General features: G+C 35.3%; 3 protein-coding genes across 4 annotated transcripts; 1 reads left to right on the top strand and 2 right to left on the bottom strand.

Annotated features, from left to right (window-relative positions):
- Positions 1-11,751: 11,751 nt before the first annotated feature.
- Positions 11,752-77,891, bottom strand: LOC144980766 (ubiquitin carboxyl-terminal hydrolase 9X-like). Its single transcript, XM_078928544.1, has 58 exons — positions 77,737-77,891; positions 75,740-76,057; positions 74,847-74,993; positions 71,582-71,694; positions 70,255-70,367; positions 69,274-69,373; positions 67,322-67,437; positions 66,016-66,082; positions 64,181-64,365; positions 61,713-61,854; positions 60,971-61,123; positions 59,505-59,609; positions 59,046-59,144; positions 58,204-58,311; positions 57,821-57,937; positions 56,988-57,138; positions 56,012-56,099; positions 55,297-55,348; positions 54,642-54,713; positions 54,121-54,224; positions 53,550-53,667; positions 53,017-53,330; positions 51,918-52,155; positions 48,880-49,017; positions 47,669-47,789; positions 47,005-47,132; positions 44,557-44,711; positions 43,612-43,849; positions 42,681-42,806; positions 41,171-41,337; positions 39,845-39,956; positions 39,287-39,342; positions 38,662-38,746; positions 38,233-38,379; positions 37,407-37,617; positions 36,644-36,762; positions 35,734-35,841; positions 34,216-34,442; positions 33,364-33,537; positions 32,664-32,805; positions 31,860-31,945; positions 30,474-30,565; positions 29,813-29,927; positions 28,752-28,895; positions 28,285-28,403; positions 27,458-27,639; positions 26,519-26,610; positions 25,675-25,816; positions 24,820-24,898; positions 24,016-24,188; positions 23,531-23,704; positions 22,677-22,838; positions 20,223-20,282; positions 19,091-19,308; positions 17,045-17,138; positions 15,313-15,392; positions 13,862-13,931; positions 11,752-12,536 (listed from the first exon to the last, which is right to left on the bottom strand). Exons 2-58 carry the CDS (start codon positions 76,032-76,034, stop codon positions 11,880-11,882), a joined length of 8,190 nt encoding a protein of 2,729 aa, XP_078784670.1. The 5' UTR covers positions 76,035-76,057; positions 77,737-77,891; the 3' UTR covers positions 11,752-11,879.
- An 8,001-nt stretch (positions 77,892-85,892) lies between these two features.
- On the top strand, positions 85,893-112,341 carry LOC144980768 (serine/threonine-protein kinase PAK 1-like). Of its 2 annotated transcripts, XM_078928547.1 has the most exons (17): positions 85,906-85,987; positions 87,237-87,316; positions 90,237-90,338; positions 96,340-96,425; positions 97,149-97,255; positions 98,653-98,812; positions 99,759-99,820; positions 100,650-100,757; positions 102,185-102,360; positions 103,757-103,943; positions 104,850-104,942; positions 106,021-106,120; positions 107,274-107,370; positions 108,690-108,789; positions 109,320-109,457; positions 109,890-109,983; positions 111,706-112,341. In XM_078928547.1, exons 2-16 carry the CDS (start codon positions 87,261-87,263, stop codon positions 109,974-109,976), a joined length of 1,659 nt encoding a protein of 552 aa, XP_078784673.1. In that variant the 5' UTR covers positions 85,906-85,987; positions 87,237-87,260; the 3' UTR covers positions 109,977-109,983; positions 111,706-112,341. The 2 variants fall into 2 exon arrangements, with proteins under 2 accessions (XP_078784674.1, XP_078784673.1); XM_078928548.1 differs by lacking the exon at positions 90,237-90,338 and having other exon boundaries at positions 85,893-85,987.
- A 21,003-nt stretch (positions 112,342-133,344) lies between these two features.
- On the bottom strand, positions 133,345-134,522 carry LOC144956001 (esterase OVCA2-like). Its single transcript, XM_078886269.1, has one exon. It carries the CDS (start codon positions 134,281-134,283, stop codon positions 133,546-133,548), a length of 738 nt encoding a protein of 245 aa, XP_078742395.1. The 5' UTR covers positions 134,284-134,522; the 3' UTR covers positions 133,345-133,545.
- Between the last annotated feature and the right edge of the window lie 9,657 nt (positions 134,523-144,179).

Here is a 144,179-nt window from a genome sequence, read left to right on the forward strand (position 1 = left end):
TTATGAATGAACATTGCAACATCATCGTCATCATCATCAATATCGTCATCGTCATTATCATCATACTAATTATGCATGTGGTATACCTTACTTTATTTTTATTTTTTTTCACACTTTTCCTTATACAGACAGCTGACTGCGAGTAATATTCCGCAAACGCTCTCCTCTTACTATCTACAACAACAACAACAAATCAGTTTTAAAAACTATTGAAAAAAAAACAACAACAAACGAAAAACAAAAAAAACAAAAAAACCAGCAATCCTTGTCTCGCACACACGCCTTGCTGACATAAAAAAAATTTCAACTAGTCACACACAATAGTAATAATAATTATTATTATTATTATTATAATTAATTAACAATATTATAATATTTACTAAGTGAAATCCCGACTCTATCTCGGGTATATAATCGCATTAATATGACACCGCCTACGATAGAAGTGAAGTAAGTAATCAGAGATAGATGATGTACCGTACAACGTGTTTCATACGACGTGTACTCATATACAGGTCTGATGACCCAAACTTGTTATGGGCTCATTGCCGTAATGGAAAAAATATGTACATACTCTCAAATCAACGCAAAAAAAAAAAAAAAACTGTTCATTACAACAGTGTTAAAACAGGCCCATTATTTGCAATCTCCGTCATCAGACATGAAGACATGTACGCGTTGGTTTCTTCATACAAAACACTTTTATTCAAATTTCGCCAGGCTTTCATTTTAAAATTATAATTTTAAGACTATCATAAAAAAAACAGGAAAAATTTGAATAAAATGTAATCATCATTTACCATTATACACATATACAAGTAACATTATAGAGCGGACATTGTATAATTGGTGGTGTTATTAGTAATAGTATTAGTAATAGTTTATCGTAGAACAGGCCTGCCTGCTCTAACAAACAAAAATCGTATAATTACGACATCTAAGCTCATGAGCATCTCTAGTCATTAAAACTTATTGAAAGGATTCGTTTCCTACGTGTTATGTTTGTTTTTAAGGGTTTTACGGCGCTTGCAACACATTTAGGTTATATCAGCGCCAGTAAAAAGGAAGAAAATGGGATAGTAAAAAGTTCTAGAATTACAATTGAAGCATCCAAGAGAAAGTAAGACATAGGGGAACAAGGAACAAATAGGGATTAGATGTAGATTCCAAGAGCATACCACCAATGTACTTAGTTTGAGATCACCTACAAGTCTCATCCGGACACAAGAACAAAATCCAACAAAGAGGAACACACTCAAATGCTTACATTATACATTAAAAAATAACAAATATACTAATACATAACAGAGAGATGATTTACAAGGAAAAAAATATCATCTCCCAAAACAATAACTATGCATTTGACTATTTCCCTCCCAGCCAGGACTCCGACCAAGGCCAGGAAAAAAACTAAGTAATCTCATTCCAAGACAAAGACAAAAAGCATGTTGGAAAACAGATATAAGGGGATAGAAGACAGTTTGTACCTCCCTGCCCGCTATGATAGGTCAGGATCCCCACCCAGTTCCTACGTATTATTGAATACCTTAGACTTGGAGGGAAAATTCTTGATTACTTAAGTGAATTATTGTGGCTACAATTTCTATCTCCTAGAAATTACGAATATTTGTTTGTTTGATTTTGTTTTTAAGGGTTTTATGGCGCTTGCAACACATTAAGGTCATATCAATGCCAGTAAAAAGGAAGAAAATGGGAAAGTAGAAAGTTCTAGAATTACAATTAAAGCTCCCAAGAAAAGGTAAGAAAAAAAGGGGAGTTTGTTAATATAGGAAACAGATGTAGATTCCAAGAGCACATTATCAAAGTACTTAATTGAGGTCAACTAAAAGTCTCACCCAGACACAAGCACAGGTCCCTACTAAGGGATACACTCAAATGTTGACAAATCATATATAATATGTAAATAAAACAATACAGTGCACAACAGAGAGATGATTTACAAGACAAAAAATATCATCTCCCAAAACTATACATTTGACTGTTTCCCTCTCAGTCAGGGTATCCGGCCAGGGCCAGGACAAAGTCAAGTAATCTCATTCCAAGACAAAGACAGAAAGCATGTTGGAAAACAGATATAGGGGAATAGAAGACACAGTCAGTGCCTCCCTGTCCGCTATGGGAGGTCAGGAACCCCACCCAGATATAGGGGAATAGAAGACACAGTCAGTGCCTCCCTGTCCGCTATGGGAGGTCAGGAACCCCACCCAGATATAGGGGAATAGAAGACACAGTCAGTGCCTCCCTGTCCGCTATGGGAGGTCAGGAACCCCACCCAGATATAGGGGAATAGAAGACACAGTCAGTGCCTCCCTGTCCGCTATGGGAGGTCAGGAACCCCACCCAGATATAGGGGAATAGAAGACACAGTCAGTGCCTCCCTGTCCGCTATGGGAGGTCAGGAACCCCACCCAGATATAGGGGAATAGAAGACACAGTCAGTGCCTCCCTGTCCGCTATGGGAGGTCAGGAACCCCACCCAGATATAGGGGAATAGAAGACACAGTCAGTGCCTCCCTGTCCGCTATGGGAGGTCAGGAACCCCACCCAGATATAGGGGAATAGAAGACACAGTCAGTGCCTCCCTGTCCGCTATGGGAGGTCAGGAACCCCACCCAGATATAGGGGAATAGAAGACACAGTCAGTGCCTCCCTGTCCGCTATGGGAGGTCAGGAACCCCACCCAGATATAGGGGAATAGAAGACACAGTCAGTGCCTCCCTGTCCGCTATGGGAGGTCAGGAACCCCACCCAGATATAGGGGAATAGAAGACACAGTCAGTGCCTCCCTGTCCGCTATGGGAGGTCAGGAACCCCACCCAGATATAGGGGAATAGAAGACACAGTCAGTGCCTCCCTGTCCGCTATGGGAGGTCAGGAACCCCACCCAGATATAGGGGAATAGAAGACACAGTCAGTGCCTCCCTGTCCGCTATGGGAGGTCAGGAACCCCACCCAGATATAGGGGAATAGAAGACACAGTCAGTGCCTCCCTGTCCGCTATGGGAGGTCAGGAACCCCACCCTGTAGGCTCCAATTTCAGAGGTTCATAAGCATCTCTAAGTCATTAAAACTTATTGAAAATTGAAGCCAGAGTACATAACGTTAAGGATTCGTTTCCTTCGTGTTATTGAATCCCTTTGATTTTTTTTTTGTTTGTTTGTTTGTTGCTTTAGGTCTCTTCCAACACAATTGAGGTTATATGAGAGACCGCTGAAACAAAAAAACAAGCAATCTAACAAAAATAGTACAAATGTCAATCAAAATCATAACCTAAAGATATCATAAGCTAAATTATAAATAACCAAGAACAAACAGGCAGAGGATTTACAGGAAAAAAAAATATCCCCTGTCAAAAATACAATCACAAACCAAAGAAGCAGGATAGGCTAGTAAAGAGAAGAAGAAACGACATCACTATCGGATCGTACACCCATGCGAACATCATAGGTATATGATTCAAGGGTGATGCTCCCATCCAACCACCCGCTCTAAGTCATTAAAACTTATTGAAAATTGAAGCCAGAGTACATAACGTTAAGGATTCGTTTCCTTCGTGTTATTGAATCCCTTTGAGGGAAATATCTTGATTGATAAAGTTAATGGGAGAGATCTATATTCGGGTTTTCGTCCAACCCAGTCATCAATCACATGCTTTATTGCTGTACGACTAGATATTTCTTTATTTCTTAACAAATGTAAACACGCTGCGTTTTTAATGAAAATTGTAAACATTCTCATGTGTCAAGCTGAACAAAATAACCAAACGTAGTATTAGATTGGATATTTCAAAAGTTGTGGACACTTTTCACTATGTTGGTCATTTTGAGCACAATTTGCAATGTGACCAATTACCTCGAGCACATGGAAAAGTAATATAGATCACCCCCATTATAGTGGCTACAATGAGCACATGGAAAGGTAATATAGATCACCCCCATTATAGTGGCTACAATGAGCACATGGAAAGGTAATATAGATCACCCCCATTATAGTGGCTACAATGAGCATATGGAAAGGTAATATAAATCATCCCCATTATAGTGGCTACAATGAGCACATGGAAAGGTAATATAAATCATCCCCATTATAGTGGCTACAATGAGCACATGGAAAGGCAATATAAATCATCCCCATTATAGTGGCTACAATGAGCACATGGAAAGGTAATATAAATCATCCCCATTATAGTGGTACAATGAGCAATGGAAAGGTAAAATAATCATCCCCATTATAGTGGCTACAATGAGCACATGGGAAGGTAATATAGATCATCCCCATTATAGTGGCTACAATGAGCACATGGAAAGGTAATATAAATCATCCCCATTATAGTGGCTACAATGAGCACATGGAAAGGTGATATAGATCACCCCCGTTGTAGTGGCTACAATTTTTATCTCCTAGTCCTAGAGAGTACAAATTTTTAATTTTTCAAGTAGACAGGTCCGTTAGAATGAATAACTTATGTTTTTCAATAATAAAATGAAACAATGAAATAAATGAGACGAATAAATTAAGGGAAGGATAGTCATAGATAAGAATGAAAATAGTTGATTTTAAGCACACAACATGATTCCCCTTGTACAGCCCCGCTTATTTATTCATTGTTAGCCCCGCCCACTTACCAATCGTGTAGCCCCGCCCACTTATTCATCATATTATAGCCCACCTATTTATCCACTCAAAAGAACAACCTTTTTATTCTTATGACATTTATTTTTTTAGATGTTTCAATTAAGTTTTGTTTGTTTTTAAGGGTTTTACGGCGCTTGCGACACATTTAGGTCATGTCAGCGCCAAAAAAAAGGAAGAAAATGGGATAGTAAACAAAATTATAGATTTACAATTAAAAGCGCACGAGAAAAGTAAGACAAATGGAAATGGTACAAATAGGGAACATGTAGATTCCAAGAGAACACCCATCAGTGCACTTAGTTTGAGATTATCTAAAAGTCTCATTCAGCCATAAGGACAGGAATCCACGAAGAGGAATACACTTTTTAAAAAGGGCCTCCCTGCCACTCATGGGGGGGGGGGGGGGGGGGGGGGGGTTGTTTGTTTGTTTTTAAGTGTTTTACCGGCGCTTGCACTACTTTCATGGCCCAAAAAACCCCAGTATGTTTGGACTATAGTATAATATAACCTAGATTTAGAGCTATACTCTCCATTTGTCTATTCCTTGTTTTTATTTGCTGGTCAAAAGAATCATAATCCTCGGACATTCCATGGTCATTTTCTTAAAGTCCAGTTCTTTTTATATTTTAAAAAAAAAAATTTTTTCTTTTTCTCCAGATTGCCAAATCGGAAAGGTCAGATTTTATCTGGACATTGGCCGCTATTCGACTTTAGTGTCTCATTCATCATATTTTGTTGACAAAGGGGAAACCCAAAACATCCCAGAAACAGAATCCCAGCTGCAATGAGACACTTAACTGTTGAATCCCTCTTTGCAAAAGATACTTACCAGAGCTGGGGCAAATCAGATGGTTTCAACAAGGAAATATAAAACGCACGAAAGGGTCAATAAATAGTAGTGGACAGACCATATGACAACCTCTATAGAAGATGAATGTTCGCACTGTACAGAAATAGGGAATAATCCTATGAGAAGACGAATGCTCTCACTGTACAGAAATAAGGAATAATCCTATCAGAAGACGAATGATCTCCCTGTACAGAAAAAAGGAATAATCCTATCACTATCAGAATACGAATGATCTCACTGTACAGAAATAATGAATAATCCTATGAGAAGACGAATGCTCTCACTGTACAGAAATAGGGAATAATCCTATCAGAAGATGAATGCTCTCTTTGTACAGGAATAGGGAATAATCCTATCTAACTATTGAAACAATGAGACAAGAGACAAAACACACGTTTCATTTTGGTTGTATTTGAGATTATAGTTATAATCATTATCAATTTCAATTATATTCATTTTACAAAATACTTGCTATTTGTTTCTAAAAAAAAAAAAAATAGATTTCATTAAAGAGCTACTCTGCTCAAAATCATAGATATTTAATCAAATAATAATAGACGACAAATATAAAAAATTCAAAATTAAAACAACCTGCGTTTACAATCAATCATTTCTACCAACTTTGCCATCAACTGCAGACAGGGTTTCCCACTTATAGATGGGGAAACCAATACGAATAGCTCTCTACCCAAGTGATTACATTCGACGTCATAACTTTAATTATAACAAGATTGGAAAGACTGGCAAAGTAAGAAAACAACAAACAACAAAAATAAAGTTGAATCATGAGTTGATATTTTTAAAAATAACATAACAATAAACACAAAATACATCAAGTTATTCTAATAATAGAAATATGTCTGTGACTGTGAATGTTTTAGGGACTTCAAACTTGAACGTTTTCAAATTCTAAGGTCATTTACGTTTTTCAGCAATCTAAATGACTACAAGATAGGTAATTCCCACATACTAGCAAAATCGGAATGGATTGAGATTCCACTTTTAACGACAAACATCTCAAATAAATCTTTCGTCTTCAAGGCAAATCCTCGTTGGATGCAGTCTCCTAAAAAGCCTGACGAAACTCCTTTTAAAATATGAAATGACTTGGCCTACAACCACAATGCAGTGGCGAAATCAGTTACGTTTCATGCTAGGGAGGGAGGGGGGAGGGTGCAGCAAAAGGATGACCCCATTAAAACCTTGCTCTAATCAGTAGAATTTGATTCAAACTCCCAACTCAACTATCCCACCCTCTAACTCTTCTTTAAAATAATTTTGAAATTAAAAAAAATAATAAACTGATGAAGTGATCGGTTGGTGTAATACATCAACAAGATATTAATAAAAAAAAAGAAAAAAAACAAAACAAAAAAACGGGAATTGTGCAAAAAAAAAATCTCTTCCAGACAGTTAAAACAGTAATTATCAGACGTGACAGAATTGACTAGTCTTGTATCAATCACGGGGACAGTCAAGTCAAATATTATCCTTTGTGTATTATATTATTGACCCATTTCTGCCACAAGCTAAACAAAACACTTTTATTTTTGTCCTGAAAACTTTCACTTCAAATAGCAGTGCAGTATATTAACTCTCTCGAGTTCGTATGCATGAAAAATCAAACAAATTTGTTCGATTTTCAATGAGGGTGAACTCAAGAGAGTTAAGATGACCTTTGAAAACTTGACAACACGTCCCATGAACCAGAAACATATTTCAAACTCCTCCCTTTGAAGTCACAGGTTTATCAATACTCTTTAAAACAAGTTGTGAGTCATTTTGATTGGTCGATTGTTGAAGGAAAAATTTTCTGGCCAAATAAAAATTTAAAAATTATGCGTTATATCAACTGATAAAAACCTGAACAAGTGTGTATGAAAGGTGCCAGACAAAGCAAGAAAGAAAAATACAAGAAAAAAATCATCCCAAATTATTTTTTTCTTGTATTTTTCTTTCTTGCTTTGTCTGGCACCTTTCATACACACTTGTTCTGTTCTTTATCTTACACCGGTGCCTGCTCCTTAATTTCTTAATTTGCTACATCAACTGTAGACCAGTCTCTTATGCCTCTCTCTCTCTCTCTCTCTTGCTACTATCAAAAGAAAACTTGACTTTCTTTAATTTTAAAAACGACTAGCACAAAACTATAAATAAAAAAATAACAATCATAGAAAATTTACATTCATACCTAACACATTTTAAAAAGGGGGCAAAACGCCTTTTCGCATTTATCTTTACACGTGTTGTAGCTGACACACTGACAGGGATTATACAACTAATTCCTTTTATGCACTTATCGTGGAAATACGAGATTTTTATTTGTTTTAAAGATTACTCACCAAGAAAAAAAAAAGAAAGCAACACCTATTTTTTTAAAGCAAAGATAACAACAATGATATTGCAGAGGAAGAGTTTTAATAAAACTTCAAACTCCTCAAAACACCCCTCCATACTCGGGTTTTAAGCACTTTTTTGATACAAAAATGTAACGCACAACTTGACATCAATTATCAAAGTATGAATCATCAAACTTTATACAAATAAATAGGATAGAGTATATAATAAAATTGGAATTCTCAGTTTAAACAGAACATTTTTGCACTCACTTGTAATGGCTTGTATTATCATCTTGATATCATCATCATCATTATCGTTATCACTATTATTTAAAATGATTGTAAACATTCTTCATTACCACTAACCCTGTATGAGAGTGGAGGTTACTTTTTAAAAGCTCGCACAACCTTTCACCTTATATCAGAACCAGAACCAGAAACAGGGGGACGAGCATACCAACCAGATGACACAACCGGACACCGTCTCCAAGGGAAACGTAAATGTAGCAGTGTTGTCAATTCAACAGGCAATAACTTACTGAACTTTTACACAAACACACATAGACCGACCCCTTTCTGAGTGCTGAACTCCAGTAAAAAGACTTTGTATATTTACATTTTTCAGTTTAGCAGATGATTGGAAAATATACTGAAGGTTTATAACATACTGAATTCCGTGAATATACAGAAAATTGGCAAATTTGAAGTAGATCGATAACTTTTTCTTTCCGAAACCAACAACGGTGGTTAAATGTTACAGTAAGTTAATAAATCATAATAATTCTAATAATGATAATGAATACCATGATGATGATGATGATGATAACCATAAAGAAGGCCATAAACCATAAGAGCGTTATTCCATTGCATTCAAACTGGACATTGATCACAAAACCTTTAGTTTTCCATATATGATTATTCTCAGGTTGAGCGGTGATCAACCTTTATAACATACCTATACATCATATCATATCATATCATATCATATCATATGTTGATTTAAATGTAATCGTACCAAATCGTACTCATGTAATACAAAGCAATATCAGACACTCCCAGGTCAAACTCGTAGTAATCACGCCACTCTTTACAAACAAGCACACACACGTGCGTGCATACATACATACATAAAATGTATAAAGTTTATTTACATTGGTTTTTAATTATCATACAAAACGATGTATTGTACACTAAAATTAATCAAGGATTCATGTGATGATAATAGTAATAATAATAATAATAATAATAGTAATAATAATAATAATAATAATAATAATAATAATAATAATAATAACAATAACAATAATAATAATAATAATAATAATAATAATAATAATAATAATAATAATAATAATAATAATAATAATAGTAATAATTTACACAACATGATCTACATTTGTGAGTGCTCATGAGTAGGCAATGATAATAATTAATAATAATTAACATTCGGATGTACACGTAAATCAATGAATAAATTATGATACAAAGGAGACAAACATCAACAAAAACATATTCTCGCATTCAACTTTATTAGCTTTCAATTCGTTTGCAAATCAAGGATATAAAGAGCAAAAGCCTGACAAGAGAATGGCTTCGATAAAAGTTATTATATCGACATCCTCTGAAGGAGACCACCAAAAAAAAAATATTAATAATAAATCAAAATCAAAACTCATGGTCACAATTTTTTTTTTAAACTCACACACACACACATACAAACACACACACATACATAAAAAAACAAAAAACAACCCAACTTTCATAACCTCCTCATATTTGTACATCAAATGATTTGTCTAAGTAAATTCCAAGGGAATTGTCCAGAAAACAAACAAAAATTATGAAAGACAGCAAAAAGCAGCACAAAAAAATAAAAATAATTTTTAAGAGTATACACACTCTATATAAATAACATTTTAAGTTTGTTTTTTTTGTTTGTTTTTTTCAAAAAGTAAATCGAGTGGAGTAGGCTTCTTTTCAAGCTTGGTTTTCATCATCAAAACGCTGACCAGAATTAAAGTGTCGACGTGAGATTCAAAGCAACAGAATTCTCACACAAATAAAATAAATAAAATGTGTTTTGATGAAATGTGAAAGGGGGATGGTGGGTGGGGAGGCAAATAAGTCAAGTGACATTTTCAATAAATATTTTCTTAAAAGGGAACGCGCTTGTCAATGTAGATATAGATTAATTAGGTAACCATTTATGTTACTTTTTAGGCTTGCATACATAACTGTCATAATATTAAGAGAAAATTCGACAGAATTCTTATCATCCTATTTAAGAAGAAAGAAAAAAAGATATTTTTCAATGCAACCTTATTTCACTCTTGCCATGAGTAATCTCTGTCTCCACTAAGCAACACATAACAACTAGGAGGGAAATAGGAACGAATTGATTCCAGGGAAATATTTTTATAAAGAGGTCCAGAAATACAGATTGCGAGTGAAAGGTCCAACATATAATGAATAAGGAAAAAAAAAATTACTTCTGCAGAAAATTGAACGATAAGGGAACATTTTAAATCCAAGAAAAATTTATAAAATTCTATAACACTTTCATATATTTTTTTTAAAGTGCGAAAGAGTTTTGTTTTAGTAGTTAAACGGTGCTTAGAATACCTTACGATTAATTCAGCCAGAACAGAAGAGCTTTTCAGTGCTTACAAGCAACCCAGAGTCAAACGAAGGACTAGTTCAAACAGAGAACACAACTGGATGCTCAGACTCAGAACAACCACAGATTACAAAAATTCCCATCTTGAAACAAACAATGGACCCCGGTCAAATACTCTGGAAAATAAAAAGCGGTATTTTAACATTTTGGCCAGAAAACTCAAATATCAATCGATTAAAGTGCCACTTATCTTGTCAAAAAAGAATTCTCAAACCTGAGACTTCACGTGAAATCCCAGGTTTTAGAGTTTTTGGCAAGATAGCGTCATTTCAATATATCAAAAGGAACAGTTTTCTGACCAAAATTTTTTAATACATTTTTATTCAGAGTACTACAGAGGAGGATACACTCAAGTGTTAAAAATCTGAAATGACCCACCCCAGATGTTATTGAATGTTCTCAATCATTATGGGAAGGGAGGGACAAGTATGGTAGGATGAGAGAGGGAGGGACAAGTATGGTAGGATGAGAGAGAGAGGGACAAGTATGGTAGGATGAGAGGGGAGGGACAAGTATGGTAGGATGAGAGAGGGAGGGACAAGTATGGTAGGATGAGAGAGGGAGGGACAAGTATGGTAGGATGAGAGAGGGAGGGACAAGTATGGTAGGATGAGAGAGGGAGGGACAAGTATTGTAGGATGAGAGAGAGAGGGACAAGTATTGTAGGATGAGAGAGAGAGGGACAAGTATGGTAGGATGAGAGAGGGAGGGACAAGTATGGTAGGATGAGAGAGGGAGGGACAAGTATGGTAGGATGAGAGAGGGAGGGACAAGTATGGTAGGATGAGAGAGGGAGGGACAAGTATGGTAGGATGAGAGAGTGAGGGACAAGTATGGTAGGATGAGAGAGCGTGTAGCTAATTATTTAGAATTCTAGAACCCACCAGTCAAGAGAGTCGAGACAGCATCCAACATCAAGTCAGTCTTACTGAATCAATAAATAAGTATAAAAATCTGAAGCATATTTATATGGTCATGAATGAAAACAGAAAAAAAAAAAATATAAAAATTGTTCTCCTACAGGTAAACACAAAATTTTCACACATCTCCTCCTCCCCCCCCCCCCCCCCCCCCCCCCCCCCCCCCTTGATTCCCTCCTCACACATCTTCCAGTTCGTATTTCAAATTCTTCAACATGGGCCCTCTTCTTTAATTTTTAAACACCTACTTATAAACAATTGGACTTGTGTGTTGGAATAATTAAACAGTTAAAAAAAATTCAGCTGTAAACATGATCACTAGCATTGTCATTATAGCTCATGTTTTGTATACATAAAAAAAAAAAAGCTATTACAGTTCCGTTCTGTAGTTTTAATAAAATGATTGTAAATGGCATTTATCCTTACAGATGTCTATTTTATTTTGTTTGATTTTTCACCCATCCACCACCCTGGTGATCTTGCTCTCCCGTCTCCTCACTGTCCCCACCAAGCTGGTGGGAGGGGGAGGATGTTGGGGATGGGGTAGGAGTTTGGATGGGAACTTTGCGCTGCTGTTGCTGTTGCTTCCCTCCTCCTCCTCCTCCTCCCTTGAATCGATGTGGACTGGGCTGGCTGCCGTTGTTGGACAGGTTCCCATTGGTGGTGGTTGACATCGTATTCGACGACGACGACGACGATGGAGACATCACATTTCCATTGCCGTTGGTGTTGATGTTAGCATTTGCAGGGGCGGTGGTGGTGGTGGTGGTTGTCTGCGTCTGCTGCTGCGGTGCCGACTGTGACTTGTGAGGAGTGGGTTGCTGGGATACGACTGGTGTCGAGGTGTTGGATGTGTTGGTGTTGACATTGGCAGAGTTGGTGGTGTTGTTCTGCGACGACGAAGGCGGCGAAGTTGTTGACGTGGAAGAGGATGACGACGATGACGGTTGAGGAGCAGCGGATGAATGTTGTTGCTGATTGGACTGTGGAATGGCGTGTTCAATGTGGGAAGGAGGCACAGTCTGATATGTGGGGGCTCCATCTTCGGGAGGGTGGATTTCCTGATCGTCTACGATCTCAGACACATCTTGTTCCTGATGAAATTGAAATTATCATAAGGTTATTGAATACACCTGTAAATGAGCTCTAAAAAAACTGACTGAAACTCTTCGTATCGTATCAGAAAAATTTAAAGAATCGAGATGAATAGTAAACAGGAAGCTCACTTGAGCAAAACAATGGCAGAAAACTAATTTACGTGGGAATTAATTAGGCTACTTACAACTGTTTCTTATAATTAGGTACCCTCATCAGTGAAGAAACGGTCAACCAGTTTGTTTACATCGTGAGGTAATCGAGATGTGCTTGTAACAATCATATAACTTTCGATTTGAAGGTGTCTTCATAACGCACTTCCGGCTTTCGCATTAAACTTTTTCATACTTTTAGGTTCTACCAAGTAAATGTGGTCAATTTTGGCTTAGACGAAGCAGTGAAATTTATCGCTTGGCGGCTCAGTTAAAATTGGCTACCATTGGGATCACGACAGGTTTGGAAAGGGAAAAGATAATTTCACGAAGGCTGTGTGAAAATACACTGGGATGTGTTCTGACACAGCAATTCTAAGAAGCGTCCCTTAGCCTTGGCAATCTATCCATCGTAAATATAAACGGCCCTTGAACTATGCGTAGCGCTGTGGAACATTCCTAATTACTTCATGGTCATTCGACTACGATTCATGAATTCTTTCTTTCTTTTTCATTTCTTTCTTTCCTTTTAAAAAATATTTGAATTTGACGAATTGACTGATTTCAGTTAATTGACTGAGAATTTACAGGTCTATATTGAATGAAAATCACAGCTGTGACTTATACTGGCAATTGACAGCTATGTGGTTGAGAGGTAAGAAAGACACACAATAGCCTTTGACCTGTAGGTCAAAGGATCGAATCCCATCATGGGCAGTACAATGTCGAGTCCCTTTGAAAAAGCTCTTTACTCACATTTCTGCACCATACTCATGCATGAAATGAGTGCCTTGCCAGTAACAAAATTGTTTTTGTCGAAGAGAAATCATAATGGTGTCTTACAGGCTGTATGTGCCTCACCCTTCACATCCACGTTACAGAATTGCTGTTGCTTATTAAGACCTCTTGTATAACACTTTGAGCATATTTGATGGATGTTGCATTGTGGAATTATCAAATTTGAGACTTTTTGAAAAGTTGAGGATCATTTAACTTTAATGGACCAATATTTGAAGGGCATAATTTGACATTATGTAATGTCAAAGTTTGGCACTTGACGTGCTCTTATATGTGCACACGTCATTGTCAATCGCTGCAGGCTTTACTTAACAAATGGCATTTTCCTTGTAGTTCTTTTTCCACAAACATTATATGTGGTAATTGTGACTCACATCATCAGGACACAACTCAAACGCTCTGGCTAAGGTCATTCTGGCACTCTGGGATCTTTCCAAGAAGTATCTGGCAATTTAAAAGAGAAAATGAAATGAAATGATTGGTCAATAATTATTCAGCACAGTTCTGGCAATGTCGTTCTATATCCCCAAATCATGCAATACGACTACAGTTGAGCACACTGCAAAGGCGATTGGTCACTTATTATTCAGCAAACACAGTTTTGGCATTGTTTGTGTCAGATTTCACTTCTATCATGTCGCTCTATATCCCAAAATCCTGCAATACGACTACAGTTGAGCACACTTAACACTTGTAGCAAACACGCTTAATAAGAACTAATGGAAATAATAAACACATTGATGTCCCATCTCCCCCTCCCCCCCCCCCCCCCCCTCTTTTTTTTTTCTTCTTTCTTTTACTTATTATTTAAATAAAATTTTTTAATGACATACAGAAAGAACTACTGATAAAAAGAATAATTGAAGACCCTAGTGCTAAAAGTAACTTAAGCACATTTTCATGATTATTAGGCAATCAGGGATAAACATAAAGCATAATCACCTTGGTCAACTCACTAATTTTGTTCTTGCTAAACATAATCTAAGTCCCCTATCTCAATACGACAATATTATTTTTTGTGTACTTTACATATATACAATATTTTTGTGTACTCCACATATATACGACAATATTATTTTTTGTGTACTCCACATATATACGACAATATTATTTTTTTGTGTACTCCACATATATACGACAATATTATTTTTTGTGTACTTTACATATATACGACAATATTATTTTTCGTGTACTTTACATATATACGACAATATTATTTTTTGTGTACTCTACATATATATATATATATATATATATATATATATATATATATATATATATGACAATATTATTTTTTGTGTCCTCTACATATCTAATCCAAATTTTAACCTCCATTTTCCCAAAACTAGCTTCCAGCGACTAAGTAACTTTTAGTACTAAGCTATTCAGTTGGTTTCTTTATATCCATGCTAGGCTGTTGACGACAATAGTCAATAGACTACACTTTACTAACAGTCCTAATTATTACTCAGAATTTGAATATTTCTTAAGTTTTAACCCCAATGGGATAGATAAAATAACACAGCTACGTCCCTTATAAATGTGTTTAAAGGAATAAAAAGATAAAAACGATAACAATAACAATTATAATTTTCTCATCCACAGAATCTTTCCTTTTTTTTTTTTTTTTTACTGAAAAGAGAAGGGGGAAAAAAGATAAAAACGAAAATAAAAACAATCATAATTTTCTCATCCACAAATTTTTAAAAACATTTTTTTTTTTCTTTTTTTTTAAACTGAAAAGAGAAGAAGAGAAATAAAAAAAATAAAAAAGAGAAATAAAAAGACTCTTCAACATAACAAATATAAATATTGGTCTTCATACCCGTTGCTGGTTTCATTGGACTGGGCAGGAGGAGACCAGTTATTATAAGTAGTGTACTGGGCATTGGCTGGGTAAGGTCGCTGAGCACGTGGGAGAAGAAAAGAAAAAAAGTTAATGACAAAATCAAATCATAATCAAGCCTTTAACGCAAAATATCATCTTAAACTTGATTTCTAGAAAACTTACAACATTGCCAACTATTATGAACATTCAGAGCTGCCAACCCTTCATATTCCAAACGTGGAATCAGAATGTCAGAAAATAGGAATCTGAGTCCAAAAAAACATAGTAATCTTTTAACAATGGATAATTCTGTATCAAAATGACCATCAACTTTGTCACCAAAATACATGAAGACAGTATTAGGGCACAGCTGGCAAAAACTACATATCACATGTATTAGGTAATGGAATGGGGAAGGGGGAAAGAAGTGCCATTAATTTTCCTACTTATCTCCCTTTTGGAAATCTTTTTTTTTTTAAATTCACCTTTTTAACCCCCCATTTTTTTTTTATTCTTAACCATCATCATCATTTTTGAAAATCGGAATATAAGAGACAATGGCGGGAATAGCAGAAAGGAAAAGTGAAAATAGGAATGATTCCGCCAAAAGCGGAAGAGTTGGCAGGTATGAAGAATAAGTAGAATTACGAAATTTTGGCTCCAATTTCAGAACATCATGAGCATCTCTATGTCATCAGAAATTATTGAAAATAAAAAGATTAAAGATTTTGAAGTGCTATTTAATCCTTGTGAGGGTAATACTCTTCAACAGCCGTAACGTCACTTCCTTCCTAATGACGCATGGTAACTCAGTAACACTGGCTCTAAACTATCGGAACAATGGCGGACGCCCTTATGAAATATTACCCCGGCAAGCATAAAAACGTATCCAGAGGGAAAAACCCATAAATTTGATCTTGTTTTGACTTTTACACATTCTGATCACAAGGCATATGAAAAGTTCTAGCCAGCATGAAGAATAAAAAGTAATGATTTTCTTTGTTTAGAACCAAGATGGCCACCGTTGCCGGTCGGCGTGACATCAGACAACTGAATCCAATTGGTTGATTTTTAAAGCTAACTATAGAGATGACAATATCTCCTAATTAAGAATTTACAAATTTTCAAGTAGACAGGTTTGCATAGTGTAAAAGTAAATTTTAAAAAATCACTTTTCGAAACATCTTTTTCTGACTTTTCTATGATCCTAAATATTTTAGACACACATCTACAGGGAGACGGTCTGGATAGCTCATTTGGTAGAGCACTCACTTCACAAGCAAAAGGACCAAGATCGATCCCAGTTGAAGTTGAGATTTTTTTCCAACCCCACTTTCTGGGGTGACTGGGTAGCTGGGTCTGTTAGATCTGGTGGAAAGTACTTTGCGATATGACTGGCATCCTGTCCAAAGGGTAGCAAGCAATTGTTATTGTCCTTTCCATTATATGGAAACTGAGATAAACTCCGGCTCTGTGATCTTAATGGCTTTGAAATACTACTTCTTTAAACTAGTAAAGTTGATTGTAAAAAAAAATTAAAAAAAAAAAAAAACAATGTAAGAATTTGGTATATTCATTCGATGGAGAGAAAGATAAAGGGAGTAAATGTGATTCATAAATAAGGGAACAACACAAAACAAACGACGTTTCGGCCTTTTTTCAAGTAAACACGAAATATGTATATATTGACTCATTTAGGCACCTATAGTTTTTCATTTTCATTCCTTACCCTTTCCATTTCTTCATTCAGCCACTCTATAGCCCATGTCCACTTTCGCTTGATCTCTCCATTACTTTGCAGCATGTTGGCGGCCGGGGCACATCTGGAAAGATGAAGATATTGTTGATTGAATTTGATTTACTTTCAGAAATATTACAAGACTGCGTCAAACAACAACACGGTTACGTCCACAAGTTTTCTACCCCCTTTTTTTAATCGAAGTGACTATTCTCATCCCCCTAGTCTAGGATGCTAGTCTTCATAATAGTAGTCCACAATTGTTGTATGTTTAATCCAAAGGTTGTAATGCAGTAATTTGTTAAGTTTCTTGTCACAAGTTGCACAATTAAAAAAAAAATCAATCAAATCCAAATCGCAAAAAGCCGGCGACGTTTTTTTCGGTAATCCAATCGGCCGGGGGGGGGGGGGGGGGGGGGGGGGGGGGGATGAGAATAGAGGCAGCCTTTTTTAATGGTCATATGTTACAGTGAATGACATAATCAGTCGGATGGTGAAAAGGTTTGAACTGAGATATTGCCAAGTTTAGTTTGAAGGTCAATTTTTAACAAAAATGAGATCTTGTCATAAATGATTAAATCAACCCTTTTTGTACATCTTCGGGAAATATCAAAGCTTAATTTCACCTCTAAATATTTTTTACAGCTAGTCAAGTTGAAAAAGTATGAAATTTGAAAAAAGTTGCTGGATACCTTTCCCATACATTTGACCATAACTTCATGAAAAATCACCCGATTTACTTCAAATATACTTTAAAATGCTCTGGTGAGCATATTCTTTCAGAAAATGCAAAAAAATGCAAATCCAAAATTTTCACCTTCTGACTGATTATGTCCTGCACTGAGACATATGATTTTTTATTAGATTTTAGACACAACTTGCAAGTGAAAAATACAATAAATCTGAGTATTCAAAGAAGAACATTTAATATCCCTTTAGGTGATTGACATGTCAATAATCAAACATCATTAAACAATGTTGATATATTGTGTGGCTATTTAGTCTAGTGGTATGACACTCGCTTTCATATCGGAAGGTCATGGGTTCGAGCCGCATACGTTGAGTCCTTGGAAAAGGCTCTTTACTCACATTCTCACTGTACTCAGGTGTAAAATGAGTACCTAGCCATTAAACAGCGTTATATCTGTCAGAAAAAAATTATATTGCCTTACAGACGTCATGTCTCATTCTACATATTACGTGTTGCTGTTGGTCAGAGCCCCTTGTAAAGCATTTTGAGCACATTAAGTGGATATTGCGCTATATAAAAGCTTTTTCTTTTTTTTTAAATATATACTATTACATTTTGTATCAGAAGAAAAACAATTTAAATAAAACATTAAAAAATGTAATGACTTACATGGAGAATTTTGTCATTTGTCATATTTAAAAAAACGATAAAATAAAAGCAAATAAATAAAAATTTTAAAAATATTTAAAGATTCCCTTAATTCATCCCATTGGGGAAATTTGTCTTTAGGGTCTATTCCAAGGGAAGACTGAAATCACCCAGGCGTCAGCTGCAATGCAGTGCCGCAAATTGAGCTTGGGCAAGGTGACTTGCTCAAGTCCACACAGCGCGGCGGGTAATCGAACTCTCTACCTTTCAGGTACGAAGCTAAGACCGTACCGCTGAGCCACGCTGCCCCTTATATGGGATGTTCCATATTAATATTACTAAAATACAACAAAAAGTAAATTTTAACAACTTGAGCTTGTTATTTATAATGCAATTTCCACTAAACATACTCTTTGTGAGGGGTCCCGAGCCAACAGCACCACTTAACATGTAGGAAGAGACACGATGCCTGTTAGGCTAGATGACAATCTTTTCCAACAGAATCAATGCTGTTAACAGTCAGGTACTCATTCTACACCTGAGTACGGTGAGAGAATGTGAGTAAAGAGCCTTTTTCCAAGGACTCATATATGCACCGCTCATAGCAGGTCTCGAACCCCAGACATTCTGATCCAAAGACGAGTGTCAATAGAGAGACAAATAAACTGATAGTAAAAAGAAAAAAAAATGTATCTTACTGTGTGAACAAAGAAACCATGAGTTTGATACACTGGTAAGCCCTCTTCTGGTAGTGATTCTTGGACCTCTGGATGGTGTCAAACAAGCCGTCCCTGTCATCGGGGATACCCTTCAACGCATTGTGAATGCGATGGGTTTGCCACGAGTCTTCTAGCAACAACATCTGAAGCAGGAGATCCATGAAAGGACGCAGCTCGTACGTGTAGGAATAGGCCACCTTTATGAAGACAAGAGAGGTTAATGTTTGATACAAATTACTACTGCTTTTTATCTTTTTAAACTATAAAAGACAATCAGGGTTCCTGCAGCAATTCCATTTTGAAATTCAAGTTTACAAGGTGAATTTTTTTAAATTCAAGGATTAAAGCAATGAATTATTCCTTCGACACTTAGCTTCTCCCATGGGTGCAAGCAACTGGACCTCAAAAAGCCTGCAAGTCTACTTATGACCAGACATATAATCTGAAAAAGCCTGCAAGATTCACGGACTTACGGTTAAAAAAAAAAAAAATCAATCAAATCCAAATCGCAAAAAGCCGGCAACTTTTTTTTTGGTATCCAATCGGCCGGCAGTAGCCGGCACTCTTGCACCCATGGCTTCTCCACTAGTGGAGACTAAACTCCTTAACTGCTGATTCCACAGCAGTTTAAGGGCCTAAAGTTCACTTTTAAAAATTCAACTTAGCCGAAGATATCACTGCAATTGATTAAACTATAAACTTTATGAAATTCAAATACTCTGCCTTTGCAGCCAGTTTGTCGGTGGCCTATTTGGGTGTTTTTTTTCTTCAAGATATAAAATCTCATTAAAAAATTTAGCTTTCTTCACTTCCACTTTACTAATCGTACTGAAATATTGAAATTCCGAAGTTGATGTAAATATGAGAAATACTTTTTTATCCTTTATTTCACTGGTAAAATCTTTCATTAATTTTTTGTTTCTGTTTAACCTTTTCTCAAGTAAATTTTATAAAAAGAAAAGAAAAACATAAAAACTTGAGCATGTAAATAGTGCAACTCGTCATCCTCTACACGAGCTCAAAGCACTTCTCCAGTAGATGCCTTGTTGCCTCAATGTATGGACAATATATAAAGTAAAAGAGTAAAAGATGAATTGGGAAAGAAGCTCACCTGCCACAGCAACTCACTCAGGACCACAGATGAGAAATTGGGATTCTCCCATGAACAATACTGGATGGAGGGGGGAAAAAACAATATAAGATTTTTATCATTCAATAAATTTCACTAAACTTGACAAAATTTCAGACAAGACTTTTCAATCAGTAGAATATCCAATGAAGTGCACAGACAAAAAAAAACAAAACTAGAGGTGCCTAAATGAGTCAATAAAATGGACAGAAAGATAATGGGAGTAAATGTGACTCAGAAATAAGGGAACATCACAAAACAAACGACGTTTCGGCCTTTGGCCTTTTTCAAGTATATATATATATACGAGGGCTCTTTCATAAGTAACCGAAAAATGCCTGTAAAATCAGCGTTTTTTATGCTATCAACAAAATTCTTGAACGTGTTCATACCTTGACTCGTCCTTCATTTCTCTACGTAACAGCCAAGTCTGTCGACACACTTCTGCCAACGCCGCACCATGGAATAGATACCCTCTCGGAAGAAATTTCCGTCAAGGTTTTGTAGCCATTTCCGCACATGGTCAACAAGCTCTTCATCGACATCAAAGCGCTTTCCTGCCAGCTCACGTTTCAGTGGCCCAAAGAGGTGATAATCAGATGGTGCGAGGTCTGGACTGTGTGGTGGGTGTGGCAAAATCTCCCATCCATATTTCTCTAGCCAACCTTGCGTCACTCGTGCTGTGTGGGGTGTATCGTTGTCGTGTTGCAAAATTACCCCGTTGGTCAACTGCCCTGGGCGCTTTCTGCGAATGGCCTCCCTAAGCTTGTCAAGAGTTTGGCAGTACCTTGCAGCATTGATTGTTTCTCCAGGTTGTAAGGTTTCGAACAGAATAACACCACGACTGTCCCAGAAAACAGTTCCCATTATGTTCTTTGCTGACCGCATGACTTTGAATTTCTTCGCGACAGGTGAGGATGGATGTTTCCATGTCATCGAATCTTGCTTTGTTTCTGGGGTGCAATGGTGCAACCAAGTCTCATCACCAGTGACCATGCTGTCAAGAAAAGTCACATCGTACCCTAGAAAGTCTCCGCCGGCGTTGGCAGTATGCCCGTGAACCCTGCGTGAGCTCTTGCTTCTTCTCAAAAGTTCCCTGCAGATGTCCAATCTTTGTTCTTTATGATTGTCTGTCAATTGCTTAGGAACCCATCTTGCGCTGACTTTTCTGTAGCCAAGTTCATCAAATACAATTCTATGGGCAGAAGTTTCCGAAATTTCAAGACTGCTTGCGATTTCATGAAGTTTCAACCTCCTGTCTTGACGAATCAGCTCATCAACTCGCTTCACATTGTCTTCTGACGTCGCAGTTTTTGAACGCCCTCTCCCTTCCCTGTCTGTCAAGTCGGAATGGCCGGCTTCAAACAAATTACACCAGTGATAGACTTGTGTACGGCTTATAACATGCTCATCATATACACTCTGAAGTTCTTTATGAATTTCGGTAGGATTCAGACTTATGGCGTTCAAAAAACGTATGACAGCTCTGATTTCCTCCTTTGACCAAGTTTCAAGGTGGGCCGCCATCTTTAAAATCGTCTAGAAATTCATTGTGCAAAATGATGCACTTCATAATTTCTGGGAATATCCGTAAGGAAATAAGGAATATCATGTTGTTTACAGAATTAAAAAATCTCCACTGGTTGCTGAGCAATGGGCATTTTTCGGTTATTTCTGAAAGAGCCCTCGTATATTCAAGTACATCGATATATATTTCGTGTTTACTTGAAAAGGCCAAAAGCAAATTAACTCCCTTTATATTTCTCTCCAAGTGCACAGACAACTTACTGTCATGAATCCGGCCATGATGAAGGCCTGCCTGCCAATGAATATCATTGTGACAACTCGACTGAAATCTCATTACCTGGTGTCCAAGCCTAGTACGTGTTTGGATTGAAAAAAGCAGTCCTTCAAAGCCGTAAGGCCCATGGAGCCAGAGTCTATCCTAAGTTTCTATAGCGTGAAACAGATGATAGCAATTGCTTGATACCCTTTGGATAGGATGTTAGTCTATCACAAAGTACTTTCCACCAGATCTAACAGACCCAGCTACCCATTTACTGCTGGGTGGACATGGGGGAGGGTTGGAAAAAAAAATCTCGACTGCATCCAGGATTCAACACCACTACCACATTACCTCATCCGTCTGTAGTGTTTAATTCATCCTGTTTTGTTAAAAAGGGGAAACACAAAACATCCATTTTATGTTTTTGTCTATTAAATCTACATTCAATTTCACACTGTTATTTATCGTCTCAATGATTAGATAACACTCCAAAATCCGTATAATTATGCATGCTGGCATCAACTTTTATTTTCAATACGTTTTAATGACTCCGAAAAGCTCATGAACTTCTGAAAATGGAACCAAAATTTCGTCTTTCTACAAATTTTTCGTAGTACTAGGCAGGTTCTGAATATTGAACTTAAGCCCACCTTCAAGAGTTTGGCTGTCTCCTCCACCATGTTGGCTTCCTCTATGATCTTCTTGACGTAGACACTGCGGCCAAACAGGATTTCTAGCACCTGGGGCTGGATCAAGATGAGTGGTTTGGGACACATTGGATCTCCGTGTGGGTTGGGGAGGGGTGGCTGGCTCTGGAACAGTAGGGGATAGAAAAATATGGAAGAGTTAGCCACAAATTTTAAATGTCAATATGATTCATCTGTCTGCACATACAAAATTTTTTTGTTTTTAGAGGTTTAACGGCAGTTATAACACACGTGGGTCATGAAAAAGCTAGCACCTACAACAATTGATTGTTTTTGTTTTAGTTTTTAAGGCTTTTTATGGTGCTTGCGACATATTTAGGTCATAAAAAGAAGAAAATGGGATGGTCAAAATATTATAGATTTACAATCAAATCACCCAAGAAAAAGTAAGACAAAGGGGAATTGGTTCAAGTAGGGAACAGTTGAAGATTCCAAGAGCATTCCATCGATGTACTTAAGCTTGAGATCACCTTAAAGTCTTATCCAGATACCAGCGCAGGATCCCACTAAAAAAAGGAACACACTCAAATGTTTACAGAATGCATAACTAGCACTACATAACAGAGAGATAACAGAGAGATGATTTACAAAGAAAAAACATCTCTCTATAACTATTCATTTGTCTGTTTCCCTCTCGGCCAGGGCCAGAACAAAACCAAGTAATCTCATTCCAAGACAAAGACAGAAAGCAAGTTGGAAAACAGATTATAGGGGGATAGAAGACACAGTAAGTACCTCCCTGCCCACTAAGGGAGGTCAGGAACCCCACCCAGTTTAATGGTTTCACATGGACTCACTGGAATCGAGGATCGACACCTCTGGGACACATCACAGCAACGGATCAGTTGAGAGACGACTGAGTAGAGCTTGTTGAGTTCAGCATATTGGTACTTGATGGGTGGTCCAGGTCCCTCGTCCAACGCCACCAACATGAACTGAGCTGGCACGTGGAGCTGGAGCAGCTGTCTCTTCTGAGAAAACAAGAGGAAGAAAATATATTTGATCACCATTTTAATTCTTTTTTATATTTTGAAAAAAAAAAAAAAAAGAGAGAAACACAACAAAAAAACACAAACTTAACTAAAGTAAACTTTAAAAGTAATGTAGAAAAATGAATAAAACAGTTTAAAAAATAACAAAATACTTTTATTGGGTTATTTTTTTTTTTTGGGGGGGGGGGGGGGTTGTTATTGGCTGAAGAAGGGTTTTGAGCCCGAAAAGTTCAGTGTTTGGCATTTTGTTGAGAAATGAATGGCTGATGTCTTCTAAAATAAAAGCTTACAATCTTCCAGTTGGTCTCCTCCACATTGGCGTTCATGTTGAGATACATCAGAAACAGATGGAAGTACTGCTGGAGATGCCTTCCGTGTTCTGATATGTCTTTCTTGAGTAACGACAGGGCTGCCACGATCAGGTGGTCGCTCAGGGTGGCATTAGCATCCAACAGATTATTGGCTAATGGTTGGGTTGGAATAAAAAAAGTAATTTTTAAAATTAGAAAAAAACAAAACAAAAAAACAAAACAGATTTACTGATCATTAAAAGATTTATTAATCAGCAGACACCTAATATGATTCAATAATCTGAAGTCACATCCACCCAGCAACGAGCAGCTTGGTTCTTAACAAAGAAAATAATAATAATAATAATAATAATAATAATCTTTATTGTCCAAATTAAAGGCAATTCATGTGAGGTAAACAATGCTCAGTTTGGTTCATGGTATGAACATCAACACATTTACAAATACAGACACAGCCATACACGAACATACACGCTTGCACATTGTTTCTACACATGTATACAAAAGAAATGAGCGTACATACAAACACATATACATACATACATACATACATACATGCAGACATACATACAAACCAGCATATCATCGTATATGCATGCCTACATTCATACATACATACATACATACATACATACATACATACAATCAGTACTTTTTAGTCTTCATGCTGGCTAGAATATTTTCACATTGGGGTGCTTGGCAGGTATGACTACAATACCTGTATCGGGGACCTAAAACCAGATTTAAAAAGGTGAGTAACCATTGAAAGAAAAAATTCCTTACCACCCATTGGAGAACATGGACCATCATTCAATGTCAGGCTACTCAAAATGGCTAAGATTTTCACAAAGGTGGCCCGAACCTGAGAAAAGAAAATTCAGATTCAAGACAATCATATTGCAATATAAATTATCAGTTAAAAATGTTTTTTTTTTTTAAAATTACATCATAACAAAACAATGCAAAAAATAGAGAAAGAGCTGAATTTTTAAAACATTTCTCCTAGGTTATTGAATGCTGATTTCTGTGTATTTTTAATGTCAATAATTTAATCCATGTCTTTTCTTTGCCACGTCTGTTGTGCAATTTCCGAAAAGGATGAATAAAATTCATTATTATTATTATTATTATTGTTATTATTATTATTATTATTATTATTATTATTATTATTATTATTATTATTATTATTATTAGTATTATCGTCTTATTCAGACAAACAAACCCAACTTTTTGTTCACAGATACAGACTGCCTACTTGAAAATTTCTCATTGAGAACAGACGATACAAGTTATTTTGCATTTTATTTTATTTTGTTTTCCACTATAATTTGTGTATTGTTGTGCTGATGAAGGGTTTGTACCCGAAACGTCCATTGTCTGCATCGTTCCTATACAAACCCTCTCCATTTTAACTCTTTCGATGAGGATGTTTACAACTCTCATAAACAAAGTAGCGTGTTTACTTTTAATAAGAAATACCCAATCATTGGACATCAACGGATCACGTGATTGATGACTTGGGTTGGACGTAAAACCGGAATACAGACCACTCCAATTAAAATTCACTTAATTGTTGGTTTGAGAGAAAAAAGCTGGACGCCCATAAAAAGTAAAGGAAGAAGGCACAGCACGACTCACCTCATTGGAAGGACACTCCAAAAGGTACTCGGTCAGAATGAGAGGGTTGTTGAAGATGACGTTCTCAGCAAACCACTGCCTCACTTTCTTGCTGGTCCGGAAATGGATGTGGAGAGCTTCTGACCAGTCACCAGCTGGACCCCTGGGTGATGAAAGCATCAAAAGTTATAAGCTGTCAATTTGTATACACGAGATAAGACAGTGATAGGGCTAAGTGGTCTTGTGGTATGACACTCGCTTTCGGATCGGAAGATCCTGGATTCGAGCCTCGCTCGGCACATAGTTGAGTCCTTGGAAAAGGCTCTTTACTCACATTCTCTCACCGTATTCAGGTGTAAAATGAGTACCTGGCCATTAACAGCGTTGTCTCTGTTCGAAAAATAATTGTAATATCGCCTGACAGGCGTCATGTCTCGTCTTAAATGTTAAGTGTTGCTTTTGGTTAGGGACCCCTTGTAAAGCGCTTTGAGCACGTTTAGTGGATATTGCACTATTACATAAAAACTCAAAAGCTCAAGAGAATGACCTCAGACTGGCCGATTACCTGTCAGACGTGACGGTGTGTGATCTTTACATCAAGTCATAATCAAAGCATAATAATAATAATAATGATAATAATAATAATAATAATAATAATAATAATAATAATAATAATAATAATAATAATAATAATAATAATAACAATAATAATAATAATAATAATAATAATAATAATAATAATAATAATAATAATAATAATAATAATAATATAATAATCATAATCATAATAATCATAATAATAATAATAATAATAATAATAATAATACGAGAAGGAAAACAGCTGGTAAATTCCTGCTTGGCCTACCTCAGAGATTTCTTGGTCTTGAAACCAACACTGAACAAGAATTTGGAGGCCAATTCTGTACTGATTAGAGAGATCTGTTCAATTTCTGGGGTCTGAAAACAGCAATGTTTAAGTTCAAATTATACATATATATATATAATATATAATTTTGTGACTGAAACCATGCCCCTTCTTCCTTCCTCCACTCCCATAACAACACACACACACACACACACATATATACACATGTGAAATTTTTTAAAACCATTTTAACAAAAATGAAATACGTAAACAAAAGAGCACATTCAGATCATATTTCTATTATGGAACAAATAGAGAAATGGCTTGAAAAAGGAGCTTAAAAAATGATAACCTGCCCCCTAGAACTAAAACTGTTGAAGTCCATCAAGAGCTGTCAACTCATAAGGTTAGTAAAACAAGATTGAATTATTTAAGTCCTGTCGAGGTTAAATCCATCCATTCAATGCTTTGCTCTGAGACTCTCAGGGGCTATGTTCTCTATTATTATTTGATCCCCTTTTTAATCTCTAACCAACCTGCAAACTTTTATTACACATTTTATATTGTTTTATCTGAGTACTTCTGGATTGTCTATTACATTATATACAGCAAAACATGTCATAGTCTATTATGGTAAGTTAATTCCGCATTTTGGTCTCAAATTCGGCTCCTTTTTTTTTTTTTTTTTTTTTGGTATTCCAATTCCTCTTTGGGGCTACTGGGGTAGCCGCCTCTGGTGATAACATCACTCAATAATAAATAGGAAAAAAAAAGGGGTGGGGGAGGGGGAACTTTTTAAAATCCAACAGAGATTTTTTTTAATACTCTAAAACACAAAGAAAAAAGAACTGGAGAAACCAGGGAGAAAAGACAGTGTTGGCAGCTCTGGAGAAGAAAAAACATAACATTAACAAATAACATGAAAAAAAAGAATCTCACCACTTTGCCGTCAGCAATAGCCTGGTTGATGGCAAACTGGTTACAGACCACCAGTTTCTTCATGAAGGTGAAATACTCCACTGAAAATTGGCTCTTCTCGTGCATGAACCGCACATTGCCACGCCTCACACATCGCTCTATGGCATCTGGCATTTTCAATGGTGGCAGAGCATTGGTATTGCCTGCAGAGGAGAACATTATTTGTTTTTAAAATAAATAAATAAATAATCAAACAATCTTAAAATAATAACAAGTAATTTTTTAAAAACAAAAAAAAAAAAAAAAGGAAAAGGAATATTTGTACAGTACAGACAGTGTAAATTTTATTTTTATAGATAAAAACTCAAAATCCACTTTTTTCAAATAAATAAATAAGTAAGAAAAATAATTAATTTCATAATCTATGAGCATTACTAGAGTTGGCACAAAGAATAAGTCCTATTCTTTATTCATATCCAATCATTCAAGAAAAGTCAACGTCGAAATTGAAAATATAATTATAGGAAATCTGACTTTCAAGAAACTCCTCACCTCAATAAATTTGTGGCTGGCTGAGAAAACCCAGAAAGATGTGCAAATTTCACAAATTGAGTTATGTAAGCAGTGGTATAGACCACATCTTTCTGATCGTTTACACTTTAAATTTTCTTTCTATGTCTATTAGAACCCAAGTTATGAATTTTTTTCTGAATAAAATTTGCTGCTATGGGAAACCCTTTATCTTCGATTTTGGCTCATATTTCGAATCGAAACTTGTCGCATCTTCCAGGGTTGTCTCAGCCTGTCTCACCCGGTGTTCTACACATTATTAAATGTTTCCTTCTTACCAAGTGAAAGACTTTTGAAATCTTTGGAAATCTCCTCATCTGTGTTCTCCTCCATCTTGATTTGTTCATAAAACAGAATGTATGCATTCCACCAGCGCTTTTGTCTCCGGAATGCAGTTCTGAAAGAAAAGAAAGAGAAAAACACTAGCGAATTTCAAGATTTTTGTATGGTAAACCCCATGGACTAAAAATCTCAGGAAAAAAAATAAACTTAGTCTTACTTTTGACAATGTCAAATTTGAATTATGTAGTCATACTTTAGACAATGTCAAATTAGTCATACTTTTGACAATATCAAATTTGATTTAGTTACCATACTTTTGACAATGTCAAATTTGATTTAGTTACCATACTTTTGACAATGTCAAATTTGATTTAGTTATCATACTTTTGACAATGTCAAATTTGATTTACTTAGCCATACATTTGACAATGCCAAATTCAGATAAATAACAGAGACATCCTACCTTTTCAACATGTGGTCGTAGACTTCCCCAAGGTATTCCCCTCCAAAACATTGGTTCTTCATCTCCTCCTCGTCATCCATTTTACACTCGGTCACGTCGCCGTCATCAAACTTGTACCACTTGGCCACTGGATCACTCACACCCCTGAACAGGATAAATTACAATTAATCAAATGGAATAGAAGCTTAAATGTAATTTGACTAATACCAGACCTGCCCAAGTGAAAATTTTAAAAATCGTAATGTTTAGGAGATCCAGAATTGGGTCAAATAAAGATGGCGTTCATGATGATTATGACGCTAACGGCAACTGAACACAATACACTTGATTGAGGATTCTCCTCAAATCATACACTACAATTCAAACCTGGCTTTATGTTCAACAATAAAAACAAAATCATCAACATACATAGCATGGCCATTTTGGAATCCCGTTCTCACAATTAGATACTAATATTCAACTCTCCTTAAAAAAAAAAAATTAAAAAAAAAAATTATTTTATATATATATATATATATATATATATATATATATATATATATATATATATATATATATATATTACCTAACAGAACTAAAGAATTTGGCATAGGACAAGGTTAAATGGACTAAAATATAACAGCCAGACAGTTGCTGGACAATTGACAATCCATAGAAAGCAGCCTCGCCACGATGTAGTAAGCCTTATTTCACTCAATCATTCATTATCATGCCAAGCTTCATCTTTGGTGGATTCACCAGGTTATAAATTTCCACTAACACAAGACATTTTCAAACTCAGGGAAAAAAAAAAATAATAAAAAAAATAAAAAGAAAAGAAAAATTTTAAAAAATTCCCCTTATCCATCCCATAGGGGAAATTTGTCTCTAGGGTCTATTCCGAGGGAAGACAGGAATAACCCAGGTGTGCCCCCCCTCTTAATAGAAAAGAAGAAAAGAAAAATAATAAAAATAATTTTTTAAAAATATTTTTTTTTAATTGAGCTTTATATAGCGCAATATCCACTAAATGTGCTCAAAGCGCTTTACAATAATAATAATAAAATAAAGCTCAAACTTACTTGTGTAGGATATAGGAGTAGTAGTGTCCCCCACTGGCCTGACCACTGTGTACCAACACCCCGACTAGTTTGTACTTGGTACTTTGAGTGTCGTCAAACTCATCTATAATCTCACCTTTTCACAAGACGGAAAAATAAAACAAGAATCTTTTTTAAAATGCTTTCTACTTACTAGTATAAGAGGCGGACATAGAACGTAGTAGAAATGGCAGGAAAGAGAGAAATGGATTTTAATGAAAGATTCTTACATTTTCATCTTGATATTTGGTCATAAAAGGATAGAATCTAATCAGACTATGAATTCACGTAGAGTATAACGTTGTTAATTTCACATATTATCGCAGGAATAAATAACATTGTGAAATTTAATGTAAGCTTCAATTTAATATACAAAAACAGATAAAATGGATGCTTGGGGTTTCCCCTTCATCAACAAAACAGGATGAATAAAACATTACAGATGAATGAAATAATGTGGTAGTGGCGTTGTTAAGATCTTTCACAAAAATTGGCCAAAAAAAAAGTGGGATATTTCGAAAATTGCGGAACAGGCTGAAAGGGAGGATATTATTCCTCTGTCTGCAAAATTGCAGATTTCCTCAGATCCACGGAAGACCACTAGCCCTGAATAATTAAAATGGATTATCTGACTTTTCCTTACCTTCCAACTTGGCCAAGCCTTGTACTGTGTAAGGCTCCATGTTCAACTCTTTCGGAAACTCAAAGTAATCATTGAATTTAATTGCACACTCCCTGGTTTAAACAAAAAGAGAGAGAAAAGGGTAATCATAAAGGGCAAAGCACGAAAACTCATAAGGACATACGTAATATCTTTTATCAATCTTAAGAAATCAGTTGTCCAAAGGAGTTCGAACTCTTAAAGGCATTTCCTATAGCCAGTGAGTCTCACGACTTTGAAATCTTATTCCTTTGTAGCCACCAGATCGAGAGAGGAAGAGAAACAATCACTCGACTAGGGCTGGCCAAAAGGGTCTGTTGAAATGGAACAAATCGTGGGGTATGAATTTTCGATTTCAAACTTCTTTTTATAATTTAAAAAAAAAAACACAAAAAAAAAATAAAAGCAATCATAAAAATTGGGAAGACTAATGCGAAAAGAGAATATGAAAAAAAAAAAAAAGGAAAGGAAAATGAGGAAAATTAATGTGAAGAAAGAAAATTTTAAAAATTTGGAAAAAATATTATATTTTTGTTAACACTGTCAGATTATCCATTTCTTAAACTTGAGCTTTTCTATATATAGCTCAAAAACCAATTAAATGTGCTCAAGGTGCTTAACAAAGGGTCACAAGCCAAAACGTATTATGTAGAAGTGGACATATATCTATCAGGCACAATTACAAGTTTTTTTTGGACAGAAAATGAGTTGACAGAATGGTTAAGGCATTGCCTTGTGACCTAGAAGGTCCGAGTTTGCACCCCGCTTCAGGCACTTTTGTTTATTTTTTCTTTGAGTAAAATTATTAACCTCCAATTTGCTCACTTTGATTCCTGTTGTAATCACATGGATTATCTATATTCCGTGGAATACCTAGGCAACGATTCAAGACGATGACACGTGGAAGAGCATAATTATTTTCAAATTTTTATTAAAACATAAACATTCAGTAGATGGAATTTGCCACGGAGATGCCTATTTCATAGTGATGTTACTGTTGTCTTTGCGAAAATTAAGATTTTAAGATGAGTAGAAACAAAATGGAAAGAATGGATAAAAGTAAAACAAAAACTTCCATTAAAAAAAAAAAGTGATTTAAAATATAAGAAAGAAAAGTAAGTGTACAAAGGAGTTCGAACTCTTAAAGGCATTCCCTGGAGCCAGTGAGTCTCACGACTTTGTTATTCTGTTCCTTTGTAGCCACCAGATCGAGAGAGGAAGAGAAAGTCTCACTCGACTAGGGTTGGCCAAAAGGTTCTGGCAATTGATGACGATACAAGAAGGAAAACAAAGTCGTATATTATCTTGATGATATTAAGTATAAACGACTGTGAAAAAATATAACATAAAGGTTTGGGTGCCACTTACCGTTCCCAATCATAATCAAAACGTTTTAACTGTATGGCTAGAATTTTAGGAAGTTTCCGTATAACAAGTCTCTTGACTGTGTCAACCTTGAATAATGAAAAAAAAAAATTGTAAGGAAAAAATGAGCAAAGAAAAATAAATAAATACATATAACATAAACCAAAAAAAATTTCAACTCGTGGCAAAAGAATTCCAGGTTGTTCCGGTGCGATCTGTTCTATTTTTAAAAAATGAGTATTGGCCACTAATCATGTTGTTTGGGGGTTCTGTTGGTAGAGCACTCGTCTCACAATCAAAGGAGATCGGTATTGGTCCTGGGTGTAATCTTATCTACCTTGCAGTGACATAGGTAACTAGGTCTATTAGATCTGGTGGAAAGTACTTTGAGATAGATTATAGCATCTTATCCAAATGGTAGCAAGACATTGTGACTCCATTTAATGCAATGGAAACAAACCAGGATGTACTCTGGGCTCAATGGAGCCAATGCCTCAGAAAGAATACTTTTGGTTTTTTTCTATAGCTGAGATGCTCCATTATAATTTATCATTCAAATTTATAAATAAATATTGACAATTTTAGAATTTACTGTTCAATATGAATGTCATCTTATTTATTTAATCAATAAAAAACGTATTGAAAACATAACACACATTTTAAATTTTTTGTCCAAGGCACAAGAAAAAAAAAGAAAAAAATTGAATGCATCTTTTACCAAGCTTGAGGATTGTCCAGCCTCAATTGCCTATTAATTCAAAGACGATCTAACTTTTGTTACTATTTTTCATTTCCACGAACACCCACCTTTTTGTTACACTTCTCACAATGATATGCATTCTCTCCCTCCAATAAATCTCCTTTGACGTATTGCTCCAGTGACTCAAACAAGTTGGCATGGTTACGAATATCCACATTCAACGTGGTGAAGGCCTCCTCTCTCTGATACCTGGGATGTAACAAGTTCACAACATAGTTTACATCCAGAATTTTTTTTTTGACTAACAAATTTTTAATGACATCATGTGTCCTCAGACGTACCAAAGTAGACACAAAACTGCCTGAAGCAGTTAATCAGAAAAACTTTTGAGCAAACTATTTTCAATAAAACTTTTCAGGCTCAGACCCATTTAGGCCACTAGAAAACCAATTTTAGTCTGATAATACAAAAGCAGATATCTTGCCAAAAATAATGGAAACTAGTGAATCATCCGACATCTGCATGTAATGGGTAGGCATATCATTATTCTCCAAGTTAAAACCTCAAAACGAACCATTCTTGTAATAATGTAATCCTGTTCCTCCTCCTCCTCCTCCTCCTCCTTCTTCTTCTTCTTCTTCTTCTTCTTCTTCTTCTTCTTCTTCTTCTTCTTCTTCTTCTTCTTCTTCTTCTCCCTCCCTCCCTCCCTCTCTCTCTTCACAGCTTCGTATTCACTTTAAAAATCAAAGCAAGCGGGTTTCCTACTACAACTCTGACTGGTTTGCCAAGGTAAAGAGTAAGACTTACCTATGAGGACAATCTTTACAGATCTTCTGGTCAGCAAAGGAACCTCCCATGACCTGGCCCAGAATGCTGGGTTGCTTGAGGGCCTTCAGAGCTTCGTCCAAACTATCCACAAGACTGTTGAAAAACTCTAGGGCATCGTGCTGTTCTCGCAGGTTCACTGGCTCACCCCACAACCTGTTCATCAAAGAAGGAAGGAAAATTAACCAAGGAAATAATTTATGCGAGACCTTCTTGTATTGTGCATCAAGAGGTTGACCGATACTAAACTCGGGACAACTGAAATCCCTTTGTCCTGCTTTTGTTTTACATACGATAGAAATGCTAATTGTTTGTTGGGGTTTTTTTATTGGTTTTTTATCATTTTCAATTTTTTTGCATTTTGATTGATTGGAAAATAAGAGATTATTATTATGTAAGATAAAGAAAGTTCATTGAGATGAAAAAAGACCGTTTTCAGACGATAATGAGATAGAAGATATGGGTGTGGACTGATGTAAAGCCATGAGCCCAGACAGCCAATGTTCTCCCCTGCCCTTGGGGGAATTCACGAGCTCAGAATGCTTTGGTCCCTAGAAAACAACACTTAACACGGAGGATGAGACATAATGCCTGTTAGGTGCTATTACAAATTTTTCCAACAGAGACAATGCTGTTAACAGTCAGGTACTTATTTTACACCCGAGTACGATGGGAGAATGTGAGAAAAGAGCTTTTTCCAAGGACTCAACTATGCACCACTAAGAGTGGGACTTGAACACTCAACCTTCCGGTCCGAAGGCCAGTAGTGTCATACCACTAGACCACATAGATCACTGACTAAAAATACAAAAATGACAATAACACAAGCCATACTTGAAGTGTTTCCAGAATCCTCTAGGTACAAAATACTGAAGCTTGCTGGCAGCCAAGTGGCCAAAGATAACCTGTATCTGTTTGAGGACGCCCAGGTTGTAGTTCTTCCTCTCATCATCCTTGGACTGGGGAGTTCCAGGCCCACTGTCTTCCTCGTCGTCCTTATTGCTGACATCCATCTCTTCCTTGATGGGACCAACCATCGGATAAGGCATATCCATGGATGCCTGAGGTGATAAATATATCAAATAAAAAAAATAATATGTGAGCAAAATATAGTTGGGAAAATGAAAATATTTGTTTCACCAGGGTAGGTTTCATTTCATTTTAACGAGTTTTGCAGCACTTGGTATAATTTTTCTGCATCAGTAAAATGGATGATAATGCAGAACTGCCAACCCTTTTACATTCCAAAAGTGGAATCGAAACATCAGAAAATAGGAATTTGAGACAAAAAAAATACGAATTGGTCACAAATGGATAATTCCCTATCAAAATTACCACCGACCGGCTTTGCCACCAAACACATAAAGACAGTATTCCGGCACAGCTGGCACAACTACATAATCACATGCATCAGGTAATGGAATGGGGAAGGGGGGAAAAGAGTGAATTTAATATTCCTACTTAGCTCTCTTTTGGCAATCATTTAATAGAAAAATCACCTTTTTAACCCCCCCCCCCCCCCCCCCCCCTTCTTCAAATATTTATCTCTTTTGCTTTATCATCATTTTTGAAAATTTGAATTTTAGGGACAATGGCAGAATAGCAGAAAGGAAGAGTGAAAATAGAAATGATTCTTCCAAAAGCAGAAGGGTTGGCAGGTATGGATAATGATGGGTGGTTCTGCACTTTAGATGGACTTAAAATAAAAGCTCTTTAAATAAAAAAGACAAAGAAGTAGTTCAAATATAGAACAAAAGCAGACACCGAGAGCATTTGTGTGTAGTTTATAACCTATGACCAGAAAACGTAGAGGACGGTGGGGGTGGGTGACCCAAAGCCTGTGATAATGAAAATACTAACGAAAAGGCTTCGGATGGGAACAATACAACAAACAATGGACGTTGCGGTTGCAAACCTTTCGTCAGCACAACAATAAACAAATGAAAGTTGAAAATAAAACAAAATGGAGTATAGATTATAGCGTCTGTTATATTTTATTTGTTTTCAACATTCATTTGTTTATTGTTGTGCTGATGAAGGGTTTGCAGCTAAAACGTCCATTGTCTGTATTGTTCCCATCAGAAGCCTTTCCATCATGGCCTATTACGAAAGAAAGATGAATTTTCATTTTATCAGTAATAAAAAGCATTAAAAAATTTATTTTTAAAAAAAATTTTAAATATAAATCTTAAAAAAAAATAAAAAAATAAAAAAATAAAAATAATAAAATATATATAATATAATATATATATATATATATATATATATATATATATATTATATATATATATATATATTTATTATTATTGAAGTGAGGGAGTAAGACAAGAAATAACTGGTTGTGAAACACACCGAGTGCATGTTGTTTTCTCGTTCCATTCCAAGCATCTCTTCCTCCACATTGTCTGCAGCCCCTTCTACAGCCACAATGCCATTTCGTATGGGTTCTATCATGAACAACTGGGGATGAGGGCAATGAAAAAAAAACCATTAAAATAGCTGTATTGCTTTTATACATACATATCATTTATCCACAATAACAAGTTTTATGATAACAAATTTCATCATGTCAAAAATTATTGCTGCTCGAGGCTTGAAAAATTATCATACAAAATGGCATACAAATTTACCTCCGATCTTTCAATAAATGGTTAAGACTGTTTTGGATTTTTTCTTTAAAACAATGAATGAAACGAATAATACAAATACAATGAATGGAAGATGATAAAAATGTAAATATGTAATGTGTGTGTTTCACACAGATCGTGCTTGTTACTCCATTTAAGAAATTAAGGAGCAGGCACCAGTGTAAAATAAAGAACTGAACAAGTGTGTATGAAAGGTGCCAGACAAAGCAAAAAAGAAAAATACAAGTTAAAAATATCCCATAAAATCAGTCGACCTCGACTGGGGATCGAACCTCAGATCTTACTGGTCAGACTTGATACCAGTCCTTCAGAGCCATTTGACCCATGGAGCCGGGGTTTATCCCATTTTCTGTAGCGTGAAACAGACAATAGCAATTGCTATACTTTGGATAGGACGCTAGTCTATCGCAAAGTACTTTCCACCAAATATAACAACCCATTCACTGCTGGGTGGACAGGAGGGGGGGGGGTCAGATATGAATCTCGACTGCACCAGGGATCAATCTCTGTCCTTTTGAGTGTGAAGTGAGTGCTCTACCAACTGAACTATCGGGACCCCCATCAACACGTCATGCAACAATCATATTTATATTTAATTCATAGTCATGAAATACCTGTTGTAAGACCGAGTTCATGTAGCAGGTAGCACCAGCATTCTTGAGGCCAACAAAACCTCGAGTCGGCCTCGGCCCAACCAAAGGAACGTACTCCCAGTCCATCACTGGTTGGTTGTCTGATCACATGAAAAGGAAAATTTAAAATAAACAATGCAAATAATTTTCTCACAAAGTACGGCTATGAGTAAAACTGGGATAGAAATTTTAACCCTTTAAAACAATGACACTAAATCTTTTTTTTCAAAATCATAATTTTCCCCATTCATGGTCTATCACTACTGAGACTCATGGCAATTACAACTACAATAATACGTAGTTTAATGAAACTATCACATAAGAACTCATCAAAATTGTTTTGGGCTTTTTTTTTTTAGGAGGGAGGAAGGATTCTATTGCTATTTGTTGTTTGTTTTTTTAAGGATTTTACAGCGCTTGCAACACATTTAGGTCATATCATCGCCGGTAAAAAGGAAGAAAATGGGATAGTAAAAAGTATTCTATTGCTGTTTTGAAACCGTTCAATTTTATGCCATAGAGAAAATCATTAATGTGAAATTTTACATGGTCTGGCAAAAATAAAAGGTCAATTCAAGATGATTTCTCAAAACAAATCAAAAAAACTTCTTTGCACAGAATTTAAAATTCTTTTTCTATTGTTTTTATTTCTTCCTCCTCTTCCTCTTTAAATAAAACCCATGTGGAGAAGGAAAAATAATAAGGAAGATTTGCCATAAATAACATCGTGACAGCTTTTACTAACCTGTATAGTACATATCAATGATCATCTTGGCAAGGTGTTTGAGGTTCTGTACACAGTCGATGCACAGAGCCACCAGCAGGTCATAGGCTGCTACCACAGTGTGAGAGCTGGAGCAGACGGGAACGGCTTGCTCTGACGGGAACTCCGTGTCAGACTTGCGAGACTGGGTGACCAGCTTGGATGCTGGGAAGATGAAGTCTTCTACGAGGATCTGTGTGAGGATAAATGGGAACAGACATTCATTTTTTTTTTTACTTTAGATACTCGACCATGCATCGATAATGAATTGTTATGAAGATTATGCACATTACCAAAATCTGAAACTAACAATTTAACGAATCCTTTATAATAAGAATAAACATTTTTCTTTGAAAGTCTGGCAAATGGTTCAAATGTTTACTATAGGCAATAGCCAATAGAAATCATAATTTCTCATATTTTCCACTTGATAGATGAAAATAAAATAAAATCAATAACATTGTAGATAAACATCAATGAAAGCGGGGGCAGATTTAACGAAAAGAAAGCAAACCAAAAATCAATGACAAGCAAGTAACACCAGATACAAAACAAGTAGAGTATCCATCAAATTGTAAAAGAGTAATAAAAAAAACACAAGCAAGTCAAATTTCAGCAAACATAAACACCAATAAATCAGCCACATTGGATAACCCTAAATGTCGCGTGAAAAATCTTCCCTTCAAGGTTTATTTCAAGCTAAAGCTGGACTGAAATGAACTAGGTATATTAACCAGATTGAAATTATGGAAAGTCCAAACCAGGATGTTTATATATAATCAAAAACTAATAACAAATTATACATTACCTTGATAAGGCCTGATCCCCCTTCCTTAGAACCAATCTCGTATTTGCGTTCTGGAGTCTGGAAAGCAAGGAGCTCCTTAGTGATACACATACGTCCCTCAAGCAACGCATCCTCCACTCGTGTCTCGCCAATTCTTAGACATTGATCCTGTCATAAGAAGAAATCAACAATGACAAAAGTGAAAACTTTTACCTGGTATATGAATCAATGGCGCTGAACTTTTAAAACTTTTATTTTTAGAAGTCTCAGGTTCAAGAAATTTTGACAAGTTGGTGGGGGGGCGCATTTAAATCCATATGCAAAGCAAAAATTTTCTAGATGAAGATACTAATGATGGCGATAACAATGTTGATGCCAGTGGTAGTGACGATTGGAGATCAAGAACGTGATGAAAACTACAACCAATGATTGTTTCGGTGATGATCTTACCCGGACTTCCATTAGCCAAGATATTTCATTGTTAAGCTGTGGTTCTACTGTCATACTTTCTTCTTTGGCAGCGTGATTCAGTAATCTGAAAAATGACAATAAAATAACATTTATGAGGTAAAAAGCTGATAAAAGGCATTTTTTTTAAATATCTATGTTTCATTTCTCAAAATATTCCATATGATTCATAGATCTTTGATCTTAATAGACACTTAGATAACCACACCTCTTGGACATTCGTCATAATGTAAACAATGGCAGTGATTGATAAACATAGCGAACTACACATGTTTTACTATCGATGGTATATGTCTATATACAGCTAAGCATGTTAATCCGAGCACATGTGAAGGCATGTCATAAATTCCATATTTTGATTGGTCAAAAATCTACTGGTTAATTGGTGAAAGCAGATGTTTTTCTTGTTTCCAATAACTGAGGTGTACTAAGCTAGAAAATATGGCAAGAACCTTTTCAATGGTTTTATCCACATTGAATCTCAAATTCTAACCGGATTCCCTCCAAAATAAAAAATAAAACAAAAAAAATATCATGCAGATATATGCCGAGTTGATATAAAATTAGATCCATTTTCTCATGCATCAATGATTTATCCAAGACTCACTTGCATAATAAGGTGAAGTATTCATGGGACTGCCTTGCATGTTCTTTCACTGTCGTCTGTGAAAAAGAAAAAGGGGAAGTTGAACTAAGACATTTTATTAAAATCTAAGGATGAAAATGATTAAAATTTGATTTTATTACTGATTATGAAAAAGACATTTAACATAACAGTGACTTGATACATTTTAAACCTTGCAAACATACAATCATAACAGTGACTTGATACATTTTAAACCTTGCAAACATACAATCATAACAGTGACTTGATACATTTTACACCTTGCAAACACACAATCATAACAGTGGTAAAGAGGTTAAATTTGACTTATTTTAAAATGTTTAAATATCCCTATGTAATGGCCGCATGTTCTATCTGTTTATTGATCTATCCTTAAACCAATGAACTTTTAGTTGTTAATCAATTTTTATTTCTAAATGAAACTTGATTCATACAATATAATTAAGAAAACGTACGTTTAATCGTTGCTCTTAAATTTCAAGCGTATTATATTGGTTACAAGTCTAGTCTACTTCAATTTTTTTTTTAAAAGGACAATACCTGTAGTTTAGTGAAGAGAAGTGTAACAAGCCACTTGAGATTGCGAGGATTAGCACTGCACTTTGAGAACATTTGGAAGAAATGTTCAGCTGCACAGATTCGTATTCCACGACTGATTAAAAACAAAAAGAAGAAAAAGCATGTAATTAAAAGATTTAACAAACACGATGTGACTCACATGATGCTTAAATATACTTTATAGATATTCAAATATATACTTTCAGGGTTGACAATTCAGGAGGCAAAGATTTACTGAACTGTTAAGCAACCACATTGACGGACCCTAAACTCCAGTAATAAGTCATTATGTAGCTACTTTTTCCCCCGTTTAGCAGATGATTGGAAAATATACTGAGGGTTTATAACATACTGAATTCCATTTTTTTTGTTTTTAAGGGTTTTACGACGCTTGCAACACATTTAGGTCATATGAGCGCCAATAAAAAGGAAGAAAATGGGATAGTAAAAAGTTATAGAATTACAATTAAAGCACAAAAGAAAAGGTGAGACAAAGAAGAATTGGTTCCCATAGGGAACAGATGTAGATTCCAAGAGCACACCGTCAAAGTACTTAGTTTGAGATCACCTAAAAGTCTCATCCAGACACAATCACAGGTCCCAACTAAGAGGAATACACTCAAATGTTTACCAATCATATAATATAACATGTAAACTAAATATAATACAATGCATAACAGAGAAATGATTTACAAGGTAAAAAATATAATCTCCCAAAACTATAACTATACATTTGACTGTTTCCCTCTCAGCCAAGGAATTCCAGCCAGGGTCAGGACAAAACCAAGTAATCTCATTCCAAGACAACGACAGGAAAAAATTGGAAAACGGGTATGGGGGTATAGAAGACACAGCATGTACCTCCCTGCCCACTACGGGAGGTCAGGAACCCCACCCAGACTGAATTCCGTAAATATACAGAAAATTGGCAACCTTGTACTTTATTATAAAATGAAAGTGAGTCGGTGAATTTTTCTCAACACCTTTTGAGTCAGAACATTTGAAACAACAAACAAATAAATCAATCAATTAATCAGAATAATTAAATAAGTAAATAAAATAATAAACCAATACATCTCGATCAAACCTAAAAAAATTAATCAATGGCCAAATTAAAGACAGTAACCTATATTGGTATAACAAATAAACATTAATTCTACAGAAAAGAAAAAAAATGAATAGACATGACTATTTAAAACAGTGTAAGGATTTAGTTAAAACCAATCAAATCTGTAAAATGACAGGTTGGTCTTATTATCAAAACAAAAGAAGAAACAAGAAGAGATAAAACAGAAATTAGATCTTCACCTGGTTTTACACAGGAGCAGCATATCAATGATGAAGTCCCTCCAGGCACTCTCCTTGTCCAGAGCGTCCAGTATAGGAGGACCGAGTGCCATGCAGACGGTCAGATTCTCCATGCCCTCCTTGGCCACCACAATGTCCTCACTGTCAGAGGGCAACGCCTCACGGGGCTGGGGAACCATTTCAAAAGAAACAGATAAGTATCAGCCAAAAACCTTGCTTTCAGCATAATAGCAATTATGAAAAGATTTTGTTTATGTTTTTATGTTTTTAAGGGTTTTACCGCGCTCGCAACACATAAGGTCATATCAGCGCCAGTAAAAAGGAAGAAAATGTGATAGTAATAAGTTCTAGAATTACATTTAAAGCACATAAGGAAAGGTAAGACAAAGGGGAATTGGTTCAAATAGGAAACAGATGTCCATTCCAAGAGCACACTATCAAAGAACTTAGTTTGAGATCACCTAAAAGTCTCATCCAGACATAAGCACAGATCCCACTAAGAGGAACACACTCAAATGTTTACAAATCATATGTAAAAATGAAAAGAGTAACAGCTCATAACAGAGAGATGATTTACAAGGAAAAAAATATCATCTCCCAAAACTATAACTATACACTCGACTGTTTCCCTCTCAGTCAAGGACTCCGACCAAAGTGAGGACAAAACCAAGCAATCTCATTCCAAGACAAAGACAGAAAGCAATTGGAAAACAGATAAGAGGGGATAGAAGACACAGAAAGTACCTCCCTGCCCGCTATGGGAGGTAGGAACCCCACCCAGGAAAAGATTTTCAAATATTGTAATCAAATATGTCACTCAATTATACATTGTTTTTTCCCCCATTATTTTCTTCTCAAAATTTTATTAATTTTTTTTTTTTAGTTTACAATTGTGCATTTAACTGTTTCAATACCAATCCATCTTGTACATTTTGTTTTTTATAATTATGATATATTATGTAAATAAACGAAAATTGACCTTACATCTTTGCAAAATATCAATTCCTTTTTTTTTTTTAAAGGGTTACCATATCTACAACTTTTTCGCTTTTTCAATGTTATTTAAATCACATAAACGAATTAAACTTTTGTTTGTTTGTTTGTTGCTTTAGGTCTCTTCCAACACAATTGAGGTTATATGAGAGACCGCCGAAACGAAAAAACAAGCAATCTAACAAAAATAGTACAAATGTAAATCAAAATCATAACCTAAAGATATCATAAGCTAAATTATAAATAACCAAGAACAAACAGGCAGAAGATTTACAGAAAAAAAAATATCCCCTGTCAAAAATACAATCACAAACCAAAGAAGAAGGATAGGCTAGTAAAGAGAAGAAGAAACGACATCACTATCGGATCGTACACCCATGCGAACATCATAGGTATATGATTCAAGGGTGATGCTCCCATCCAACCACCCGCCGAATTAAACTAACAACCGAAGATTGACACATGCGATTTTTATGTTTCCTTTTAACAGACACAAACTTATCATTCCTTGCCTCACCTTTTCAAAGACAGCGTGTATATCCTGATACGGTGCCGACACTAGATGGAAGCTACAGGCACTGGCTGACCAGACAATCTTCATGATGGCCTTGACTGTGTCCAAGTCCACGTCCACTCTGACAGCCTGTTTGAATAAAAGACGATAGAACTTATGAGTCTTCAGGACAAGAAACGAGAGAACTTATAACCATCGTCCATAAAAGATATATTTTTAAAAAACCAAAGATTCAGACATGCCACAAATATTTCTTTATAATTTAAAAAAATAATAATAATAATGTCATGAGACAAAAACAAACAAAAAAAAGATAAAACTATTTTTGGCCATTTTAATGTAAACCTCCTTTTTTAAAATCTTAAGTTAAAATATAGAGTAAATTCACTTTCAACAAAATATAGCTGAAAAGTAATTTACATCATCTACAATCAATTTCCAAAAAGATTTTAGTTTTGATTGTATCAAATTTTACTGTGGTAAGTCTGCATGTGGTTTTTCAAAAATATTTCGATTGACAGATTGAAAGCTTAAGTTCATATGGAATACAAATATTGTAACTATTCTTCCATTGCTATGTTAAGGTTGTTTATTTTAAGATTTATTCTGAGAACCGACATGTGGGGCAGTAAAACAAAATGAGATTTCGTGCCTTATGAAAGTCACTCTAAGAAAAAATGAATAAAAGAGTGGTTTGGCTACGTTTATCCAACATAATCTTTCCAAGGTTTGTAATTTTAATGGAGTAAAAATGTAATGAAAAAAATAATAATAAATAATCGTTAGTGTAATATTATATTTGAAGAATTAAGATCCAAAACCAGCTCACAACGTAGCCAAAAAAAACATTAAAAAATTTGAAAAAACTATTAATGTTTCCTGGTCAGACACCTGGTCAGTAATGATTAAAGACTGGTTTTGGTGTCCTGCTCACCTGTTTTCCTAGATTGACCCCTAGTCTAGACGCAGCACTCCTCATGCTGTACTCGGACTCGGGGCTTGGGATGTGGATGAGAGCCTGTTGGAGAGCCACTGCCTCTCCATGGACCTTGTGGGTGATATTGGCTTTACCCGCCTCCGAACTGCACGCCTCTGCCACAATCTGGACCTTGGCAATTCCTAGTATGGTCAGCATCATCTTGCTGATCTTCAATACTGTCTGGTAGGCAGCTCTGTGGAGGAGATAACATTATCTTGAATTTTGCTTGACAGTATTGTCATGTATGTCTCTTGTCTATTACATCAGCTTGAAAAGGCTGACCTTACTGTACTGAATCATGAAATAGGTTGTTTTATTTTATTTTGTAAAAATCAATTCAAGCTCGTGGAATAATAATAATAATAATAATAATAATAATAATAATAATAATAATAATAATAAAAATAATAAAAATAATAAAAATAATAAAATAATAAATAATAATAATAATAATAATAATAATAATAATAATAATAATAATAATAATAATAATAATAATAATAATAATAATAATAATAATACCAATATTCAGCAAAATGTGCAAAACAAGTATCTGATTTTTAATATACAAAAAGGGTTGCAAAAATGCACCAATAATAAGAACTTTACCTACCATTATTAACTCATTGCACTAGAAGAAATTGTGACTGTGCAAAATATTTTGCAAATTAACCAAATTCAAAGACTAAGTTTTGTATGCATAGAATGTGTTGGGTTTTCAAAAATTTTTAAATTCTATATTCCTTTGAAATTTGATTGCAATGGTCATTTTGTGTCATCTCGTTAAAATTGCACAGTTAAAAATTGGAAAAATAAAACAAAGTGTAATCTAATAAATCAATGAAAAATAGTTAAACCACCCCATGGAAACCAAAGAAAAGACATCAGAGAGAAACTTACCTTCTAGAAGGCAGATCTGCATTTGGCATGAAGTTATTTTTAGTGAGCATGTTGAGGGAGAGGCGAACACCGCCACTGACTACAAAGTTGGACTGGAATTCAAAGGCTTCATCGCATAGGGGATCCATGCTAGGCATCAGCAACGAGTAACACACCTGTATTCAAATAGAAAATCGTTATCTCCAAAACATACAAAAAAGGCTTCAGAGTTTGGCCCCCTCGACAAAGGCAACAAACAAACAAAATATTGTATCGTCCCTATGTAATTTTCAACTTCCATTGGTGTGAATTAACTCTTTCAAAATGGTTTACAATTGATGGAATCTAGTGTTTGATTCACTAACACATCTATTGATGGAATCTAGTGTTTGATTCAATAACACGTCTATTTCTAATAAATTACAATATTTTAACCCAGACTTCCTCTTTCATCGGTTTCTGAACCCAGAAGAAAGGGGTAAAACCCCCGATGAAGCTTAATTTGACACACCCAAACATCAAAATATGTGTCAGTGCATGACATAATCAGTAGGAAGGTGAAAGTTTTGGATTGGCATTTTCTGAAAGTATTTTAATCTTTATTTGAAGTAAATCAGGTGATTTTACATGAAGCTATGGTCAGATGTATGGGAATGGTATTCAGCAACTTTTCTCAAATTTCATACTTTTTCAACTTGAATAGCTGTAAAAAATATTTAGAAGTAAAATTAAGCTTTGATATTTACCGATGATGTACAAAAAGGGTTGATTTAATCATTTATGACAAGAACTCGTTTTTGATAAAAATTGACCTTCTAACTAAACTTGGCAATATCTCAGTTCAAACCTTTTCACCATCCGACTGATTACGTCATTCACTGTAATAAAATTTGTAATTGACCTTCTAACTAAACTTGGCAATATCTCAGTTCAAACCTTTTCACCATCCGACTGATTACGTCATTCACTGTAACAAATCAGGGGTGAGAATGACTGGTCATGAAAAAGGAGGACATCTTTCATCGTGAAGAAAATGACCCATCCATGCGACCATAACCTATAAATTTGAATTTCACTTAAATTCACTGAGATGCGATCCAAAATTTGTCTCGCAGCAATTTCTAACACGACTCGGTGGAATTTCAAAAGTTGAAAAGTGTAATTATAACATTTGGTGGTTGTAGTAAGGACGATGATGTAGTGGTGGTTGTAGTAGTAGTAGTAGTAGTAGTGGACGTATGGATGATAGTGTGGTGGTGGTTGTAGTAGCTGTGGTAGAAATGATGAGTGGTGGTAGGGATGATGTTGTGCTGGTTGTAGTGGTAGTGGTGGTAGGGATGATGATGTGGTGGTGGTTGTAGTTGTAGTGGTGGTAGGGATGATGTGGTGTTATTTGTAGTAGTAGTGGTGCTAGTGGGGGGGAGGGGGGGGGGGAGACTTATCTACCAGAATAATTTATGTATTGACCTTATGAATTCTATATTTTAAAATAGAAGAAAAGAGAAATAAAAAGAAAGGCAAAGGGAAAGAGGGAAAAACGAGAGAAGGGAAAGAGTGAAAAAAGAGAGAGAGAGAGAGAGAGAGAGAGAGAGAGAGAGAGAGAGAGAGAGAGAGAGAGAGATAGAGAGAGAGAGAGAGAGAGAGAGAGAGAGAGAGAGAGAGAGAGAGAGAGAGAGAGAGAGAGAGAGAGAGAGAGAGAGAGAGAGAGAGAGAGAGAGAGAGAGAGAGAGAGAGAGAGAGAGAGAGAGAGAGAGAGATTAAAAAGGCAACAGGTACCGACAATAGAGAAAAAAAATCCAGACCCATTGTCTCTCCCCTTCTCCTTCAACCATCAACTAGCTAATAAAAGAACACCACTGGTCGTCTGTGTCAACTGTGACATCTGGTGCCATTCTGTCTGGCCCGATGTCATAAAAACGGGACCGTCACCAAATTTCATGAGACTGAACACAGGTGTCAAAATATGACATAAGACATGATTGTGATTTTGTGGGTTTGAGGAAAATGTTTGACACGGCATATTTCTGAGAAATTCTCAAAATCACTGTTTATTTATCCAAAACAAATTTGAAAAAGGAGGAAATGTGATGGGGATGGGCGGAGGCAAATTACCATTTAGGCGGAAATCCGCCTTTAGGCGGAAGATTCTCAGCCCTGACAAATACTGACTCAATTGGCAGTTCTGCATATGTTGACAACTATTAACTCACTGCAGGTAATGTAAGATTTTACCTATGTTAACATTCATAATATCTTGCTATTTTAGCTAATGAAACCCTAGTGGCATTGCCATCTTGGAGAAAACTGTTAGATTTGCAAAGTAATAAATAAAGGAATATAAAGACATGGTTTGACATTATATTCACAGTGAAAGAAGTACACGATGCTACATTGTACATGGTACAAGCTTATAACTTACTGCTCATTGGTTAAAGAATCTTAAAATGTTATCAACAAACATTTCATTACCTCGATATTGTACAGAGTTTGGGTGGTGGAGTTATTGAAGAACATGCTCTCTAACTTGCTAGAAACGGGGTGACCTGATCTGGATCCTTCATAGCAAATGTCAGAGAATAACTTGACTATATGGGCATCTGAAAATTATAAAAAAACAAAAACATGTATCAGTCAATAAGGAACTATATTTCCCTGCAATGCAATTGTCAACAGCAAGTTTGCTAACAGTGATAATGTACGTACAGTCAGAATGCATGGGGAGATGTAAAATTTATTCAATGACATAACCAGAGGCCTTTTCCCACTCCACCTTTTTCCTGTCTTTTCTTTACTCAACCAATCACAATGCATTGAATTTCAGAATAATTCAACATAAGGACTCTGGATGACTATTTAGAAAAGAACAAAAGTCACCGGAGAGATTGTATTTAATTTCATAATAATTCAAACGAAAGAATTTGAATTCTTCATAGACCTTTTAAAAAATTGAACCAAGATCAACAGGTTGTCAGCAATGTTAACCGGAAGAATAATTGATTCGAGTCCAACAAAATGTCCATCACTCTCTAAACAATACCTGTGCGTCAACAAAATCAAATCAAATTTAGCACATTTTAAAGGTTTAAAAATCCTTCCAATTTCTTTTAAAAAGAGCGGTGAGAGCAGATGTTACCTGCTGGCATGATCTTGAGAACAGCTCTGGCCGTATCCCGAAGTTTCGGTTCCTGTAACTGACAACCGAGGTCTGACAATTGAAACAAGAACTGACTGTACTGGGCCTTTTGGGACATCAACTGTAGGAGGGAAACAGAATGATGCATAAATCAATAAATTCACTTCATTCTTCTAAAACAGCTATTAAAAAGAAATGTTCATACATCAATGGAGAGTGCAGCTTAGCACTCACTATCATACAATGTCATCTGCAGCGTTTAAAAGAAATAAAACAAGGCAACCGCTCTTCGATGATCAAAGAGATCAAAAAAGTGATCAGAGATGAGAGAGAGAGAGAGAGCGAGAGACAAAGAGAGAGAGAGAGAGAGAGCGAGAGACAGAGACACAGAGAGAGAGACAGACAGAGACAGAGACAGAGAGAGAGAGAGAGAGAGACAAAGACACAGAGAGAGAGAGAGAGAGAGAGAGAGAGACACAGAGAGAGAGAGACACACAGAGATTTTTTTTTTTTTTTGTTTTGTTTGTTTGTTGCTTTAGGTCTCTTCCAACACAATTGAGGTTATATAAGAGACCGCTGAAACAAAAAAAAACAAGCAATCTAACAAAAATAGTACAAATGTAAATCAAAATCATAACCTAAAGATTCATAAGCTAAAATTATAAATAACCAGAACAAACAGGCAAGATTTACAGAAAGAAAAAAATATCCCCTGTCAAAAATACAATCACAACCAAAGAAGCAGGATAGGCAGAAAGAGAAGAAGAAAGACATCACTACGATGTAATCGAGACACCAGAGAGAGAGGACACCAGAAGAGAGAGAGACGACAGAGAGAGAGAGAGAGAACAGAGAGAGAGAGAGAGAGAGAGAGAAGAAGAGAGAGAGAGAGAGAGAGAGAGGAGAGAGAGACAGAGAGAGAGAAAGAGAGAAGAAGAGAGAGCAGAGAAGAGAGACAGAGCAGAGAGAGAGAGAGAGAGAAGAGACAGAGAGAGAAGAAGAGAGAGAGAGAGAGAGAGAGAGAGAGAGAGAGAGAGAGAGAGAGAGAGAGAGAGAGAGACAGAGAGAGAGAGAGAGAGAGAGACAGAGAGAGAGAGAGAGAGAGAGAGAGAGAGACAGAGAGACAGACAGAGAGAGGGATAGACCCGTTAGCCAAAACTATGAAAAACAATCAACCTGTTCACAACTTTCACCAAAACTACCTAACTTACCACGCCAGGAAGGGCACTTTCAGCAGCCAGATTGGGCCCATCGTAGTGGTTGTGGGGAGATCCTACAGAGCTGTCACTGCTACTGTCGGGACTTGATGGCATGTTGCCTCCTACTTGGACAAGTTTTCCTGTCAGGGTCTGGTAAAAAAAAAGACAGCACAAATTTTTGTAAAATTATAAAGACTCTGGTAGATCTATTCAAATATTGTTTCGCCAGTGTGTGTTTTGTTTTTAAGGGCTTTACGGCGCTTGCAACACATTAAGGTCATATCAGCGCCAGTAAAAAGGAAGAAAATGGGATAATAAAAAGTTCTAGAATTACAATTATAGCACACAAGAAAAGGTAAGACAAAGGGGAATTGGTTCAAATGGGAAACAGATGTAGATTCCAAGAGCACACCATCAAAGTACTTCGTTTGAGATCACCTAAAAGTTTCACCCAGACACCAGCATAGGTCCCCGCTAAGAGGAATACACTCAATGGCTACAAATCATATGTTGAAAATAAAAAAATAATACATAACAGAGAGATGATTTACAAGGAAAAAATATCATCTCCCAAAACTATAACTATACATTCGACTGTTTCCCTCCTGCACAGGCGTTTATCGCTTTCAGTTTAGTTCGCCAGGTAAATCTAGCCAGTCTAGTGATGATGAGTCATAGCTTTACACTGAGAGAGGGAGACAATTTTTTCGCCGTTTTGATCGATTTTATCTGAATTTCAAACTAATGTAGTATTGCCGTTATTAAGTGTAGCAAAAATATTTTTATACTACTAAACAGTTTATTAACAGAGTTTTCATTGATTATTTAATCATAATTATGATGGTGTTAAAAAGCAAGAGGGATAACCCATGAAATTGATACATAAATTTAAGTGAATTAAAATTCTTAAGAGAATATTTTAACATGTTCAACACTTAAGATTTTAAAACGAAAGTAATGGAAATGATGTTGAATATCTGTAGAATGTAGACATATAAATTTTATACCAGTAGATTGAGGCGTTTTTGAGATATCAGTTCACCTGTACGTAAAAGTAAGGATTTTGAGTAAGGTAAAATTGAAATCCAATCACAGCATTGTCTTAATAGGAATTTTTTAATAAACCAGAAACATAGTCAAATGTGATTCACTTATATTTATCCCAGAATCAACGAATTATAAGAATTCCATTAAAAATTGTTATATAAGACATTCATTTAAAGACAATCAAAACCACTAAGAAAATCTTAAAGAGTTCTTATAATTTTCATAACCTTATTTTTGAGATATCCATGCCCATTACTTTTTTTATGTACTTGACTTGCACCTGTTTTAATTTGTGTGCCATATAGACTGCATATAGCACATCATTGGTGAAAGATAATGATCATATTCACCTCATTAAGTATTGTTTCTTGTTCAGAGTTTTCTCACAGAACCAAAGGTATCAATACCTGCATCGCATTTCTTTAAATTATGTATCAGTGAGATACATTTCTCGCAAATTGAAATATTTAAATATGTAAGAATTTCACGTTTATATTTATAGTCAATTGTTGATAACGTCTAGAGTCTTTTAATCCTCTCAGCACGGCTCTGTACTCTTTCACAACAAATTCGACATATTTCATTTGTACTGGTGTGATGACCGTCTTCAGTGTGTCTCTTCATAACCTGAACAGAACTTAAATAAGTAAATTTAAGAAATATCTAAAATTTCCGCTTAAAATTCAATGAAATCAAATTAAATAAATGTCTCTTATCATCACTATCTAGTTTTATTATTGGGTTTCTAAAATATAATGAAATATTCTCCTCTTTGTTGGTAACAAAAATAATTATTGAGATTCCTTTCCACACCCTCTATTCTTAAATCCCTGAATCTACATAATAAAGTATATATCATATGAAAGATAATTTTATCTACTTTTCTCTGATTCCTCACACTTGATGGTAAAAAGTGTTGGTTTGATATTTTGAATTTTTAAATATTTCTTAAACTTATAATTTTAATATTTATCTCATAAAAAACTCTGATTATTCAAAAGAGCAAAACACAAACTTATCATTTAATCATGTAAATAAAAATAATTGCGTCTTGTAGAGGAAAAATTGGCCTTTGTATCCATATATGTTTGAAAATTATGAAAAAGATGCTGCGTCCACAACGGGCTGAGAAAATTGAGTATTTTGATGAAATTTCTATTACTCTCTGCCTGAGAGAAATTCAAAGCGATGAGATTTACCTGCAGACATAATTTATTGCCAATGCACGCCGTCTTGACAGCTGTTATCACTGTGGCTGACGGTGGATTGTTTACATTACTTGACGGTAGCCAGTGAGGGAAGAATTAACTAAAGTGCAAGTTTGGGCCCTATTTAAACGGCTGTGCCCAGCCAAGGACTCCGGCCAGGGTCAGGACAAAACCAAGTAATCTCATTACAAGACAAAGACAGAAAGCAATTGAAAAACGGGTACAGGGGGATAGAAGACACAGTAAGTACCTCCCTGCCCACTATGTAAGGACAGGAACCCCATCCAGGTTAGTCCCTTGGCATTTTACTATGAAATTGATTAGAAATATAACTCTTTCTTCATATCTTTTTATTGGACAAGACTATCTGAAAATTCACAACTTGTGGATGCAACTAAAGGTAATTTTTGTAACCTCCAAAGAAAATGACAAGAGCAGACCTGCCTAGAACTGCAAAAAATCAGTAGAATTACAAATTTTTGGCTCCGGCTGCAGAGATTCAAACTTGTCTTTGAGTCAATAAACCTTATTGAAAAGGAAAGTCTCATTCCAGACAACCTATATTTAGGACTTTGGAGCATTTTTTGAACATGTTGAGGGCAAATTATAATTTGTAAAGCTAGTTTAATGGAGACTTTTCTGGCATCTCTGCAAGAGATGAATTAGGAGTAATTTTTGAGTAACTCTATGTTTTCTCAGTTTCTTTTTCTTTCAACATTAAAATATAAACTGTTCATATTATAAAACACATAATCCTAAATCCAAGACAACATTTTGAACTTTACTATTCCTCACCATTTTATCCCTCAGAGGTATCTGACAAATGAGCTTCTTGTCCTCGCTGCCATCTATCTGTTCCCCGTTCACCGAGAGTTCAACCTTGACATTGGGTCCAGCCTTGAGTAGATGGAGAATGTGTCTCCTGACTTGACCGACTGTCTGGTTGGAGTGAGACCAAATCTCCACATCCTCCCCTTGACTCTTTTGATTGAGAAATCGCACCTTGAAGTAGACCAGCTTGCCACGACAAGCCCTGTAGAAAAAACAATGAAATCAGGATGTCAATATCTAAAATATAGCAGACTTGCCAAATTGAAAACTCAAATTTAGTAATTTTAATGTCAATTTTTAGTAATTAGACAAGGAAATTTGTAATTTCTGAAATTGTGTATAAACAACCACAATATTATTATTATTATTTTTATTATCATTTAAGTATTACTAAGAATCAAAAATTCGTAATTTTCCATAAAATTTCGTATTTGGTCATGAAATTTGTCTAAAATTAGTAAAATTACGAAAAAATTCGAAAGATTCGGCATATGTAGATGTATGTAGATGTTCCTTTTCATAATCACATGTCAAATGATAAACCATAAATATTTTTTTGAAGCAATGTTTACATTCATCTAGCATGTTTGTAATTAACTTACGTATAAAGGTGTGAATATTTATTGCACACCTCATTTTTTCAAAATAATGGCATCCAAACAAAACAAAGAAGTTCACTGTCGACACTTCGATAAAATTTAAGATCTTGACCAAAAATAGATCAGGATGCCCACTTTGTGATAACTGCACTCAATAAACATGCTCAAAGCGCTTTACAAGGGATCCCTAGTCAACAGCAATACTAACATGTAGAATGAGACATGATGCTTGGTAGGCGATATTAACATTTTTTAACCAACAGAGACAATGCTGTTAACAGCCAGGTATTTATTTTACAGCTGAGTACAATGAGAGAATGTAAATAAAAAGCCTTATCCAAGGATTTAACTATGCACCACTTAGAGCAGGACTCGAACCGGTCCACAGGCGAGTGTCAAGCTACAAGACCATATAGCACTCTAGACCAAACTTTACCCAGAATCCAATAATCTATTCCACCAACCTGCTAAGAGGCAAAATGGTCCTCTCCTCTCTGTAGGCCTCGTCACATTCAGCCAGGTATTCCTTGAGAACTGTCAAAACCCTAATCATCCGTGCTGTCTCTTGTAGAACCTTCTCCTTGCTGGCCACGTCTTGATCCTTCTCCAGCACGCTGACCGTGTCGTAAGCAGCCTTGAGGCGGTCCATGCACGACATGATGAGATCCTCGTGAATGGCCACTTGCTTCTGCTGCAGCCTGGGGCCGAGGGATGTGAAGATGTCTTTGAGTAGAGTGACGGCTTTCTCTGCCACATCGTCAGGACTCCATAGAACCACCTAGAACAATAACAACATTAATGGGGGGGAAAAAAGTGTTATCAAACTAGGAAATAGAATGGAAGGGGATGGGGTTGGCAATGATAACAATAATGAAACTTCCCACATTTTTCCTAAGAAACATTTGTCTAAATTGCATTTGAATATAAGGGTTTTTTCCCTTTCTTTCTAGTATCAAATGTGTCATAGGACTGCTTAAAGGAATGGAGAAGCCATTACCTTCCACAAGTAATCCAGACCAATCAATTCAATTTCATCCATCAGGTATCCTCCGCGCCGCTTGGCAATCAACTTGTTCTCTTTCAAATTCACCTGTTTGAAAAAACGCTCAAAGCAGCTGAAACAAACAGAATAAAAAAATAAATATATTGTCAATGTGCAGGATTGGAATAAAATCAGAAATAAAATAACAAATTTGAGCATTTATATAGTGCAATAACCATTAAACTTGCTAAAAAAAACTTTTAAATTATTTTCTAAAATACAGAGGTATATTGTCAGGGGTTCAATCTCCATGGATGTATTTATCCCACATTATCTGACACTGGATTTACATCTTGTCGACAACAGCTACTCTCAGGTTTTTGATTATCAACAAAGAGACAAACAAGGGAGCTAATTTCATACAGAAAACATGATGAAATTTGAATACAACATATTCAAACTAAATTCATCTGTACTTGTTTTCAGTTACCTTCTTTTGTTCCATTCCACATCTTTTTTTTACAATTTAAAACTCCTTTAAAAAAAAAAAAAAGAAAGAAAAACCAAACACAAAAACCAAACTCACTTCATGCCATGCTCTGTCAATAAATCTGGATTCAATTGAAGTATATTCCGCTCAAAGAAATCTCGGGTGATTTCTGGGTCTAAATCTGGTTCTTCTCCCATAAGCTGAAATAAAACCAAAAAGTAGTGAAATACGAGTAAGTGGAACACTTACTCAATATATTATGGTGATAAAATCTAAAGATAGCATAATACAGGAATGTCCTGTGATAAAATCAAAAAGGCCCGATATTTTTTCTCATAAAGAATGTATAATCTGAAAATATTTTGTGCGTAGCTTCTCTTCATCAAATGGTACCACCCTTAAATCATAGAAAAGGATACATAACGATAAGATACATAAAGAGTATCGCTAATTATAAAATATCAAAAATAAAATCTAGTAACCAGTTCTATTTTACATCACAAATCTTTGAAATATCATATTTCTACATGACATTCTATTGTTTTCATAAATCACATGACTCAGAGTCACTCCAATAACATGTAGCAGGTTTAAAATAGATTTATGGTAATAATTACCTTCGCAAACCATTTGAAACAAGCTTCCCTGTCTGAGAAATAGATGGCATTCTCTGCCAGACAATTCCAGATCTGAAATTGTTTGTTAAAAAGAAAATTAGACAATAACAATGATGATAATTATATGTATATTTGCTAAGCATTTTTAGCCTCAACCGCAAATCACTTTATAAAAAAATAAATAAATAAACATCATACAGTCATACTCCAGACACTTTATATCATCTTCACACACGACAAACATCTATGGCCCTTAAAAAACGTAAATACATTATAAAATTGATTTTTTTTAATGACAATTAAAACAGAACACTATGCTCCAATCCTAGGTGTTACCCACACTTTGACCAATGGTAAAAGTGCTGGAGAAAAAAAAAAAAAAGAAGACCACAGATCATGTTGTAATTCTGTTAAGATACCGGCTAATAGATCATAAGATCATGGCTTCCAACCTTGATAAAGATACAGATACTGACTACTTGGTTTCTCCTCCCACAACCATTCTCCCGTCCAATCAAAAAAAGTATTACTATAAATTCAGACAACCGTCAAATGACGTATAAGAGTAGTAATTATATTTTTTAATCGATAGCAACAAAAAATAAAAACAAATAGACAATATTGATTTCTTAACCAATCTTTTAAACTGTTTTACCTGACCAGCTTGGGCTTCACACAACCACAACTGCCCATCTTTCAGTAGGAATCTAGATACAGATAGAAAACAAAATCAATACATAATAATAATACACATAATGCATCATGTGCATAAAATACAAAACTTTTAAATAGGGTATGAAAAAAGAAAAAACCTTATCTAAAACTAACCAAAAAAAAATGCTCTTTCACTTGATAAGCAGCTATCTACTAAAAATCAATATTTTGAACTTCAACATTCTTTATTTATATAAAATATCTGGAACAAAGGTAACAACATGAACATAATAATAATAATAATAATAATAATAATAATAATAATAATAATAATAATAATAATAATAATAATAATAATAATAATAATAATAATAATAATAATAATAATAATAATATTTATTTATAATGCGCCCAATCCTCTATAGAAAAAAGCTCTAGGCGCATAACAATAACTTCAATCCATTCAACTCTCTCTCTCTCTCTCTCTCTCTCTCTCTCTCTCTCTCTCTCTCTCTACTCTCTTCTATCTCTTCTCCTCTCTAATCTCTATCATCTATCTCTCTAACCTCCTCTCCTTCTCTTTCTCTCTCTCTCTCAACAATCTCTATTTATAAAATATCAGAGACAAAAACAACAACATCAGTAAAAAAAAATCTGATGTTTTATCATTTGTACTTATTTGTAAAACAAGTAATGACAAGCAGGTCTAAGCGTACCTGAGAAACCTAAGCCTTTCAGCGACTTGAAGATTATGATTGAAGCGTCCGTCTGGTAAGATAGTCGTTGGATCTTCATCGGGATGGGCTGATTAAAATAGATCAAAGATAGAGAGATAAAAAAGGTATCACAATGGACAATCATACAAAAAAGTGTTAAAAGCATAGCTCTTTCACCGCTTTTCTTGACAAACACAATATAAATAAATCATTTGAGGAAAACTGGTGACAGTTTCAAACCCAGATAAAAAATTATCTTATTCTTTCTTTAATTTTTAAATAGGAAGACACAACCACTACTTTTTTTTTTAAAGAAGAAAAAAAAAAAAAAAGAAAAGAAAACAAAAAGAGATGAATATTTCAAAATTTTCGTTTTCAAACAGCTAACGAAGTGACAAAGTGAAGAAGAGATTGATTTCCTTCTCTTCTCATTTGCTTTCAACTTCAATGACATCCCAAAATATTAAAACATATACACATGTGTACACATGTCCCATTTCATGTGCATGTAATCTTGCCTACTAGACTGAGAACCATTCCACATTCATCAAAAATAAATGACTAAAAAATTTTAGTGCGGCTATGTGTTCTTGTGGTATGACTCTCGCTTTTGGATCAGAATATCCTGGGTTCGAGCCTCACTCGACATATAGTTGGAGTCCTTGGAAAAGGCTCTTTACTCACATTCTCTCACCAAACTCAGGTGTAAAATGAGTACCTGTGTAATAGCATTGTCTCTGTAAAAAAAAGAAAGTGTAATATCGCACTACCAGGTGTCATGTCACCTCCTACATGTTAAGTGTTGCTGTTAGTCAGGAACCCTTGTAAAGTGCTTTGAGCACGTTTAGTGGATATTGCGCTACGTAAATGAGTTAACATTTTTAGAGAAAAAAAATATAAATAAATAAAAATAAAAAGAGAAAGTAAAAAAAAATGAGGATATTTTTTTTTTAATTTAAAAAGTGCCAAATCTTACCATCTGCATAGACCCTCCTCTTGTTCATGTAGACAGACAAGTTCTGAGAGACCAACATGACGATGGAATGCTGCGTCTGCAGTTGTCCAATGACGTTGTTTCTGTAGTAGATGTGGGGAGCCCTCTGGGTGTGAGGGAAATTCTGGGGAGCCTTGAGAACCATTTGTAAAAGAACATCAATACTCGACTGCATTGAAAGTTAAGTTAGCATCCGTTGTGAATTTATAATACGAAAAGAAAGGAAGGAAATGAAAAGAAAAGAAAATCTATCTTTCTTAACTGATTTCATTACTTTTCTTTCTTTAATATTTTTTTTTTCAATGTTATGCTACCTCTACTTTTAAATAATGTTTTTCAGACCAAAAAAAAAAAAACATCTTTAAATTGTGCGGCTATGTGGTCGAGTGGTATGACACTCGCTTTCAGATCGGAAGGCCCTGAGTTCAAGCCCCGCTCAGTGCATAGTTGAGTCCTTGGAAAAGGCTCTTTGCTCACATTCTCTCACCGTACTCAGGTGTAAAATGAGTACCTGGCCATTAACAGCATTGTCTCTGAAAAAAATGTAATATCGCTTAACAGGCGTCATGTCCCTTCTACATGTTACATGTTGCTGTTGGTCAGGACCCTTGTAAAGCACTTTGAGCACATTAAGTGGATATTACACTACTTAAAATTAAAAGCTCAATTTTTTTTATTTCTTTTATTTGAAATTCTACTGACTGACAAGGCTGATAATTTGAAACGTGTCTTGAATGCTAGCATAAACTGGAGCACTACAAAAATATTGTATTTCTTTTAATAATCTACAAATACTACTCGTTAAAATCACAAACCTCGGGAAAGAGAGTACAGATTTCCTTGATCTGCTTCAATGCAGGTAAGACCCATTGCTCGTTTTTCAACTCCTCCACAAACTTTGCTATCCACTGCAATTTCTGAGCATCTCTGTCCTGCAAAAGTAAAGAATTTTAGGAGAAAATTACAATACATCGACATTGACAAATATGACAAAAGAAGAATACACTAAGTCAATTATTACTTTCAAAAAGATAACATGAGTATTTAAAAAATTGACATATTATGAAGAACCAAAAAAAAAAAAATTAAAAAAAAAAAAAATCACAAATCAAGAAAACGAAAACAAAACTACTAACAGTAAAGCAAAATAAAGCAGGACTTAACAAAGACGAAATGAATCCGAAATGATCACACCAACCTGTGAGCAACTGTAGTCAAGAATTTTGATGTGAGCGCTGAGGGCTTGATCCATGATCTCATTGGGTACATCATCGCTGTGGGCCAAATTCCACAGAAGGGTTAACACCTGGAAAGAAAAAATGCAATGATGTCAATGACTTGAGGACAGACCTGTCACACAACAAATCATCTCTTGTTTTTGTTTTGTTTTGTATTTAAGGGTTTTACGGCGCTTGAAACACATTTAGGTTATATCAGCGCCAGTAAAAAGGAAGAAAATGGGGTAGTAAAAATTTCTAGAATTACAATTAAAGCACCCAAGAGACAGTAAGACAAGGGGGAACTGGGAACAAATAGGGATCAGATGTAGATTCCAAGAGCATACCACCAATGTACTTAGTTTGAGATCACCTTTAAGTCTCATCCGGATACAAGCACAAATTCCCAACAAAAAGGAATACACTCAAATGCTTACATTATACATTCAAAATAACAAATATAATAATACATAACAGAGAGATGATTTACAAGGAAAAAAAATATCATCTCCCAAAACAATATCTATGCATTTGACTGTTTCCTCCCAGCCAGGGCCAGGACAAAACCAAGTATTCTCATTCCAAGACAAAGACAGAAAGCATGTTGGAAAAACAGATATAAGGGGAAAGAAGACACAGTAAGTACCTCCCTGCCCACTATGGGAGGGAAATCATTGCTTATTTTCCTAAGTGTTTTTAAAATCTATCACAGTAAAAGATGAGGTATCACATCAGAACATAAACGTAGACACAAAAGTATCATCACGGCTTTGAAAAATAAAGACCAACACAAAACAAACAAACAAACAATTAAAAATTTTACCTTGTGAGCCATGACACCTTCTTTATCATCCTCTGCCAACCGTCGTATCAACTCTAAAAGTTTCTCCCTCTGTTTTTTAGTTGCGTTGTTCCATGAACCCTAAAAAAAAAGTCAATTATTTCTATCAACAAAAGGTAAAAAATATACAAAAGTAATTCCCAATTACACCAACCATACATTGTCCAGTTATAATTATTATACTTTACACATTATGAAAGAAAGAAAAATAATATTAATTTGAAATATCAGTTTTTTGTACAAAATGAAAGTAGTAAAGGACCCTCTTTTTAACTATCAAGATTTAAGATTTCAATGTATGGGTGACACTTCTTAAAATTTGCAAAAAATCAAATAGATGAAAAAAAAATATATATATATAAATTTTCAATCAAAGCTCAATACTGAATTCAAATAAACACCAAAAATACTCAAATCTGTCAAGAACTGTTATCAACCAACCTGGAAACATTCAAATAGATGATCCAACTGCTCCGGTGAGAAGTCCCAGGCTAACTTGGCCAAAAGATCGTGTACATTTTTTACAATGGCATCATGTTTGCCCGACTGAGGAAGACAGAAAATATTGTTTTACACTGGAATGTCAACAGTTTGCCTGAATGCTGACATTGGTAATGACCTTGTTCACTTCGTTTAGGGCATTCATTTATTTTATTTTTTTTTCATTGAATGAGGACATCTGTAATGAAAATGTTGCTGCCTGAAGCTTGAAGAAATAAATAACAACAGTTAAATGGAATGGAAGCTTCAATCTAATTCATGAAGACAGTTATCTGTAGTAATCCGTTGCAATAGGGGACAGCGTGGCTCAGCGGTACGGTCTTTGCTTCGCACCCAAAAGGTACCGAGTTCGATCAGCCTCCGCTGTGCTGTAAAGCCTTGAGCAAGTCACCTCGCCCTAGCTCAATTTGCGGCGCTGCACTGCGGCTGATGCCTGGGTTATTCCAGTCTTCCCTTGGAATAGATCCTAGAGACAAATTTCCCCTATGGGATGAATAAAGGGAATTTTATTTTTTAAATTTACATAGTATGGTATTAATCTGTTTTAAACTATAATTTATTATTATGCAAACAAGCATCAATTCCCTGATTTCGACGTATTGTTATTGAGATAATTTTCAAACCTAACATGATTGCCATCAGGGGTGAAAATTGTGGTTGATCAAGTTCCTTGAAAATCAGTGGTAAACGTTCAGGTCCATCAAGTTCCCTGAAAATCACTTTTGCAAAACCTGAGGCTAATCATCTTCCACTGTGGTATATGGTTTATTCCCCAAACGTGAAGTGAATCAAAGCTTGGATATTTAGTAACATGAGATAATTTGATAATTTCTCCCGGCCCATTCCTCAGTGACATAACAGCACAGGTATAGAAAAGACTCTAAAATTCCAGGTATACCCTATTGTGGTGATGTGGGGAGGGGGGGAATAAAGCATGGAACAGGATTAACCCTATACTACTTGCCTGCTGAGTCTTACGCTACTTTGCAGTGAGATGATAATCACATTTATAATAACCCCCCCCCCCCCCCCCACCACACACACACACACACAAGGTCTCAAACCATGAACATAATCAATTACGGACATGCATTGAACAACAAGAGGTGCTATGTAAGTATTTCTTATAGGAGCTTTACAATGCTTGGAACATGCATCTGAAAAAAAACAGAAGACAAAGTCAGTCTATATCCTTCACTTCAGAGAAATGTCCCAAGCTGTGGCCTGGCAAAACCAACCAAGTTGACTCCCTACAGGATAAGGTCAGAAAGCCACAAAGAAAAAACACAAGATTAGAAGGTTAGGAGACCCTACCAGTAGCACCCAGCAACCACTTATGCTATGTTGCTTTTTATTTCAATGCTTCCACAACAATTCCACATTAAGACATTCCTAAGCCAAATTACCTGTGCATCCCATAAGCGGTCAAGATCCTCCATTGTAAGGGCTTTTTCCTTGATCATGAATCGGAGAATCTTCTCTAGTTTTTCTACATACTGGGGTTGATGCAGACTGTCCCTCAAAACTATGCTCAACACATTGTTCTGTTGAATCCATTCCTATTAAAAAATATACAATATAACAGTTCTTTTTAAAAAGATGCTTGACAGTATCAAAAAGAAAAAAAAAAATTAATTAATATAATTTAAATGAATAATTGAAAATTAAAATGAATGCCAGTAGCAAAATTATCCAATAAGTGAATGCAATGATAAAGACAAAAAAAAGGTTAAAATGACAACAAATAAAACACCATATCTCACACCAAAATGCTGTGATTTGTCACTAAGATGTTAAGACACAGGTCTTGTACATATGACTTGAATTACGTCTGAGCCCTTGAGCTAGAAACAAGATGTCTTGATGTATCATGTTTAAGTCTATTGCAAGTCTATTGGACTAAATGGCTTTTTTTAAATATGCAGTTTATACAGGCTGCCAAGCCTGCTCTGGCCAATAACGTTTTTACTGCTCTCTTGGTAAAAAAGTTTAGGTCTGAATTTTTAAAAAAAATGAATTTGAACAAAAAAAAGCTGTCACGCCATTATGTTGTCTTTAAAAAAATTTTTTTTTTAAAAACAACATTGTAATTGAAAGACATATCAACTTGAAATGATGTTAAGAAAAAGAATATCTGAATTGACTCACAGCCATTTTGTCAGCAGTCAGCCATTCTTCTTCATCAATACTGGAATGTCGACTGTTCGCCTGAAAGCTGACATTGGTGATCACCTTGTTCACTTCGTTTAGGGCATTCATTTTGCCATTGAAAGAGGATATCTGTAGTAATCTGTTGCAATAAATAGTAAGGCATTATTGATTAAATGCAGTGCGCCTTCTGTAGGATCTTTATTTTCTTTCAGAACTGGATACAAGAATGACAAATATAAAGACCAAAGTATGGCTCAATGATTCATACACAATAGTTCATATAGTTATTTTCGAACAAGGTCAATGGAATTGTTAAAAAACCCAAAACCTTAAAATCAAAATCTTCCTCTAAAACCATTCATTTCAAAACAAATTTAATTTCCATTCCCTACTTATCTAAGTGAGTTTTTAAGATTATCTGTTTCTATATTCATATATTTACATATCAATTCAGTTCAAACGATGAACTACAGCTACTCTGTTTTCAAAAATATCTCATATCATTAAACAGACCCACCTACTCGGAATGGAAAAAAATCGAAGTTTTCAGGAGTAATAACATAATAGACATTATAACTACCCTCAAAAATTATCAATTTGTGTTTAAATACATTATATACATGCTTTAAAATTGTTTATATTCTTTCTCTGGCTACAAAACTTTGTGTTCAACAAGTTTCTTGAATTAAAGATCTTCATATAATTGTCAATTAGGACCAAAAAATTAATTCTACTAAATTTTCGTAGTAGTTGGCAGGTACGTGATTAAATCCAACTTCCTTGATGATTAGAGACTTCTATGAGAAAAAACTTGTGGAACTAAGAGTTAAATCCAACTTCCTTGATGATTAGAGACTTCTATGAGAAAAAACTTGTGGAACTAAGAGTTAAATCCAACTTCCTTGATGATTAGAGACTTCTATGAGAAAAAACTTGTGGAACTAAGAGTTAAATCCAACTTCCTTGATGATTAGAGACTTCTATGATAAAAAAACTTGTGGAACTAAGAGTTAAATCCAACTTCCTTGATGATTAGAGACTTCTATGATAAAAAAACTTGTGGAACTAAGAGTTAAATCCAACTTCTTGATGATTAGAGACTTCTATGACAAAAAACTTGTGGAACTAAGAGTTAAATCCAACTTCCTTGATGATTAGAGACTTCTATGAGAAAAAACTTGTGGAACTAAGAGTTAAATCCAACTTTCTTGATGATTAGAGACTTCTATGACAAAAAACTTGTGGAACTAAGAGTTAAATCCAACTTCCTTGATGATTAGAGACTTCTATGAGAAAAAACTTGTGGAACTAAGAGTTAAATCCAACTTCCTTGATGATTAGAGACTTCTATGATAAAAAACTTGTGGAACTAAGAGTTAAATCCAACTTCCTTGATGATTAGAGACTTCTATGACAAAAAACTTGTGGAACTAAGAGTTAAATCCAACTTCCTTGCTGATTAGAGACTTCTAATGAGAAAAAAACTTGTGGAACTAAGAGTTAAATCCAACTTTCTTGATGATTAGAGACTTCTATGAGAAAAAACTTGTGGAACTAAGAGTTAAATCCAACTTCCTTGATGATTAGAGACTTCTATGATAAAAAAACTTGTGGAACTAAGAGTTAAATCCAACTTCCTTGATGATTAGAGACTTCTATGAGAAAAAACTTGTGGAACTAAGAGTTAAATCCAACTTTCTTGATGATTAGAGACTTCTATGAGAAAAAACTTGTGGAACTAAGAGTTAAATCCAACTTCCTTGATGATTAGAGACTTCTATGAGAAAAAACTTGTGGAACTAAGAGTTAAATCCAACTTCCTTGATGATTAGAGACTTCTATGAGAAAAAACTTGTGGAACTAAGAGTTAAATCCAACTTCCTTGATGATTAGAGACTTCTATGAGAAAAAACTTGTGGAACTAAGAGTTAAATCCAACTTCCTTGATGATTAGAGACTTCTATGAGAAAAAACTTGTGGAACTAAGAGTTAAATCCAACTTCCTTGATGATTAGAGACTTCTATGAGAAAAAACTTGTGGAACTAAGAGTTAAATCCAACTTCCTTGATGATTAGAGACTTCTATGAGAAAAAACTTGTGGAACTAAGAGTTAAATCCAACTTTCTTGATGATTAGAGACTTCTATGAGAAAAAACTTGTGGAACTAAGAGTTAAATCCAACTTCCTTGATGAATAAAGACTTCTAGGAGAAAAAAAAAAATTACTATGAGTAATTCGGCAAAATTATAGAACCGAATTAGCTTTTTTACCATAATAAAGCTTGTTAAAAACGAACCCTTGGTGTACCAGCACATATTTTCAAGTTTAGGGTGTACAGATCATTTAGAAAAATAAGTATACTGACTACTATTTCTGGGCAACAAATCTTTATAAAATGTCCAGCCAGTAGGACTGTGAAAAGAACCATTCTGTTTCATTAATCTCTCCATAATCTGCAACAAACCTCAATATCATCTTGAGTCTGAATATCTCCAGACTCTTTGCCATCTCCTCTTGGTTGGGGACACGGCTCACCAGTTGTTTCAAAGCCTTGACGATTGAGGACAAGGCATCATTTTTGGCCTCTGTCTTGGATTCCTTCTTCAACTCATCATCTGTCAATTTGTCCAGAAACTTAGGCACTTTTTCCTGAAGGAAACAAATACAACAATACACTACCCTTAAGGTATCAAGTCTAGACTGAAGACAGAATAATTTTATATGAACTTTTCCTTAATATTTCAAAACCACATTCATCATATTTCATTGGTACCAGCATAAGTTTACAAACCATCTACATATGTAACATTAAATCTGAAAATTGTAAATCTTAATTTTCTTAAATTTCTGATGTCACCTATGTCCTGTAAAGTGCCATTGAACACGTTTGGTGGAGATTGGCGCTCAATAAATTCTATTTACTTATGTATTTCTTTATTTATTTAAGGGGTAAATAAATGGGGGTTCCAATATGTCAGTTGGAAGAGCACTTGCCTCACAAGCGAATGGGATCGATATCAATCCTGGGTGCGGTCATTTTTTTAATGACCCCCCCCCCCCCCTGTCCATCCAGCAATGATTGGATAGCTGGATCTTAGATCTAGTGGAAAGTACTATGCAACAGAATATTGTTCTATCAAAAGGATAGCAGACATGCCAAATTGAAAACTTAAAATTTAGTAATTTTTATGTCAATTTTTAGTAATTTGACAAGGAAATTCGTAATTTCTGAAATTGTGTATGAACAACCACAATATTATCATTATTATAGTAGTAGTAGTAGTAGTAGTAGTAGTAGTAGTAGTAGTTCTTATTCTTATCATTATTATTATTATTAATAATAATATTATTAAGTATTACTAAGAATTGAAAATTCGTAATTTTCCATAAAATTTATTATTTGGCCATGAAATTTGTCTAAAATTCGTAAAATTACGAAAAATTCGTAAGATTCGACATGCATGGGATAGCAAGCAATTGCTATTGTCCATTTCACCTTATAGAAACTGGGATAAACTCTGGCACCATGGACCTGATGGCTCTGAAGGACTAAGGGATGGACTACTGTTTTGTTTTGTTTTTAAGGGTTTTACGGCGCTTGCAACACAAGGTCATATCAGCGTCAGTAAAAAGGAAGAAAATGGGATAGTAAAAAGTTCTAGAATTACAATTAAAGCACAAAAGAAAAGGTGAGACAAAGGGGAATTGGTTCAAATAGGGAACAGATGTAGATTCCAAGAGCACACCGTCAAAGTACTTTGAGATCACCCAAAAGTCTCATACAGACACAAGCACAGGTCCCAACTAAGAGGAATACACTCAAATGTTTACCAATCGTATAATATAATATGTAAACTAAACATAATACAGTGCATAACAGAGAGATGATTTTCAAGGAAAAAAATATCATCTCCCAAAAACTATAACTATACATTCGACTGTTTCCCTTCCAGCCAAGGAACTCCGGCAAGGATCAGGACAAAATTAAGTAATCTCATTCCAAGACAATGACAGGAAACAATTGGAAAACGGGTATGGGGGGATAGAAGACACAGCATGTACCTCCCTGCCCACTATGGGAGGTCAGGATCCCCACCCAGGGGATGGACTACTTAAGAAAAAAAAAACAAAAAAAACATCACAGTATGGATATTGATTGGTTACACAAGTTTCATAGCACACTGTTGCTGGATTAAAACCTAGAATTTAAAATAAATATTGAAAAAACAACTAACTTATCATGATTTATAGAAAAATAAACAAAACAAAACAAAATAGAACAAAGAATGGTAAAATTACCACAATAGGCATAAAGTACTTCTCCACAGTGTGGGGCGTTAAAACTTCGCTGCAAAGTCCAAAAGGTCTGAGGATAAAAAAAATATACGTATAACCTTAAAATTGTTATTATTTACTTAACCAGCTGATAGCGCTTAACAGTAACATAACATCAGTCACTCAAATATACATTTATTATAAACAAAAAACTAGAATCATACAATATTACACATTAAAAAGAAATATTTTTAGACATTTTAAAGCATTCTGCATTATCACCGTCCCTGGTATGTCTTGGAAAAAGTTCTATAAAACACTGCTGATGGTGACAAAAAGTGAAAAAGTAGGAAAATGGTGAACGATTGCCTTTAAGCCCCATTTCTACTGCACTAAACCCCAGTTTTAGAGCAATTGAGAAGATAGACTATCATTGATACTCTAGCTAACTTCTGGAGAGTGGGAAACTGCACCTGTGTGTTCCACCACACATCAACCTTCTAATTGCTAGCACAGTTTCAGGAAAATGTAATTTTTAAAAGGAGGAAATTCCTCATCTGGACTCCAAAATCTCGGATTTCCGCGGAAAACCATCAGCACTGATAAGAGGGGGCTGTCAAATATTCAAACGATTAGTCACTGAGTCTTTGTTTGGTTTCACAATAATATGCAGTCCATGCACTTGCAAACGGGAAACAATTCTAAGTCAGATAGATCAATCATGGAAAACATCTTTTAAAAAACACAATCGTGAAAATAAAAATGCCGATAACTGCAAACAACTTACTTTGTTTTTTGTTTTTTTTTGTTTTTAAGGGTTTTACGGCGCTTGCAACGCATTTAGGTCATATCAGCACCAGTAAAAAAGAAGAAAATTGGAAAGTAAAAACATTCTAGATGTACAATTAAAAGGACTTGAGGAAAAAGTAAGACAAAGGGAAATGGTTCAAATGGGGAACAGATGTAGATTCCAAGAGCACACTTCAGTGTACTTAGATTGAGATCACCTAAATGTCTCATCCAGACACAAGCACAGGTCCCTACTAAGAGGAATAAACTCAAATGTTTACAAAATGTTTTTAAAAATTTTAAATAACAGTACATAACAGAGAGATGATTTACAATGAAAAAAACTATCATCTCCCAAAACTATAACTATACATTCGACGGTTTCCCTCCCAGTTAAGTTCTCCGACCAGGGTCAGGACAAAACTAAGTAATCTCATTCCAAGACAAAGACAGAAAGCAATTGAAAAACAGATAGAGGGGGATAGAAGACACAGCAAGTATCTCCTTGGGAGGTCGGGAACCCCACCCAGAAACAACTTACTTGATTAAAGCAGCAACGACAGGAACAGTCAGAGCAGGTCCCTTGAAAAAGCGATCCTGAAGAATCTTGAAGCCGTCCAAGGATCCGAACCGATTGACTAGATCCACTAACCAGCCCTGGGAATAGACAACCTTTTTGTTAAAAGAATAGATTTTCTGAATAGCTTTTCGCCCTAATTACAAACAGTACCCAATATCTCCAAATAGTGTTAAGTGCGGCTATGTGGTCTAGTGGTATGACACTCGCTTTGAGATCGGAAGGTCCTGGGTTTAGCCTCGCTCGGCGCATAGTCGAGTCCTTGGAGAAGGCTCTTTACTCACATTCTCTCACCGTACTCAGGTGTAAAATGAGTACCTGGCCATTAACAATGTTGTCTCTGTCCGATAAAAAATTGTAACATCACCAAACAGGCATCATTTCCCTTCATACATGTTAAATGTTGCTGTTGGCCAGGGACCCCTTGCAAAGCACTTTGAGCTTGTTTAGTGGATATTGCGCTGTATAAAATTTTAATTTTAGGTCTGCGAGAGCTTAAGTTTAAGTCAAGTTCCTGAACATTTAAATTCATTCACAGGTTGCATTTATGATTTAGTAGATGATTGATTGCATTCAAAATTAACTGGTACCATTTTATAATTTCCTTTCTATAAGCATGTTTTATTAGACTGTGGCCAGATTAACTCTCTTCAATTCATATGAATGGAAAATAGCACAAATTTATTTGAATTTTAATCATGGTGAACTCGAGAAAGTTAAGAAAACACGACTTCATATCTAGTTGGAGGTATTGGTATACATGACAATTTATACACAATATAGAATGCATTAACTTTTCAGTTCATTTCTCCAAAGCACTTTTAAAACTTTTTATGCGTTTGACCCATGAACCAAAAAATAAATAAATAAATAAATAAAAGGGAAAAAAACATTTTGCAACAATCTCAATTAAAGACTTGTCTCCATAAAATACTCCTAAAAAAGGGGTATTACATTTTCCAATAAATAAAAAAATAAATAATATAAGAGCAAAATATATAACAATGGATGTTTAGGATCATTTTTTTTCATCAGTCATTCAAAATAAATAAATAAATAAATAAATAAATAAATAAATAAATAAATAAGCAAACAAGACGTTTTATTGTTGGCTGAGGAGTGAGTCAAATTACAGACCTGTCTACTTGAAATTTGAAAAAAAAAATCGTAGTTATCAGAGGTAGTTCTACAAAATTTTCAGAGTTGTAGGCATGTGTGAACTTAAGTTTGGGGCTCCCGATAGCTCAGTTGATAGAACACTCACTCCACACACAAAGGAACTGAGATCAATCCCAAGGAAAGTCGAGGTTTTTTTTCTGCCCCCCCCCCCCCTTCTGCCCACCCAGCGATAGACTTACTGTCCTATACAAAGCTAAGCAAGCAATAGACATTTAGATAACCACGCCTCTTGGACAGTTGTCATAATGTAAACAATGGTAGTGATTGGTTAACAAAGCGAACTACAGAGGCTTTACTATCGATGGTATGTGTCTAAGCAACAGCTGGATCAATAGAACCAATACGCAAAACTGTGCTAACTTGGATGTTAAAAATCTGATCAAGACAATCGTGTGATAAATAGTAACCCATTTGGCGGTATAAAAACATTAACAATGATCAGAGAGAGGGTGATTTAATTCACGTTATTGTTTATAAACAACTAACCATGCTTGTCCGAGCACGTTTGAAGGTGTGTCACAAATTCCATGATTTGATTGGTCAAAAATTTACTGGTTAATTGCTATTGTCCATTTCACACAATAAAAACCGGGATAAACTCCGGCTCTATGGGTCTCATCGCTTTGAAGGACTGCTTTCTCTCTTTCTCTCAGTTTACAGGAGGTAGAGGAAGTCAACTACTACTCCCTTATCTAATATCTTATTGTGAGATCTATATGACGACATGGTCAAATTACCTTTGGGAAAACATTAGGTCTGGCAAACAAAGCATCATCGGGTAACTGAGAAGTGGATGGCACACTCTCCGACTGTCGAGTTGCATTATAATTATGGAACCTAGTATATGAGAGAACAAAGAAAGTAATAATAACGATAACAACAACAACAATAATATAATAATAATAATAATAATAATAATAACAACAACAAAAAGGGGTAATAATAATAATAACAATTATAATCATAATAATATGATTTTTATTGTCCAGAAATAACAATACACAATGGACAAGACTAAAATAAACAAATTTATCAGATCACACACATCAAATCAAGTTTGATAGGCCATTAGAGAGAGAAAAAGACTAAAATGAAGTAAGGGAGAAAAAAAAATTTTTTTTTTTTTTTGAAAACCAAATGCTCTGAAAAATTGGAAACACAGAAATATCCAAAAGCTTCTTTAAAGACACTTAGGGGCAACAACTGTTTTAAAATCAATCTGTAAAAGAATTGTACATGGCAGATCCCTAAACTAAAAACCCCAAAGTCATTTTTCAAAAATTATTTTAAAACATAAATATAACAATAATTGTGCAGCTATGCGGTCTTGTGGTATGAGACTTGCTTTTGGATCGGAAGGTCCTGGGTTTCGGTCTCGCATAGTTGAGTCCTTGGAAACAGCTCTTTACTCACACTCTCTCACCGTACTCAGGTGTAAAATGAGTGCCTGACCGTTAACAGCGTTGTCTCTGTTCGAAAAAATGTAATATCACACATAACAGGCATCATGTTACGTCCTAAATGTTAAATGTTGCTTTGAGCACGTTTAGTGGATTTTGTGCTATATAAAAGCTCAATATTTATTTTTCTCATTAGAGTCTCTGCCCAGATTTGAACTCATCACCTACCAACCCAAGGGCCAGTGTCATCCATTTGCCAATACACTCAAATTACATTCAAAGCACTAAGGAACAAAATAATTCAAAACCTAAACTTACTTGCAAGTAGGATTGAGAACCATGGCCAGCAAATCCAGCAAAGGGAACCAATCGTGGGGAAGTTTGTACACACACAGCTCAATCAGCTTCTCTGCATTTTTCAGTATACATTTCTGTAAAAAGAAAGTCGCAAAATTCCGTGCCTTTTAAAAGAAGTATTTTGAAAAAAAGCAACATATTTTTAAATTCCAATTCAAAACTCAATCTGCAAAGAGTGTTGCATTGCAGCTAGAGTTGATTAATACAAACTAACTGTAAAACAATCAAAGGGGAAAGTTCATATTAAGCTTAATCCTTTGAAATCTAGAATTGATATAGAATAGTATAATTTATGTTCATGACTACCTCAAAATAAATTAGCATGTTTAACAATTTTGCTATAACATTTTAATTAAATTATCAAATCATAGTGGGGGGAAATTAAGAATTGTGCATAATAAACTTCAGAAAAAAAAAATAATAATAATTTACATACTGATTAAATCATTATGCATGGCATGACTGGATAATTTATCATTGTTAATTTGAAAAAAAAACAAATCTCGTTATTATTGTAGACCTAGCAAACATGTCAGATTTTTTTGGCTTGTTTGTTTTGAGGGTTTTACAGTGCTTGCAACACATTTAGGTCATTTCAGTACCAGTGAAAAGGAAGAAAATGGAATTGTAAAAAAAAAATATCAAGATTTACAATTGAAAGCACAAGAGAAAAAGTAAGACAAAGGGAAATGGTTCAAATAGAGAACAGAAGTAGATTTTAAGGGCATACAATTACTGTACTCAGTTTGAGATCACCTAAAAGTCTCATCCAGACCTAGTGACAGGATCGCACTAATAGGAATACACTCAACTGTTTACAAATCATATTATATTCAAAATAAAACAGTTTATAACAGAGGGATGATTTACAAACAAACAAAAAATATCATCTCCCAAAACTATAACTTTACATTTCACTTTTCCCTCTCAGCCAAGGACTCCAGCCAATACCCAAGTAATCTCATTCCAAGACAAAGACAGTAAACATGATGGAAAACAGATGTAGGGGGATAGAGGACACATCAAGTGATCTCCCTACCCACTATGGGAGGTCAACAAACCCCACCCAGCAATATGTTAGACGTCGGATTTGAGTAAAATCAAACTCAACCTGTGATAGATTAAACGACACTGCAAATAATAGGTTTCTTTTCTCCATCGGTTGTCAGTATCAATCATGATAGTGATTTCACTTGAAGTCATTAAGTTATTTAAAACCAATGATGTCATGATTACCAAGATCAGATTCATATATTAGATAAGAAAATGTTGCATAGTTCAAACGTACGTGGATTTCGTATTTCCAACCACTGACTGCTTCATCTGTAAGAATCTTGGTGAAGGAGATTGTCAGTCCCTCTCTGAAAAATCTTTGACAAGGCTCACTCCTCGTGTCCAGCTCTACAAAAGTGAATTTTGAAAATGTTTTTTTTTTATTTCAGAAACTTATATAAAATATTCTGATTAGGAAAATAGAATAAAAGCAGTCTAGAATAATGAAATAGATGCTGACATATTCTTAAAATCGGCTAGTGAAAACGAGCAACTGTCCAATATACAAAAGTATGCATTTCAAACATATCAAAAGGTTTTTATTTAAATATCATTTTTGGAAAGAAAAATATGCTTTTTTCTATATTCTTTATGTTGTTGAAACCCATATAAAAATTTATTTTTTTTAACCTCCTAAAAGTATAATAATAATAATAATAATAATAATGTATGACATTGATAGCAGAGGCCCCTAACCAAAGAAGTCGGTAGGAGGAATAATTAAGATACCAAAAATGAGAAATTTCTGGTGTAAAACTGGAATCGACTCACAATTCTTGAAATAAACGCTGTAGTAATAATGTATCCTTTAAGTTGAGTTGTTACATATGTGGCAATTATAGTTATCAATGAAATTCACTCAATCATTACAAACAAAAAAATAAATTGAAGAAAGATGAATTCTCAGGGTTGCCAATTTAGAAGGCAAAAATTTACTAAACTTTTACAGAAACACCTTAATCGACCCATGTCTGAGCGCTGAACTCCAGTAAAAAGATAGTGTGTACTTACTTTTTTCCATTTAGCAGGTGATTGGAAAATATACCGAGGGTTTATAACAAACTGAATTCCGTAAATATACGGAAACTTGGCAACCTTTTATTCTTTTTACACACTTCAGTGATGATACTCACAAAAAGTCAAAAAGGAGGAAAAGTCTCGGAAAAACGGAAAACTCACCAAGAACATTCTTGCACCACAGGAAAGTAGGCAGGATGACTTCTTTTGAGTACAATTTTAAAACGCCCGGAGTCCAGTAAAAGGAGGAAATTTTTATATATATATATATATATATATTTTTTATTTTTTTTAAAAAGGAGGTATTTTTTAAAGATTTATTATATTAATAGACCTGCATGCGAGTCCTGACCAAATTGTCTGAACTTTTTCACACATATCGCATTACCGGATCTTTTATTTTGTAACTCAGTACTTAGTCATATACATTTTCTTTTGGATTGTCCTACCGAATATATTTATATTAAAATGTTAAAAAGTACCAAACATTTATAGGGACAAGGGACAGCATGGAGGTAGAGTGGTAGTTTGATATTTTTTCAAAAATAAAAATTAATAATTATTTTTTACATAGACAGATAGGCCTTTAAAAAACATTTAATAAGATACCTTACTTTTGGATCTAGGATAAACGGTTCCAAAGTTATGATGATTTTACTACTCTAAATTTAGTCTTACAAAAAGCTCAAAATTGATTGAGAATTCCCCCACTGGGAAGCCTCTCGATAAGGTGACTACTGATTAAAACGGGATCTTAGCATAGAGAAAAGAGGGTTGGTCACTTGTGGTCAACATTAAACATACTGCACTGCCTTCAATCTTTATGAAATTTGATATAGACACAGACAAATGATTTATCTAGATGCCTTCTCTTTTATTTTTTTTGCTATCTCAATTTTGAAAAAGATTTCAAAAGTTTTAAAATGATGTTATTTTTATCAAATTATAATTTTTGATACAATATGTCAACATTGATTTCTATCACTATCACATCAAAAGAAATCTTGATCTCTGCCCTTTAAAATGATACCAGAGCCGTTCATATACTGTGAAAAATAATGCAACAGTGATTATAATTATATGAAATTGTGTTATACAAATAAAGTTGCGCTTCACTTGTCCAATGGCTAATCGGCACCTGTCTACCTACAGACTGGGATAGGGCGAGGATTGAGTGAGTTAAGAAATCTTGTGAAGCTTGGAGAGAGGACGATTCTCTGTCTCAGCAGTGAAAACAGCCGTCAACGACTGAGGTGTTTTTCTTTTTTCTCTCTTGTGTTACTCACTTTGACTGTCTGTGAGAATGCCTCTTTATGAATGATTTTCCTTTGCCACCGTAATCGGACCCCCACAGTAGTTTTTAACCTGGAATAATTGATCTTATCTCTAACTCTAAAGAGCAATAACCATCCCAATCATTAGACTTTAATCCACTGGCAAAAAAAAAATACAAAATGCAGCACCCGGCTGGGCTGGCTTTCTCACGTACGCCAAAAGAAAATCATCGCCAATTCCATTTGAATAGATTTCGAACACCATTCTCAACTGACTTCAGATCCGACGAACGGTCAAAGAATTGTTCAGGCATGATAACAAAAAATAATGTAAAAGAGTAATAGATCAAAATATACAACGACAAATCCCGAAAGTTTATTGATAGAGCGAATAAAATTGAAATGTAGCAACGTTCAATTGAACAAACAAAAGTTACTTGAATGGAATACCGAAAAGATGAAAACGAAAGTTAACGAACTGCGCATGCTCGATTATATCGACACACTACTCGTTTTTCAGACAATGAAGAGTTGCGGTCGAATCGAAGACTAGCGGAGTTTCCCGATAATTGCCGAACGAGCGTAACGAGGGCTTGAAAGTGCCGATTGTCGGCAACCCGACGCCCATTCGTCGGCACTTGACTGCTCGCCGCCGGTCGAGTTGGAGCTCGCCGACACTCCGACAATTGACGTCACTCGCAATCAGATTACTTTAGCAATAAAATAAAAATAAGTGATCCGGGAGATCGCAACTACCGTGATTGTCGGAAAACCGACAATTGTCGGCACACATGCAGGTCTAAATATTTTTTAAAAAGTAAAAGGAGGAAATGAAGGAAATATCCGCGGATCGAGGATCTGAGGAGGAAAACCGAGGAAAGGAAAGAAAACCGCGGATTTCCGCGGATCCGCGGAAAAGTATCATCACTGACACTTTGTATAAAGGTCAATTGTTGCTTCCAACCATGCCAGCTCTCAGTAGATGCAACCCTAACCTTCCTTAAAGTTTTGCTTGTAACAAATACATTCTCTTGACAGCATGTTTGTTCACTCTTATATAACTAAAGAAGATAACGTTTCTGTGGCAACATGCAGAATTTTACAGTAATTGATGAAATAGCTGATTTCCCTTTTAAAAAAGAGGAATTATTCCGCGACACGTGGAATGGCAGAAGCTTCTATTAACATTCCATCAAAAATAACAATTACCGTCTTTGCTCAGTTTGATAGCTGCATCAAGCAAAACTTCCAGCTCTCCTTTTGCCAGGACTGGGACAACCCATCGAGGCCTATTGATCATTTCATCCAAGCGTTGTAGCTCGGCCAGAGGGAATTCTGGTTCGACATCACCACCACCTGAAATATGTTTCAGTGTTGAAAAATTAGATTTAAAAGTAACAGTAACTGCAATTAACATAATTTTTCTCATGATGCTCAGATTTAAAAAGATACAAAAATAATGAGAGAAAAGAAAAGAAAAAATTATTTGCTAAATATAAAATTTGTAAATTGTAAACTGCATTCTCAAGAATGATAAAAAAAAAGGCTTTAGTTAGCAAATATTGATTTTGAGATGATTCTATTAAATCAAATGACAAAATCATGCTCTGAATAAATATATCAGTGGTTAAATGGGAAAAAAAACATGCACTAAGTCCATAAAGACGTTTACATTGAGCCCAAAGTTAATATAAAATTAATGATTGAAACCTTTGAAAATTCAACTTTTAATAAAGTAAAATAATTTTTCAAATGGGAGAACATGCACATTGAAAACATTCGAGCATTCCTGAATTTTTAAAAAGTGTTTCACTGGGGGGGATGTCTGCTTTTTCTGGTCTGTTTGGCATTCATAGTACTGAAGTTTCCCAGTTCCAGGGATGCCAATTCAGGAGGAAAAAAATTTACTAAATGTTTAAGCAAACACATAGCCGAACCCCTTTCTGAGTGCTGAACTCATGTCAAAAGATATTATGTTCTTTCTTTTTTCCGTTTAGTACATGATTGGAAAATATACTGAGGATTTATAACATACTGAATTCCGTGACTATACAGAAAATTGACAACCTTGCAGTTTTAATCTCTAACTTTCATACCCTTACCTGTAGGCTCTCCAGCTGCCAAACTTCCAGCAGTGGCTAAGGCATGAGAAGAGCCACCTACGTCTTCAGGCTTGGTAGTCACAGCCACCAAGTTGCCCTCTTCATCTGCTGTGACTGTTTCGGGAGGTGCCGAGTTATTTATGACCATAGATTGTTGCTGCTGCTGCTGCTGACCTGAGTTCTGGCCAGGGGTCGTGGCTACATTGGTAGGTTGCTGCTGTTGGCCACCAGTGCCGGTATTTTCTTGTGGTACATTATCACCACCTGCTGAACCTGGCCTCATCACAATAGTCATGGTGACTAATTGTTAGCCAAACGCTGTCAATAAAAAAGGAAAACAACAGTGAAAATTCATTTTCAAAAATAACAATTTTTTTTTTTTTCTAAATAAAACACTGGACCATTATTAAAGGAAATTTAATTCACTTTCACATTTATGCCCAAGTATTCTTGCAACTGGATGTATACGTTTGGGTGTATATATCTCAATGTTTCTGAAACTGAAAGTTGAATTGGTAGAACACAAAACACCAAACTGGAAAACATGGGTTTTTCCCCGATCCTTGTACCCACCCTCATTGATTGCTTAGCTCAGTCTGATAAAAATATTTTGTGATAAGACTTATGTTCAATCAAAAGATAGCAGTAATATTAGTATCACCCTGTAAAAACTACGATAAACTCCAGATCTATGCATATGGGTGTAAGAGCTCTACTAGTACTAGACTACTATTTACTTTTCAGATGTCGACACTATCATTTGAAGACATGAGCATATAATACTGTGTGATGTAATTAACCACAAGTTAATATCTTCCTTTATAAAATTGCCAGCTAGTTAAAGACAAATCACAACACTTCACTTACTTAATACTTGACTGTGAATTGATTTCTATTTCTATAGAGAATAAAACCAGTTTTCTTTCCACATGTTAATCAAAATAATCGGATGAGTAAACAAGCTCAAAAATATGGCGGGTGCAATATGAAACAATCTGTGTTGTATATAGTATAGCAGTAGCAATGGTCTGATAGCTCAACTCAGTCAATAGAGGAGAGGAGTCAATTCACGATTCACACGCAATGGGACCAACTTCGATCCCGAGTAAAGTCGAGCTTTTTCCTGACCCCCTGTCCTAAGTAATTAGGTAAGTATTAAGTAAATGAAGTGAAACGGACAGTATCATTTGCCTGCACATACTCAACTCACCCATACTCTTGTCAACTCTTATCTGATCTGGCAGACCAAACTCAAACTCAAACTCAAGTTTGACTCAACAAAGTCAAAGACTCAAACTGTTAAGTCAGTAGACTTCTAAAATTAAAATAAATCTGCTAGTAATCTCTGGACTCTGGATCCGATTTACAGATAAATGACTGATGAAAATATTGTCATTGTTGAGTGAGAGACTGAGTCTGAGTCTGAGTGAGAGACAATTTATAATTTAGGCTACTTGAGTTGTCACAATGGCACAACGTCAAAACAAGGACATTCACATGCAAGTTGCAAGTGTAAAATGTAGTGCAATTTTGTCCTGGTTATTAAGCTCCACCTTTCTACAACTTATGGCCCATAGCCTTTTCTTTATGATAATGAAAAATCAGACTAGAGGAAGGGGCTCTTTGTGACAATTATTTTAAAAAGGTAGGGATGGACTACCAGATCGAAACTGTCGAGGGCACTGTCTGTCAGTGCAGTCAGTGGGAATGAAGAATCGCTTGTGGAAGCCGATATTAGTGCAATGCTCATTTCGACAAAGCACCACAGATACGTACATATTGGAGAAGACTAATGAAAGGTCCAATACTTAATTTCATACTCCGTGTCAATCCAGGAAATTTGTAAGCATTTTAGGCAGAAGAATGAGGCAATGAATAAAGGGGAAATCCCTAGATAAGCAACAAAATGGCCGACTTGCTTACAATAAAAAAACGTTAGGCAAAACTCTTGTAACATTCTATCCCATGCAAAGCTACCAACTTGATAAAACCCATACCTATAGAAGACACAAATATGCAAAATTGTTTCCTTGGTGCATCAGTTCCTTTTTAATCCAAGAGATTACATGAAGTTATTATTTACAATCTAATTTCCTTGAAACAAGTTTGCACACAATAATCGGCTAAAAATACAATGTTGTATTATGGTAATGATTAGATCTCGCGTTGCGAGACTTTGATTTTATTTTATTTTTTCATTTCAAAATATGATATAATTTAACATGTGTTTGTAGTTTATGAAATTTTAATAAATAAATGAAGAAATATTTTTAAATATTAAATATTTATAATTTATTAATTTGATGAGTCCACTCGGATGATAATAATTTGGAACTTTTACTTGAACAGAAATTCATTGAGCGTGGGGATGAGACAAAGTAACCTACGACTGCTATAGAAAGAATGAAGCTGACGTCACTCAGCTCTATCCTATTGTTTTTAGACCGTTATTTTGGTAATAAGTTCTCACTAAAGTATACCAATTAGACTATAAACGTTTAAGATAACACATAGTTTTGTGTGTTTGTACACATCTGGCGGTAGATACCGAGTACTTTACACATTAGCAATCAGACACATCTTTGTTGTGTCTGGTTTTCCATGCCTTTTCCCGTCGTCCATTGTCGTTAGTCAGCTTAACCCTATGGCTTAACCTCTTTCCCTCCGAAACCACGTGGATTTTGCAATTTGAGCTTGATGATGTTCCACCTTGATTAGACAAACCCGAAGGGAGGAAACTTTTTGAGGTCATGTTTAAAAGACAACTTGGATTAATTAGACATGCAGTAAGACAAGGGAATGTGGTCTAGTGGTTTGACACTCGTTTTCGGATCGGAAGGTCCTGGGTTCGAGCCTCGCTCGGCGCATAGTTGAATCCTTGGAGAAGGCTCTTTACTCACATTCTCTCACCGTACTCATGTGTAAAATGAGTACCTGATCGTTAACAGCGTTGTCTCTGTCCGAAAAAAAATTGTAACATCGCCTAACAGGTGTCATGTCCCGTCTTAAATGTTAAATGTTACTGTTGGCCAGGGACCCCTTGTAAAGCGCTTTGAGCACGTTTAGTGGATATTGCGCTATATAAGTTTATTTTTTTTGTTTTTGTTTTTTTATTTCCTTTCGATTAGTTGAAAACGGTCGAGAGGAAGGCAAGAATGGCAATATGTAATTACACAATTCAATATTAAATAATTTACAGACCTGAATATACAATGACTGGTCGAAACGATGAGAGACAAAGAAGAAATAAGGAGCGAGAAACTTCGCGAAGCCTTCAAAATATGGGTCAAGTATTCGACGGGGAGAGAGAGAGAGAGAGAGAGAGAGAGAGAGAGAGAGAGAGGGGGGGGGGGGGGGGGGGGAGAGATTTTTATAAACTATGTTATAACTTATATCCTATAACTTAAATACCCTAGATTGGGCTGCTCTGTTCCGATGACCCTCCCACATGTGCGGCTATGCGGTCTAGTGGTATGACACTCGCTTTCGGATCGGTATGTCCTGGGTTCGAGTTCTTGGAAAAGGCTCTTTACTCACAGTCTCTTGTCGTACTCAGGTGTAAAATAAGTACCTGATCGTTAACAGTGGTGTCTCTGCCCCCCCCCTCCCCCAATGTAATATCGCCTTAATAGGCGTCATGTCTCGTTCTATATGTTACGTGTTGCTGTTGGTCAGGGGCCCCTTGTAAAGCGCTTTGAAGGCGTTTATTGGATATTGCGCGATATAAATTTTCTAGATTTTTTTTCGTTTGTTTTTGTTTGTTTGTTTGTTTTGTTAATTTGATTTTTTGTTTTTTTTTTTGTTTTTTGGTAAATTTTATTTCTTGTGTTGTTTATAAAGATAAAATTCTCGCCAGCTTTTGTTGTTACATCATAGCAATGTTGGGACGATCATAGAAGTGTTGGGACGATCATAACAATGTTGGGACGATCATAGAAGTGTTGGGACGATCATAGCAATGTTGGGACGATCATAGAAGTGTTGGGACGATCATAACAATGTTGGGACGATCATAGAAGTGTTGGGACGATCATAACAATGTTGGGACGATCATAACAATGTTGGGACGATCATAGAAGTGTTGGGACGATCATAACAATGTTGGGACGACCATAACAATGTTGAGACGATCATAACAATGTTGGGACGATCATAGCAATGTTGGGACGATCATAACAATGTTGGGACGATCATAGCAATGACGATCATAACAATGTTGGGACGATCATAACAATGTTGGGACGATCATAGCAATGTTGGGACGATCATAACAATGTTGGGACGATCATAGAAATGTTGGGACGATCATAACAATGTTGGGACGATCATAACAATGACGATCATAACAATGACGATTATAGCAATGCTGGGACGATCATAACAATGACGATCATAGAAATGGGACGATCATAGCAATGTTGGGACGATCATAACAATGTTGGGACGATCATAACAATGACGATCATAGCAATGTTGGGACGATCATAGCAATGTTGGGACGATCATAACAATGTTGGGACGACATAACAATGTTGGGACGATCATAACAATGACGATCATAGCAATGTTGGGACGATCATAGCAATGTTGGGACGATCATAACAATGACGATCATAGAAATGTTGGGACGATCATAGCAATGTTGGGACGATCATAACAATGTTGGGACGATCATAACAATGGACGATCGTAACAATGACGATAATAGAAATTTTGGGACGATCATAGCAATGTTGGGACGATCATAACAATGTTGGGACGATCATAACAATGGACGATCGTAACAATGACGACAATAGAAATGTTGGGACGATCATAGCAATGTTGGGACTATCATAGCAATGTTGGGACGATCATAGAAATGTTGGGACGAAAATAACAATGTTGGGACGACATAACAATGTTGGGACGATCATAACAATGACGATCATAGCAATGTTGGGACGATCATAACAATGTTGGGACGATCATAACAATGACGATCATAGAAATGTTGGGACGATCATAACAATGACGATCATAGCAATGTTGGGACGGTCATAACAATGTTGGGACGATCATAACAATGTTGGGACGATCATAGAAATGTTGGGACGATCATAACAATGTTGGGACGACCATAACAATGTTGGGACGATCATAGAAATGTTGGGAGGATCATAACAATGTTGGGACGATCATAACAATGGACGATCGTAACAATGACGATCATAGCAATGTTGGGACGATCATAGAAATATTGGGACGACCATAGCAATGTTGGGACGAACATAACAATGTTGGGACGACCATAGCAATGACGATCATCACAATGTTGGGACGATCATAGCAATGTTGGGAGGATCATAACAATGTTGGGACGATCATAGAAATGTTGGGACGATCATAACAATGTTGGGACGATCATAACAATGTTGGGACGATCATAACAATGTTGGGACGATCATAACAATGTTGGGACAATCATAGAAATGTTGGGACGATCATAACAATGTTGGGACGATCATAACAATGTTGGGACGATCATAACAATGTTGGGACGATTATAACAATGTTGGGACGATTATAACATTGACGATCATAGCAATGTTGGGACGATCATAACAATGTTGGGACGATCATAACAATGTTGGGACGATCATAACAATGTTGGGACGATCATAACAATGACGATCATAACAATGTTGGGACGATCATAACAATGTTGGGACGATCATAGCAATGTTGGGACGATCATAACAATGTTGGGACGATCATAGAAATGTTGGGACGATCATAACAATGTTGGGACGATCATAACAATGTTGGGACGATCATAACAATGTTGGGACGATCATAACAATGTTGGGACGATCATAACAATGTTGGGACGATTATAACATTGACGATCATAGCAATGTTGGGACGATCATAACAATGTTGGGACGATCATAACAATGTTGGGACGATCATAACAATGACGATCATAACAATGTTGGGACGATCATAACAATGTTGGGACGATCATAGAAATGTTGGGACGATCATGACAATATTGGTACGATCCATCCAAAACGCAAACTCTTCGATACACTCGTGAAGCGTCCTGAAACCTCACAACACCACCAACCCAACTGATGCAGTGAGGCCGCTGTTAGACATGTTCTAAACATATAATATGTGGTCTTATGGTGTGATACTCGCATTCGGATCGGAAGGTTCGGCCAGGGTACGAATCCGGCTCTGAGCGGTGCATAGTTGAGTCCTTAGAAAAAGGCTCTTTACTCACATTCTTCCACCGTACTCAGGTGTAAATTGTCGGGAAAATTTGCAATATCGCCTAATAGGTGACATGTCTCGTCTCCATGTTAAGTGTTGCTGTTGCTTAGGGACCCCTTATAATTATAAAGCGCTTAGAGCACGTTTATTGGATATTGCTCTATATAAAAGCTTAAATTCTGAAAATCACAACACCACCACCCTGATACAGTGAGGCCAACGTTCTCTTATTTGCAGGTCTGATAACTCAATTCCTTATGGGCTCATTGTTGTAATGGAAATCTCAAAAATAGACGCAACATGTCCTTTACAACAATCTTAAAACTAAGCTTATAAGGATGTCCGGATGCCAGACCTGCATATATGTACACGTTGAGTGAGGCCATATGTTTGACATCGATAAACCAGGGATTCTCAAACTTTTCCGAAAACTCCAATCAGCGGTCCCCTACGAAATTTTTGAACTTTGACCGTCCTTCAATTGTTTAAGTCATATCTAAGTAATAGAACACAGTCTGTCTTGATTGATGGCAAGCAGTTAATTGATTTACCATTGCACTTCGGTATCCCACAAGGCTCGGTCCTAGGTCCAGTGCTCTATACTCTGTACATTATGCTCCTTGAGGTTCGACCCCCAGTCGAGATCGACTGTTTTTTTATAATAATAAAATGTTCTTCTATAGCGCTATAGAAAAATGCCGAAGCCTCAAAGGGCTTTACAATATACTTATCAAACCATAAACACACTCATACCGAGCCAAACAGACACACACAACAGTCGCACACACTAACTATGCAAGTTTTACAAAATGAAATGGATATTCAACAAAATGGAAAAAAAACAAAACGAATAATTTATTCATCAAGAAGAAAACCTAAATGCCTACGATAAATGTTTCTGGAAAAGATGAGTTTTCAGATTTTTCCTAAAATTTTCTATACTGCCCGTGAGCCTTACTGACAAAGGAAGCGAGTTCCAAGTGGTAGGTCCTGCTTTATAAAAAGATCTATCGCCGAAATTAGTGAGCCGTGTTTTTTGCACTTTTAGTACTGGATCTCCGATGACCTAAGCTGGTGAATTGGGGACTAGGGGAACACGAGTTATTGAATGTAGCTAGGAGATCGGAAATTTAGTGCGTTGAAAGAAAAGAGGGCAATTTGTATTCGATTCTGGCTCGAACGGGCACTCAGTGTAGTGTTCTGAGCATACCTAGTTATTTTACACTTGTTTTCTCGTGTCGACTAATGCCCAGAACCATTCTGGCCGCCCTGGTGCGTTCTGTACGTTTCGGAGTATGTCAACTTTCTTGTCAGGAAGGTCCACCAACAACGAATTAGAATAGTTGAGGCGTGAAAGAATGAGAGCACAGAAAACTGCTTTAAGCTGGTTTGATGGGAGAAACCGTTTCATTCTTTGCAATCTGTTTAATTCAAATTTCATGGTCTTCACCGTCTGGTTAATCTGCTGATCCAGACTTAAAGAGTCGTCCAGTACAAAACCAAGATTTTTTGCTCTATCTGTCAGGGAGACATGGCTGTTTAAAAGAGACATACTATGTATACCAGTCATCCTGACATTAGAGGGTGTACCACATAATAATTTTTTTTTTTTCTTCATTAAGTTTTAGTCTATGACGCTGCATCCAATGCCCTATGGACGCGCAACACTGTTCCACGTGAAGCGAAGCCACATGCATGCTAGACGGGACGACAGACTTATACAGTTGCGTATTATCATCGGCATACATGTAATATTTCACTGCTTGGGGCTCAATGGCGCGCCCAAGGGGCATAGTGTACAGAGTATAGAGCACTGGACCTAGGATAGAGCCTTGTGGGACACCGAAGTTCAATGGTAAAACAATTAACTGCTTGCCATCAATCAAGACAGACTGTGTTCTATTATTTAGATATGACTTAAACCATTGAGGGACGGTGTCACTGATTCCAACATTCTCGAAATGCTATATCCAGATGAAGGTGGTATTAAATGTTGTAACCTTCAGGCATTCCATTGATGGATATTTTATATTATCGCTCTTAATCCTTAAATGGTCTTTATGTAAAACACAAATTCCGCTGCGGGGGCCGTTAATTCTGGGTTCAGGGATAATCTTATAATTTGGTGGTGTTATTTCATGTAATATAACTTCGTCTCCATTTGGCGGGTTGAGCCATGTCTCTGCAATAAATTCGATGTCGCTCTTCGAATCGGTAATTAAGGTGTTAATTTCGTGAGATTTATTACGAATTGATCTTGCATTAAAATACATCACACAAATTGATTATTCAGTAAAATAGTATTGTCACCATCATCATACATTGCGAAGTATTCAGAGTTAGGCCAGGTGGGATGGTTGATGGACCGGGGTGACTTTTTAAAAATAGTAGTCAGTGTCGGTGGGGGTGGAGATTTACGGGTAGGGGTGGACAGGCGACGGCTACTGACGGTCGGTATTGCGTGTTGTTTTGGTTTGCCGCCCCTAAACGAAAACAAACAACCAAAAAAAAAAAAAAAATAAAAAAAAAAAACCCAAACAAAAAAAAAAAAAAAAAAAAAAAAAAAAAAAAAACAAACAAAAAACCAAAGTCAAAACAAAACTAAAAAAAAAAAAAACCTATAAAAAAAAAACAAAAAAAAAACAAAAACAAAAAACAAACAAACAAAAAACCAACAACAAAAAACAAAAAACCAAGAAAAAAAAACTAGAGAAAAAATCAAACAACGAAAATGAGACAAAATTTAAAAAAAAAAAGAAACCAAAAAAAAAAAAAAGAAAAAAAAAAAAGACAAAACAAAACAAAAACAAAAACAAAAAACAAAACAATATTGTTAATGACAAGAAAAATCGAAGGGTGGGAAAAACAATGTATTTGAAATATTATCCGCTGATCTGAGACCACTATCTCCCCCCGCCCCCACCCTCTCTGAATGAAACAAAACAAAACCGTAAGCTGTCTTGAGCAATTGAACCAGATCCACGAATTGAACCCACAAAACGGGCGCATAGTTTTTCACAATACATAGCTCCTAAGTCAACGGCAACACTTGAGCTTTTATATAGCGCAAAACCCACTCAACGTACTCAAACTCAAAGCGACAACGGGAACCGAACCCGGGGGACCAACAAAGAAATGTAAAAAGTGTCAGAAGCCGACAACACTAGAACACAAAGTTGCATGACAATAGAGTATATTATGGCCAATAGCTACAGGTTGTTAGAATGAATGTATAAACTCGGATATTATATTGATACTGGAACTCAAAATAAGTAGTAAGAAAAATTTGGTACAAATTAAAAGTGGGCGCGGTTTCAAGTCATGGTGACTTTGTGTAGAAGCCGGATTTTACTTTCGATTTCATTCAACGTAACGCAGAATAACACGAGATATTTGTGTACAGTTCTAGACCAGGGTTGCCAGTTTGGCATTTTAAATGCCAGATTCCAAAAATCTGGCATTTTTGAAAACCGTTTGGCATTAGAAAAATCATTTGGCATTTGGCATTTTCATTTGGCATTTTCTTTTCTTGTATATTATACTTCAAATGACACCTTTTCTTAATTATTTCTAAACACGTAAAAACAAACATCTTCACATTTCTTTTTCATTCTTAAAATCCAACCGTGGTGTAGTGGTTTAGCACTCCACTTAGTAGTCAGTAGGTAAATAATTACCCCAACAGGAAATTTAGTATAATTCAAAAAAAAAAAAAAGAAAAAGAAAAGAAAACACGCAAGCCACCAGGATATGATAATAAATTGTCTATCAAAAGTGAGTAGTTTTCTTAGTGGGGGTGGGAGTCAACAGACTTTGGCATTTTTTTGAGTGTTTTGGCATTTTTTGAGTCTTCCCCTGGCATTTTGTTGAAAAATAATCTGGCAACCCTGTTCTAGACTTCCTTCCGTCCGACTTCCGAGTTCCGAGTTCTCAGTAAACCATTGTATTCCTTATTCCATCATCCCCGATGTTGTTTCACTTCTTGTGAAAGTAAGTGAATGGGCTACTTTTTGGTGAAAAAGTTATACTTTGTTTTGAGATATTCAATTATGGAACTTTAAGTAACTTTCTGCGTCAATTGCCTGGGCATAATTGATTTGTTGGTCTTTTGAAGACAAAAGGAAGTCCCTCACCATCTCTTGGTTCCAGTCGCAGTTCCTAGCAGTCAGCAGTCAAGTGATGAGTCGCAGATCGATAACGGGAATGACTCACGCTTTTAAATTACTTTAGAAGGAATAAATGATTCACAGGGTCCTTCTCTCTTATATATATATATTGTGTAACATATGACTGTTTTGTCACAAGTTACCTGCCATTGTCGCCTTTCTAAACTTTATGAGTAAGTCAAAGTCTGCTGAAAAGTTTTGAATAAAAATCGAAGAGTCAAGAGAGTTGTCGACTGGTTTTCGTTCGTATTGATATTGACAAATATTTATTTTTGGTCCTGATTGCTGGAACTGACCTGGTCAAGAGTTAACTATTATTGTTAAGTTTTATGTTTTCGTAGTTTCACCAATTTTTCTATTTAAAGAGTTGTGCTTTTTAACTAAAAAAAATAATTCTTTTCTATTTTCTTCACTTTGGAGGTAATGGAAGTGGAAGACATCTCTTGTTGAGAGGGTTTTCACCTTATTTAAGACAACTTACTTAATCCCAATTTAAGTCAGTTACATTTTAGTCACTTTATTATTCTTTAGTTTATGAGATACTCTTCTTTTAATTCTTATAGATAAATCCGTCAACAAATTATTACAGTTACAGCCATTAGATCTTTTTCCACAGCCAGCCACGGCCACAGTGAATAATGAATTTAAAAGAAAAGGATTAAAAAAAAAAAAACAACAAATAATGATAATAATTTAGTGATTGTGGTAATGATGATGATCATATTAATAATTATTTATATTGATGATGGTGGTGATGATTATGATACAAGACTGTACTGTATGTATTTTTATAACATTGGTTTTGGTGTCAAAGATTCATTCTTTAACTTTAAAGAGCTTTAAGAAAGCATTTTGTTTGGATGGAAAGAACTTGTGTCTTGATTGTCTCATGATCTTCTCAGCTAATTTAATTAAATTAATATTAATAACACAATCATTTTTTTATGGTAAAGACAATGATTTATTTCCATTTGTCAAAGTTTTGGAGATTTTTCCTAAACAAATTGGAACAATAAAAACCCCAAACAAACAAACCCAAAATGATTATTTAATCGTGTCATTTGTTTTTCAAGTTGGGACTTTCAAGGGGAATAAGTATGTCTGAGAATGAGGAGAAACCTCCCGCTCCACCAGTGAGGTTGGAGAGCACAAGGTAAGAATACGTAGATGACTTACAAAGAATTTTTGTTTTATATTTTATTTGTAGTGAGCTAGATGAACATTTATGTCGCATGACTTTCATTTTCTGATATTAAGCATCTCATCTGAGCTTTTGTTGTTGTGTTACAATTACAAACTATACTTTATATACAATCCAGCACAAGTTCAATCAATCTCTTTGGACAAAATTATAATTGGATACAAAAACTATCGGATAAATTGTAGGGTTACTTTGAATTGAAAGGTGATGGATGCGGTTTAGAAAAGAAGATCAATCCTTGTACATTTTACTGAAACTGTCATGCAATTCTTGGATTCCAAATAAATAAAAATTTGCTGTTGTTATATTGGTGGGAGGTGATGGGTGTGAAAAACTGGAAAAGTGTGCATTGCATGTGATTTGTTTGCATGGAATCTGTGTAAGATAAGTTCTGTATGCTGGTTGGATCCTATTGAGTAACTCACTCAACCCTCGCACCGATAATATCCGTAGTTTACCCGGGTTACTTAATATCCGTAGTTTACCCGGGTTACTTTTGTCCCATGCCTATTTATTACATTTTTTCTGAGACAAATTATAGGCTTAGTATCAAAGCTAATGTTTATAATTTTTACATGTTAATGGTAGTTGAATAAAACTATTCATGTATATGCTCATTTTTAATACATTTTTTACAATTTTGAAAAGTAGCAAAAATCTTTAGGATTGAGTGAGTTAAAAAAAAAAGATAGATGACAGAATGCAATAATAACAAAGTGCAATAAAGAAAATTTTGGTGACGTATTATCACTGTTCTCTGGATGGGATTTTTATCACCGATGACAAAACTCTTCATAATGGAAAAAACCTAATTTTACAGTCGAGTAGAGCCAAAAAGCTATTCAATCTCATAAGGTGAGAGATACGATGTGTCCTTTTAAAATAGACCTTCTGTTTAGTTGCAGGGAATCATTCCAGTGACAAAGATATTGCTATCTCTTTTTTGACAAAATTTTAATTATACAAATACAAAAAATACAAGGTTTTGTCATTGTACAGCAGAATTGGATTGTTTTCGAAAAAATGTCCTTTCATCCCACATTTGATGACATAAACAATGGCGTTACATCACTTCATTTCTTGAATTGAAAGCAATGGGAATTGGTCTACCTTTGAAAAATGTATACAACAGCTTCTATGAAGAAAAGAATTCATATAACAGTGCCCTATAGGCCCATGTAAAGGTACCCTATATAGACCCATATATTAAATGATGGCCCTAATACTAATACCATTTTTTTTTTTTTGGTCTTTGTCTCATTGTCTAGAGGCCCTAGGTTTTTAACTCACTCAACCTTAGAGGTTTTTGCTACTTTTCAAAATTGGAAAAACTGTATTAAAAATGAGCATGTACGTGAATAGTTTTATTCAACTATCATTAACATGCAAAAGCTAAAAGCATTAGCTTTGATACTACGCCTATAATTTGTCTCAGAAATATGTAATAAATAGGCATGGGGTAAAAGTAACCCGGGTAAACTAGGGATATAGTCAGTGTTAGGGTTGAGTGAGTTAACACACACCTGCCATATTATTTGACCATGAGCCATTCACATTCTTAACTCAGGGGTCTGATCTGGATCTGACTGTTAATCGAAGTCAACTCAATTCCGAGGATTTGTATTCGAGGGCGGAGAGAGTTGTTGAGAGTGACAGCCATTGTTGGTGTTTAGGCTGAAGAATTTTGATAATCTTCTTTTAAATGTTTCTAAATTTGTTGTGTTCACACATGATTCGGGAAGAGCGTTCCTGTCTTTGATGGTGCAGGGTGCAAATGAACATTTTAAAATGTTTGAGTTTGTAGATTGGTGTTTTAGTGTTTTTGAGTGGGTTAAGGGGATGGGTATTGTTCTTATGGCAACCACATGGGTTCTTATCACTCAAAGTAAGTTCTTTTATAAGTTTGTAAAAGTAAAAAAAGAGACGCTATCAAAGATGCATACATGAGATGTAATCAATACTATTTAATTACTTTTTATTTTGACTGCAGAATCAGAATGGTTTAGGCCCAAAACATTCTGTATTACATATTTGTTCTTTATGGAAGCTGAAAGATTAATTTATGTTCAACATCCTCACGCAACTTTGCTGTTTATATTTATCACTGGTTCAACATGTCCTCTCTGTATTCTTGCTTAAACAGCTATCATTTGTCTCGTATCTAAATCTAACTGGCAGACACCAAATGCAAAGCAAAAGTAATTTTGTGAACACTGAATACTGCTTTATAAAGCTTTGCTCACCATGATATGATCAAGGAATTTTGAAGTGTGCTGGTCTCATGTTCATTTTGTGTGTATGCAACTCTAAAGGTTTAATTTTTCATTCTTCTTTTTTTTTAATAAAAAAAAAAATAATTGTGGAATAAAAAATAATTGAATTTAATCAAAGCAAGCTTAGGCAGTAGTATGGTCCCAGCTGAGCATAAAATAAAAATGAAACTAAGGGAGAAAACTGTCATCTGTTTTTTATGCAAATTGAATTCCAATTATCCTGCTTGTGTAAGATTTTCTTTTCATTTGATATATATATATATATATTTTTATTTTGTGTTTTCAGTTTGTATAATATCATATTTTATACATTGTAAATTTATAATGATTTTTTTTCATCTATCCACCTACATAGATAATTTGTTTGTGGGGGAAAATGTGGACATTTATAAAGAATGTTTGTTGTTGTTTTTCTTGACCATTCTGCAACGTTGTTGATCAAAGTACTCACCATGGATTGCAACATAATTTTCTTTTTGTTTTTAAATATTTTGTTTTACCTCTATCTCCCCCCTTGGTATTTGAATTGCATGTTGTGTTAAATGTATTATATTATTAAAAAAAGAAATTTAACCCTAATACACGTTTGTCTGCAAAAGGAGTGCGGCTTTCATGCCAAATCAACTACAACCACAGCATCAAGTGCCTAGGATGAAAGGAAATAAAAGTGCCGATAATCTTCTATCATTGGTTCCAAACAGGTATTGTAATTAAACCGAGGGGAAAAATATGATGATAGAATGGTAGTGTAGAAACAATACCATATTGATTCGTCGTAGAACATGAAAGAAAAAAAACCCAAAAAACAAAACAAATTCTATTGTACCGTAGGTAAGCTACAATGTAAATTTAAAGAATTTCATCTTCTGGAACAGCTGCTTCCTTTAAACGATTTATCTGGATCAATAGCGACATGTACTTATTCGCAGGTCTGATAATCCAAATGGTTTTATGGACTCATTGTTGTCATGGAAATACCCTCAAACCACAACAAAGTTAAATCAGCCCATATTTGTGTTCGGTTATCAGACCTGAAAATGTGTGCACATCGAGCAATCATGTTTTAATTTTATTATTTGATCAGATTTATTTTTAGGATTAGTTTTTATGATTTACTCGTTTTAATTAATATTTATAATGTGTGATCAAAAAAACTTTAGAACTAAAAATAGTAAAGAAATGTATGAGATGGTGCTCAATATCATGTTTAATCAACACATCATAAAGGCATATTTTTATTTCTAACACTCTTTCATCTTTACAAACATGGATGCCATTGTTGATTTTGGATGGTAATTTTTAAGGGCTACAGCATTGATATATAACTTTCTTTGTAATACAAGAAACTTACGGCATTAATTTTAATTAATGAAAATTGTCAAAATTATATCAAAAGTGTCTATGAAATGCATAATGTTCTCTCATTTAACACATTTAACTGTTAGTAAATAAAATCTTTTTGTTGTGTTTGTATGAAGTTACATCATTAAAACACATAAATCTTGTCACACATTTTATTATAAATTTTTCATATTTTTTTTTCCTTCTGATTCTTCCCCACACCTTTCCGTTTTTTAAATAGAATATATTTTGAAAGTTTTATTCATTTCTTGCATTCAGCTAGTTTCAATCGTGGGCTGAAAATTTTTCTTTTCGCTAACTGCTAAAATTCCTCTGCTTCACACCCTGTACAGAAGTTTGGCAATAACTTATGTGGTTGTTTTTGTTGAATATCAAAGACTTTTCTTCTTTTTTTTTTTTTAATTCTTAATTTTAAGCAGATAACTATTCTAATGAGAATTTTCTAAACTCGTGAGATTACATTATATCTTGATTTAAAAATTAAAATTGAGCTTTTATATAGCGCAATATCCATTAAATATGCTAAAAGCACTTTACAAGGGGTCCCTGGCCAACAACATGGAGGACGGGACATGGTGCCTCTTAGGCGATATTACAATTTTTTTTCGGACAGAAATAATGCTGTTCACAGCCAGGTACCCATTTTACACATGAGTACGGTGAGATAATGTGAGTAAAGAGCCTTCTCCAAGGACTCAACTATGTGCCGAGCGAGGCTCGAACCCAGGACCTTCTGACCCGAAAGCGAGTGTCATACCACTAGACCAGATAGCCGCACGATTTATGCAGTGTTTGATCAAGTTGAAAATCCATACTATTTTAAAAGACTGAAATTCTTTTGATGGTCTCCTGAAAAATATGATAAGATGGTTTGACGTGCCATCGTGGAAATCATAAATTTCAACTTAAATTTAATTGCTCAATTTCTTTTCTTAAAACGTTCTGTTTTTACACATATCGTAAATAACTCAATCACTGTTTGTTTTTTAAATAAAAAAAAAATTGAAATGCCTACTTCATCATAACTACGAGAAAGCACCCACGGTACTTCCTTTTTAAAAATTTTTTTTCTAATCCATCAAGCAAATATTTATATCAAGATAATGTTTCTGTATTGTTTTTTTTTTTAATTTCTATTTGGAATGACAATTCTTATTTTACTAATGAATGATGATCAATTCAATATTACATAATTACTATTGTAGTCCTTCAGAGCCATTAGGGCCAAAGAGCAGGATTTATCCTGGTGTCTAGAGCACGAAATGGACAATAGCAATTGATTGCAATCCTTTGGATAGGACGGTAGTCTATTGCAAAGCACTTTTGCCAGCCAATCGCTGCATTGTGGACAGGGGGGAGAAAAAAATCTCGACTTCACCTGGGATGGATCTCTGTTCCTTTGTGTGTGAAGCGGGTGCTCTAACACCTGAGCTATGTCACCCCCCTGGATTGCCACTTCTCCATTAAATTAGAATTTATGTAAATTTTTAAAACTCTATAAAATGCAATTGAATGCTTATTTAGTGGATATTTTATCAGAAGTTGAATAACTATTAGTCTCTCAGTCCTGCACTGCAAAATTTCTATGAAATTTTTTTGTTTGTTCCTCAATTGGCTACCCTGATTATTGTCCATAGTAGTAAGCAGGAAAAAATCTGGCTTTTTGGGTCTTAAAAATCTGAATAACTACTCCTGTATCAATTCATTTTTTTTTTTTTTTTCACCGTAATTTGTAGTCTGTATTAAAAATTGTTTTTATTCAGCGTATTTTATAGACGAATTATAATTGAACTTGCCTTGTATTTTTAAAAAGTTTACCAAGGTTAGACGAATAGATCTAAATTGATAATAGTCAGGCAGTGTGTTGGCCACATTTCTAAATTCCTGTTTTGTTTATTTATATATATTTATTTATTTATTTAAAAATTTATTTTAGTTTTACGAACTTAGCGCACTATTTCCAATATGCTTTCTTTCATATTGATGAGGTATTATATACACGACAATACTTTTGATTTTGTGATAGGATTATGAAAAACTAGTGAATGTCTCAGATTTTTTATTTTATTATTTTTGTTGTTGGTGGTGTATTGTTTGCCAATGTGTATACATTTTATAATATTATTTTGTACTAATGAAATCTATATTACTCTGTAACTGTAATGATTGTTTTTCTCCTCCTGATCCTCTGCCTTCTCTTCCTCCTCCTCCTCCTTCTCCTCTTCCTTCCTCATCCTCTGCCTCGTCAATTCCCTCAACCTCTTCCTCCTCCTCCTCCTCCTTATTTTTCATGTTTGTTGGCACTCTCTTTGTACTGTATAGCGTCTTCATTTCCTTTCCATTGCTTAATCAAATTGAATAAGATAATGATGATGTGTTCACTCCTAATTGTTTGTATCCTATTTCTCCCATTCTCTTGGGTTTTTAATATTTTAATAATCATTTATTATTTCATATTTTTCTATTATTATAAATATCACATTTACACGACGCCTTGCAATAATTAAAAGAATAATAAAATTTTTATTAACAACTTTTGTCAACATTGTTGTATATTGATAACATCTTGATCAACTAACTAAACCATTTTAACAAATATTTGTCTTCATAATTTATAGGGAAATTCAGGTTACAGAATATTGGACATTTACTAACTGCTCTGTTTAAGGGTCTCATTAGATAAGTTCAGAAAAGTGAGTGGAGCAGGCACTTATGTTGATAACAACAAGAGATGAAGTGAGTAGGAAAGTGCCAGAAGACAATAGAGAATAAAATTTTTTCGCAGCGGTGATGGGATTTGAACCCGCAACCTTACTGGTACGACAACTCCGCCTGGCCGGGGAGAGCGTGACTCTACCGTATATCCACGATCTGTCATTAGATAAGTTGTAGAGCACTCGCTTCACTTGTAAAGGGACTGAGGTTGATCCTGGGTGAAGTCGAAATTTATTTTCTGACCCCCTTCTCACTACCCTCTGTCCATCCAGCCGTGTTTGGGTAGCTGGTTTTGTTAGATGTTGGGGAATTGATAGACTGATTTCCTGTCCAAAGGGTAGCAAGGAATTACTATCAACCGTTTCACGCTATAGAAACCGGGATAAGCTCCAGCTCCATGGGCCTAATGGCTCTGAAGGACAAACTGCTATAATTTTTAGTTTAGATTTTAGATTATTTACTGACGTCTGTTGCTTTTAGATAAAAGATTATCAAGTGTGTCAGTAGATAGGCAAAATTCTGCTGGTACAAGGTACGTTAATAATCTGATAAAAATATTCTATTTCTAAGGTTATTTCTAAATTACACCATTTCTACCCATAACCACTTTGTCACTTTGATACTTTATTCGGATTTCTCTCTGTCTAGACCAGAAGTGCTCATACTATTGAATGCTTCAAGTCTAGACTGAAGACAGAATATTTTGAAGGACTATTTCACAATCACATTCTTCGAATTCCTTTTGTACACAGCAGTGGTTAATAGATTGGCTCTTGTAACATTTCATTTTTTAAAAAATTGAAAATATTTTATTTCAATTGTGTCTTATAAAGAACAGTTGAGCACATTCAGTTGAGATTGGTTTTCTATAAATTTTATTTATTTATTTATTTTTATTTATATTATTTATTGCAAAATAGGGGACGTTTTTCCTCTTCTCAAACCAATTCAGATCCACAATAACAATATTCTAAGATATTCATTTAATATTCATAAAAAGATGTAGATAGATGGATTGCTTTTCTTATGGATGACATTTTTTATTGTTGTCATTTTGGCCAGGCCTGTGAGTTTTTTCTCATCTTAATCAATATTTGATATAAAAATTTTCTGGCCAAAATGAAAAAAAAAAACAAAAAAAAAAAAACAAAACAAGTGTTTTGTCAGTTCGAGTAGAATTCATTGGAATTAGTTTAGCTTAAAAAAATAATTGTCGGGCTATCATGGTTGATTTTCTCCATATGAAATTACAGAGAATTATTTGATTTCAAGAAAAAAAATTACGTTAAGACATACACAGAACATAGTATACTGTAACTCTGTTAAGCTGTAACTTCTGTCTATATTTTTATTCATCACATTATAAACGTCTGACTAAAATTTCACATCAAAGTAGCAAACTGTGATACCAGCACCCGTACAGATGTGCCACTAATACAAATTCAATAAGTGTTTACAAATTTTTTTATTCAAATTTAGATTATTTCTCTACGGATTCTGTTGCTGAAAACTAAAATTTGTGAAAATATTGTAATTTTGTTTTGATATAGATTTTATTTATTATTATGTTTTGGTTAGTTATAGTGATATATACAAATGTTTAGAAAAAGAATTGAATAAGTGTGTACGAAAGGTGCCAGACAAAGAAAAATACAAGAAAAAAAACCATCCCAAAATATCAGTCGACCTCTACTGGGGATCGAACCTCAAACCTTCTGATTACTGATGTGCTACCATTATGTAATAATAGGTCGACTGATTTTTTGGGATGCTTTTTTCTTGTATTTTTGTTTCTTGCTTTGTCTGGCACCTTTCATACACACTTGTTCAGTTCTTTTTCTTCGCTTAGATAAGTGTTAAAGTGTTAGTGTAAAGGCAAATTGTCAATCAATGCATCGTGAAACACGAATTTCACTTATCAATCCATTTAAAAGTTATCAATAGGTTTAGATAAAATGACAAGATTTATATGATAAGTGGTTTTCACTCCCCCCATCCACCCCTCCTCCCCAACCTCAAACATCCCGTGATGATTACATTATCCATTTTTATTTTTTGAATTGCAATGTTTAAAAAAAAACATTTTTTTATTTGGGTGAAGACCTTGGCAAGGTATTGTATCTTTGTATTTTGCTTACAATTCCTTTATTATTTCTTCTATACTATTTAAAGACACATAACTGAAATTTGTTTTCTCCACTTTTGCTTCTTAAAAAATATTCAAATTGCAGAAATTTATTTGTCATATCAATGCCACCTTATCTCCCTCCATAAAAAAAAACCCAGCATAATATAAAAAGACAACCAAAAAAACCCCCAAAAAGAACCCGAAACAAATAACCCCCCCCCCCCCCCCCCCAAATAACCCTTACCAAACAAAAGAAACAAACAGCTAAATTAATGTTTGTTTCTTTAATATTATCCAATTTCGATAAAAAAGAACAAGCAAAAAAAAAATAAAACACCAACAAACAAATAAAACAAAGAAAAAAAAACAAAAAGAAAAGAAATAAATTAAGCTACAGTAAATTGACTCTGATCTTGTTAAAAAGCAGATCAATTAAAATTCATCTTTAACTTTATTGTATAATTTATTTATGTATTTTTTTCATTTGACCACTACAGGGAGATGAACAATTCTCAAGAATACAAACCTTTACCCAGGGAACCAGACAGTAAGGAAGAAAAGAAAAAGACCAAGATTACAAAAGGTCAGGAAAGTTCATCTGAATTACTGATATATATATTATTTATTACAATAATATTTTTCTTGGAAAGATTTTGATATGGAAAGGTGATCTTTGATCCACAACTGTAATGTTTAAAAACTTTAATAAAAAAATATGACAAGTTTTGGTTTTGGTTGAAAATACACTATACAAATGAACAATTAAACAGTAAATGCACCCATTCATTGTCTGAGTCAGAGATTTTTTTTTCTTTTTGTAAGCTGAAACATTTTATGTCAAATTCCCCCCCCCCCCCGGACCATACAAAGAAGGTTTGTAGCCATTGGTGGTCCTTGATAAAAGGCTTGCGTAGAGTTAAGAATTTTAATTTTTTTCTAATTATGTAATTATGTATCAACTTAATTTGATAACGAGCTTTTATATAGATCCACTAAACATGCTCAAAGCGCTTTACAAGGGGTTCCTGGCCACCAGCAACACTTAACATTTAGAGTGGGACATGGCGCCTGTTAGGTGTTCTTACATTTTTTTTTTGGACAGAGATAATGCTGTTAAAGGCCAGGTACTCATTTTACACCCGAGTACGGTGATAGAATGCAAGTAAAGAGTCTTCTCCAAGGACTCAACTGTGTGCCGATCAAAAAGTGAATGTCTTACCACAAGACCACATAATTGCTAAGTACCTAATTTAGAAGATTTATTGTCCAATTCGTCAGAATTTGTTTGTTTTGTTTTGTGTTCCAGGAGGTAAAATGGTCAAGCTTACAAATGACAAGCCAGTCATCTCTTTCCCGTCCAACTTTGAACACACAGTACACGTTGGGTTTGACCCTTACACAGGAGAATTCACTGTAAGTGGTTTTGAGATATTTTTGATATACCCTTACACAGGAGAATTGACTGTAAGTTGTTTTGAGATATTTTTGATATACCCTTACACAGGAGAATTCACTGTAAGTTGTTTTGAGATATTTTTGATATACCCTTACACAGGAGAATTAACTGTAAGTTGTTTTGAGATATTTTTGATATACCCTTACACAGGAGAATTCACTGTAAGTTGTTTTGAGATATTTTTGATATACCCTTACACAGGAGAATTCACTGTAAGTTGTTTTGAGATATTTTTGATATACCCTTACACAGGAGAATTCACTGTAAGTTGTTTTGAGATATTTTTGATATACCCTTACACAGGAGAATTCACTGTAAGTGGTTTTGAGATATTTTTGATATTTCAGTTCTTTTATTTCAGAAAAAAAAAAGAAGTTATAGAAAAAAAAGAGGTTTAAAAAAAAAAGAAATTATAAAAAGAACAAAAAAACTTCTTTTACAAGCTATAAATTAAAAACTGACTTGACGTTTGCTTGTACTAAGGGGAATAATAACTATATTACAATATTTTGTAATGGGCCTTTTTATAAAAAATCCAATATATCATGAAATAGCATTTTGAGTGGGTTTATTTTGCCAAAGCATAATTGCTGCCATAGGTTTGTTCCAAGACATTTTGTTATTTTGATTTTGATGTTGTAAAGCGACAATAACTTTAATTACCTGCACTGAATTATTGTGTCTGTAAGATGGGTGAAAGAAATAATATGGATTGCTTCCTTACTTAACTCTCTTGAGTTCAGCATAATTGAAAATCGAACAAAAAAGTTGTCCGATTTCCTTGTCGTATGAACTTGAGAGAGGACAATTTGATTTTACTAAAAGAAAACGAAAGACAGTGCAGCACGATAATCTCGAACACGGAAATCTTGAACAAACAGGCCCGGTTCCAACTTGTTTGAGATTTCCATGCTGCATTGTATTACTGTTGTTGTTGTTGTTGTTGTTAATTCATTAAAAAAAAAAGCTGTTTGCTTTTTGTTGTTTTATTTTGTAATGTTTTTTTTGGTTTTATTTTGTAATGTTTTTTTTTGGTTTTATTTTGTAATGTTTTTTTTTGTTTTATTTTGTAATGTTTTTTTTTGTTTTATTTTGTAATGTTTTTTTTGGTTTTATTTTGTAATGTTTTTTTTTGTTTTATTTTGTAATGTTTTTTTTTGGTTTTATTTTGTAATGTTTTTTTTGTTTTATTTTGTAATGTTTTTTTTTGTTTTATTTTGTAATGTTTTTTTTGGTTTTATTTTGTAATGTTTTTTTTGTTTTATTTTGTAATGTTTTTTTTTGGTTTTATTTTGTAATGTTTTTTTTTTCTTCTTGATATGATCATTAATACAATGTGTTGTTTATCTTCCAGGGTATGCCAGAATCATGGGCCAAGCTTCTCCAATCTGCCAACATATCCAAATCAGAACAGAAGAAAAATCCCCAAGCTGTCTTGGACGTTCTCAACTATTACGACACATCAGCCAAGGAACGACAGGACGACAAATTTATGCTCAACATGAAACCTGCAAGTATGTTGAATGAATGTTTTATAATCCGGCGAAAAGATTAAGATTAGTCTTATTGATTTATAATTCTAATAATAATAATAATAAGATTGAAATTTATTTATATTGCGCACATTCCTCCGTACAATAAAGCTCTAGGCACATCACAATTGCATCAATCCATTCAAATCTCTCTCTCTCTCTCTCTCTCTCTCTCTCTCTCTCTCTCTCTCTCTCTCTCTCTCTCTCTCTCTCTCTCTCTCTCTCTCTCTCTCTCTCTCTCTCTCTCTCTCTCTCTCTCTCTCTCTCTCTCTCTCTCTCTCATCTCTCTCTTCTCTCTCACACATCACCACACCCCTCTCTCTCTCCCTTCCTTCTCCATCCTCTCTCTCTCTCTCTCTCTCTCTCTCTCTCTCTCTCTCTCTCTCTCTCTCTCTCTCTCTCTCTCTCTCTCGCTTTCTCTCACATACACATTGTTTTCAGCAAATATTAAATTTTGGCCTTAAATGAGACTTGCTAAAGACTTGTGAATTAAAAAAATTGTCAAAATCATTCATTCCTATAACAAATATATTCATAATAGTAAAAGACAATTCTATTGCTTTGTTTTCTCCAGGGAAGTTCATAGTTGATTGTTCTATTTTTTAAAAAGCCATTTATTTAGACGAATGAAAATTAAAGTTAAATCAAGTGTGTGAAAAATAAACCAAATCAACTGTCCGTTCCGTCATCTTTAATAAAGAGAGAGCCAAAAACATGGTCATCAAAACGTCTGACACGGTTTTTACTTTAATAGACCATTTTGACTGGGGTCTGTTGATGATCTGAGTCGTATCGCTGTCATTGCTCTGTGGCTGGAACTGTTGCTGTTGAGGTACATAATGATGTGGTCAATATTAATCCTGATTTAATTATCAAGTGCGTCGGAGTGGGATCCTCAAAAGTGATTTTTCTTTTTTCTTTTTTCTAGGTCAAAGTTCATCCAAGTCCAATTTATCAGATAAGCTCTCTTCCATGGTTATATTGTCTCAGGTAAGCCTGAATTTGAATTGACTTTTACGGAAATACCAACTGAACTGCAACACAATCAAAATCATTCTTCTGGGATCAAAGAAAAGGACAAGAGATCATATCACACTCATGTTTTTGTCACTTCATTGGCTATCTGTCAAATTAATAATTAAAGACAAGATTACAAGATTAAAATCAATCTTATTGATTTATAATTCTAATAATAATAATAAGATTGAAATTTATTTATATTGCGCCCAATCCTTCATACAATAAATTACTGTTCTTTGCTTTAAATGTATCAACAAAACTAAACTTGTCCTTTATGTTTATGCAACCTAACATTATAATATTATACTCTTCCTCTCAAACTTTTTAAGATCAAATAATCACCTCCTTTCTCATAGGCCGTTTTTGGAATTTTTCCCCCAGTTTCATGATGAAAATGTAGCAACGAAGCCACCTTTTTAAACAAATATTTTAATCTATTTCATTAGAATAGATTTGATGGACCAAAACCAGTTCTCATTATAACATTTACTCAGCTTAATTAGTATAAATGTCTGAGTTGATTTATATTAATTGTATGCACTTACATATTGTGGCGGTGTGATTGTAATAATAATATTAATAATCATAATTAATAATAATAATAATAATAATAATAATAATAATAATAATAATAATAATAATAATAATAATAATATAATAAATAATAATAATGCTGAAAACTTATATAGCGAGACACCAGACTCTAAGCGCTTAATAAAAAGGTACTTATAGTAAGCGTAATATAAATGAATATCCTTATTGTTGTTATTATTATTTTCATTCTCACTCATGATTTCAGACTAACAAACAAGACACAAGTCCCACTGTGTCTGCCAATGGAGAGGAAGAGGACGAAGATATACCACCCCCACCTATAGCCGCAAGGCCAGACAAAACTAAATCTATAGTAAGTGCTGGTTGAAAAAAGAGCTCATATTTTCCCTGTGGTTCGATGAAATAGTCATTTGAGTCTTGTTAAATATCAGGATATTTTCGTTTCAGAAGAGGATTTCGATAAATGGTTATTTGTTTGTTTCAGGCGAGATGTAAAAGTGCATTTCTTCTGTCATCCTCTGTGCATTCGTTTATCTTAGCCTATTGTTCTCCTTTACTTTGATTTGACTTACTTGACTTATTCCCATCGTTCCCTCTAGAGAATAATATAGGGACATGAACATATGTTACAGTGAATGACATAATCAGTCAGACGGTGAAAAGGTTTGAACTGAGATTTTGCCAAGTTTAGTTAGAAGGTCAGTTTTTATCAAAAATGATTTCTTGTCATAAATGATTAAATCAACCCTTTTTGTACATCTTCAGGAAAAATCAAAGCTTAATTTCACTTCTAAATATTTTGTACAGCTAGTCAAGTTGAAAAAGTATGAAATTTGAGAAAAGTTGTTGGATACCTTTCCCATACATCTGACCATAGCTTCACGAAAAATCAACTGATTTACTTCAAATAACGATTAAAATGCTCTGGTGAACATATTCTTTCAGAAAATGCAATAATAAAAAAAAAGAATGCAAATCCAAACTTGTCATCTTTCGACTGATTATGTCATGGACTGACACATTTCTGCTTCTCCTGTCCTGTCAACTGCGGCAGTCAAGGCTTCCCTTCAGGGCTGTAAACCTCACTTTGATTCTTTCCTTCTCAACTGTCTTCCTCCATATTTCTCTTATTCTTCCTCTCTTCCCTTATTTTACTGGTGCTTTAATTACCATGAAGTGTTGTATGCGTAAGCAATGTTAAAATATTTGATAACAAAAGTATTGAGAACTTGTTGTGGTAACCGCAAGAAAAATTTTGCCACTTGCCCACTTTAACAGAGGTTGAAATAAAAATTCATTTTTGTAACACTTAACACACACAAGAAGACAATGTTTTTAAGTCATCTTCAGAATTTCACCAACCTCTTCGACTTAAGTAATGATATAATGATCCATAATCTTAGAGATTGGCAGGAATGAGGAGCGTGGCTCAGCGGTACAGTCTTTGCTTCGTACCCAAAAGGTACCGAGCTCGATCACCCGCTGCTGCTACGCTGTATGGCCTTGAGTCAGTGACCTCGCCCTAGCTCAATTTGCGTCGCTGCACTTCTGCTCATGCCTGGGTTATTCCAATCTTCCCTTGGATATAGACCCTAGAGTCAAATTTCCCCTTGGGGATGAATAAAGGAAATTTAATTTAATTAATTAATTAATTTATTTTTTGAATTGCCTAAAAACTTGTTTGTACAAAGAGCTGACTTAACTTAAACAACCCAAACTATTTACTTTACTGAGTTGTTTGATTATAATTTTTCATTATCTAATTGTTGTGGTCCCCAGTACACAAAGCCTTTAGAGCAGGATGAGAAGACAAACGAGTCGGGTACGAATCACAAGGCAGAGAAACCAAAGAAGGCCAAAATGACCAGTGAGGAAATAATGGAAAAGCTTAGGACCATCGTCTCTATAGGTGACCCCAATAGGAAATACACCAAGATGGAGAAAATTGGACAAGGGTAAGTGGAGGGGATTTATGTTGGAATGTCTATAGGTGACCCCAATAGGAAAAACACCAAGATGGAGAAAATTGGACAAGGGTAAGTGCGGCTATGTGATCTAGTGGTATGACACTCGCTTTCGGATCGGAAGGTCCTGGGTTCGAGCCTCGCGCTCGGTGCATAGTTGAGTCCTTGGAAAAGGCTCTTTACTCACATTCTCTCACCGTACTCAGGTGTAAAATGAGTACCTGCCGTAAACAGCGTTGTCTTGTCCGAAAATTGTAATAACAGGCGTTATGTCCCGTCCTACATGTTAAATGTTGCTGTTGACCAGGGACCCCTTGTAAAGCGCTTTGAGCACGTTTAGTGGATATTGTGCTATATAAAAGCTCAATTAAAGTGGAGGGGATTTATGTTGGAATGATAGGACTGGAGAGTTGACGTGTGTACAGATTGAATCAGTAGATACAAATTTCTTTGTTCAAATTTAGTCGAATTCAGGTTTGTTTTTTGTTTTTCTCCTCTTGATTTTTATTTTTTAAGGTTAATAGTTGAAAGTATGACTTTTTCCACTTGGAACTGGATGTTTGATCAAATTGAGTACACAATACATTTAGGGTTGATGCACATTTTTTCCCCAGTGGCATTAAAAAAAAAAAAAGTGAGCTTTTATATAGTGCAATATCCACTAAACGTGCTCAAAGCGCTTTACAAGGGGTCCCTGGCCAACAGTAACATTTAACATTTATGACGGGACATGACGCCTGTTTGGTGATATTACAATTTTTCCGACAGAGACAACGCTGTTGATGGCTGGGTACTTAATTTTACACTTGATTATGGTGAGAGAATGTTGGTAAAGAGTATTTTCCAAGGACTCAACTATGCGCCGAGCGAGGCTCGAACCCAGGACCTTCCGATCCGAAAGCGAGTGTCATACCACAAGACCACATAACTGCTCAATTAATTATGAATTTGCCCTAAGTATGATTTAAAACACTTCGAAGTTATTAATATTTGATGCATGGCAACAAATTTTCAATTTCAAAAGGATTTTCATTGAATTGACGATGCTTATTTAGTTCTGTAAATGGAGTCTTTGTATGTTTTGCACTAATTCTTGGCTCCTTTCCTCTTCATATTTTCCTCACATATTTGATGCAGTTCTGCCATGTCTAGGCGATTTGAGGAAGTCCAGTATTTCCTGGCGTTGTGGAATACAGGCATTCTTTTAATGGGATCTTTTATGATGTTTCCTCCTCTTGGTGTTTCCCTGTTTCACATTTTTCTCCAGTTCTCCTCCACACTGAAGTCTGCCATTTTTGTTATTGTTAGGCGGAAAGGTCTTCTCGATTTGAGATTATAATTTGAGATACACTTGTGTCTCTCTTTCTCTCTCTCTGTGTCCAAACAGAGCATCAGGAACAGTGTACATAGCAGTAGAAGTGGCAACTGGCAGGGAGGTGGCCATCAAGACCATGAATTTGTCACAACAACCCAAGAAGGAGCTCATCATCAACGAAATCCTGGTCATGAGGGAAAACCAGAACCCCAATATTGTCAACTATCTGGACAGTTATTTAGTCGGCGAGGAGCTGTGGGTAGGGACTTGTTTTTTGTTTGTTTAAAAAAATAAACGTTTATCATGGATATATCGTATTTTATCCTTTTAAATAATGGATATTTATCTCAGTCAGCCAGAGTTATTGTAGTGAGACCTATAAAATTGTTTTACTCTTTCAAAGACGTTTTTTACGATTTATCAAAGGCAATTTGGAAAATTGTTCATTTGGTTACGCGATTGACTTAAATTCTATTTATGAATCATTCCCTTTTGTCTTTCTTTTTATCAATGCAAAGTACCAGAATACGATACCTACACTATTCAATTCAACAAACACTCTTGAAGTCTCGTGTTTTGGATAGTTGTAATTTTGTCAAATTTCAAAACAGTTTTTGGACTCTAATTTGAAAGGAAGTCATTGAATATATTTTTAACTACTTATACATGGATGCGTGATCAAATGTAATGGTATTCATCAATTCTAAAGCAATTTAAAGTAAACATTCTTAGATTTAAGTGTGATGAAAACTCTACATTTTGGATTGACACAGTTTTTTTCTTCTCTCTATTCAATTTTGGATTTTTTCCCCAAAAAGAGACAGGTTTTGAGTTAGAAGACTGTGGCAATTATGAGTTAAAAATCGATGGATGGGGTTTGTGTTGATTTTCTGTTTTTGAAATTTGTATTTCTGCCTTTTCCAGTTATTTTTCTTTAGAAGCACTATGTATAGAGCAGCTGAACCAATTTTGTATTGTGATTTTTTGTGGGAGGGGGGGGGGGGGGGGGGGGGGGCGAGGGATCAGTGTGTATTAAGAAATTTAATAGAAAAAAATTGTGTTTTTAGGGAAGTTGATTTTCATTGATGAGGGAAGAATTCAGAGCTGAAAGGGCTAAAGATGATTTCGTTATATTTAATATTCAAAACTCTTTCTCTTCCCTCAGGTTGTGATGGAGTTTTTGGCGGGAGGATCTTTGACAGACGTTGTGACGGAGACTTGTATGGATGAAGGACAAATTGCTGCTGTGTGTAGAGAGGTGAGTTATATGTCAGTTTGAATTGGATTTCGTTTGTTTTTAAAGTCCGCTATTTGTCATTGAGATTAAGATCAAGTGAGTAAATCTGACTCGTATATTAACAACACAAAATAGACGACGTTTCGGCCTTTGGCCTTTCTCAAGTAAACACAAAATACAAATATATTTATATTAGATTGTCATGATAATATAAAGGAAAATTTGTAAATGTGTGTGTGTGTGTGTGTGTGCAGTGAAACCTGTTTAAAATTTAACATGAAGTTTGAGATTGATTGTGAAAAATCTGCTGTTTGTAGAGAGGTGAGTTACGACTTTGTGAAATGGAATGGGTTTTTTCTTAAATTCCATTTTTAGGTCATTGTATCCATAGCATAAAATTTGACGTTGATTCTGAAAGATCTGCCTTTTACTCCAAAAAGATTAGTTGCAATTATGAACTTTTGGTTTTAACTACAAAGCAACAAAGGGGATCCTTTTAGGTCACTTGGTAATGTTTTACACCCAAAAGAACCGAGATCGTTCCCAGGTGAAGTTGATATTTCCTTATAATAACCTCTTTGTCCACCTATCAGTGATCGGGTAGCTGGGTCTGTTAGATCTTGTGGAAAGTACTTTGCTATAGACTAGCATCGTTTGCTGTTGTCTGTTTCATTCTATATACTCTATGCTCTATACTACTCTATTAAAAAAAAAAATTATGCCTTTTCCGCCACGACATCATAAGACATCGTCGTCTAGGCATTCCACGAAGGAATATAGATAACTCATCAAACAAGATGTCTGATGTCAACAGGAATCACCCATGTTGTCCAAGTGAGCAAATTGGGGGTTAATAATCTTGCTCAAGGAAAAAAATACGAAAGTGCCTGAAGTAGGGCTCGAACCCGGGCCCTTCTGGGTCACAGTGCAATGCCTTAACCACTCAGCCACTATACTACACTATACACAGTATAAACTCCAGCTACATGGGCCGAATGGCTCTGAAGCTTTACTCCAGAGTGACAAACACTTTTTCAACTTAGGTTCTTTGGAATAATGTTAGGGTAATATTTCTTTTTGTTAATTTCCCTCCCTCCAGTGTCTCCAAGCCTTAGAGTTCTTACACGACAACCAGGTGATTCACAGGGACATCAAGAGTGACAATATCCTTCTGGGCATGGACGGCAGTGTCAAACTGAGTAAGTAGGAAATAAAAGTTGAAAACCGTAGATAGTCCCAAGCCTTTGTTTTTTGCCTGCTTTATCCCATGATGATGGAATAGTATACAAGGCCAGTGTGGATCAGTAGTAGGGTCTTTGCTTCGTACCAGAAAGGTACGGGGGGGGGGAACAGATTGAGCCAAATTCGGCATTTTTATTCCAGATAGAGATTTTTGCGGGTGGTTGGATGGGAGCATCACCCTTGAATCATATACCTATGATGTTCGCATGGGTGTACGATCCGATAGTGATGTCGTTTCTTCTTCTCTTTACTAGCCTATCCTGCTTCTTTGGTTTGTGATTGTATTTTGACAGGGGATATTTTTTTTTCTGTAAATCTTCTGCCTGTTTGTTCTTGGTTATTTATAATTTAGCTTATGATATCTTTAGGTTATGATTTTGATTTACATTTGTACTATTTTTGTTAGATTGCTTGTTTTTTTGTTTCAGCGGTCTCTCATATAACCTCAATTGTGTTGGAAGAGACCTAAAGCAACAAACAAACAAAATAGAGATTTTTAAAATTTTAAACCAAAATTTTTTGAGCAAACATGATTAAAAGTTTGGGAGGGGGGTTCCCGTAGCTAAGTTGGTAGAACAATCACTTTACACAGAAAGGGACTGAGATCGATCCATGGTGAAGTCAAGATTTTTTTCTGACCTCTTATCCACCCAGCAGTGATTGGATAGCTGGGTCTATTAGATCTGGTAAAAGCGTTCTATCTATCCAAATGGTAGCAAGCAATTGCCATTGTCCGTTTCACGCCATAGAAACCAGAATAGATTCTGGCTCCATTGGCTGAATGGCTCTGACCAAGTTAAACTATTACTACATTTATTCTCAAGCATTTTAAAGACTTTCTATGGATAAGAGAAGAAATTGTGAAGTTTTATGGCTGGCAGGCTTTTACATCATAATAGTATTTGTGTTTTGTGTTACCCATTGTTTTTGTGTCTGTAGTGCCTTAGAGCATTTTGTGGGGTCTGCACGATGTATAAATTAATTAAATTAGATTGCATTATTATGTTGAATTAAAGAAAAAATTTACAGACATTTAATTTGTTGCTTGTGGCCGTTCTCCTTTATAGGAACGCTACCTAAAATATCATTGCTCTCCTTCTCAATCTACAGCTGACTTTGGATTCTGTGCTCAGCTGTCTCCAGAACAGAGCAAGAGGTCAACCATGGTGGGCACACCGTACTGGATGGCCCCTGAAGTGGTCACAAGGTGGGGAAGCTTTTTTTTTCAGGATTTTATGTGTTAAAAATTTGAATTTCAATTGAAGTGGGAGTGTGAGAGTTGTAACGCGATAAGAATGATAAACCGTGACATCAGGAAAGGGTGTTATGATTTCTGTCTCTAGATTCACTATCAAAACCATACTTTCTTCCATAGTGGGCAGGGAGGCACTTACTGTGTCTTCTATCTGCTAATATCTGTTTTCCAACTTGCTTTCCGTCTTTGGTTTGGAATGAGATTACTTGGTTTTGTCTTTGCCCTGGGGGGGATACCCTGGCTGGGAGGGAAACAGTCAAATGTATAGTTAGAGTTTTGGGAGATTATCCTTTTTTGTCTTGTAAATCACCTCTCTGTTACGTACTGTAACATTTTTTATTTTGTTATAAATATGTATTGGTTTGTAAACATTTTAGTGTATTCCTCTTAGTGGGGACATGTGCTGGTGTCTGGATTAGACTTTGAGGAGATCTTAAACTAAGTACACTGATAGTGTGCTCTTGGAATCTACATCTGTTATCTATTTGAACTAGTTCCCCTTTGTCTTAATTATTCTTGTATGCTCTCAACTTGTAAAACTAGAATCTTTGACCACCCATTTTCTTACTTTGTACTGGCGCTGAAATGACCTAAATGTGTTGCAAGCAGTTCAGATGTCCTACCATTACACCACAGAAATAATCCGACAGTTGGTACAATTTAGGGGGCGGTGGTCCTCCCTACTTTACAAAATTGCGTAAGAAGTATTCGACTACCCGATCTTGACCCCACCCCTTTGGCTATCCCACATATTTGGACAAAGAGCAAGGTCTCATTTTGGTCTGTCTGTATGGAACACCATTCCACAGAGCATTCCGCAGTCCAAATCATTGTCTGTGTTCAAGAAAACTTTAAAACCTTTCTTTTTGAATATCATGTAATTTAGTAAAAATTATTTTTTGTGTTATGTAAAGCACTAAGAACCTCATGGCTGAGGATAACGTGCGCTATGTAAGAGTCATTATCATCATCATTGTTATTATTAATATTATTATTGTTATTATTATTATTTTTGTTATTATTATTATATTATTATTATTATTATTATTATTATTATTATTATTATTATTATTATTATTATTATTATTGTTATTATTATTATTATTGTTATTATTATTATTGTTATTATTATTATTATTATTATTATTATTATTATTATTATTATTATTATTATTATTATTATTATTATTATTATTATTATTATTATTATTACCCCTTTTTAAATAGAAAAATGAAATAATGGTCATTTGGTATCCATCTTTTGTTGACAGAAAACAATACGGACCGAAAGTGGATATATGGAGTTTGGGTATTATGGCTATTGAAATGATTGAAGGAGAACCACCGTACCTCAATGAAAATCCACTCAGGGTGAGTCTACACAGTTTTCAGTGAGATATTGATTTAGTGAAAAGGACTATTACATAATACATTATATGTCATCCACTGCTAAAAGTTGGTGTTATGTCCAGGTGTTAACCCACTCAACCCTGAGCCTTTTGACTCCATGCTATGTACTCTCCCAAGAGACTTTTGGTACTTGTCAAAATTTTTAAAAGATCTAAGCAGATACTCAATCTAAAAGAATTGTTGCATGTACATGAATATAGTTTTAATTCATCTACAAATATAGCTAATAATTTGTCTCAGGAAAGTGTAAATGTTGACTGGGCAAAAGTAGCCGCAGTCGAGTGAGTTAAGATGTTAAAAATTGAAAAGGGAAATTTCTTTCGAAAACAAGGGAAGAAAAAAAAAATTTTTTTTGTCCCTCTCTGTCATTCAATTAAAACATTTTTTTTATTACAAAATTTTTTTTCATATGTTATTTTTTTCTAAAAGAAATATAGCCTAGTTTAATGAGTCTTTGATTTAAATTAATTTTCTGATTCCTTCCCCCCCAGGCCTTATACCTGATAGCCACCAACGGCAAGCCAGAAATCAAAGAGAAGAGCAAATTGTCCCCTGTGTTCCAGGACTTTTTGGACAAATGTTTGGACGTCGATGTGGACAAAAGATGCTCTGCATCAGAATTACTCAAAGTAAGGGACAGGGAGGAGTTTGGAATGGATCATATCCTTGTTTTTTTTGTTTTTTGTTTTGTTGTCTTTTTCTTTTTTGTTAATTTTGTTATTCATCTTTAAGAGATGGGATTTTTGTTTTGTTTTTGATAAGCACCTTTTTCGGCCGTGTAAGAAGAACATCATTTGAGCTAGAGGGATCAAGTCCAGACAACAGATTTCTTTCCCTCCCCACCCTTCAAAAGTCTTTTTATTAATCTATCATAAACCTTATACTAGAGCTGAAATAGCCCAAAAAATATCACAAACACCGTTAACACCCCCCCCCCCCCCACACACACACACACTTTTGTGCTTTTAGATTAATAATGATCATAATAGTTTGAGAGAGGTATCCCCCAGCCATGCTTTAAAAAAAATTTCACACAGTTTCATCCTTTTTTTATTTCCCAGCATCCATTTTTACGGTTGGCTAAACCGTTGGCCAGTCTTGTACCCCTCATCATGGCAGCCAAAGATGCCCAGAAGAGTGGACACTGAGATATGGGTAAGAATATACACTTGCTACTTGCTTACTTATCTGTACCAGCTACCTGCTCAGCTCTTACCCCTCAGTCTTGTGCCATAATTTGAGTCTAAGCTCCCATAGTGGGCAGGGAAGCACTTACTACCGTCTTCTATCCCTCTATATAATCTGTTTTCCAACTTGCTTTCTGTCTTTGTCTTGGTATGAGATCACTTGGTTTTGTCCTGGCACTGGTCGGATACCCTGGCTGGGAGGGAAACAGTCAAATGTATAGTTAGCTTTGGGAGATTATATTTTTTCCTTTCTCTCTGTTATGTACTGTATTATGTTTTGTTTACTTATTATATATGATTTGTAAACATTTTGAGTGTATTCCTCTTAGTGGGGACTAGCTGGATTAGACTTTTTGGTGATCTCAAACTAAGTACTTTGATAGTGTGCTCTTGGAATTTACATCTGTTTTCTATTTGAACCAGTTTCTCTTTGTCTTTTCTTTTCTTGGGTGCTGTAATTGTAATTCTAGAATGCTTTTACTATCCCATTTTCTTCATTTTTACTGGCGCTGATATGACCTAAATGTGTTGCAAGCGCCGTAAAACACTTAAAAACATAAAAACAAAAACAAAGGTAAAGTTGGATGTCTTTTTTAGATGTTCTTGCTGATACTTGGATTTGTGTGTCCGAGGTGTTCAAAAGGTACTCACTCAAAAATGTGATGTGTTGGGCTGTTGACATAATAGGGACAGGAAGATAAATGACCAATGTGCGGCTATGTGGTATAGTGGTATGACACTCGCTTTCGGATCGGAAAACATGGGTTCGAGCCTCACTTGGCACATAGTTGGCTCTACCCAGATGTAAAATGAGTACCTGGCCGTTAACAGTGTTGTCTGTTCGAAAAAATTGTAATATCGCCTAACAGGCATCCTGTCCCGTCCTAAATGTTAAATATTGCTGTTGGCCAGGGACCCCTTTGAGCATGTTTAGTGGAAATTGCGCTATATAAAAAGCTCAAATTTAGAAAAAGTGTTCTTGAGAGCGGTAATGTTCAAGGAGCTCGAGTTTATCCTGCTCTCTGCAATGTTAGAAGGACAGTAGTAATTACTTGCTACCCGTTGGATTGGATGTTAGTCTATCACAAAGTATTTTCCGCACTGTCTTAAGGAACCAGCTTTCCTTTCCAATCACTACTTGTTGGACAATGATGGAGGAAGAGGAAGAGGTATATTTAGAATAAACTATAATACTAACATTTACAGTTTTGCTCAACTTAATTGTGTTAGTGCAGGATATAATCAGTCGGAAGGTGAAAATTTTGGATTCAAATTTTTTTCCATTTTCTGAAAGAATATGCTCAACAGAGCATTTTAATCTTTATTTGAAGTAAATCGGGTGATTTTTTTATGAAGTTATGGTCAGATGTGTGGGAAAGGTATCCAGCAACTTTTCTCAAATTTCATGCTTTTTCAACTTGACCAGCTGTAAAAAATATTTATAAGTGAAATTAAGCTTTGATATTTCCTGAAGATGTACAAAAAGGGTTGATTTAATCATTTATGACAAGAACTCATTTTGGATAAAAATTGACCTAATGAAACTTGGCAATATCTCAGTTCAAACCTATTCACCGTCTGACTGATTCTGTCATTCACCGTAACATATTTAGAATATGCTATAATACTAAAATTTACAGTTTTGTTCAACTTCATTTACATTTTTTTCCCCCACAATTTTTCTTTACAGGGAGATGCAGATTGCAATTTGTTGTATTACACTGCTGGCTTCTGACATTGACATTAATAAGTGGTACCAACGATGATGACGATGACGATGATGAAGATGATGACGATGACGATGTTGATGAAGATGATGATGATGATGATGATGTTGCTGATGAAGATGATGAGTGGTGTGAAGTTGGCAGATGGAAGATTTGCAGTCAAACCTGTTCATAACGTGTTCATATTATGCAGGTCTGATATCCAAACACACTTATGGGCCTAGTTTAACATATATTGTTGTAATGGACAATATTATGTGTCATTTTTAGAAATTTTCATGACAACAATGGGTCAATAAGGCATTGGGTTATCAGACCTGCAAAATAAGTGCACGTCAATCACTCTTGATCATTGATAATAACGAAGATTTCTACAAGGGGGGGGGGGGGGGTACTGCTATATAAATAGTTTTAAGAGTAAAAGAAATTTTATACCAGTGGGACATAGAGCAAGGGGTGATGAATTATACAGATGTGGATGTAAAATACGTTGTACCTCAAGACATTCTACTAATATTTTCTGTGGATATTATAGTATTACAGACCTGCCTATTAGAAATTTTTAAGATTTGTAGTTTCCAAGGGAAAAAAATGAAAAAGTCACTATAAATAGCTTTACAAATCAATATTTTGTCATCGCTATGATACACAAATGCTTCAAAGTCCTGATTTTAGGATCCAAGGGACTAAATTTTCCTTTTCAACAAGATTTATTATCAAGGGAGGCTAATTCAGCTTTGTAGCTTGCGGCAAAAATTCGTAATTCTACGGATTTTTCGTAGCACTAGGCAGGTCTGTGTAAACCAGGGACTGTTATAATGGGTTGGATTGAGTTGTGAGGAAGGGAAGGGAATGGATGGAAGGGAAGAGGTGCAATGCAAAACCAGTTTTTTGTTTTTTTTTGTTTTTAAAAAAAAATGTGAATACTGCCGTTGTTTGTGATGTAGGACTACAACATTAATTAACCCTGTGTGTTCTGGAATGTGATTTGATGCGTTGTCTGTGTGTGTGTGTGTAACTTTGTGTGTGTGTGTAACATGTGTGATGCAGATGACGTGTTTGAGGATTGTTACTCATGGAGATAATGGATGTATTTGAGCATGTGTGTGTGTGAATGGATGTGTTGAATGTGTGTCTGCGTGCAACCATCTGATGATTGCATGCTTGTGTGTATGGATGTGTAATGTGAATATGTGTAGGTGTGTAACCAACCACCTGACGATTGTGTGCTTGTGTGTGTGTGCATAAAAAAAAAGTTGATAATGTTTACATAATACAATCATATCGATATTGCTCCCTTTAAGATTGACAGTAATATTAAATGGTGAGTAAAATCCATTTGAAATAAAATGTTCTGAGAAAATAGTTTTTACAAAATGTCATCAGAGTTAACAGAGACTTTGTTTCTGTGAAATTATATTTTTAATAGTAATGCTGGTAAAGAGATTAATGAAAACAAGAAAAGACTTTAAGCTAAAAGAGGGAAATAAAAACATAAAAAAGGCTGTTTATAGCTCTATTAGCTTATTCAGCCTTTATTGTTCATCAGCTTTTAATTATTAATGCTTAGACTTAGAGTTAATATATGGTGATTAAAAAATGAATGCAAGGAGCTTAAAGTACGCTATATTGATGCAATTTTTTTAAAAAATGGATATCAAAACAGTGTTTAAAATCTCAATTCCTTCAATTTAAAAGAAAAAATTGATAACTTTGGGATTTTCCTTTTAAACGACAATGCAATGAATTAATATCGTATGTCTTCTTCTAGGTTCCATGCCTGGTCCAGGCTTCAGATACTGCATGAATTATCTCTCTCCATTCCTCCCTGTCTCTTGCCTTTTCAAACAGCTCTTGGATTGTTAGGCTGGTGAAGCCCTTCAGTTGGTCTATGAGTGTTTTTCTTTGTCTCCCCCGGGCGCGTTTACCAGGTATTTTTCCACAACTTGCCAGGTATTCATTCTTATCTTTCCTTACTATGTGTCCGAAAAAGGATAGTTGTCGATCCACTATTAAGGGCATTAGTTTCCTTTGTTGGTATGTTTGTTTTAGCACTTCTTCGTTCGTTTTGTGTGCAGTATACGATATTCTCTGCATCCTTCTCAAGCACCACATTTCAAAAGCTTCAATGTTCTTTTGTGTTTCTGCATTTGTAGTCCAGCTTTCGCATCCGTATAACAAGATTGGCCACACGTAGCACTTCAAGACTCGGAATCTAATCCCGAACGACATCTGTTTGTTTTTCAAAATGTTTCCCAGGTCCATGAAGGCCTGTTTGGCTTGAGTTATTCTTGCTCGTATGTCTCGGTTACATCTTCCATCTGTTGTCACTATTGAACCTAGGTATTTAAAACTTTCTACGTTGGTAAGTTGCTCGCCGTGAATCGTTATATTGCAGGTGTTGTTGTTTTCGGGGTTTTTCTGTATTACCATGCATTCCGTTTTGGTGATATTCACTTCCATTCCCTTGGCTTCACTATCTACTACCACTTTGTCAACAATCTTTTGAAGTTGGATTTCTGATGTTGCAATGAGTACCGTATCGTCTGCGTATCTTATATTATTTATGTTGTGACCTCCCACTTTTATTCCCTCCATATTATTTATGCCCCTCATGATTGTTTCTTGGTATAGATTAAACAGATCTGGTGAGGCAACACACCCTTGACGGACTCCTTTCTTAATAGGAATGGAATTTCCTGTAGAGTTTCCGATTTTGATAGATGCCTGCTGGGTGTAGTATAATGTTTGCATGAGTCTGAGGTCTTTCTCATCAGCGCCAATGGAGTGCAGTTGTTTTAGTATTTCTTCGTGGCGTACTCTATCAAAAGCTTTTTTGTAGTCGACAAAACAGAGGTATAGTGGGGTCTGAACCTGTATAGCTCTTTCACTTAAAACACGGAGGAGGTATATTGCGTTCCTTGTCCCTCTGTCAGGTTGGAATCCATATTGTTCTTCTGCGATTTCGGGGTTAATCTTATTCCTTAGCCTGTTGATAATTATACGCAACAGTATTTTGTTGATGTGGCTTATTAAACTTATAGTTCTAAAATTTTCGCATCTGACTGCACCTGCTTTCTTTGGTATTGCTATGAAAATAGAGTTACAGAGATCTTCTGGAATTTTCCCAGTATTATATATATTGTTGAATAATATGTGAAGTTCATCAATTGCTAGATCTCCTAGGCTTTTTAATACCTCTACAGATATTTCATCAGGGCCTGTTGCTTTACCATCCCTCATTCGTTCCATGGCATGTTCAATTTCACTTTTGGTGATGTTTGGTCCGCTTAATGGTTCTTTGAATTTCAGTGGTGGTTCATTTCTATTTGGATCATTGTACAGTTCGCCTATGTATTCTACCCATCGGCTTTCTATATGTTGTTCTTCAAATAGCAGTTCCCCTTGTTTGTTTTGGATACAACTTCCTGCTGCTTTGCTTTTCCTTTTCCCTGATAGTTCTTTTATTCTTTGGTGAGCTTGTTGGGGGTTGGGTTTGTATTCTCTTTCGATTTCGCAGCATTTCCAGTCTAGATAGTTCTCGTGTGCCTCGATGCATTTGGATTTAATGTGGTTGTTCAATGTTTGGTATTCTGCAGACCCTCTGTTGCATTTTCGTCTTTCTTCAAATAGGTTTAGAATTTCATTTGTCATCCATTCCTTTTTGCTGTTTATTTGAGCTATTGGTAAATGCTTTTCTGCAGTTGCTTTGACACACTTTTGGAATATATCAAATTGTTTTTCACATTTTTCATTATCAGGTTCACTTTGGCTTTGTATCATGAGTGCATTTTCAAATTCTTCTCTCATTTTTGTTTGTATGCCATTGTCTTTGCATAACCTGTAATCCCTCTTTATTCTACCAGCTGTTCTCTGAATAGCTTTAAACTTTATCCTTACTGTACAAACAACTGGGACATGGTCACTGTCTACATCGGCGCCTGGGTAGGTTTTGCAATTTAATATGCCATTTCTGAATCTTGATGATACTGCTATAAAGTCTATCTGGTTCCTTGCTCTGTCCCTGGTGATTGCCATGTCCAGGTTCTTCTTGGGTGTTGTTGAAACCAGGTGTTTGAAATCATTAATTTATTTGTTCTACACCAATCTGCCCAGATGTTTCCTCGTTCATTTCTGTCTCCGAGTCCATGTGGTCCGATTATGTCACCATCTCTGCCTCTGCCAATCTTAGCATTTAGGTCCCCCATTACCATAAGGACTTCTTGTGATTTACACATTCGTTTTGCTTTGTCTAGTGAATGGTAAAACTCTGTCATATCTGCATCTGTCGCCTCTTCTGTTGGTGCATAAACTTGAATAATATTGGTGTCAACTACAGGTCCTCTTAGCTTAACCAGCAAAACTCTGTCTGAGATTGCTACGTGCCCTTTGTAAAATTTGGTTGATTTTTGGTCTAAGATCATCCCTACTCCTTTTTGGAAAGAGGTTCCACCACTCCATATGATCTTATATGTCATGTTGTTTTCTTGTTTTGACATGGTTCCCTGCTCTTTCCATCTCATCTCTGCCAGGCCAAGAATATTTATTTGGAGCCGTTTCATTTCTTTCAGAATGTTGTTTAGTTTTCCTTTTTGGGCACAGGTCCTGACATTCCATGTCCCAATTTTGGTTTTGTCACATTTGTTAAATTTATTTCGCCTAGTAACTGGCTGACGGTTCGGTGTGACCTGACGAACATCACGCTCCCAACCGAGCGAGGCAGCAGTCTTCCGTGAAAACATGCTCCCCTTTACGCTGTCACCGTTTAACTTTTTGGACTTATTCATGCAGTTAACTCGGCAAAGTTACAAGAATGGTTTGCCATTGCCTATTCTTGTCGCCCTCTGCAGTTGGCCAGCTTGACCTGTTACCGTTCGACACCACGAGGAGGTTGCAGTAGGGCTTGATGATGATCTATCTTTGCAGACTTGGCATCATCCATTTGTCGAACAATATCGTATGTATTTAAAAGTTAATGTTAAATAATGTTAATATATTTTAATGCCCCAACCAACTTACACACGAATTTTGTTTCACCAACTCGTCTCCCTCGTTTCTCTTCTGACCAAGTCATTTTCATGACCTTCAGTTGGAATTTATTTAATTTGAAATATCATCAAATCATCGAGGCAAGGGATGAAACTCTAAACAGTTTTTTAATACGTTTAGTTTGCGCCGTGACGTAAAAGCGATGGCTTTTGAAATGAAGGATTTTATTAATGAGTGCATATTTATAAGGAAGAATGAGATACCTGGGTGAGTGTGAAATTAATGAGTTTGCTTTCCTTTTCATTAAAAATTTTTTTTTTTTTTTAGAAACAATTTTCAGATTATTCTGACTGAAGATGTCGTGTTTCTCTCTTCTCTTGTTATTTTTTAAATTTTATTTGTTAAATCGATCTATGCAAGTTGAAAACCCATTCATTATTGACATTTGCTTAACCAGATTAATTTCATATTTAATTTATAATGATAATTAATTTTTGCCACGATTATAAAATGATGCAGTCTGTTTTTTTTTGTTTGTTTTTTTCTGTAATGGCAATGGCAACCGGAGTTTTAAAAATTTGGTTTTATGCAACGACTTTTTATTTAATTTTGCTTTTGAAAGGAAAAAAAAAATGCCATGTTTGCATCCGATTTTGTTTTAAGTGTAAGTCTGAAGGAGTTGATATTTTACCATTATTGTATGTTTTGTGATGTTGGGTGAAAAAGCCCAATTGAAACCATTTGCATTTATACATTGTAAAATCCACAAGATGCCTGGTATCATTATTATTATTATTATTATTATCATTATTACTATTATTACTATTATTACTACTACTACTATTACTACTACTACTACTACTACTACTACTACTACTACTACTACTACTACTACTACTACTCCTACTACTACTACTACTACTACTACTATTATTATTATTATTACTATTATTATTATTATTATCTTTTTGATTTATTTATTTTAATTTAATTTTATTTTATTTTTATAAAATTATTTATGTATTTAATATTTAGTTTTTTTTTGGTGGTAAAATACCCCAGAAAGGGTGAGATAAAACTTTGCCTTTATTCAAACTGCAATCTCTTTCCTCCTCTTCTTTTTTTCAAAATTCTATTGTGTGTACATAATAGTTATTTATAGGAAACAGCTGGCTGCGTGTGTAGTATATAATCTTTTTGTATTTCCCTCTTGTACGATTTGATGCAGTGCTTTACTTTAATCTGTCTCTGTAATTATCTCTATTTATTATCAAGTACGTACAGTTGGTAGTCTGAATTACAACATTCATATTGCTGAATGTTTTTTCCTCGATCCTATGACTATGACTATATAAAAACTATTTATTAATGGTGACTATTATCTACTTTCATACTGTTGTTTCATTATGCATACTATTTTTTTTTATACCCGTCTTTATGATTCAATGTCTGGGAGGGGTTCCTGACCTCCCATTGTGGGCAGGGAGGTGCATATTGTGTCTTCTATCCTCCTCTATCTGTTTTCCAACATGTTTTCTGTCTTTGTCTTGGAATGAGATTATTTGGTTTTGTCCTGGCCCTGGCCGGATACCCTAGCTGGGAGGGAATCAGTCAAATGTTGTTAGAGTTTTGGGAGATGATATTTTTTTTCCATGTAAATCATCTCTCTGTTATGCACTGTATTGTTTTTGTTTGACATATGTTATGATTTGTGAACATTTGAGTGTATTCCTCTTAATGGGGACCTGTGCTTGTGTCAGGATGAGACTTTTAGGTGATCTCAAACGAAGTACTTTGATAGTGTGCTCTTGGAATCTACATCTGTTTCCTATTTGAACCAATTCTCCTTTTTCTTACTTTTCTTGAGTACTTTCAATTATAATTCTAGGATTTTAAAAACTATCCCATTATCTTTCTTCTTACTGGCACTAATATGACCTAAATGTGTATCAAGCGCCGTAGAACCCTTAAAATCATTGGATTGAAAATGCCTGTAAAATTGTATCTGTTGCTGACATGGTTTGAATTTCGAGAAGCCAATGATATCATTTTTATATCTATCATCTATTAAGCATTCAAATGTCACCATCTTACTCAGCATCCAGCCAAAGAAGTCAGTTGACTTTCATTTTTCTTCTTTGTGGTGTCTGTTCAGATGACTATTAAGAATGGTTCTTTGCAGTGTCTATTTGTATGATATTCGATGGTTCTTTCTTTGTTGTGCCTATTCGTATAACGATTAAAGAGTGGTTCTTTCTTTGTGGTGTCTATTCGTATGACATTTAGTTTAGAATTGTTCTTTCTTTGTGGTGTCTATTCGTATGACAATTAAGAATTGTTCTTTCTTTGTGGTGTCTATTCGTATGACAATTAAGAATTGTTCTTTCAAATTCAGTCATTGTATAATAGAATAACATATCTCAATTACTTGATTTCATTGCCAGTTTTTGTTTTCGTTTTCATAAAGTCGTTTTGTATTTATCTATCTAAATTGTTCGGAGTGATGACTTAAATAGATGTGAGATTTGAAAGAATGCTCCGTATATCTGTTCGTATCTGTATCATTTGGGCTTCCATCTAATTTATGTCTCGTTGAAGCAAGGAAACAAAACCAATCCATGAAACCAATCTTGTCATGAAGATGTGCTAGTTATGATTTGTTTATCGTGAATAACCCCCTCACCTTGCTATTTAAGACAACCTACTTTCATTGAAAAGGGAGATAATTCCCAATAAAACAAAACTTGTATTTTTTCTCCCGTTTCTTTTGGTGCATATTTTAAGTTTAAGTTTTTAGTCAGAAATGGTATGTTATCTTTTCAATGAGTCGCTTTTATGTTGCTTTCTGTTTCAAGGAGGACTTTTCCCTTTTACAGACAATTTACCAGCGTCGTGATACAGGCACACTTTCTCTTAGTCTTAGTCAGCTATATATTTTAGTGTAAGACTTTGGGTCATTGCACAACACTTGAAACTAGTCCCAGTTCCCCATAACCCACACAAATGTAAACATTCAAATTTGACAAGATGTTTGTTTATGTTATTTTTTTCTTTTTTTTTTTTGAAGTGAGAGAGAAAGAAAATCAAAGATAAAATGCAACGAGAAATTACGATTTGTCCTCTAATGTCGTATTTATAATTGTTTGAACTCCTATCACTTACATCAACCACATTGGTGATTTGGAAAATATATACAAGTAAATTAATCAGCCAAAAAAAAAAATTGTTATTGCTATCCCATAACTCATGGTAAAATGTTGTAGATGTTCATCATTTTTGGTAGTCAATTGTCTGATTAAAAATGAAGAAGAGAAGCCTTTTTTGTTTTCATTAACGCATCTTACCTTCACATTTACATTTCGGTAATGGAAATGATTTTATGGACCATGAATTCTATCTTACAAGTTTGTTGCTAGTCATTTCATTCTCACTGTAACTATTACTTTGTCCCCAAATTGAAATGCAAATGCTTTTTACTTCAATTTATCGGATGATAAATCGAAACTTCTTTTTTTAACCAAGTTAGCAGTAATGCAATGTGACTCGAGCTTCATTGAAACCCAGTCATACTGTCTTGGTAATTGGATGGGGTCTTTTGGCATCCCGTGGTGGGCCGAGAGGTCACTGATGTTGTGTCTTTAATCCTCCTATAATATTCCCTTTTCCATTTCCATGTTGCTTTTTGTCTTTGTCTTGGAATGGGATGACTTGGTTTTTCTCTCGGCCAAGATATAGATAGAATGAAGATGACGTCACTTGGGCCTTTGTTATTGCTTTTTGCCATCCGCGTTTATGAGTAATGCTCACTAAACTGTATTAGCCTGACTATAAACGTTCATGGATACACACAGTTTTGTGTATTGGTCCGTTATACTTCCGGATGGCAATGTTATGAGCTTCTCTTAGCCAAGCGCATACTATCTATATTAGTTTTGGGAGCTGATATATTTCTTTAATATGTAAATCTTCTCTCTTTTTGGAATTGTTATACTTTTGTTGTTTTGAATAATTTTGTAAACATTTGAGTGTATACCTCTCGGTGGAATCTTGTGCTTGTGTTTGGATGGGACTTTTTCAAGTGATCTCAAACTAAGTTCATTGATCATATGATCTTGAAATCTACTTGTTTTCCTTTTTGAACCAATTCCCCTTTGTCTTACTTTCCCTTGTGTGCTTTTTTTATTTGTAAATTTAGAATTTTTTTGACCCTCCATTTTCTTCCTATTTACTGATATGACCTAAATATGTCACAAGCCCTTAACTCTCTTGAATTCACCATAGTTTAAAATCGGAACAAATTTGATTGATTTTACATTCATATGAACTCGAGAGAGTTAAAGACAAAACAAAATATTCAGACTCGGTCATTGCGTAATCATTATCATACCTGATTCTTTTAAAGCAGCATGTTTAATCTACAGTAGGATATTGCAGCAAGATCTTACTCTTGATCAATGACAAACTTGAAACGTCTTGCGTTTTACTTAATAAAATCTTTGTAATCAGATCATTTCATTTATGTATGTACTCTATGCATTTGAATTATTTTTTCTTTATTTTTTTTTACGTGTGTGTGATCAAACTTCAAACCAAGGGTAATGAATATGACTGGGTGGGGATCCTGACCTCCCATAGCGGGCAGGGAGGTACACACTGCGTCTTCTATCCCCTTATATCTGTTTTCCAACATGCTTTCTGTCTTTGTCTTGGAATGAGATTACTTTGTTTTTTTCCTGGCCCTGGTCGGAGTCCTGGCTGGGAGGGAAACAGTCAAATGCATAGTTATTGTTTTGGGAGATGATATTTTTTTCCTTGTAAATCATCTCTCTGTTATGTATTAGTATATTTGTTATTTTTTAATGTATAATGTAAGCATTTGAGTGTGTTCCTCTTTGTTGGATTTTGTTCTTATGTCCGGATGAGACTTATAGGTGATCTCAAACTAAGTACATTGGTGGTATGCTCTTGGAATCTACATCTGATCCCTATTTGTTCCCAGTTCCCCTATGTCTTACTTTCTCTTGGATGCTTCAATTGTAATTCTAGAACTTTTTACTATCCCATTTTCTTCCTTTTTACTGGCGCTGATATAACCTAAATGTGTTGCAAGCGCCGGAAAACCCTTAAAAACAAAAAAAAATAAAAACAAAACAAAATGAATATGAGTTTCTCTTTCATTCGAGATACTAGGAGCAATTGATTTGATCTTCAAACTTACTGAATGTCTAGTTCTTAATCGTATGATTATGCAACTGGTCACATTTGCCTGTTCAATGTGTATCATACTATTATTTTTACGACCCAAACTTCAAACCAAGGGTAATGAATATGAGTTTCTCTTTCATTTGAGATACTAGGAGCAATTGATTTGATCTTCAAACTTACTGAATGTCTAGTTCTTAATCGTATGATTATGCAACTGGTCACATTTGCCTGTTCAATGTGTATCATACTATTATTTTTACGACCATTATTATTATTGTTGTTGTTAATATTACAATACTCGTTGGATTCCAGCATGCTCTGCAATCCGACACAACATGCAGGAGCCGGGATGACCAAATTTTATCCATAAAATAAACCATTACCTCCATGAGCATCGGATTTCAGCAAGCTCGCATCTCGCACGCTTTTTGGCTTCTCCCGAGAATGTGCTACAATCCAACGAGTACTATATTATATTATTATTATTATTATTATTATTATTATTTCAATTGCCTGCATGTTATGTTTTTTTTTTTACTAACTGGTGCTCATATATTGGTTATTATTATCATTAATATTATTATTACTATCATTATTATTAGTTTTTATGTTTTGTTTATCGTGTATCGACCATTACATAATGCAACACATACATAGTCATTTTTTTGTGTGTCAATTTTGTACATAGTCATAATTTATAATGGATTACCACAAGCAATTATAAAAATAATTCTATTATGATACTAATTTAATATGGACTATTTTAATGACATAATTTTACTACTGGGTACAATAACTTACAACAGACTTTAATGAAAATATTTTGTTGTTTGTCAAAAATTGTTGTTTTAATTCAATAGAGCTTGGTAGGAATTCAAAATAGTCGCCAGGAAATTGAAAATGATTTGAAAAGCTGGTTAAAATTTTCATGAATCATAAATCATTGAACTTCGATTTTATTTTTTTTAAAGCTAAGTTTTCTTATCGCTTCACTGTAGGTTAGTCCTCTGTCTGTTCAGCATTGATTGAGCTGCTGGATCTTTTAGGGTTGCGTCCTATCCAAAGGGTAGAAAGAAATGGTTACTGTCCCTTTGACGCAACGGAAACAGGTGTAAAGTCTGGATTTATGGGTCTAACGGCTACGAGAGACAAGTATTTTCGTTGACAGAGACTTGTTGTGAATCAATGATTATTGTTTTTAATTATGAAAAACATTTAAGTGTTTACGGTATTTACTTGAATTGCTTTGCTTGTAAAATGCTTGGCAAATTTGGAGAAAAAAAAAAAAGTTAAAATCAAATTGAAATAGAATAAAACGTCTCTCAGTGTGTCCATTGAGTGTAATGCGATGTGTGTCATTTGAGTGTGTCATGCGACTATTACGTCTGAGAAATCAAAATTAATTTATATGTCTTAACATGTCATATTCAATGAATGTTTTTTTTTTTGACTGGGAATAAAAGTTGTGAATTTTGTGTTTGATGATTGATTTATTTTCTTGCTCTTTCTCAATTGGTTTATATTTTTCCCCCCTGGGTGGGGTTCATGACCTCCCATAGTGGGCAGGGAGGCACTTACTGTGTCTTTTATCCTCTATAGCAGTGTTCCAAATTGCTTTATGTCTTTGTCTTGGAATGAGATTACTTGATTTTGTCCTGGCCCTGGCTTGGAGGGAAACAGTCAAATGTATAATTGTTTTGGGAAATGATATTTTTTTCCCTTGTAAATCATCTCTCTGTTATGTATTATTATGTTTGTTGTTTCGAATTTATAATGTAAGCATTTGAGTGTCTTCCCCTGAGTGGGATCTTGTGCTTGTGTCTGGATGAGACTTTTAGGTGATCTCAAACTAAGTAAATTGACTGGGTGGGGATCCTGACCTCCCATAGCGGGCAGGGAGGTACATACTGTCTTCTATCCCCTTATAACTGTTTTCCAACATGTTTTCTGACTTTGTCTTGGAATGAGATTACTTGGTTTTGTCCTGGCCCTGACTGGGAGGGAAACAGTCAAATGCATAGTTATTGTTTTGGGAGAGGATATTTTTTTCCTTGTAAATCATCTTTCTGTTATGTATTATTATATTTAATATTTTGAATGTATAATGTAAGCATTTGAGTGTATTCCTCTTTGTTGGATTTTGTGCTTGTGTCTGGATGACACTTATAGGTGATCTCAAACTAAGTACATTGGTGGTATGCTCTTGGAATCTACATCTGATCCCTATTTGTTCCCAGTTCCCCTTTGTCTTACTTTCTCTTGGGTGCTTTAATTGTAATTCTATAACTTTTTACTACCCCATTTTCTCTGTTATTTATTATTATGTTTGTTGTTTCGAATTTATAATGTAATGCATTTGAGTGTCTTCCTCTGAGTGGGATCTTGTGCTTGTGTCTTGATGAGACTTTTAGGTGATCTCAAAACAAGTAAATTGATAGTGTGCTCTTGGAATCTACACCTATTCCCTATTTGAACCAATTCCCCTTTGTCTTACCTTTTCGAGGGTGCTTTAATTGTAATTCTAGAATTTTTGACTATCCCATTTTCTTCCTTTTTACTGGCGCTGATATGACCTTAATGTGTGGCATGCGCCATAAAACCCTTAAAAACAAAAACGTTTTACCCTGTACTGTAAGTTTGTTTGGAGAGAAGAAATTTTGAAGAGAAGAAAATGTGGATTCAATGAGATCTTACCCAAAACTCACAGAAAAAGATGTAGAAAAGGTGAGCTTTTATGTGGTGCATTGTCCCATAAATATGCTCAAAGTGCTTTATAATGGTTTCAATTGAACAGCAACCTTTAACATCGAAGAGGAGACATGTGGCATGTAGGGCTCGCTTGTAATTTCTTTTTGACAGACATCAGACATTCTGTCATTGTCCAGGAATTTTAGTTGACACAAATAGGGCATTTTGTAGAATATTGATGTCACATGTCAACATAAATTTATCTACATTTTGAATGGTTTGAAATAATAATAATAATAATAATAATAATAATGATAATAATATAATAATAATAATAATAATAATAATAATAATAATAATAATAATAATAATAAATAATAATAATAATAATAATAATAGCCATAGTAAGTAAGTAAAAAAAAGAAGGAAGTAATCAAAATATTTTATTAACTATTTAGCTTCTTAAAATTTGGGAAATCAAAGTGAACAATCGCATAAAAAATTCAAAATTTGAAAAACTAATTAAGGAGAGGAAAAAAATAACTATTCACAAAGAAAGAGAAACAAAATCCATTTTCCAATGGGGGCACATTAAATTTGTATTCTCTACTTACTATCCAATTTTGAGCATTATTATTATTGCTTTATATTTCAATATAGGCGTAATGGGTTTTTGAATGAAAAAAACTGGAAAAAATCATGAAAAATCATAATCATATCATGAAAACTAAGTGCCAATTTTGGATGCTAGCATTGAAAGTCGCCGTCTTTTCACAATTTTCCATAGCTTTTTTTGTTGTTGTTTTTAACAAATATCGTCAATTCAGCCTAAAAACGGCGAAAATTGCGCTTTTCGCGGCCAAATAAAAATTTGCGGCTTTTTGGGGTCAAGGGTGAAATTTGCGGCCGCGAAAAACTGCGGGGACAGTACTATATATTTGACTGCCATCCTCCCAGCTTAGGATCCCCGACAGGACCAGGTAAAAAAAGCAACAAAAACGAGCAATTTCAATCTAGAACAAAGACAGGTCAACATGAAAAAGGAAAACGGATATGAAGGATAAAAGACCTGGGAGTGGGAGAAGACCCCATCCAGGAAGTGAAATCATTTCCACAGTGATTGCCAAGCATCCCCTTCCCCCTCACTACAAACACAAATCATTTTTTAAAAAAAACTTGAGCTTTTATAGAGCGTAAAATCCACTAAACATGCTCAAAGCACTTTACAAGGGGCCCCTGACCAACAGCAACACATAACGTAGAACGAGACATGATGCCTGTTAGGCGATATCATTTTTTCCGACAGACAACGCTGTTAACGGCCAGGTACTCATTTTACACCTGAGTATGGTGAGAGAATGTGAGTAAAGAGTCTTTTCCAAGGACTAAACTATGCGCCAAGTGAATCTCGAATCCAGGACCTTCTGATCCGAAAGCGAGTGTCATACCACAAGACCACATAGCCGCACATTTTACTAGTAATATTGACATAAGATCCAATTTTTTTCACCTTCACATTTCAATTTCAAACAAAACCTGAACACTGAAATGCATTAAAAAAAAAAAAATTGTATATCTAAAGCTTTCACTTCCATAAAATTTAAATATGACTGAATTACAGTCATACGAGTACTAGTAATATTTAAAAAATAAAATATATCATTTCCAATACACATATAATTAAATATTTCTTCAGCCGCTTTTTCCAGTATTGTTTTTTGTTTGGGTTTTACGGCGCTTGCAACACATTAAGGTCATATCAGCGCCAGTCAAAAGGAAGAAAATGGGATAGTGAAACGATTTAGAATTATAATTAAAGCACCCAAGAAAAGGTAAGACAAAGGGGAATTGGTTCAAATAGGAAACAGATGTAGATTCCAAGAGCACACTATCAAAGTACTTAGTTTGAGATCACCTAAAAGTCTCATCCAGACACAAACACAGATTTCCACTAAGAGGAATACACTCAAATGTTTACAAATCATATGTTAAAAATGAAAAGAGTACATAACAGAGAAATGATTTACAAGGAGAAAAAAAATCATCTCCCAAAACAATAACTATACATTCGACTGTTTCCCTCTCAGCCAAGGACTCCGACCAAGGTCAGGAGAAAACCAAGCAATCTGACTCCAAGACAGATAAGAGGGGATAGAAGACACAGCAAGTACCTCCCTGCCCACTATGGGAGGTAGGAACCCCGCCCAACCTTTTACAGTATAAATATTTAATGCTCTTCTTCATTGCTGAGGAAATGCTTCACTCCAAACTCTTTATACAGCAGCCCAAATGGGCTGGCATGCAACTTTCACAAGGAATAGGAGTAGGAGTATATTGTGCATGAGTACAATTTTCTGATTTGCTTTGTTTCGCAATTTGAATTTTACCATTCACTTGTTGCTTTCTGATGCACTGGTTCCAGAAGACGTAAAAACAAAAAATTAATATAACAGCATTGAAAAAGAACAAAATGCCAAACACGAGAACGTTTCGGGCTCAAAATAGTCAAGTCATGCATTCATTTTTTAATTTAGTTTTGGTTTTTGAGCCTGAAACGTTTCTAGTTTCATGTTTGGTATTTTAGTTCTCTCTTTAACTTGTTATATTCAATTTTTTCAATACTTTTTACAGTCGACAGCTTATTAGCAGCTTAGTGATACTTCGATTCGGAAGAAGACAGAATTGTTTCTATATTAAAATTTCTTTAACGCCTGATCTGATCATCACTGTAGACCTCACAGCTTTTACCTTGAGTACAATTGCTGACAATGCTCTCAAAGTCAAAGTGAAACCAGACCCGGTGTGGGAATACTACTTGGTGTTTGAATACTACACACCCGCTGTTGTGCTAGAATATTACTACAGAACAATGTGTCGTTGTCGACTGCTATCAAATTTAACTCTCTCCTTACCAGCCATTTTCAGGATTTTCCCCAAAACTTCACACCCAACTAACACAAAAATAGATTTTTTATCACTCAAACACAATAGCAGTAAGTTCTTGGGATAAATAATTTCTTTAGCAAAACAGGCTCTACAACACACTGTTCAATTTATTTAAATTTTATGATGTACAAAATAAATTTGAATAAGAAAAATGTTGGTTGTATCGAACTGAATGTGACGATTTTTGCTATAGTTGGTAAGGAGAGGGTTAAGTTTAGTTGCAAATCGAAACCGAAAGCTAAGGCAGCCTATAAAGGTTCAATATGAATCATGAGAAAAAATTCATGAAAGATTTTGGGATTGAGCATTCCACAATTTAATCCAGTCCATATATATTTGTATATGGTATGACAATGAAAAGGTATCTTTTATCTTAGGCTTTTGTATACAGTTTCATCTTGATAACAATGGCAATTCAAAGGAATAAAACAAACTAATCAGTGTAATGTTACATGATAATAATAATGATAATAATAATAATAATAATAATAATAATAATAATAATAATAATGATAATAATAATGATGATGATGATGATGATGATGATGATGATGATGACATGATAATAATAATAATAATAATAATAATAATAATAATAATAATAACAATAATAATAATAATAATAATAATAATAACAATAATAATAATAATAATAATAATAATAGTAATAATAATGAAGATGGAGATGATTTTGATAATGATAACAATATTTTTCCTTGATTTATATTTCTATTATACACACTCTGAATATCATCACTCTCACCGCAATCTGAATATAAAATACATTGTTCATTAATATAATACATTATAAAATATGTATTCACATTGATAAGGTCATGGAAAACGGGTTTATATAAATGCAAGGCAAGTGGTACACGCTTTATAAATATGTGAACACATGAATAAAATAAAGGCCGTAAAATAAAAGGGAGGGAAAGAATAGTGATCCCGATCTTATACAGTACGACCCAGATGCATCGAATTCGGATCCAACTAAAACTAATCCAATACATGAAAAAATCATTGTTTACAGAAATATATTAAATACTTGAACATTTATACAATGCAATATCCATTAAATGTGTTCAAAGCATTTTATAGGGGGTTCTCAAGTCTACAGCAACACCTAACAGATGTTACGGATCATGATAAATCTGTAGGGTGATATTACAATTCTTTTTCGACTGAGACAACACGGTTAGTGGTCGGGTACTCATTTCACACCTGAATACGTTGAGTAGGTTTGAGTAAAGAGCCTTTCCCAAGGAATCGACTTTGGGAGCTCGAAGTGAGACTCAAACCCTGGACCTTCCAGTCTGATGACGAGTGTTTTACTACAAGATCACAAAGCCACACAAAGAAAAAAATTACTATTAATGGCACCCTGCATTCAACCTGAACAAAAAATCGAATTCAACATTATCTGACTGGTTCTCCCCGTGACTTTGGTGTATCTCATTTGCATGGCTCAATCTTAATGGTCAGACGAGTCTATTGAAACTTAAAACATGAGAATTGCTATTATTAAGAAAAAGACCAAATTTTTTTTAACCCCCCCCCTCCCAAACAAAACAAAACAAAAACAACAGCAAAACAAAATAAAAAAATTAAACCAAGATTTAAAAAAAAAAAAAAAAGAAATCCCAAAAGGTGAAAAAAAATTAATATTGAAAATATAAATGAGCCGCAAAGAGTCTGAAATTTGAATACACAATACGATTTTTGAATGTGATCTTAAAGACAAATGTAAGTTTTTGTATCGCATAATAATAATAATATCCACTGAATGTGCTCAAAACACTTTACAAGGGGGCCTACAACAACAGCAATACCTAGAAAGTAGGATGAGATACGATGCCTGTTGTACACTATTACAATCAGCTTAAAGAGGATGTAAAGCAGTTTTGATTGAATCGGTATGGACCACAGTTTTATATACAACTATCACCTTGCATGGAATGGGTGAGTGATTGTATATGATGCAGTGAGGAAATGGTTGGGTCACCTGTTATTACCTAAAGAGGTAAGAAGGTTGGTTTGAGAAGCACTGTAATCGATGAAGGGTACAAATGCTCACAATACAAATGAAAGAGTGATAATGGAGAGGCTATGGAGAGCCCCCACCGCTCTCTACAAATGATCACAATGGTACTTGGGAGTTGATATTTTTTCCCTGATAGGATCAAAACTACGAACATGCGTTATTTATATGCTTATGAGAAAATTGACTTTTTAAAGGAATGGAACAAATAAAAAGGATAAAAGGGCTAAGAGAGTGAAGAATGTAATTATGTATGGCATACCAGAAGCTAAAGATGGCGACAACAAGGAAGATATAAGAAAAGCCCAAATGGTACTCAAAGAGTTGCAGGTTCATGGAAACAAAGACAGCCTCAACCCTATAGAGCAAGTGATCAGATTGGACAGAAGAGAAGATAGACCAAGACCCATGAAAATAAGTCTGATGTCAACGGATCAGCGTAACACTGCTCTTAGGAACAGCAAACAGTTGAAAGACCATAAACGGGAATGCTTACAAAAGGTGTATATTGGAGCTGACCAAACAATTATGCAAAGAGAGCAGGCCAAGGAGTTAAGAGAGGAGCTGAAGAGAAGACGAGAAGCAGGGGAAGATGTAGTCATATATAAGAAAAGGGTCATTTTCAGGGAAAAGTTTAGTGAACAAATAAGAAAGAGAGACAGCGATGTTGGAGGAAATGACTGGGACTGGGATGAGGAATGACTATATTGGAAACGTGTCAGTCCAATTGCCCAAAATGTTTCTGAGCAAGGACTCGAAGACAACAAGAAAATTCAAAAAAGAGAAGTACCAGTAAATGATAAGGAGGGGCAGCACGTGAATATGAAAAATACCCTGAAGTTCATGTACACAAATGCAGACAGTGTGATGAATAAGAGAGAGGAGCTAAAGGCTATGGCAGAAGAAGAAGATCCAGATGTAATAGCAATAACAGAAGCTAAGCCAAAGAATGCAACAACACACCCAACCATAGCAGAGTTAGGTATTGAGGGATACACTATAATAGCTAGCAGAGATTTTGAAACTTCCGGCAGAGGAGTATACTTATTGGTGAGAGAGAACCTCAAAGTTAACCCCATAGAGGAACTCACAGATCACGACTTTAGGGAGAGCGCTTGGTGCTCGATTGGAGTAACTGGACAAAGTCAGATACTAGTAGGAGTGATTTATCGGAGCCCAAATAGCACAGGAGAAAATAATGAGAGAATGTTGGAGATGATAAGGAGAGCATCACAAAAAAAAGCATTCAGAGATAATTATTATGGGAGACTTCAACATGCCGGAACTGGAGTGGAAAGGGATGGACGAACCAAAAGAGGGAAGCCTGGAGGAAAGTTTCATAGAAACCATTGAAGATTGCTACCTACAACAGATAATAAAAGAACCCACGAGACAGAGAAAAAACCAAAAGCCCAACGTATTGGACTTGATATTGATGGAGGAAGAAAATGACATAATCGACCTAAGACTGAGCCACCCACTGGGAAAAAGCGACCACGCGACCATATTCCTAAAACTGAGGGCGACATCAGAGACTGTAGATGAAAAACTGACACTCAGATATAGGAAGGCTGATCTAGAGAGTATGAAAGAGGAACTGGGGCATATCAAATGGGAGGAAATACTAATCGAGGACACCGTAGGAAACAACTGGAGTAGATTTACCAGAGTACTTAACCAATGCTTCGAGAAAAACATCCCGAAAAGCAGAGGGAACCGGGTTGGGAGAAGAAATCAACCTTGGATGACGCAGGAAGTGAGAGAGGCATTACGGAAGAAGAAGGCAGTAAATAGAAGATACTCTAGAAGCAAAAAGGAAGAGGATTGGGACAAATACAAAAGAGTGAAAAACGCAACTACTAAAATAGTCCGACAAGCGCATCAAAAGTATGAGAACAAGATAGCAGAGGAAACGAAAGAAAATCTTAAAGTATTCTGGAGTTATGTAAACAGTAAAATGAAGACAAGACAGGGAACCTGTGACATAAAAAAAGAAGATGGCACTTGGGCATCGGAAGATGAAGACAGGGCAGAGGTGCTAAATCTCTTCTTTGCAAGTGTCTTTACAGTGGAGAACCAGAAAAACTTGCCAGATATTGCTAAAAGAAGTAATATAGATACTACACAATGGCCGATTACTGAAGAGAGAGTAATGAAGAGACTACAAAACCTAAAGGAGAGTAAATCACCTGGACCTGACAAACTTCATCCTTACATCCTAAAAAACTTAGCAGAGCAGCTAGTAGAACCCCTAACCAAGATATTTAACCAGTCGATGAAAGAAGGAAGACTACCAAGGGAATGGAAAGAAGCTAACGTCACAGCCATATTCAAGAAGGGAGACAGAAAAAATCCAGAAAACTACAGACCAGTGAGCCTGACATCTGTCGTCTGCAAGCTCATGGAACAGCTGATTAGAGAAGAAATGGTTGATCATATGACCAAGAACAAACTATTCAGCAAAGATCAACATGGTTTCATGGCGGGAAGGTCTACAGTAACAAACCTACTTGAAACAATGGATGACTGGACGAGAGACCTGGAATTAGGCAACAATTTAGATGTCATATACCTCGACTTCAGAAAGGCATTTGACAAAGTTCCACACTGGCGCCTAATCAGGAAATTGGAACAGTATCAAATTAATGATCAGACAGTCAAATGGGTCCGAGATTTCCTCAAAGATAGAAGACAAAAAGTGATAGTGAATGGAACAGCATCAACAGAGAGACTGGTAACAAGTGGAGTTCCACAAGGAAGTGTACTGGGACCAGTTCTCTTCCTGATTTATATCAATGACTTGCCAGACAATCTATCATCTAAATGTAAAATCTTTGCCGATGATACTAAGCTCTATGGAGTAGCTAATACAGAAGAAGAAAGAAACATCTTACAACAAGATTTGAAAAAGCTTGAAGAATGGTCCGAAATATGGCAGATGGAGTTCAATGTAGATAAATGTGCAGTTCTTCACCTAGGAAAAAACAACAGAGAAGCAAACTATATAATGAAAGAAAAACCCCTGCAGAAATCCAATGGGGAAAAAGACCTAGGAGTATTTATTGATAGGAAGCTAAACTTCAAGAAGCAAATTAAAGATGTTCAATCTAAGGCTAGTAAAACACTCGGAATAGTGAAAAGAAATTTCAAGAATCTGAAAACAAAACACATGACTACCATCTACAAGACTATGGTTAGATCAAAGCTGGAATATGCTAACTGCATATGGTATCCGAAGTTTGAGGGAGACAAAGACTGTTTGGAAAGAGTGCAAAGGAGAGCAACAAAACTTATCACACACCTGAAAGACAAAACATACTGTGAGAGATTGAAAGAATTAAATCTCCCGACCTTAGATTACAGGAGAAGAAGGGTAGATATGATCCAAACATATAAAATAGTAAAGGGAATAGACAGGGTAGAGGCAGGATTCCTTAAACCAAACAAGAACATTCAGACACGAGGAAACAGCAAGAAACTGAAAAAAGAACGTTTTAAAACAAATGAAAAAAGGAAGTTTTTTTCATCTAGAATTGTAAATAACTGGAATAAACTACAAGAAACCACAGTATCAGCAAAAAATTTGAATAAATTCAAAGCAGAGTTGGAGATAAGCAACACCCTAGGAAACAAGTTCAATTATAAAAATTGGTCCAATCATTAATAGATGAGGAGGAGCGAAGGAGACTACACCAAGTCTAAAAGCTCTATACAGAGGTATCCAGGTATAAAAGGTGGAGGAAGGGGCAGACTTAAAAATAAGTTAAAATAAGTGGGTATGTAAAATGTGAGTTCATTATATGCTAATTGGACTGTAAAGGGATTGAGCATAACAACTGAATCAATTCAAAATACACTTTAATTGGATTAGAATTCAAAGAAGTGAACTCAACAACGATACTCCCATTAATAGTAAAACCCAGCACTTGACAATTTAGGAACATAACTTCTTCATCTCTTCAAAGAACTCTACATAAGTCTGTTTCTGAGCACTTGTAGCAGCGATAAAATGACCTCCTGGATGAACCAAGCATTTCCCATTTTCAAAATATGTTGACAGTTTTTCACTTCGATCAAAGGACACCACTTGGTCCCCTTGGCCATATACATGCAGAGATGGAATACTTATAGATAAATCCTCATAGTGAAAGTCATGTCGGGTTGAAGGGCTTTTGAAACCTGAAATAAGAACAGCAAATTTGAACCACTGCTTCTGTTGTCGTTGTTGCATTGAGCAGAGAATGGATACGAGAGAAGCCCCTTGACTGAAGCCTAATATGCCGTCAAAATTACCGTCTTCTCCTTCAAGAGCTGAAATGATTTGTTCAACAGATTCAGGAAATCCTTTATCACAATCACTCACATCGGTTGACTTAAAATAATCATCTTCACGGGAGAACCACCACCCCCGTTCGCCATCACCTTGTTGTTGCTCTACCGATTGGCTTGCTGAGTCACCATTTTGACCACTTTCAGGTTCTTTTGGAGGATTATCCCACGCCGCACTGCCCATATTCCCAGGTGGGACCTTGTGTAGTGCAGTGACAAAAGTACAATCGATGTATTTTTTTAATAGTTTCCGAAGGGATCCTGTCTTTTCCCGAAACGATTGTGAGTTTTGTCGATACCCATGTACACAAAGAATACGAAGTAATCGCTTTTGTTCCGCCATTGATGGTGAGTTTCTACTTACAGGCGCGAATATTTATCTTAATTCATTTATTTTTGGGCTTTAAAAAACGTAAAGACCATATAAAATCATTGTCAAAAGAAATGTGAGTCGACGTGTGGTGTGTTGTCTAGCAGAACCGGTAAATAAATGAAGTTTATTTTCCCAGTTATGTCCCTTGACTTCGTACATTTTGAAATTATTAATTCGCCAACTAGTTCCTTGCGCGAATAACATCGAGGATGTTCTTGACCATCCATCTCATGTTGGAATTGTTATCTACTTCAGGAGGGAAAAGACCGAGGAAGGAGAATAACCATTAGGATAATGATAATAATGATGATATTGATAATAATAATAGGAGGAAGAGGAGGAGAAGGAGAACGAGGAATGTTAGGAGGTGGAGGAGGAGGAGGAGGAGAATAGAAGAAGAAGAAGAAGAAGAAGAAGAAGAAGAAGAAGAAGAAGAAGAAGAAGAAGAAGAAGAAGAAGAAGAAGAAGAAGAAGAAGAAGAAGAAGGAGGAGGAGGAGGAGGAGAAGGCGGAAGAGGAGGAGTAGAAGAAAGGTTAGAAAGATGAGGAGGAGGAGGAGGAGGAGAAGAAGAAGAAGAAGAAGAAGAAGAAGGAGGAGGAGGAGGAGGAGGAGGAGGAGGAGGAGGAGGAGGAGGAGGAGGAGGAGGAGAGGAAGAGGAAGAGCAGGTGGAGGAGGAGGATTTGCCTTGAGAGTCTCTCGTGAAAAAAGACTTAAGACGCGTTGCAGCTGCAGCGCATTAGAGTGGATAACAGGGGCGACATTTCTTGCTTGAACCTGGGACCTCCTGGTGTAAATGCAATACCCTATCGCTTCGCCCATCTCATCTTTATTTCCCCACTGTCTTCAACAGGTTCGAAGTTCGAACCGAGGCATCCCGTGCCAAAAGCCAGTTAACATATCAGAACGCCAACGACTCAATTTGTTTTATTTTCGGGGTGAGGTCGTAATGCCAGGAAAAGATGCCTCAGGCTCATTAAACTATGAAAACGAATTAATGATTAAGGTGTTAGTGAAAATCAACGGCACGATAACACATTAACATGATAGCTTTCCGTGTCAATTATTTATACAGTTTTCCATATTTAGTGAATGACACAATGTGGAAACAGGAACGGGAAGCTCGCGTGCGTCCGTGTTGTCTGTCTCACGTCTTCTCGTCAATGGTGCGTGATGGTATTTTGCCCCAAGGTGTGAAGGCGACGTGCATAATATTATTTGCACACGTTACGTAAGGTGCATTGAGTGCATAACCACATCAACTATCATCTACTGTCAATCATACTGCAGCAAAACAAATGTTCTTGTTCTTCCTCTTTTTACAATAATAATAATAATAATAATAATAATAATAATAATAATAATAATAATAATAATAATAATATAATAATAATAATAATAATATCTCATCTCATCACATCATCATCATCATAATAGTTATAATAATAATATAAATAAAATAATAATAATGATGATGATGAATAATAATAATAAAATAATAATAATAAATAATAATAATAATAATAATAATAATAATAATAATAATAATAATCGGGATTTCCTTCCACATTGTACTTGGGGTTGAGTGAAAGCCATAAGTCGGTAAGTTTGTTCGTTGAAAAAATGAGGTCAATTTTAACCTCTGATCCAGTCTTAATCATGAATTATTAAGTACATTACCAACTTAAAAAAAACAACAAAACAAACAAACCAAAAAAAAAACAAAATAAATACTATCTAATCAATAAGTGGAATTTCTGTAAGTTAACCAAAATCAATGAAACAATTGAGTCAAATCTAGGTCAGTTGTTTCTGGGCAAGCCAAAGTTCAAAGGGTATAGTAAGGATTGTGTTTGTGTCTACACAAATTGCACGCCAAAGTGCCTCAGGGATTGCAGGAATGGTGCTTTGATCTCCATTCGACTTTATTGATGCTATGCGTGTAGGTAAAATACTCATTCATCAACGGCCTAAATTACATCAAATTTCTAAGAGCAGGAACATCACCTTTCACTTTCAAATAAACCTGAAGCGACGAGACAGGTCAATGGTGCGGCTATGTGGTCTAGTGGGATGACACTAGCTTTCGGATCGGAAGGACCTGGGTTCGAGCCTCGTTCGGCGCATAGTTGAGTCATTGAAAATGGCTCTTTTACTCACATTCTCTCACCGTTTACTCAGGTGTAAAATGAGTACCTGGCCGTAAACGGCGTTGTCTCTCTCTCTCTCTCTCTCTCTCTCTCTCTCTCTCTCTCTCTCTCTCTCTCTCTCTCTCTCTTGAAAATGAAGAAGAAAAAGAAGAAGAAAAATAAAATAAAATAAATAAATCTAAAAAAAATAAAAATAAAATAAATATAACAGGCACCACGTCTCGTTCTGCACGTTACGTGTTGCTGTTGGTTAGGGACCCTTTGTAAAGCGCTTTGTGCACGTTTTGTGGATATTGCGCTATAGATAGTTCGAAGATGACGTCACTCAGGCCTTTGTTATTGTTTTTGCCATCCGCGTTTGTGAGTTGTTCTCACTAAACTGTATTAACCAGACTATAAAAGTTCATGGTTACACAGAGTTTGTGTGTTGGTCCGTTATACTTTCGGATGGCAATGTTGTGAACTCCTTGGCCAAGCGCGTTCTATCTATATACAAAAGCTCAAGTGTTTAGGATAAACAGTCTCCTTCGCAAGGCAGAAAACAGAGATGAATGAATGGACTGCCAATTGGGTGATTAGTTTTCACCAAATCCTATCAAGCGGACAATAAACGGTTAAGTTTAAGGTTACTCACAGTTTTGTTGTGTGTTGTTAACGATTCATCTGGTTGGCAGAGCTGTGAGTGTTTTACTTAAACGCAAACCATCTATCATAGATAGTTCTTTCCTGGGCTATTCTTGCGTCCTCTGACAAAACGCCTCTTCTCGTTTGTATTTTTTGTGCCAGAAAATTTTCAATCTTAATATCGATCTATCAAAATGACCCCCCCCCTCTCCCCCAATTTTCGTTAAAAAACAAAACAAAACAAAACAAAACAAAACGTTTGAAGTGCGTAGATGGTTCTGTTTTGAAGCTAATATGTTGATGTTATGCGTAAAGTTAAAAAAAACTCACAACATCCGCCAGCCGGCTATAGATAGAACGAAGATGACGTCACTCTGGTCTCTGTGATTGCTTTTTTTTTTTGCCATCGGCATATATGAGTAATTCTCACTAAACTGTATTAACCAGACTATAAAAGTTCATAGTTACACATAGTTTTGTGTGTTGGTCCGTTATACTTCCGGATGGCAATGTTGTGAGCTTCTTAGCCAAGCGCATACTATCAATAGGATAGCGTCAATATACAGTGTTTTTGAAAACTCTTGTGTGTGTGTGTGTGTGTGTGTGTGTGTGTGTGTGTGTGTGTGTGTATGTGTGTTAACTCCTAGGAAGAATTGTGTGCGATACAGATCAAGCAGTTTTACCAGCAACGATAAGGAGTCGATTTTACGACATAAAGCAAACTTATGATGATGGGCACCGCTGGGCGAGTTCACCAATTTAATATTGGAATGTTTACCCAAGAGAATGTCGTCACCCGATGGATGTCTTGAGTGACTGATGACGTGCTTGCACTTGCGTGTACACACTATCGACAGATCTGATCACTGAACGCGAGAATGGGCTTGTGTTTCTTTTAAATCTGGGTTAAACGGGAGCGATCTATATTCATGTTTTCGTCCAACCAGGTCATCAATCACATGATTTGTTGCTGTCCAACGATTGGATATTTCTTAACAAATGTAAACACGTTACTTTGTTTACAAATCTTATAAACATATCCATGTGTCAAGACGAATCACATGACCAATCGTAATGTTTGATATTTAAAAAGCTGTGAACACTTTTCACTAAGTGGGTCATTTTGAGCACATTTTGCAATGTGACCAATGCCCTCGAGCACATGGAAAGTTAATATAGATCATCATGCCCATTGATTATATTACTCATTGTCTTGAGATTGAGGGTTTTCATTTCCATCCACTCCAACGATGAGACAAAAAACATTTTGGTTGTCAGATTTGTTCCTAGAGACACTCCTATTTAAAGTTAATTCTAGTAGTTTAAAAAACATTAAAGATGGCCCTAAAAAATCTCCATTGATGTTTTGACATCAAAACATTAAACAAAAAAGTATGATTCTTAACAACATAATCATCGAAACGCAGCAATTTTGAATTTAATTAAATCTGAAAACAAACTTTTACGTCATGGCAAAAAAGGCCGACGTGTATATATATGCAGGTCTGACAGCCGAACCTACTTCTGGGCCTAGTTTAACATTGTTGTAATGGACGCTATTTGTTTGTTTTTTTTTTGCGTCATTTTTTAAAGATTTCTATTACAACAATGAGCCCAAAAGGAATTGGGTTATCAGACCTACAAATAAGTGCACGTCGCAAAAGGCCAAAGGGCTAGAGTACAAGCTGGTCGCTGGTTCGGATATGTAGATAAGTACGTTTAAATACAGCGTTTGATTTCCAGATGACCCCAGGCAATAGCACGATTCTCGAGCACAACGAACGAGACAAACAAACGATAGATCAACAAACAAAAAATACCTAGATACTCAAACGTTCAAAGAATCTGCTCCAAACAGCCAAAGTAAATCACATTTTATTCCACGCCATCAACAAATCTGTTCGTGGTATCTATTATTATTCGTTTGTTTTTTGTTTTTGTTTGTTTGTTTTTAAAGAGGATAGAGCAGACCGCCCCCTTACGTACGACACTCTCAAAAACATTCGAATCACGAATAGATGTAAAAGAATTCATTTAATTTCACCACTCTCGTCTCTCTCATGAGTTAGATCTCGTCGGATCTCGTCAGATCTCACACTCCTTGCATTCTCTATGCACACAACACTCCATCTTCAAAGCGACTACCAATTCCTATCACATTTCCCTCAAAGACTTTTAACCCTCATCATCCCCCACTATTCACACACTTGTCACTGTTTCGAGTTTAACTGTCTAACTGCCGACTACGACAATTATCGCCTCATCTACAAGTTTAACCCTATTACGACCCACAACGTGTCTTGTCGTCTTGTCCTTCATTGAAAAGACACCCACTTCGATTCTGGAACGTTCTGGCGACAAAAGATTGTGTCAACAAGCAATCATTTCTGGAATCCGATCTGTAAAGAGAACCAGGCCATGACTGAGTCGCATATATTTCAATCTGGTTACGATAGTGCAATAGATGTAAAATACAAGATGTACACTGAGCATCATTTTCTCTACTGAACGATGCATTTTGGTGAAATGACACATCGTGCACGTAAGAGCGCGGCCATTATAAGAAAGGAAAGAAGGAATATATCACACTGACACAATTTTCGCACCACAACTATCTTGACTTAAAGAAGAATTTATGATCTCCAGTTTCGCACTCAAAAAAAAAAGACGCGTGTTCAATATCTGCTTGTATAAATCTATTTGTTATGGAAAGAATTCAAACGGATAAGATGAATCGTGTTTATTAGATTATCACAAAGTGATGACATTAGATGGCCATTTAATATCTACTAACGACAACTCACTAGACGCTACACAAACCTAAAAAATGACGTCAAACTGCCAGTCCTTGAGGGTTCTTGCGTCGCCATCGTTAACATAATAATATAGATAGTATGCGCTTGGCGAAGAAGCTCATAACATTGCCATCCGGAAGTATAACGGACCAACACACAAAAACTGTGTGTAACCATGAACTTTTATAGTCTAGTTGATACAGTTTAGTGAGAATCACTCAAGAACGCGGATGGCAAAATACAATAACAAAGGCTTGAGTGACGTTGTCTTCGTTCTATCTATAGCCTGAGACAAGAACCCTCTAGGACTGGTAGTTTGACGTCATTTTTTAGGAATGTCTAGCGCCTAGTGAGTTGTCGTTAGTAGAGCTCATGGAAACAAGTTATTTCATTGGTTGATCTATTGAATACAACTCACGATTTGTTTTCTTTTGTGGCAAAAGACTGGCCTTTTGACGTCATTTTTTGGTCAGTGTCAGGCTATAACTTTACGATGGCGACGGTTCTAGTGTCAGGCTATATGTTAACGATGGCTACGCTAGAACCAACTAGTACTTATAGTTTGACGTCATTTTTTAAAGCTTTGTGCAGCATCTAGTTAGTTGTCGTTAGTAGTGCTCAAGGAAACAGGTGATTCCATTGGTTCAATATTGAATGCAACTCACTATTTGTTTTTCTTTTGAGGCCAAAGACTTGACTACAGTTTTAGTGTCTTGCTTTCGATAGTTCGAAGATGACGTCACTTGGGTCTTTGTTATTGTTTTTTGCCATCCGCGTTTATGAGTAATGCTCACTGAACTGTATTAACCTGACTATAATCGTTCATGGATACACACAGTTTTGTGTGTTGGTCCGTTATACTTCCGGATGGCAATGTTATGAGCTTCTTAGCCAAGTGCATACTATCTATAAGTTAACGATGGCTACGGTTTTAATGTCTGGCTATAAGTTAACGATGGCTACGGTCCACACAGGGAATGGGAGCGATCTATATTAACTTTCCATGTGCTCGAGTTCATTGGTCACATTGCAAAATGAGCTCAAAGTGACCCACATAGTGAAAAGTGCTCACAGCTTTCGAAATATCTATCACGATTGGTCATTTTGTTCAGTTTGACACTTGGGTATGTTTATAACATTTGTAAACAAAACAGCGTGTTTACATTTGTAAGAAATATCCAATCGTTGTACAGCAACAAATCATGTGATTGATGACTTGGACGAAAACATGAATATAGATAGTTCGAAGATGACGTCACTCAAGCCTTTGTTATTGTATTTTACCATCCGCGTTTATGAGTAATGCTCTCTAAACTGTATTAACCCGACTATAAACGTTCATGGATACACACAGTTTTGTGTGTTGGTCCGTTATACTTCCGGATGTCAATGTTATGAGCTTCTTAGCCAAGCGCATTCTATCTATAGATAGAATGCGCTTGGCCAAGGAGTTCACATTGCCATCCGGAAGTATAACGGACCAACACACAAACTCTGTGTAACCATGAACTTTTATAGTCTGGTTAATACAGTTTAGTGAGGACAACTCACAAACGCGGATGGCAAAAACAATAACAAAGGCCCGAGTGACGTCATCTGCATACTATCTATAGATCGCTCCCATTGTGCTATGGTGAAAATTCACACGAAAACAGGACATATTATAGATAGAATGCGGTTGGCCAAGGAGTTCACAACATTGCCATCCGGAAGTGTAACGGACCAATACACAAACTCTGTGTAACCATGAACGTTTATAGTCTGGTGAATACAGTTTAGTGAGAACAACTCACAAACGCGGATGGCAAAAACAATAACAAAGGCCTGAGTGACGTCATCTGCATACTATCTATAAGGGCTTGCTAATTCTTACGAGTGAACAAAACTCACAGATAGCACAACTCGTAGACAGCAATAAGCGAACAACCCTGAGATACCAGTCCCATAATAGGAGTTGACTCGTGTGCGAGGAATGGAAAAGGAATAAACCAACAGGAGGGGAACTAATTGAAGATCCATGTAAAAGTCTCCAGGTCTACAGGATCAACCAAGAAAATACTGGGTAGCTGCATATAGACTACGGTCAAAACATACAAGAACAGCTGCCAACATGCACAAATTGGGGCTCCAAGAATCACCAACATGCCCAAAGTACAACCAAGCACCACAAGAAGCAAACCACCTCGTACTAGATTGCCCAGAGTCAAAACTTGAAGGGGGATTTGAAACCAACAACAAATATGATGATGACTTCCAAACCTGGATTGATACCTTGAACATAGAAGTGTAGCCGAACAATACTACTATACGACTACGCCTACTCGTGTGTTAATATCAAACAGTTATTGACCAGGGGACTGAATCAGGAAGCGTGGCTCAGCGGTACGGTATTTGCTTCGTACCAGAAAGGTACCGAGTTCGACGACCCGCCTCGTTGTGTGGCCTTAAGCAAGTCACCTCGCGCTATCTCACTTTGCGGCACTGCACTGCGGCTGATGCCTGGGTTATTCCAGTCTTCCCTTGGAATAGACCCTAAAGACCCTAATAATAATAATGATAATATTAATAATAATAGTAATAATAAACATATATTCAAAAACAATAAATATTATTGCCACTAAATATGAGTAACGTTAAGGATGGGAGTTCCTTCCTGTAAGATAAAAGATGAGCTGCAGCCCTATGAGGAGTAATTTGAGTGTACATAAGGCAACGACATGGCAATCACAAAAAAAAAAAAAACAAAAAAAAAAAAAAAAACAACAAAAAAAAACAACAACAAAACAACAAAAAACAACAACAATAACAACAACAACAACAACAACAACAATAATATTAATGATAATAATAATAATAATAATAATAATAATAATAATAATAATAATCGATTTTGTATCAATTTTCTAATCCTCATAACGGTTCTTAATATCGCTAATGGATATTTTTTTGGGCCATATCTGATTTTAGAGATGACCATCCTTCCAACGAGAATCAAAGAATTTATCAACATAAGATCCGATTCATTGATTCCAGGATAATCCATCAATCCCATCATTAATTTCTACAAATCTATTTTTACTTGTTTCCTTATCTTACTGTTAATTATGTTTTCTATCTCCCGCCATACATATTTGCATTTTTCATCTCATTGAGCAATATATTGGTAGGATAAATATAATGCATAATCTTCCATTGTAAAATCCTTAATCTTGATTCTTTTGTACAAACATAAGGTAAAATCCAATGTTTTGATTGTATCTCTACGCTCTTTTTTTCTTCTTCCAAAAGCCCTTAACATGTTCTATTGATTCCTTCTCCTCTAACATTTTGGTATAACTCTTTTCTGGAAAGATTTTGAATAATATTCTTTTTGTTTTTTGTTTTTGAAATTTATCAAATCTTTTGATTTTGAATGTTTTGGGTGTGATAAAGCGCTTTTGACTACACTATAATCAAGATCTATTCCATTATAATTCCCATATATATCTTTGAATTCCCCTATTGACATGATACGTCTTGAATTGATGTAGATTTGCTTAACGTAAAACACAGTTCTTTTGCTATTAGATTAGTAGAAAACATTCTTTTACCTTTGAATTTAATTTTATAATTGTTAAAAATTGGTTCATCTGGGTGAATTTCCATACTTTGATCTTCATGAGGAAAGTTGAGATATTCTATCAGAACATTTTTCCAAAATATGGTATTCACAAATTGTAACCCTTTGAATTGCGAGCTGTTTATATTTGCTTCCAATACCCCCCCCCCCCCCCCCCTCCCCGCAATGCGTCTAAAAAAGTAATTAGATACTACTTTCCAATCATAACTTTCGTCTAAATATAACTTTTGTCCCCAATTAATTAGGAAATTTTTTTGTAGAGAAATTATGTCAATCATGTTCAGGCCTCCATTACTTCTATAGTTACACATGGTCTTTCCTTTTACTTTCTCAAAAGCTCTCCAATTTGAAGTTTTCTTTTGCCACAAAAATTTAAAGAACAATCTATTTATTTCATCTCCTGCAGTCAACGGAATTGAAATACTCTGCATGATATAGATTAACATAGAAATACCAAAGGTTTTGATTATGTTTTTTTTTTCCCATTAGAGAAAGGTCTCTTTTCCCCCCATAATTTTAACATTTTCTTCATGCTTTCAATTTTATGAATCCAATTATTTTTATTGTCATTAGCTGCAATTTTGAAACTGAATATTACTCCTAAAATTTTTAGATAATCAACAATTGGAATGTCGAACAATGAATCTTTCCTAAGGATTTGATTTTTGTTCAGTTGCATAA

The sequence above is a fragment of the Berghia stephanieae genome, chromosome 10 (genome assembly GCF_034508935.2).
Source record: "Berghia stephanieae isolate SIO BIC M18660-M18661 chromosome 10, UCSD_Bste_1.3, whole genome shotgun sequence".
NCBI lineage: Eukaryota > Metazoa > Mollusca > Gastropoda > Nudibranchia > Aeolidiidae > Berghia > Berghia stephanieae.

What these genes read in the sequence shown, in the direction of transcription:
- LOC144980766 (XM_078928544.1), bottom strand. Translation starts at nt 76,034, where the DNA reads ATGACTATTGTGATGAGGCCAGGTTCAGCAGGTGGTGATAATGTACCA. An exon ending in TTGACAGAGCATGGCATGAA is followed by an intron (nt 53,668 to 54,120) that starts GTGAGTTTGGTT and finishes TGTTTGTTTCAG; the next exon opens with CTGCTTTGAGCGTTTTTTCA. An exon ending in GAGAAAACAACATGCACTCG is followed by an intron (nt 34,443 to 35,733) that starts GTGTGTTTCACA and finishes TTATCACCTCAG; the next exon opens with GCATCCATGGATATGCCTTA.
- LOC144980768 (XM_078928547.1), top strand. Translation starts at nt 87,261, where the DNA reads ATGTCTGAGAATGAGGAGAAACCTCCCGCTCCACCAGTGAGGTTGGAG. An exon ending in GCTCAACATGAAACCTGCAA is followed by an intron (nt 98,813 to 99,758) that starts GTATGTTGAATG and finishes TCTTTTTTCTAG; the next exon opens with GTCAAAGTTCATCCAAGTCC. An exon ending in CCATGGTTATATTGTCTCAG is followed by an intron (nt 99,821 to 100,649) that starts GTAAGCCTGAAT and finishes TCATGATTTCAG; the next exon opens with ACTAACAAACAAGACACAAG.
- LOC144956001 (XM_078886269.1), bottom strand. Translation starts at nt 134,283, where the DNA reads ATGGCGGAACAAAAGCGATTACTTCGTATTCTTTGTGTACATGGGTAT.